The following is a 142,765-nucleotide window of genomic DNA, read 5'->3' on the forward strand; positions in this document are numbered from 1 at the left end:
CTAACTGAAATGCTTGTTCCCGAGATTACAGTAATTACAGCCCCAGCGTGAGTTCCATACAAGCGCTAAATGAAACAGCACATCAATTAAAAAATAAACACTCCATTCTAAGAGAAAGACAACCCCCTGGGACGTCCTAACAAGCGTAAATGAACCTGCCAGGCCGCCCGCCCCTCGGGCCCCTCCCCGTCGAAGGTGGCTGCGAGCTGGCGGGGGCGGCGCTCGCTGGCCGCGTCCCCAGCCGCCGGCCCGGGCAACCGCGGGGACGTGTCCGCGCGTCCGCGCCAGGGCTGGGCGCCGCCTCCCACCGCGGAGGAGGAGGCGCTGGCAAAAACAGTCAACTTGGGAGAGACGCCTGGTGTTCCAAAAGCACGAGGCGAAGAGAGAGGATCCAGCCGCAGTTTCCAGTCTGTCCTATTTATAAGTTTTTCTTTCTCCCTTTTCTTCCTCTCTCTTTTTCTCTTTTAAAGAAAGGGAATGAGGTTTCATAAGGGAGCACTGTGTCCGGATGCTTTATGTGTTTTACCTCACCTAATTAGTAGAACCCCTTTGAATATCTGTACTGTGCCCCCACTCTCCAGTTGAGGAAACTGAGGCTCCCCCAGTCACTCAGCGGAGGCGGGAGGAGACCCGCCCCCGGGCCTGCCCGAGTGCCCGCGCCCCTCGCGCGCCCGCAGCTGGGCTCCCGGGCACCTCCTCGCGGGCCGCCCCCGGCCCTGCCCCACCTGCCGGGGTGAACTGCAGTCGTTCCACCCCTCCCACATTACCAAGCGTCCACGACCATCGTTCTGAGAACCTTAAGAAGGGGACCCCTTCTCGGTCCCCCAAAACGCTCCCGCGCACACCCCCGCTCTCGGAGGGGCGCGGGGCCCCCTCGCCAGCAGGTCGCCCACTTTCGGGGAGCCTGGAAAGCAGGGGTTTGACTTGATCAAAACGGGCCTCGGAAAGCGCGCGCTGCATAACGCCTCGTCCCCAGTACCCAAGCGCAGACTCGAGGAAATGGAACCCCGACCGCAGACGCGCTGAGCGCCGCGGGGACGGCAGTGGCAAAGCCTCCGTCTCTGCGGTCAACCCCAAGGTTACCCAAACTCCGGCCGCAGACAGCGTGCACGGCCGCGCGGACAGCCAGGCCCGCCCCAGGAAGGCTGGGCCTGGGGAGCGCGCAGACTCCGCCCCGCGCCCCGGATTGGCGCGCTGGCCGCGGGCGGAGACCGAGTCCTCGCCGTATAAATATTCATGAGCCAGCCGGGGCGCAGCGGGGCCGGAGCGGGAAGTTGGCGAGGGGCGCTGCTCCCGCCGAGGAGGAGGAGGAGGAGGAGGAGGTGGCGGCGGGGCGCGGGCGCGCCGCTCAGGTGTCCGCTCCGCCTTCCGGCGTGGATTTGGCTCCGAGTGTCCCGCGAGAAGGGGAGCGTCGACACCTCGCCCGACTGCCTGCCGGAGCGCGGCGCAGATTTCCACCGGAGGCGGGGCCCGTCATCCCGGCGGCGGACCGACGGAGGACAGAGGGCGGCGGCCTCGGCGGAGGCGGGCCGCGAACCCCGGCGGCAGCCGCGCGGCCTTGGGGGAGAGCATGAGCCCCGGGACGCCGAAAGGGGGCCGCAGGGGCTGACCTGGCGCGGAGCGGCCTGGCCCAGCCATCTTGACTGCGCACCGCGGCCCGAGAGGAAACTTGCAGCGCCGCCGCCCTCGGTGCCCGGCAAAGTCACCGGCGCGCGCGGAGAAAGCGAGCAAGGGAAGGACGATGAGCTGGGGGCCGGCCACTATGCCCCGCGAGGGCTGAGCCCGGCCGGCGTGTGTGGGCGGACCCGGGGACAGGGGTGCCTTTCGGCAGCCACCTTCGGCTCCCGCAGCGCCGTGCGGACGCGTCCCGAGAAGGGTCGAGGTTATCGGCAGAGCCTCTCCCGGGAGAGGCAGGAGAGAGCCCGGCTGGGCGCCCGGCCTTCCCTCCCCCGGCGCTCTCGCACGCCGCCCGGAGGGCGCGGGACCGAGGCTCGCAGCATGGAGTGGGGTTACCTGTTGGAAGTGACCTCGTTGCTGGCCGCCCTGGCGCTGCTGCAGCGCTCTAGCGGCGCGGCGGCCGCCTCAGCTAAGGAGCTGGCGTGCCAGGAGATCACCGTGCCTCTGTGCAAGGGCATCGGCTACAACTACACCTACATGCCCAACCAGTTCAACCACGACACGCAGGACGAGGCGGGCCTGGAGGTGCACCAGTTCTGGCCGCTGGTGGAGATCCAGTGCTCGCCCGACCTCAAGTTCTTCCTGTGCAGCATGTACACGCCCATCTGCCTGGAGGACTACAAGAAGCCCCTGCCTCCCTGCCGGTCGGTGTGCGAGCGCGCCAAGGCCGGCTGCGCGCCCCTCATGCGGCAGTACGGCTTCGCCTGGCCCGACCGCATGCGCTGCGACCGGCTGCCCGAGCAGGGCAACCCCGACACGTTGTGCATGGACTACAACCGCACGGACCTCACCACGGCCGCGCCCAGCCCGCCGCGCCGCCCGCCGCCGCCGCCGCCGCCCGGCGAGCAGCCGCCCTCCGGCAGCGGCCACGGTCGCCCGCCCGGGGCCAGGCCCCCATCCCGCGGCCGGGGCGGCGGCGGGGACGCGGCTGCACCCCCAGCGCGCGGCGGCGGCGGCGGCGGCGGCGGCGGGAAGGCGCGGCCCCCTGGCGGCGGCGCGGCGCCCTGCGAGCCGGGCTGCCAGTGCCGCGCGCCCATGGTGAGCGTGTCCAGCGAGCGGCACCCTCTCTACAACCGCGTCAAGACCGGCCAGATCGCCAACTGCGCGCTGCCCTGCCACAATCCGTTTTTCAGCCAGGACGAGCGCGCCTTCACTGTCTTCTGGATCGGCCTGTGGTCTGTGCTCTGCTTCGTGTCCACCTTCGCCACCGTGTCCACCTTCCTCATCGACATGGAGCGCTTCAAGTACCCCGAGCGGCCCATCATCTTCCTCTCGGCCTGCTACCTCTTCGTGTCCGTCGGCTACCTGGTGCGCCTGGTGGCGGGCCACGAGAAGGTGGCGTGCAGCGGTGGCGCGGGGCCCGCGGGCGGGGCGGGGGGCGCGAGCGGCGCGGCCGCGGCGGGCGCGGGCGCAGCGGGCGCGGGCGCAGGCGGCCCGGGCGGGCGCGGCGAGTACGAGGAGCTGGGCGCAGTCGAGCAGCACGTGCGCTACGAGACCACCGGGCCGGCTCTGTGCACCGTGGTCTTCCTGCTCGTCTACTTCTTCGGCATGGCCAGCTCCATCTGGTGGGTGATCCTGTCGCTCACGTGGTTCCTGGCGGCGGGCATGAAGTGGGGTAACGAAGCCATCGCCGGCTACTCGCAGTACTTCCACCTGGCCGCGTGGCTCGTGCCCAGCGTCAAGTCCATCGCCGTGCTGGCGCTCAGCTCGGTGGACGGCGACCCGGTGGCGGGCATCTGCTACGTTGGCAACCAGAGCCTGGACAACCTGCGCGGCTTCGTGCTGGCGCCGCTGGTCATCTACCTCTTCATCGGCACCATGTTCCTGCTGGCCGGCTTCGTGTCTCTCTTCCGCATCCGCTCGGTCATCAAGCAGCAGGGCGGCCCTACCAAGACGCACAAGCTGGAGAAGCTCATGATCCGCCTGGGCCTCTTCACCGTGCTCTACACCGTGCCCGCCGCCGTCGTGGTCGCTTGCCTCTTCTACGAGCAGCACAACCGCCCGCGCTGGGAGGCCACGCACAACTGTCCGTGCCTGCGGGACCTGCAGCCGGACCAGGCGCGCCGGCCCGACTACGCCGTCTTCATGCTCAAGTACTTCATGTGCCTGGTGGTGGGCATCACCTCCGGCGTGTGGGTCTGGTCGGGCAAGACGCTCGAGTCGTGGCGCGCGCTGTGCACCCGCTGCTGCTGGGCCAGCAAAGGCGCGGGCGCGGCGGGCGCGGCGGGGGGCGGCCCGGGGGGCGGCGGCGCGGGGCCCGGCGGGGGTGGGGGGCCGGGCGGCGGGGCGGGCTCCCTCTACAGCGACGTCAGCACCGGCTTGACGTGGCGGTCGGGCACGGCCAGCTCCGTGTCGTATCCAAAGCAGATGCCCTTGTCCCAGGTCTGAGCGGAGGGGAGGGGGCGCCCGGGAGGCAGGGGGAGGGGCGAGGCGACCGAGGCTGCGAGGGGGACACTCGAAGGCAGAGGTTCCCACCCCTCCACCGTGTTGATTGCTATTAGCATGATAATGAACTCTTAATGGTATCCATTAGCTGGGACTTAGAGGACTCGCTTAGAACAAAGTACCTGGCATTGAAGGCTCCCAGACCCGGCCCCTTTCCTCCACCGACGGCCGAGGGGTTCCTCCCGGCAGGCGTTCGTTTCTGTTGGCAGAGGAGCGTGAACTTCGCTGCCGCGTTTCCAGGACCCAGGGTTTGGAGCCCTCGCTGGTTGCCGTTCGCTGAGATTGAAGCCAGACCTACAGATTTCACCTGAGGGACCTTGTCTTCTCCCTCGATTCTCCCACGTAAACTCTGACGTCTAACATGTCCTAGAAGAGGGATGACCATGGCCTAACGGGATGGCACGGTTCGGGTATTCTTAATGACCAGGCAAATGCCTTAAGTACACAAGCAAGAAATGTCTTAATTATACACCCCAAGTAAATACGGGTTTTTTACATTAGAGGATGTATTTATATAATTATTTGTTAATTGTAAAAATGTGTAAAATATGTACATATCCAAAGATATACAGTCTGTACATTTTCTTGTAAAAAGTTTAGAGGCCACCCCTGTAAGAACAAATATAAGTATTCTATTTTGTCAATAAAATGACTTTTGATAAATGATTTAAACATTGCCCCCTCCCCCTGCCTCTTCCAAACTGTTACCTTTAAAGAGCTTGCGGAGGGCACGTTGGAAACATGGACATTTTCTGGTTTCTCATTATGTTCACGGACGTTAGACATGGAGAAAATGATCTGTTAAACTAGTTCATAAGTTGTTAGCGGAGTATCACTGTCGAACTGCACTCAAAATTGAGATTTTAGCACCTTTCCGAAAAGGTGGTGTTTTTCATGGCATCTCTTTTCTGATCCGTGGTGAACAACACTCACCTTAGTGTATGTAAATGGGACCTTCCACAAGGCCGGAATTCCACTCCGGCCTTGTTATTTATCTTGTGTAATATCACTAAAGGCTTCCAACCCCACGTTCATTTCTGGCGTCCGTGATTTTGGAGGCACCTGCTCTTGCAGGACCGAGCACACTGAAGGGTCGAGGTTAACGTTTGAAAGCATCGATCACACGTTACGGTGTAAGTCACTTGACAATCTGGTAGCCGACCAGGCGTTCTTTCATGGATTAAACTAACGGGTTAACATCTTAATAACCTTCCAGGCTTGTGTCGTCCAATGCACTTCTTTTCCTAGAGAAAAAGCTATTGTTCCTCTGTCAAGACTAAGCTAATTTATTGGAGCAGAAGGCTGTTGAATTAGCAGAAGAATGCTTTGGCAATTGTTGAACTTTTTACCTGTCTGCCCAGTGGCTCAGCACATCCTTTAAGAGGAGCCAAATGAATAGGGTTAATCTGTAGGGAACTTGGTCTTTTGAGTTGGAAAACCTTTGATCTTTTCTCCTCTCCAAATGTGCCGTATAGTCTGAAGTCTCTCCCTGCTGCCCGGCTCCTCTTGGTGCAGACCAATTGGCCACCGCGGAGCCTTAAAGTTCTTCCATTAAAGGGCTGTGGGACTTTTACTTTAAAAAGGAGAGAGAGCGGGGGAGAGGAAGACTTGTAACAGTTCGTGAAGACCAGAGGCACAAGTGCGCACAGCCTTTTAAACAGCTTTTCCCGGCATTGTTAGCCAGCCTGCAGGCAGCTAGGCATGGGTTGAGACATTATAGAAAAAGGCTCTGAATGCCCTACAGGTGGTCTGCGCACTTAATCCCCAATTTAAAGCGTTTTCCTTTGCTGGACAATTGCATTACAAAACTCCCTTCTTTCTCGCTCCTAATTGAACCAATGAACTATTATAAACTACAAGTTTTCCTTTAAAAAAAAAAAGCCATCAGTGCCTAAATTCTTTGACTACATTCTGGCCAGTTTTCTGGACTGAACTTTGAAAGCACCGGAAGTAAAAGCTGCTTCAGACATTTCTCTTTTTCAGATATTTTTCTTCCTCACGCTTGGTATTTTCTGACAGATGAGCAATAATTTAAAAGTAATTGGTGAGGTTGTGTGTTCCTACTGAAAAGATAGCCCCGGGTCCCTTATTAACCTGTCAATCAAGATAAGAAATGGGCAGTTACCCTGCTAATGATGGCGGCATCCAACATGGTGGGGTGGGTGGGGTCCGGTTCACAGCGTCCTGCTAAGAAGTTTGTTCTCTTTACTTTTCCTAATAGGAATATTTAGTGCTTTAAATTTTTTTTATTTTTGTTGAGAGGATGGAAACTACTTCTTTGACCGATCTTTCTCATGTAAGAGGCTTTTAAGAGGAGTTTCTTGGTAGAAACATTTTGCAAGTCCCTCGCAGAGTCATTCGTGGGGTTAATTGGATTTTTCGAGGTAGATATGCAGGAAGAACCCCGACGTTAGTTATCATGCCGACTATGTTTTTTAAAGTCAGAGCCACTGGAAAAATCTGCACCTTCTGAGAGTTTATTCATTAAAGGATGACTGCTTTGTAACTTGGGAACCAAGGAGTGGCCTGAGTCGAACCCATGTGGTGACTCGCAGGTACTGTAGTGTCCATGAACGGCATTTTCGGTTATAAGGAAGAACTTCGAGGGCAGTTCCCGTAGTCCTTGCACATATGTGAGATGGAGAGAGAGTTAGAGACTAGCTGCACTTGGCTTCCTGCTTTGGGACTTATGTTCAACTTTGAAGCTGTCTCCCTGGGGGGAGGGGGCAGCCCATCCGTGGAGCACATGCTTAGCGTGCGTGGGGGCCTGGGCTCAGTCCCCAGTGCCTACATTTCTTTTTTAAGTGGAGCTTTTTCCCTTTATTTCTTCATTATATCCTTGTAAAATGCCGCTTTTGATAACCTTTACAAAACGGCTATTAAATGTGTTCAATATAAGCAAAAAGCTTCACCGGAAAACCTCCCCAGCATCCTGAGGCCCGCCCGCAGGGGGACAGCCGGGGCCTGTGGCCCCTGTGCTCATAGGGACTGACTGTAGTGACTGATCTCAGAGCGCAGGGGCTGGTTGTGTGCCTTGAAAGCTAACGCTTAAGTTGCCAGGTTGCCAACACCCAAATGGTATCTATTCATGGGATTTAGAAACAAAAACAAATCGGTTTGAGGGATGGGAAAAGCAAGGGACAGGCCTACTCTGTGGCTGGGAGATGAATGTCCATAAAGTCTCATGTGGTTAAAACCATGAGAAAAGCCAACGCTTATTAAAATTACTTGTGGGAGAAGCTATGTGAAACACTTTCTTTTCGCTTTATAATATATGCAATTTGAAAATACCATAAAACGGAGGGGAAATGGATAAGGGCAAACCTTGTCACCGTGACAGTTCCTTCACCTGCGCTGATGGCCCTGAAGGTCTCTGGAATCCTTCAGAGTTTCGGGGGAGGAAATCAGATGGTTCTGCCAAGAGAAAAGTCACACATGGAGCCTCAAGCAGCTGTGGGCACAGCTTGCAAGTCAGCATAGGTGACAAAGGTCCCCTGAGACGCGCCTCGTGTCTCCCCACGCGACGCTCTGCTGCCACCTTGCGGTGCCGCGGAGTTCCAGCACCGAGGATGCGCGGGACCAGCACTGCAGGTCCTTCCCTCCAAACCGCGGAGCCCCTGGTCCCCGCCCAGACAGCCCGCAGCTGTTGTGTTCAGAATTTTGAACTCTTTCCTGCAAGAAAAAGATCCCCAAACTGCATCAATTTAAGGCCCCACAAGACCTCCATTGAATTAAATCCTCAATATAACAGTTATGTTAAAAATTATCAATAAGCTGTGTTGAAATTCAACGGTCTTTTTTAAAAATTACCTTCTGAGGTGCTTTTATGTAAGGAATGAGCCGCTCACCAAAGATTCACCACATTTAATGGGAGGAAGAATAAACCAGGAAGACTGTCTGGAGGTGGCTTGTTAATTTCCGCACACTTCAGTTTCCCACCGTGAAGTTGGTGCTGAGTCCGGGGGACGATACTCTGCACCCCCGACAAGTACTGCTGGCTTGGGAGGGGCAGGGGTCCCCCTTGTCTGGAACAGAAGGAATAGAAGCCGCGCCAGGATCCACATCAGCCAAAGGGAAGAGAGGGCATCACTCGGGAATCGGGAGCAGTGGAGAAGGCGTGGGGAGACGGAAGACCAGGGGCGGGAAGACCACGCCTGCGAGCAGAGTGTGAAAGGCAGCTTCGCGAAGCCCACATCCGAAGGCTTCTTCCTTCTGGGATCGGAGTGGCTGGGCGGGGGCTGGGAGGGAGGAGGCGAGCTGGTCAAGGGACTGAGGACGGAAGACGCTCTCGGAGGTCACCTACAGGGTCCTGGGGTCCTAAGTGGTTATCGGGACTCTCGCTGCTCCGTGGACAAGGAACAGTGGCAAGGCCTAGTGTTGAGGGAGGTGGACTCAGAAGCCACATCGATTGCCACCCGCAGCTTCCCGCACGCACAGGTCACTGCTTCACTTACAGGCCGGAAATTGATGCCCAGAGAGGACTGGACTTGCCCAAGGTCACACAGCCAGCAGCAGAGCTGGGCCTGGAAGCCACGGATGCTACGTGTCACTCCTAATAGTAGCGACAGCTCATTTCCGCTGCCCTGGTTTCTGTGTAAGTCCCTGCAGCCACCGGCCGCCACATGCTTTCGTCCCTGACATCAGCTGCCCGGCCGTGTGCACCCAGTCCCAGAATCGTCCCAGAGCACAGGTTTCCGACGGTCTGGTGCTGACCCACACGGGAACAGACGAGCACTGCCTGAGAGGCTGCCGGGGCAACTTCGGGAAGGTTTGGGCCTGCACCCACAGTGACACAGTATTTGGCCAAGATCACACTTCCTAGTTGATACCAAGGCCCAAGGACACAGTCTGCCTGCTACTTAGTGAGGTGCAGTGACCGGAGGAGGGAAGGGGCCAGTGGCTGATGGAGTCACACCGGGGAGAGTGGTGCCAGCACCTGCCCTGGTCAGCAGGGGCCTGGGGCCTCTGGGAGGAAGGGGTGCACTAGGCCCCCAGGGCAGCAGAGCCAGAGGGAGCAGGAAACAGCCCCGGTGAGCACTGCGAAGTCTCTGGAGGGAGGGGACAGGAGCGCCGTGGATTCAGACCAAGGCCCCGGGACATGCCCAGGAGGACGGCGGTACCTGAAGGGGCGGCAGGAAGGATGGAGTGAGGGCAGACGGCCAGGCCAGGGCAACGTCGGGATAGTTCATAAGTAATGACCGCGCTTCCACAGCCTTCCAAGCCTTGGGGAGCCCCACCACTCACCCAGGACAAAGGTACCTATTTATGAGCCTTATTTAACACTCAAGTGAACCATACACTAATTAAAATCAGAAAAACAATTTCCAGCGTCCGTTCCGTGACAAAGCTGTTTCTAAGTAAGCAGCACCCTGGCGGTGGCTCTCACCCCTGCCGACACCCACAAGCACAAGGGGTGCCTCCACCAGCCACTGCGGCCAGCAGCACCCCGAGCAGGTGAACCAGAGCTCCTGGGGAGCCCGAGCTTTCTAAAACCAGCCGGGGGGGACGAGTCGCACGTGTAGGCAGCGTTGAAAGCCAGTGAGTGGAACTGATATGATCTAAAAATGAAACCACAAAATACAGATAGAAATCAGCTGAGCCAAGGGCTCTTGTCATCCAATTTGCCTCATTTAAACGGAAGTAGTTTTGTTTTTTTTCTTTTTGTCACCTTGAGTAAACATCTGGGAGAGGACAGGGGTGCCCCCAGCTGGGCGGAAGGGAGAACTTCATGCTTTGCTGTTGTGAACCGAAGCTCTCGCGGCACAGCGTTGTTTGGATAACCCTGCCTTCTCTTCCACTTGTAAAGTCGTAACAGAGAACTGGGTACACAGCGTAGGATTCTTTTAAACAAGAAATTAGACCCAACCGGTAAACCTCCAAGGAGCCAATAAAAGCGGACTCACCCAGTGGTGACCTAGTCTGGGTGTGACTTTTGACAACCAGGTGACAGTCACCTCGTCGTCCTGGAGACGGGGGGGGGGGGGTGCTGGGATCCTGAGTGTGTGTGGATACGTGTACCTTTTAAAGGAACGTGACACCACCTCCCCTGATGCTGGAACTTTGCACACGTTTTACAATTGTAGGATAATGTTTATTCAGGGCAGAAATCTCCTTCCTCTGGGGACCCAGGAGGAAGGGGCGAGTCCTTGACCAAAGCCCCAGAAAGTGAAACTCACTCCCCAAGTGAACTCTGAGGTTTTCCTGAGTCTACATAGATCTTAACTGCTACACTGCATCCTATTTCTGTAAGAAACAGTCCAAGCAGAAGGTCAAAGGTGAAACCCATGGGAGGGATACGAATCTCTTGTCATACCGCTAAAGCGCATACGTGGCTATACTTAACGGGAACCAAAAAGAAGCTAATAACTCAATTTAATCATCATGGAAAATATCTCATAATGAACGTTGTTTTTACCTGCTTGACTTAGAGATTCTCCAGGAAGCTGCAGAAAGCCAGCGAAATGGAGAGGTTCAGAACACGGACTCAGGACGCCCCGCCTGGGCCAGGTTCTCAGCCTCTGTCTGCCTCAGTTTGCCCCTCTGTAAAATGGGAATGAGACAGGTTCCTGCTTCACTGGGTCTCAGGGTAACTGTGAGGAGTGAATGCAGACAGAACAAGGTGAGCGGCACTGCCTGGAACAGTGGGAGGCGGCCAGCGTCATCGAAGCCTGTTTTTCTGTAGCGATGCTTCCTTGTGCATTTTTGCTTTATTTATTTTTATTATGACTAAAAAAAACATACAACACACTTTACCATCTTAAGCAGTTTTTAAGTGTCCATTGTTTGATGCTAGGCATACTCACACTGCTGTGAGCCAGATCTCCACAACTTGTCCATCTTGCAAAACTGAAAGTACGGATTAAATATCCCCCTTTCCCCCCTTCCCCTCGGTCCCTGGCACAACCGTTCTTCCTACTTCTATGAACTGGACAATTCTCGGTCCCGCCTATGAGCACACTCACATGGCACTTGTCTTTTTGTGGCTGGTTTATTTCACTTCGCATAATATCCTCAGGGTTCATCCATGTTGTGGTCTGTGTGACGGGATTTCCTCCTTATTAAAAGCTGGCTAGTAACCAGTGGATGTACACACCGCATTTTGTTAATCAGCTTATCCACTTATGGGCGTTTGGGTTGCCCCCACCTCTTGGCTGTCGTAAATAATGCTGCTAGGAACGTGGTGCGCAAGCATCCCTTTGAGACCCTGCCTTCGGTGTTCCGCGTGTGTTCCCAGAAGTGGGACTGCCGGATCACACAGCGGGTCTACATCTGAGGACCCTCCGCGCCGCTCTCTGCAGCCTGCGCCCCACTTTACAGCCTCACCGACAGTGCGCGGGGTTCCCGCTTCTCCACGTTCCGGCCATCACTTGTTATTTTCTGGGTTTCGGGTGGATTGAGGTTTTGTGGTTTTGATCTGCATTTTTCTGATGATTAGTGATGCCAAGTAACTTTTCATGTGCCTGTTGGCCATTTCTGTGTCATCTTTGGAGAAATGTCTGTTCAAGCCCTTTGCCCGTTTTTCATCAGGTTTTTCCATTTTTCCTGTTGAGCTGTATATTGTTTTTATATTCTTGATAATAACCCCTCCTCTGATACATGATTTTCAAATATTCTCACACAGTCCGTAGGTCGCCTTTCCACTGCTGACCGTGTCCTGTGATGAACCAGTTCTTAATTTTAGCGTGGTCCCACTTGCCTGTGTGCGCTTTGTGGCAGGTGCTTTTGGTGTCCTGTCCAAGACAGCACAGCCACGTCCAGGGTCCTGAGGAGTTTTGCCAGTTTTTCTCTTCCACGTGGGATGAGGGCAATGATGACTGCATGGCCCTTATTTTTTTCTCCTTTTTTCCATTTTTCTTTAAATTGAGGTATAATTAACATACAGGTGCTCTGCCCGTCTCACTCAATCCTTCTGTGAAACAAATGACATGATCGAGAGAAAAGCAGTACATTTTAAATCTCTACATACAAAAAGGGAAGGAAATTCAAGATATTACACTTGTCAGTGAGGCGCTCGTGACCCCCGCTGCACTTACAATGGCGAAGTGTCAGTGCTTTAACCTGCTCAGAAGGGAGAATTTCTATTATTTTTTTAAATTGTGTGCTGTTCTAAAATCCACTCATTCAACACACACCCATTAATCACCACGACACAGGAGGGGGTTCGAAGCCCCATCCGTGTTCAGACGTGCAGACACTTTCTTCATGTGAAACCCATCGGTCCACGGAGAAAATTAACTCACGGCAGAATTAAACAGCAAGGAGAATAAAGAAACAAGGAAAAATAGAGAAGAAAGTTGACAGGAAGAAAAATTTCAGGTGAAGCAAAACAAATATTTTTAATCAGAGTTGCAGTGAAACCCCGCCGTCACATGAGCGATCTTTTCACGGCAATCCTCGCACAACCTGCCCACTGGAGACTCGGGGCTCCGGTCACTGGAACACCTTGCCCGTCAACACTTCCATGCTGGAAAGTTGGATTTCACATGAAGGAAATGACTAAGTTTGAAAGGCTCTAGGTTTAAGGTGACTCACATGCCCGTAGGATGAACAGACCTGAACACTGTGTTATGATTTGTGTATTTGCACTTCGAATTCTCGGAGGATTTAACAGTATGAGACCAAAGATTGGATTTTTCCAAATCACACGGAAGCCTTGAAATCCAAGCTGAGTCTAATTAAAGGATGAATGGGGTGAACTCCACAACTTTGCAGCACAGCCATGTTTGCCGACTCCAGAAGGGTTGGCGCAAGACCAGCACGGAGGCTTCCGGGCCCCGGGCGGTGAGGGTGGGGCTGAGGGGAGTCAGCAACGCTTTTCCAGGCCCCTCGAGTTACTGACTTAGTTTTACTGTAAGCCGTTCACTAATTTATGAAAAAAGTGTCAAGTTAACAACAAAAGGTGTTAATTCCATCTGGATTATCGGCAGTGTGATTTCCCACCACAATCAAGACTTTACTCAAACAACCTGGATGCCTCCACCCGGTTCTATGAGACCCTTCAGGTCCATTTTTGCTTCCCCCATTGGACCAGAGCCCATCTGAAGCCACCCTACTGGGCTTTGGGCAGGCACCCATTTGAGAAGTCGGCAAAGGGTGTCTTTGGGGTTCCATATTTCCTTCTCAGGTACCAAGTTCCACCCTGCATCTTTTTATGAACTTCATTCTTTAGTAACCAATCCCAGCAAGACTCCAGGAAAAGAACCCAGAACAGAGGACATGATGCAGCCACAGAATTTCGGGGAGGTATGAAAAAACGTAACATAGAATGTGTGCTTCCTGACCCAGCGGTACCTCGTGAATAACAACGTGTTGGGAAACACTGGTGTTAGGAGGATGGGCCGGGTACATGTGCCGCTCAAAGATCGTGCTGTACACCAGAAATCGGCAGGACACTGAAACTGACAAGACTTCAACAACAAAGAATGAAGAAGAAGAAGGAGGAGGAGAAGGAGAAGGAGAAAGAGAAGGAGAAGAAGAAAGGGGGGGCATGTAGCTCAGTGGTACAGCGTGTGCCTAGCATGCACAAGGTCCTGGGTTCAATCCCCAGGACTTCCACTAACAGTAAATAAATAAAAAGCTAATTACGCCCACCCCCAAAAGAAACCCATGCAGGGTTATTGGCAAGGTCACCAGGGAGGTATACCTGGGCGGGGTCTCCCAACATCCCAAAGGGGACCACGTACCATCCCGTACCTCGGGCTGAGTCAGGGGGGTCTTTTCGGGCCTCTGCTGGCCCTGTTCAGAGGTAGGGAGTTACCCACGGATCAGTTAGGCTTTCAGACCTCTTTGATCTACACACACGAAGGCAAGACAACAGGCCTCCACTTTCCCAAATGTTCGAGGCCACCAGGTCCCATCCGCACCCTCCCCCACGTGCCGTTTCCCAACCTCACTCTGCTGGGGCCTCAGACTCTGCCTCCAGCCTGGCGTTTGCCCCGACCGCAGGCTGCCTGGGCTCCCTTCTCTGCCCCGTGGCGTCTCTTACACATAGTTGGTCCTTGTGCGTCTGGTCTCTCCTCCTTGTCACCGTCTTCCCACTTTGGTGCCAACCCTCCCTCCCAAGGAAGTGACCGCCACCACCTTGTCTTCCTTCCCCTCCCCTTGTCACCATCCTTGCTCTGACCCATCAAGGTCACCAAAGTGTAACTGGTGGTGCAGGGAACAGCTTCTCACAAGGCATTTGGACTTTAAATTTTTTTTGGTTTTTTTTTTTTTGGCATTCTTTTTTCTTGAAGTATAGTCAATAAAAAAGTTTTAAGACTTTTTAAAAATTGGCTAAACATAGTTCACAATGTTGTGTCAGTTTCTGGTGCCCAGAATCATGTTTCAGTCATACATATACACACAATATATTCGTTTTCATATTCTTTTTCATTACAGGTTACTACACGACATTGAATATAGTGTCATTCAGCTCCATGGTGGTTTACTTAGAAAAAATAGAAATTTCATGGTGAAATATCCAAGTCTGAACCATGAGATTTAATTTTTAAGTATATGTTCCCTGCACTTATACCCTAGTCATCTCATCAAGATGCCCTCAAGCACAAGGATGTGCCTTCCTTGTCTTCCTCTTGCGACTCCTCCCTTGCCTTGTCCAAGTCCCAGACACAGAAAAGACGCTTAATAAATACACGGCCATCAGGAGCTGTCTTCCGTATTCACACTTGTCCTTCTTCCAAAAGGTGACACTCTTCTTGTGAGTGAGGAAATAAAGACACACAAAGAAAGGCCAGAGTTCCCAGAGCCCTTTGCTGCTAGAGTGGAAGCAGTGCCTCCTCCCTGGAGTGCAGGCTGAACCATGTTCTCAGTTTCTCTCCGAAGAACCACTCTGGGCGCAGAACAAAATCTGATGAACCTGCTTTAGCCTAAGACTTGACTTCCTTCTCCCCACCCATCCCACAAACCCCTCCATAAAATTACTGAATTTCTGAAGGAAACGGCATTCAATACACTTAGTATAAACTTTAATAATGCCTGAGGCTTTTTTCCGATGAAATATACCAGGTGAGGAAGACCAATTTATAGACATTTAATTGCCTCTCAAATAATGTTTCTGAGATCAAAAGCACTTTAACCTTCTAAAGCACAAGAAAAAGAGAGAAAAAATTCTTACAGATAAAATAACACATCATTTCCTAAACCAAGGGGGGTGGAAACCTCACGCACCTTTGCAGGTGCCTGATTTGATGAGCCAAGGCCAGAAGGGGCTTTTTTGGCTGATGAGTGAACAGCTGGGAGGAATCGTCCCAGAAGAGAAAGGTCTGTGCCTGTTGCCACGCCCAGCATGCAGCTTCCTGGGTAGTCACCCCGGACCCTCCCAGGTCCACCTCTTTTATCATGATCGGTGTCTCAGGCCAAACGTGCAGTTTGCAGCCTGGCCATACGAAAACCCAGGGAAAAGGACAATCAGACACTTGTGGGCAAAAAATATAGAAAGTAAATTAGAAATAAGGAAGGGGCCATCTCAACCCACGGGTATGAAACACTGTTAAATTACAGATGGCCCACAATTTCTCCATCGGCCCGAGAGTCTCACCCCACCTCCCTGCATCATCCAAAGTTAACCTAACACGAGTCCCAGATCTGAGGCTTCTTAAATCCCGCTTTCTCTGAGCAAAGATGAGCAAGAAAGGAGAAGGCTGACACTGGCCAAGAGGCTCCAGAAATAAATGAAGGTGTTGGAGCTTATAAATACCACATCCTAACACGGTCCAAGAGAGGCCTCTGCTGGTCAGACAGGAGGTGGGATGGAGGTGGGATTGTCCCATCTGTGGACACCTCCCTCCTCATGCAGGTGCCCTGTCACCGCCACTCCTGGAGATGCCAGTTTTGGGACCTGTCAGGTGTGGAGATCTCACAGCCCAGGACACACCTTATACACGGCCATATGGGGGCAGGTGGGCGTCCGCCTCCGTGATCTCACCTGAACTTCCCAACCAGCCCATGGAGTCAGGCAGCCCTCAGGTGCCCGTCTCAGTGCCGAGAAAAGCAGAGCTCACAGGAACTGTAGGAGGAGCTGTTAGAATTGGACCAATACCTTTTGCTGGAGCTCTTCCCGCCCATTTGCTGGCCTCCCACGTGATAAGCTGGTCTTAGGTTTTTTTTTTTTTAAAGCATCATAGAAAGAAACAAGAGCAAGAGATTAAATGCTGGGTGCAGAGCTGATGGTTATCGACATAGCTCCACCGACTTGAAACCTCATCTCTCAGCCTGCTGACACCACGGGTTGTGCAGAAAGCAAGGAGCAACCCCCCCCCCGGGAGGGAGGGGCGCTTCGGGGAGAGGGCCCCCCGCGACCCGGGAGGGAGACTCCGGGCCGTCTGCGCAGTGGGTGCCGGCGGCCGCAGGCCACGCTGCAACGCTCCGTCCTTCGTGCTCACCTGTCTGGGGACGGAGACCTCTTACTAAAATCCAGTATTTGCATTTGACTTTTTATTTCCTGAATTCTCCATGAAAACTCCCTTCACGTGAGTTCAGCTTCTGAGAAGACTGCGTCACTTCTTTCGGCTCCGCCTTCTGCCGCTCGCGTCTCTCTCGGGTCGCAGCACAGGAAGGTGCGCGCTGTGACTGACAGGACGGAGGAAAAATACACATTCGTGTATTTCAAGTGGGGGCGAGGGGAGACATCTGTTTCCTTTCCAGGAAACGTTTCTCCCACAGAACAAGGGAAAGGGCTGGACTGGGGGTGGAGGTCACCCCATCCCCACGGCAGGAGGGATGCGGGGTCAGGTCTGTGCCCGGGGAGCCAGGTGCCCCCCCCCTTCACTGCAAAGCCCACCCTCCTCCTCATTTCCTGCCGGAAACCAGATTCACACCCAGGAAACTGGAAGTAGGTACCTGCCAGAACAGTCGCGCTCTGTTAGTTCCGGACAGGAGGCCTCTCCTGGGCGCAGTCTCACCAATGCCCCCCTAGTCTTCTTCCTTGCGGGCCCGCCTCGGGGTTAGGGTGTCCGTCCATGCTGGGCCCCACAGCCAGCCCCCGCCCCCGCCGGGCACCAGCCCTGGGAGACGTCGGGAAATCTAACCCGGGAGGCTAGACTTCCACGGCACCCAGCCCACCGCACCCACCGAGCAAAGCCCGAACGGCTGGGCGCTTACACCTGCCAAGGTCCTCCATGGTCTGAAAGGCCCATATCTAAGAGACAGTCCCGAGCACGGGAGACTTGGGTCCAGGCCCCTGTCAGTGAGTTCTCCTCATCCCCGTCACCTCCTTTCTCTTCCCTGCAGCCCCAGGACGTCCGAGGACCCCAGCCAACGGCCATGCTTCGCCTTACTCCCCTGCGACCAGTTCCTTGGCCACTGAGGATATGTTAAGCCCCTCCCGTGGGGCAGGTACCCAGGAAACGTTTGCTGCCTGAGGCAAACGCTGGCCAGCTGTTGGCCCAAACCTTCCCTCCTTCTTCCTGGACAGTCATCCCTACTGTCTGCAGGGGGATTGGTTCCCAAATCCCTGGATGCTCAAGTCCCTTACATAAAATGGCCTAATATTTGGACATAACCTGCCGCATCCTCCTGTAAGCCATCTCCGGATGACTTATAACACCTAATACATTGTAAATGCTAGGCAAATAGTTGCCTGCATGCAGCAAACTCAAGTTTTGCTTTTTGGGACTTTCTGGAATTTTTTCAAAAATATTTTAGATCCATGGTGGCTTGACTCTGAGGCTGGAACCGGTGGATTCGGAGGGCTGGCTGTCTAACTAGGCCATCTTTTGTGGCCTCCTGAGCAGTCAGGTCCCAGCTCTGGCTGGCTGTGTGGTCCTCCTCCAGGCCTGGCCTTGGAACGGGTCTTGTCTTTGCCACAGAAATCTTGGCACCGCAGGCAGACGATGGTGCAGCCAGAGGATGGAAGGATCCCTGAACCACCACCCAGAGGAATGCTGCCCATTGATCAAGAAACTCCGTACTTTCACGAAGCTTCCGTGTGAAGTGTCTAAGACTGGAGTGAGCAGCTACACCGGGCGCGATCACCTTAACTCCCGCCGTCTCTGCCGCGGGCAGTGGGTGACTCAGGGACACCAGCCCATGAGCCCTCTTGCGTTCACCCCGTGTGCGGAAGATGTGAGAAGCAGGCTGGAGTCTTGAAAGCAGGATGACAGCCACACCGTCTTTTTATTTCACCTTTTGGATGCAGTCTCAGATTCCCCCTCCCCTTAAAATGACTAGAAAAGATCTGTAAAGGCTTCAACACCTAAGTTACAAACCAGGGGGTTTACTGTGTCCTGTGTGAGAACAGAGACAAGGCGGTCACAGTTGAAGGCTGGGTTCCCTGGATGCCTTGGTCCTCCTTGGTCACTATTTGCCGGCGTAAAGGGCAGCTCCTCTTCCTCCGCCTCGGGGACCACAGGCTCCTCATCCACCCCAGGAGGACACCCGGGGTGTCCTCCTCTTTCTCACCCCCTGACGCACGTGAGCAGGTTTACCCTGTTCCACAGCAGCCCTTACCGCCTCGCTGTGTCCTTCGAGTGGCCGCTGAAGGCTGCACGCAAGCACAAACAGACTCACGCTCCATGAACTCGGCAGCACCTGGACCAGAGAACCAGGGGAGGCGGAAACAGAGGCACCCATGAGGAGCTCACCTGAGAGGGGAGGCCGGTGTCTCTAGGGCGCCCCTCCAGGAGCTTCAGCACAGACCTGGAGAAGGGTCTCACCTGCTCCCCAGGACGGGAGGTGAAGGCCCTCGGGGCAGCCCTAACTGGTCATGGCTCCCTCCCACAGGCAGAGCCGGGCTGGGAAACGTGTGACAGTCCTAGCAGCCCAAGTGCTCCCTCTGCTCAGTAGGGACAGCCACTCAGCCAACAGACCCAGCGACACAGCCAGCCAGCACCCCCATCCCGTGCACCTCACACCCACATGCAGTAGCAAGCCAAGGTGCCCACAAAAGCAAGCCCCCAGTGTTTTCCGGCCGTATTTCCTGCGTCCGAGGTTCCGCCCATACACAACACAGTGAAGCGGGAAGTGTGAGATCACAGCGCACTCGGCGTTAATTTTATTACAGGCGTTGGGAGAAGTGAAACTAACGTGCCCCTATTGATGCGTAACAGACACCCTTCTTGGCTAAGCAGGAAAACAAACCAGAACGCTTCAAACCTCATAATAATTCACCAGAAAACATTTTAAAACATGAACGAGCTCTGTGAACGCAAGAGAACGTGCTTTTCAAGAAGCACCTGCCGCAGGCGAGGGAGACCGCAGCGCGCAGGCTCGGACCTGCTGCGCGCCCTGCATCCCTGCAGCTCCCACCCGCCCTGGAGCGCCGGAAGGCGTCACTGGAATTAAATCTCCAGTGCCCCGCAGCAGGGCCTCCGGGGGAGTCCGTCTGTCCCGCCAGCCCCCACTTCTGAGGGTGGATGCTCTGCGTCCCGGTGCCCCGCGCTCCCGGGGCGGGACTCCGGCGCTCACACCCACTCGGACTTGCCCGGACCCGGGAGCGGGGCGCGCGGCGGGCCGGGCCGCTCCTCCCCCCCGGCGGCGGCCGCCTCTCTGGGTCTGGGCACCGGCAGCTGGTCGCTGGCCGAGGACAGCGCGTCACTCTCGTCCTCCCCCGGCAGCTCCAGGCGCCCCGGCGCGGCGGGCATCCCTGCGGGGCTGTGCGCGCCCTGTCCTCCCGTCCGCGGCCCCGGGCGAGCGCACGCCCCTCGCCCCTCGGCTACCCCGTCCCGGTGTCCCTCCAGCGCTGCGTCCCCGGCCACTGGCCACGGCCTCCTCGGGGCCCGGTCGGGTCGCCCGCGGGTCTTCCAGCGCGCGCTGCAGACCAGGTCGGCAACACTGAGCAGGAAGGACAGTGCGCAGGCCGCCCAGACGAAGAGCATCAGGATGGACTTCTCCGTGGGCCGAGAGACGTAACAGTCCACCACGCTGGTGCACGGAGGGTGCGTGCATGAGAATCTCTTCGGGACCAAGAATCCAAAGAGGAGGTAATGCAGGGCACCGAAAGCTGCCTCCGTCAGGGTCCGCAGGCAGAGGTGGACCAGGTAGCCGGAAGAGAAGTCAGGCACCGGTAGCCAGCGCCTGGCCCCAGGGGTCAGCTCAGGGGCGTGGTGGTCCCCGGGGACACCATCCGGCCCACGGGGTCCACGCGCCGCCAGCTCGGCTCCTTTGTGCAGCACGTAGACACTGAAGACCGCGGAGGGGAGGAGGACAGACACGCTGTGGAGCAGCCAGAACCGCAGGTGGGACACGGGGGAGAAGATGTCGTAGCAGACGTTGGCGCATCCCGGCTGCAGAGTGTTGCATACAAACCTCTCCTGCTCGTCCTGGTAAACGGGTGACCCAGCCAGGACCAGCACCACCATCCTCAACAGTACCATGAAGACCAGCCAGATCTTCCCTGGAAAGAGGAAGTAGGGAAGCACCGTTACAGCCGGACAGACACAGCTCCTCCCAGCAACAGCTGTTAAGCCGTCCTGGGGCTGAGAGTGCAGACCTCGGTGGGCGGGCGTGTGTTTCAGTCACAGCCACGGTGGCGGCCAGTTAGCTCGCCGGACAGCTCTAACCAGCACTTAGTGCGCCGAGGTCTGTGCGGAGATACTGCGCGTCCAGGTGCAGACCGCTGTGATGCAGTGAGTTACGTGGATTTTTTTGTTTCCCCGAGCATAGAAAAGTTACCTTTTCACCGTGTCTTAGTCTACGAAGTGTGCAATAGCATTATTTAAAAAGTACATTCCTTGATCAAAAAATACTTTGTTGCTAAAAAATGCTAGCCATCCTCTGAGCCTTCAGCCAGTGGTGGTAGTAACATCAAAGACCCACTAACCACACATCCCCACAACAAATATAATGATAGTGGAAAAGTTTGAAATACTGTGAGAATTACCGAAATCTGACACAAAGACATGAAGTTAACAAGTGCTGTTGGAAAAATGACATGGACAGACTTGCTCAAAACAGGGCTGCCACAAACCTTCAACTTGTAAAAAACAACAACAAAAAAAAACAGTATCTGCAAAGCACGATGAATGGAGGTGTGCCTGTAATTGTAAAATGCTTTGAAATTGGCAGATTGAAAGAAAATCACAGATACTAAAATGTTTAATCTTGCTCTGCTGGTTCAGCCTGGTAGTGTCTCCTGGACAGAAAGATCTAGAAAGGGGCTGCTGTAAATAAAGTCCTCCTCTCAGATGAATGAGCTTTTTAAAGAGTGCTAGCACAGTCCTGTAAGCGCACAGCAAATCCAAGCTCTTAACTTTGGCGCGTTTTCTCTGTGATAATGAGGCGGGAAGCCCCATAAAAAAGACCAGCAGGACCCCCGGGCAGGGCCACTGCTCTCCTGCCGGCACCATCCGGTTCCCTGGCCCAGAGGCTCTATCTCACTTTTTGCCTCTGAAACGGCTTACTTACCCCTAAAATTCTATTGGTTCCCTGAGCTCACTCCTGATTGGTTCTTTCTCTCCTGATTAGTCCATTTCTACAAAGCTTATTCCTAATTAGTCAACTTCTGTTATACCTTATTTGCATATGATGCTGCAAAGTGTAAACTGGCAGCCTATAAAAGGCCTGTGTAAACCTACAGACGGGGTCCAGAGCTTGGAGTGTTGACTCCTCTGGGCCTGTTGCTGTGATAAACCTGAGCTCTCCCGTGGAGCGCTGCTTGGTCTCTCACCTGGATCCAGGCTGCTGTCACAGCTGAGCTGTAACACACTTTTCTGCAGCAATAATAGTCCACACAACCTCTATTTAATCACAGGGCTTGTCTTTAATGTTGCTTTATGGTCCTTGCAATTGAATTTCTTGAAGGACATTCAAGTTCTCAGACTTTCCAGTAATTCGGAATTCCTTTCCCCCAATTCCGCCTATTAAGACTTGAGGTTTGTCATGAATCAGCATGGCTAACCCAGGAGTCAAAGTAACCTCCAAGTCCAGTTTTCATGTCATGAGTCAACTACCTTGGATCAAGTTTAAGACCCAGTCAAAATAATTTGTAAATATTTTGTTCTGTGGTGAGACACAGAATCATCACCCGATCTCAGAAACACTAAAGTCTATTATAAAGGGAGGCAGTTAAGTACAAGGGGAAGAGGATCATCACGCAAGGAAGTAACATGCTCAGACTTTGAAGACCAAGTTGACTTTGTTTAAACTCTACAAAACAAGGAATGAGAAAAATACCAACCACTTCATGGCATGTTTTAATCCTTTTCTCAATCCTTTTTACTAGGATACCCACCCCTTTCTGAAAATTTGACTAGGCTGCAGCAAACTGAGAACACTTTTCTTCTTTCTTTGTTAAAATAAATAAATAATAAATAAATAAATAAACTAAAATTGGGACTTGGTTTAAAATGCACGAGAGAATTTACTAATCTTTACAAATTAAGCTTCAATTAAGCTTCAAATTAAGCTTAAAAAGATGAGCAAGAAAGCTCACTCAAGGCATGAATTTCTCTTTGACTGGAATGTACCTACTCCTGGTAATGTAGCCGGAGAAAAATTACACAAAAATACACCTTCCACCTGCTCAGCCCCCCAGGTGTCAGCAAGAAGGGACACCTTGAGAGAAAGATGTCTGACTCCCAAGACGTCCTCAAATGACGGTGGCTTCTCCCTAAGTGATGGGGAATTAGGAGGAACTGAGCTGCCGCTCCGGTGCCCCAGCAACAGGCAGCCCTTCCCGGCGGAAGGACCAGGAAAGGGAGCAGAGGAGGCAGAGCGTGTGCTCCACGGGGCTTGCACACTCACCCACGACGGTCACGTTGCAGCTTAAGGTGATGGCGAGGAAGCCCAGCAGGTCCGGCCGGTCCATGCTGCCAGCAGGCCCAGACTCCAGGCAGCCAGAGCCAGTGTTCTCCAGGGAGGTGGGAGATCTTTGCAGGAATGAATGTACCTTAGCTACAGAGGACTTCCAGGTGAGAGCCGGCAACGTGAAAAGGCAGGGTCCAGCCCCGAAGCGGGAGGTCAGCTCTCCCTTCTTCAAGTGGCGACGGCCCCGAGCTGTCTGAGGCTGAGCGTTCCTGACAACTGCAGTGACCAGAGGCCGGCCCGAGCCGCCTCTCGCTGTGGCTATTCTTACCCTCTTGGGACATTCCAGGCCCCTGGCTGAGCACACATGTCCCCAGCAGGAGAGCTGACCCTTCAGGCTATCATAGGAGCGGCGACATTTAACCCAAGGGGGAGAAGTCCTGCCAACCAGACTTGTCCACTTCCCTATTTAAAAGGAAAACATCCCCAGAACTGCTTCACTTGTGAAAGAAATGCCAAAATGGCCATGTTTTGTCTCTTTTATGAAGCATAACCCGTCGTGACTGGAGCCCAGAAGAATCTGTGGTCGACCCCGTATCCCTGTACCACTGATGCCAGCGTGTCCCACGGTCACACAGTCATTCTGTAGGTCTTTCTGGTCTGGGCTAGTGACCAGAGCCCTTCCTGCAGAGACAAAAGGGCCAGGTGCAAACTGAGGGCAGCCGCCTGGTCACCAGGGAGCCACTGAGGCTTCCCGAGAGCCTCGCCCTGCAGCAGGGCTTGTGGGAGACAGGCAGCGTGTAAAAAGCACCTGGCGCACAGTGGGTGTGCCAAACGCGAATCAGTGGCTTTTCCACCCCTGACTGGCCCCTAGACGCCTTCAGAGATGCCGTCCTCCTATTGCACCTCACGGCCCCCTCGAGATTCAGGCTGCTGCCGCCACATCAGCTTAACAAATGTCAGCTAATTTGTCATAAAACACCACGGTGTGGGCCTGCCTACATCGGTCACAGCTGCCTCGCGCTCTTCTCGGGGCCGCCACCTCGCCATCTGGGAAGGGCCCGTCCTGCAAGGCTGGGGGCATCTATCCCCAGGGTGGAATTTGTGAACTTTTAAAAGGAGTGATTTCAATTTCCCATGAAAGCCAGTCTTGATATCTTTTCTCCATTTCTGATCTATTCTTGACTCTAGTAATAACCCTAGAAAGATTCCCAGAGGAGGAACAACAAAGCTGCCTTCATCTTCATTCACACGACACATTTCCATCCCCGGAAAACATTCTGACCCCCTTGAAAGGAATGCTGGATTGGCTATATTTTAGTCAAATGCTTTGACATGAACAATGAAATCTGGAGAAACCGTAGTTTTGTTAAAATGTTGAAAGGGTCATTTCCAGGGTTCAAGTATCAAAGAAAGGAAAATATCCTCACTTCCTAACAGACCGTTCATGAAATTGGCTGAAGACCTGAAATACTGGGAAAGCCACGACTGAAGTTTGCTGGATGATATAACAGCCTAGCCTGAATGGGGATTCACGTGGAATTTTGTGACCTTGAGCAAATAGCTAGAGCTTTGCATGCCTCAGTTTTCTCATCAGTGAAGTTAAAAAAAAAAAAAAAAGGCTGTGCTCTGGGACAAGCAAAGTGAGACACAGACATGAAAACAACGGCTTAAAACATAAGGAATTCCACTTGTGAGTGGCTGGTGCGTCTGGGGGCGGGGAAGCAGCTCCCCTGGGTTCCTGCCCTTGGCCTCCCTCGGGGATGGAGCTGGGGAGGCAGGACCTGAAAATTGCAGGACAGTCACCAAATTCCTCCCCAAGTTCATGGTTTGCCCTTATTATTCTGGAAAAGTTAGTGGGAAATTGGAAAATAAAAGCAGAAGTGAGGGCTCTCATCAGCTTCGCGGGGCGGGTGGGGGTTACTGGCGGGGGTCACTGGACAGACCCAGAGGGCACATCTCTGGCCTCATCTGAGAGTTCATGAGACTCCAGCCAGCTCAGTTCATCCAGCCTCGAGGAGAAAGGTCAAGATGAAAAGGGCACGTCGGACACAGAATAGGTGTAAAGATTTCTTTCTAAAACCTCCAGAAGCAGTGAGATGGTCTTGGTGTCTCTCGTGTTGCACTGAGCCCGCCTTGGCAGGAGGGCGCTGGCCGCGGGGAAAAGGACTTCGATTTCCCCTGCTCTGTTCGTTCTCTGGGTGAGTGGCGCCACGACCCATCTCACAGCAGCCAAAACCCCAGGACTCAGCTTTTGCTGGAGACACTTCGTACTTACTCTGTGTGTTTCTTTATTGCTCCGTGCTGTGCCGTGGCCCTTTGCCTCTGGGACCGGGTCCAGCAGCGCCCCCGACCCCCGCCGTCCTGGCCCCCATCTGGGGGGCTCGCCCTCCGCCCCTCTGTGTGTCTCTGCCTATTCTCCACCACGAAACACTAGAAGGGGAATGAAGGAATCCCATCTATTTTAAAACTCACAACTGTTCAGCGCTAACCCTCCAAACATTCAAAGCGCTTTGATTGGGGCCAAGTGATTAGCCCATTTTGTTGAAGGAAGGGTATTTTCGGAAGCCCCCAGTGGCGGTGTCTGGACCAGCAGGCGACAGTGAATTCATCTGGGAGCCCACGTCCTCCCCGCCCACCAGCGAGGCGAGAACAGGGGTCCCCTCAGCTGTGTCTGCAGGGCAAGTTTTCTCCTAAGGAGGAAGTTAAGGAAGAAGGGAACATGCATCCCATCAGGCAGGGCGGTTGGCACAGCCCAGACCCCGCAGGAGGCAGCCAGGCGGTGATGGAGACAGAGACAGCCCACAAAGCAGAAAGGCTGCAGGTGAGGGGAAGGGCGGAGCATGAGGAGAGGGACGGGTGACAGCACAGGAGTGGATCAGGTGGCAAATGACCACTGGAACTGAAGGGTGAGGTCTGGGCAGGGGCAGGGGCCCCACAGGGACAAAACGCCGCCTTCCCTGGAGCTAGCACACCAGGGCCAGGTGCACGTGTCCTCCTGTGATGGCATGAGGTCACCCCACTGGTGATGGAGGGGCTGGAACTGAACCCAGGGCCTGACATCAAAGCTCTTCACCCAGCGGGCCTCCGCGTCTGGGAGACGAATTCTGGGAGGGTACGGGGCTACTAAAAAGTCTGGTTTTCCAAAGAAGGTGCTGGAGCCCTTCGGGAAAAGAGTGAGGGTTTCATCCACAGTGACATACTGACGTCTCCTCCGTGCCGGACACTGGGCCAGGACTAAGGACATAGGGGAGTAAGACACAGCCTGCCCTTCAAGGAGAGAGCGGCAGACAAGTCCATTCCCACCCACAAAAAACAGCGGCCAGCCTTCTAGACCCCGAGAGACCTAAGGCCTGGTCAGGTAGCAGTGATGGAAGATGAGGGCTGTGAGAGAGATGCCAAGGGGGCGTGAAGGAGAGAAGGAAGATCTGCAGTGTGTGCATGTGTTTGTGTATGTGAGTGTGTGTGCACTGTGTGCATTTGTGTGCATGTGTGTGCGTGTTTGCATGCATGCAGTGAGAGTGTGTGCATGTGCGTGCAAGTGTTGCATGTGTGCAGGTATGTGCACGTGTGTGCGCACGAGTGTGGACATGACTGTGTGCACGTGTGTGCGTGCATGTGTGCACGTGTGTGCATGCACCCGAGAGTGAGGCACGTTACAGATGCGGAGCGTAGGGCTCCATGATGTCTCGTCACTGCCTCAGACCAGTGGTGCAGGTGCAAGGTTGGGATTCTGTCCCAGTTAACCGGTCCCGAGGCCCTGGTCTGCGCACCTGACACGGAGATGGGAGCACCTGGGGGCCGGGGACGCTCCCACACTCAGCCGAGACTGGAAGGAACGTATCTCCGGGCCTCTGTGCTCCTTCCTGGAGCCAGCGAGCTCGGAGGTTCGTTGGCCAGCTACTTTCATCTTTCTTGGAAAGAAGGGGCATCAGTAAGTTAGGGGTGATCATTTATTAAAAGGTGATGAAGAGCCCCCCGTGTTCGCCGAGTTTGGATTTCAGGAAGGGCTCTTTCCAGTCTAATCCATCCTAATCCCATGCTGCCCCCAGGCAGTGTCCTTGGGGAACGTGACTGAATTTTAAAAGATTAAGTTGCATGTATTAGGCGGATACTGAAGAATGGTTTTTTTCCCGAGGAGTGGCCCCTGTCTCATCTTAAGTGGGGCTTTACCGGCTTAACTAACGGAAATGAGTGTGAATCATGCAGAGAACGAATCCTCTTTTCTTTTGTTGTAAGCGTTCTCCTGGGTGAGGGCACTGCTGCCTCCGCGGGCGTGAGAACGGGGGAAGGCACCGGCCCGCAGAGGCCATCACAGCCTTGCCGGGCGCCCAGCCCTCAGCTCGGCCTCACGTCGTGTTAGCAGCGACCCTCCTCCAGGGTCCGGCTCCACGGGCTCCAGTGGAACCTGGGAGGGGGTCACATCGCCGCTCGGGCGTAGCGGGGATGACTGAGCGGTCGTGCGGCATCTGTGAGGCCGAGCGCTCGCACCCCGAGACGGAAGACAGCCGACAAGAGCTTAATGATGCATTTGATTCAAAAGTTGAAAGGCAGACGTTTAAGGAAAATGCGTAAGACGTATCTTTTAATCCGTCCATCTGTGTGTGGGCTCTGTATTTCAGGCCCATTGTGTGAGCTCTTTGAGGTCAAAGCCAACTTTGTTCAGCTGTTTCCCTGTCCCCTCCTCCGCCCCCACAACGCCCCAGGATAGGTCACTTAGTACATCTGTGGTGACGAAGAGGCCCTTGCAGATGCCTGTGTAGTATCTTCCTGTTTAAATTTTGAACAGCAGCTACACACTGCAGTGAGAACTGAAACGGAACACACGCGTGTGCGGCTGAATCAGGGCGCTGCTCTCCTGAAATCAACACGTCGGAAATGGGCTATGCTTCAGTCAGAAACGTGAAGAGCAGCAGCTGCGGACGTCGTTCTTCCCTGGCCGACCGGTGTCACGCGATGTGAGGGCTTGTCATCAGATGCACACGCTTTAAGATTTGTGCTTCTTCTGGATGAACCGACCCTTTATCGTTATGACATGTCCCCCTTTGTCTCTCATAATATCCTTGTCCTGAAGTCTGTTTCCCTGATGTCAGTATAGCCTCATCGGATTTGTTCTCTCTTAAATTCCTGAGTGTATTTAGAGTAACTGGTCTTCAAGGCCTGTCTGCTAATTCCGCCATCTGGAGCTACTATTCCTGGGTCTCTCGAAATTGATTTTTCTCACCACTGTGAGTCAAATCTCCCTGTTCCCCGCAAGTCTAGTTATTTTTATTGACTGCTGGACACTGTGTGTTACCTTGGAGAATGTCTGGATTTTATCTTCCTTCAGAAAGTTGTGAGTTTTGACTTGACAGGCAGCTGATCCTCCTGAGGCTCCTTTCACACTTTACTAGAGCGGATCGGGTCTGGCCCTACCGCTGTGGCTCTGCATTTCCAGAGCCTTTCCCGAATCCCTGGGTGTGTAACCAGATGTCTTCACTCTGGCTACCAGGAGCTTCAGTGTCGCCCTGCCCTCTGAGATCTGGAAATTGTGCAGCTTGAAAAGCTCCCCTGAAGTTGTGCATTTCCTGACTGTGGAGTTTCTCTTTTCTTTTTTTTTTTTTTTTTTCTCTTTTTTTTTTTAAAAAAAATTTATTTTAAATTGAAGTTCAGTTGATTTATGGCGCGGTGTCAGTTTCTGGTGTACAGCGTGGTGGTTCAGTCACACATGTTCACGCATGTACTTTTCATCACAGGTTACTAGCGGCCCCTGAGCGCAGCTCCCTGGGCCGGACAGCAGGGCCTTGCTGTCTACCTGCTCCGCACACAGTAGTGTGTACCCGCCAGCCCCAAACCACGTGGGTTTTTTCCCTCTACATGTACAGCGTGGTTTTCAGCCAAAGACTCGGGGAAACTTCTGTGCCGGTTTCTGGGTTCTGCGTAGCTTCCTCTCCTGTGGTGTCCTGCCACGCCCTCCAGCTGAGTCAGTCTCCCCAGACGCTAGTGTCTTCCCGACTCAGCAAGGCCTCCGCACTCTGCTGGGTTCCCCAGGGAGCAGCATTTGTCTGTCTTATTTTGGGCGCAGTGGGGGGAAGCGCCTATTCAGCAAAAAGCCTCAGCAATGAGCCGAGCAGGCTGAGCATTACAGGGCGTCTCCCGGGATGGTTTGCTAACATTTTTCAGGGACAACCAAAGTCTAAAACTAGTCGTTTCCTGTGTCTCCTTCTTTCTTGTTAAACTGGAACACTGAGGCCGACCAGGGGCTGAAGGTGCGGAAGGATGCCCCGAAGGACAGCTGCTTCAAAGCAGCCGCTGGAAGCAGGTCACAGGAGCGGCGTGTGTGGGCTCCTGAACCCGGCTGTGGGGACAGTGCCTCCCTCTGCTGCTGAGGAAGGAACAGACTTCCCAAAAGAATGACTTCAGGCAAGAACCTCCTTTCTCTACCAGGAGGAGTGCTTCCTGCGTGGTCCGCCCCCCGCCCTGGTCCGTGAGGGTGGCCCAGAAGGAGGGGTCCCTCCTGCGGGAGCCCGGGGCTGGAGACAGACTTAGAAATCCTCCAGCAGAGAGGTCTGCGCCCCAGAGACATTTCCTCGATTCCTCAGCAGGTTCCCACCTTTGATGGATGATGAGGAAGGCAGCTTCCCTCCTTGATGTAGGTGAGTCCTCTGCGCAAGGACTTGGTGATGCAGACACAGGAGAAGCTGCCACCCCCCCACCTCGCTCCCTGACTTTGACCTTCTACTCCCCTCTGTCCTCGGTCATCGTCCCTTCCCGGTGCAGCTGCCCATTCGCACCTGGAGACTTCCTCAAGCCTCCTATGCTAACTCGACTTGGGGCATGTGCCTCACGTTGGCACCATTACACAGCCCTTTTCCGCAGGACACGGTGGGATGCTGGAGTGGTCACTTCAAATGCCAGTCGCTTGGGCCTCCAGGGCCTGGTGAGGCTCACACAGTAGCAGGCAGAAAAACCAGAGAGGCGAGACGACAAAGCCCCCTTGAATTCCCAGGGAGGTGACTAGCACAAGTGACTCCCACAAAGCTGCTGCGTCTAAATCCAGCCCTTGTCTGTGCCCCTGAACATCCGGCCTTGGGCTGGGGTGGGGGTGGGCCCCCACAAACCAGCTGCAATGCTGGCGATCTGGTGCTCCAGGCATTACGGGACACCTTCCCACTGACGGGTGACCCTCGTGGCCATAAAATTTCCCAAGGAGCACCGAGTCGTCAAGCCAGTCCATCCAGAGCTGGTCCCGCTGGTCCTGGCAGCAGCCCAATATCCGTCCCCATAACAAGGACAGGCTCGATATTCTGCCCGGGACACGAGGGACACGTGAGTCCACGTTCCTGTCATGTCAGAACCACCATCCAGACCAGAGCAGTGCAGCTGTCCCAGGGTGGGGGCCCGGGTTTTGGTCCTGACCGATCCCACAGTGCACCGTGCCTGGAAGGTCACAGGTGCCCGGCGTGTTGACTAACTTAGTGGACAGACAACCTCCAGTCCAGACTGCGGGCCAGGCCGCGAAGACCCACCTGGGCATCACGGGGGAAGCCTGCCTTGTGAACGTCTGACCAGTGAAGGCACACAGCCCTCGCTCGCTCCATCAGCCCGCAGGCATGGAGGCGGGACTGTGCCCCCCACGCTGGGTTTATCCCGCGCACCAGGGGCGCGCGGGGCACCGCAGAGCCGCTACCACCCCTCCACCCATCCACTCAGCTCTTCCCTGGTCCCCACTGGTCCTGAAATCCACGGCAAGGCCCTTCCCTCCCCACCTGCTCCTGGCCCAAGGGGCTCTCCCCAGAGCTCTTCCATGGAGACCCCACTCACAGATGCCCTCCACCGCCACCCTCACACGACCGACCCGAGGCCAGAGTGTGCTGACACACTTACCTACTGCCCACCTGCCAGCAGAGCACCCCGCACAGGGCTGTGCCCGTGTCCCGGGTTGGTCCCCATCTTGCAGACGGCGTCCGGCACAGTCCCTGCTCCATGGGATAACCTGTGCGCTAAAGCCTCGTGCACGACTGCTCGTTGCGGAACCAACACACGGTTCCTAGATAATGCTGCAGGGTAGAAATTTTGTTTCCAGTTGTGTTTACACTCACGAGGCTATGCTCTTTGCAGGGTGCTGCAGAGAACCAGGGCCAGGAGCTGACAACAAGGGGGCCTGCTTTACTGGCTGCTGCTCCCTCTGTGGAGTGGACCCTAGCTCTCTTGGTCCCCCTAAACACCAGTCCTCATACGCAGACCCAAGTGCTGGTGACCTGCACGTGACAGGAGAGGAGGAGGGAAGCCCTCGCCCAGGGCGGGCCCCCAAGCTTCCTGTTGGCAGGTCTAAGGAAGACAAGCATCACTTGGGGGTTAGGGGGGCCCTTCTCATGACAGAACCATCCAGGGAGGACTCCTACACCCAACTTCACTAGTTCAAGACCTCCAGGGTCTGTCACTGAGGACAAGAACCACAAGGTCCAGCAAAACCCAGCTAGAGGCCAAGCTGAGACTCAGGTGCATCCGGAGAGACCCAGGAAGGACGCAGGTGAACAGGGATGCCCACGCCCTCCTCCTGGACAGCTGTGCCTGCCGACGGCCGCTCTGCGTGGGAGGGGACTCTGAAGACACAACCCATCTCCCCCGGGGAAGCTCACAGTTTAGCTCAAACTTGTCTTTCGGTGGGTCCAGCCTTCCTACTTCCAAGCAGAGCAGCATCCAACAATCGTGATGCAAGAATGGCCGAGCAGTGTTCAGAAACAGGGACAGGCGGTGGAAACACAAGCAAGCGCATCTAGGCCAGCCAAGCCCACTACATGATCAGAGAGGTCAAGTGGTTTGTCCAAGGTCATACAGCAAGTTAATTTGGGGCTGAGACATAACCCGAGGTCCCATGACGATACAGGTCAGTACCAATGTTAACATAACATTACGCCTGAATTACATCTAGCATTTTTGTCCAAAACGGCAGTTCTTTTGGAATGCCATTCCTTTCTCCTGCTTTCCACTTAAACACAGTTCTTGAAAGGAGTGAAGCTGTCTCCACAGGCGGAGGCCCTAGAGGACACAGAAAGCTCACGGGCCCATCCAGTCAGACACCATGTCTGGGCTGCTTCTTACAGGAACGGTTTCCAGAACATTCCTCCCGGACCCATGATGGGCAGTGTGGGAGCCGGGACTACCCGGGCGCCGACCCACTGCCCAAACTCGGGGTGACACAGAAACACGGGCGCCTCCTGTGGCCCCTTCCAGACAGAGAGGGCCACCTCTAAAGGAAAGTGACAGCTGCCCTCGAGCAGCTCCAGACATGCAAATGGCAAGAAAACCTGCCAGAAGGAGGTGGACCCGGAAGCGGCTGACCCAGTCCAGTCTGAGTCTGGCAACTGCTGGGCCCAAGCATGTCTCCCTAATGCGGACGAGGGCTGCCGGGCACCCGGGGACCACGTGTCTTCCAGGCGTGGCCTTCGGGGCTGTGAGCACGGCGTTCCTTGCAGCCCATGGAGCTTGAAGAGGAATCCCAAATCAGTTCTTCAGCATCCTTTCCCCATCACCTGATGATCTGTTACTTCCTCCTCCCTCCCACAAGGGCGGGGCTACCGGCTGGCCTCCACGTCTCTAAGATGCACCGACCTGAGTCTTAAAAAGCCGACTCCAGCGAAGTCAAGGGACTGTGGATGAAACAGGTCATCACAACACAGTGACCAGCTCTGGCTGGCCTCTAAGAGGCCTCAGGCCCCTGTGGACCACTCGGGACTCCAGAATCCATGACACTTTCCCACCGCCCTCGAAAAGAACGGGTTCACTCAGCATCCTGTTCAATTTTATCTCAATGTAATTTTTAAAAAACGCAGCAGGAAAACAGGCACTATTTGTTGTACGTATTTATTTATTTATTTAACACGTGTGAGTACCTGCAGTGGAATTGTATTTTATTGTTTAAAAAAGGCAAAGCTGTAAAATATGGCCCCAGGTGAGGTTACCAAAAGCAGCCAGAAAGGGTGAAAATCACTCACTCCCCAGATTCTGCTCTGCAGCTCAGCTGGGGAGCAACACCCCCAGAACCGAGGGACACCCTAAGATGGAGATGGCTCTGCCAGAGACCAGGAGGAGCCCGACAGCAGCCCCACCCGGCGCACGAAGGCACGCGGCGCATCTGGGGCCCTGGCAGGGCCCACACCTTGCCCTCCAATTTGGTCCCAAGTCCCTGACTTCTCCCCCTTCTCCCAGTTAGAAAATTAACAAATGAAACAGACCACAAAGGAGGAGTTCATCGGGATGTGTTCTTACTCTCCCAATGACTTTATTTGCATTTGAAGTCAAATCTAAAATCAAAGTCAATAAATTGTGTGGTTTTCTTCGTCCTTCATTAATGATGAAAACTGTCCATTCAAAAACTACACTAAGACAATGTATTCCTAAAGAGCAATCCAGCTTTAACCGCATGGCATGGATCATCTTGCAGACAAATTACATCAGGAGATTTATCACTGGTACTGCACTGGGTCATTGTTGTTTTTTTTTTTGTTTGTTTGTTTTTGTTGTTTTTTGGTTTTTGTTTTTCAGCAAACTTAGAACAAACCAGAGACCAAAATGTTAAGTTTTCATCATCATGTAGAAAAATAAAAAAAAAAAACAAACCTAAAGTGTCTACCTTTGTGTTGAGGGATTCATACTGCAAAAGTAAAACTGAAAACTACACTTACAGCAGAGTTTTAAAATACTCAGCGCAAGAAACACAGTCAACACAGATCACTGCTCACTGACAAATTCGGAAAGTTCTCCTATACAGAGGTAGAGTCCAGCGCGCAAGGCTAAACAATACTCAGCAGTCCACACAAGGCTGAGTCAGGTTTTCTGGGGTCCACTTTAAATTTTAAGTCATCAGACTGTGTGTACATCCGTACAATAAATAGACTATACAATTTTTTAAAGTAGTTTAATAAACTCCACAAAATAATAGCAGATGCATTGAAATATTTACATAATTCAATTTTCAAATCTCTCTCATTCAAATAAAAGGGATAAAAATAAGATTTCTGCTTAAAGGCAGCAGAACCTCTTTCCTGAAATGGGTCGGTGAAGTAAGCTACTTTACATGGGAGGAACTAACTCATGTCTGAGAGGTATTCATATTCAGCTAAGAAAATATGTCCCTTTTTAAGCTCTATAGGTAAGGGAATATAAAATGATACTTTCTACATTTTTGATCTCCATTTAAGTTCTAAATCCAACTCCCACTTGAAGAGAGCAGCTGAATTTTGGAACCCACACAGAGGATGTCAACACGATTACAATGGAAACGCGATCAACTCTCCATGTTCTGCTTGTTTGCCTTTCAGAGTTTAAGCCAGGAGGAACCTGACGGTATTTCTGGCCCAAACGGTTGACACGTGGTACAACATGGGACTCTGACCAGTACGTGGCTTGGTGTTCCCGGGTTTCAACCTTCCGAGCTCTCCACCAACACTGCACGTCTGTGGGGAGCAGGGTACGCGCTCGGGCACACACGAGGGAGTAGGACGCCAAGTTCTCCAGCTCCACAGGAGGGAGGAGACACCGGTCATCAGCGCCATTCACCCGCGAGACTCCACGGAGGGAAACCTAAGGAACCTGTCACTGTGACCCGAGGAAACATGCAAAACGCCGAGTGTGTGAGACCCGGACTCAGAGACTTGACGGGAATCTCCACCACCAACCCTTTAACGTCACTGGGTAGAAAAGCCTCACCTAAAAGGAAACCGGGGGCAGGCATAATGGAAGAATTCCGTGACTGCGCTAAGCACCCACGATGCAAATGCAAGTTGAGTTTTTATTCAATCGTTCTGTGAAAAATACCTCGGGAAACACGGGCATCTTTCCCTTCAATGACCTTTCCCTGGATACCCGCCCCCACCCCATTTTTTTTAATTTCAGATTTTTAAAAAATGTTATACAAATAGACTAACTCTGATTTAAAGTAAACATATAAAAATTGGGGGACTATTGCTTGCACGGCGGGCGTGGGGGCGCAGGGGCGGGCTGGGCAGGGCCGGGGGGGGGGGGGGAGCGCAGCGGCCCGCGGGTCTGACCGCTCCGGGGGGCGGGGGCGGAGGGGGCCGGTCCCACAGCGAAGGTGCGCAGGCCGCGCGAGCGCTCCCGGGGCAGAAGAAAGCTCAGCAGACAGCGCGCGGGGCGGGCGCGCAGAGAACAAGCCGGCGCTATTTATTCGTGTCTGTGCCTGGTTGGTACAAACCATGCTCTCTGCTCTGTGGGCCAGAAAGCCAGACAGGATAACACGAACAAAGATCCCCCCACACCTCGAGAAGCAGCAAGAAGGAATGCAAGACATCTCAGGACGTACTGGTCCGGGTGGTGACCGGCGCTCGCCTTTAATGCGCATTCAACCTGGTCCTCTCCGCGGGCCTTCCCGCCTCCGCCTACCGCGGACCTCGCCCTCGAACTCGGGGCTGAAAAGCGGCCAAGCCCCTCTCCCTGCCTCCGCGCGACGCCCCAGTCCCTCCTCCAGGGTCAGAGTCTCTGCTCCGCGAGGAGGTGCCGGTGCCGGCCCCGGCCGCTGGGGACCCCGGGGCGCGCGGAGGCGGTCATCAAGGCAGCCTGGCAGCACAAGGACCTCACAAAGGAGCCGAAAGGAGAAACCACACCAGCCACCCCAGGTCTGTCTCTGCTCCAACTAGAGGAGAAGCTGCGGGATGGCACGGCCTCCAGCGCGGACGCCCACGGTTAGGAGATGATGGCCGGGGACCACCGGGGCAGAGTCAGATTGTCAGCACTCGCTGACCGCTTCCTCGTGGGCCTCCGCAGGTCCTTGTACTTGTCCTCACACAGTCGAGAGATGGCCTGCAGGGTGAGAGAGAGGCCATCAGGTCAGCCTGGAGCCCACGCCCCTCAGCACTGCAAACCCACGGGAGTCCCGCCCGCTCGCCGGCTTCGGACACATCCCGACTCCTGACACCTTTCGGGGACTCCTTGTCCTCCCATCATGGGTGCGTCTGCTAACCCGCTGGTCAGGAAAAGGATGACATCCCACACCTTACAAACTATCTCAAAGGGGCTTCCACTGCTGAGAGAGACACGAATGACATCCTTTCCCCTGCCCGGCTGCTGCCTCAGGGTCAGGCGAGGTCTCCACTCAGAGCGCCTGCGGGGGACACTGGTCTAGCCTGTGCTCATAAGCGGCAGACCTGGGATAGAGATGCTTTTCCTCAGGGAACCACAGGCTGGCTTTCCTGCGGGCCAAGGGGCTGCCAGGGTCCCTCCTGAGCAGGGAGGAGTGACGGGGCCACCAGCACACCAGGAATGCAACAGAGTGGGCTGGATGGGGACCCACGCTCCTCGCCAGCCTAACCACTTCACATGTGTCCTTGCCAAGGCTTGACATCACCTGCCTTGGGGCAAGACCTTCGGAGGAAGGGTTTCCCACATCTGCCCTTGAACAGAAGAGCGGCCTTGCAGTAACCGCCACTGGCCACATGGCTGAGTTCTGAAAACCTCACTGCATTGCGACTTAAACCCAGCACTGGGCAACCAGTCTTCTCCAACTTCTGCTAAGTTTCTTTCTTGGGACTAATGTACCATCAGCTTTTTAAAGTTTCATTGATTTTAAATGTCTGCCTCCTTAAGAGCCCTCTTCCCCACCTCCTGACTGTTTTGCTGGCAGCTGTGGCCCTGGGAGAGCTCCACTCTGGCCATCCTGATGCTCCCGGGTCTCCCTGAGCCTGGGACAGGACTGGGCCGCTTACCGCGCCTGGCAAAGGTGAGACTTGTGAGGTGAGACCACGGCGGTGTGCAGGGCCTCTGCCATCTTTCCTGTCAGAAGTGCAAGGCAGGAGAGGCCCGCAGCCTGATGACCACAGCCCTGAGCCCAGGAGGGGACAGAGGGGCGGCCCCAGCTCTAAGCGGGCCGTGAAGAGAGTATTTTGAAAAAATGAAAAATGAAAGCAGAATCAAACCTTTCTGGAATCCCAATTGTTTGGGCCATCTGGTATCTTTTTCCTCATAAAAGTGCATGCCAGGAAACTTTCTTTGGTTTTTTTTAATGTTTTTAAAAACAGGTGTTCAAAAAAGCTTTTTTTGATTTAAAAAAAGACTCAATGCGCAATAAGTAGAAGCCCACTGTTAGGAAGGTCACTGACAACCAGCGGCTGTGCGGACTGCATGCGGGCACCGTGCCCCATTCCTCCGCGAGCGCGCAGCCTGCCCTGGGCGCCCATGCCCCTCACCTCCAGCTTGTGGGCCCTCTCCCGGCTCAGGGGCTCCAAGGGGAAGCTCAGGTTGTTGGCTTCGGCCAGAGAACGAAGGTCAAAGTAATACTTGGCATAAACGCTGGAGGGGACGTTGATGTTGAACTGGAGCAACTCGAGGAACTGCCGCTCCAGCTCATTCCTGCGGGAGAGATGGACAGCGCGGCTCGGCTCTTGGCCCCCCCACCCCCCACTGCGGAGACAGACCCCACCAGGAAGAAGAGCCACCTGTGACCGCTGGGTGGGTGCAGGGTCTGACTGCACATCTCCGTGAGGCCCACTGGCTCAAATGGGGGGGCAGGGCAGACCGCACAGAGAACCCAGTGGAGTCCAGGGAGGGCCCATGGGCTCTGCCCTTCCCAGGAAAAGGGGGCGCCGCTGACCTGCCTCCTCCACAGAGCATGCCTGCAGGGCATGTCAGCAGGCCAGGTGGGCCCGAGAAAGCGCATCTCAAACAAGCTCCCTTGAGAGGCCTGGTGGCCCGCTGAGAACCCTCAACACAGAGCCCGGTCCACAAAGGAGCCGACCCACTCACACCTGGATGGAGGCGGTGGTGGTGGTGGCCAGGACAGAGCAGCCTACCTCTCAGGGCTGACTGACAGCCAGGGTGGGGGGTGGGGGCAGGGGGAAGCGTCCTCGGTGATGGTCCATCTGTACGCCTTGGTCCTGCCAGGGGGGTGGGGGACCAGGAAGGCCTCCCAGAGGGGCAGCGGGGCTAGGGAGGAAGGCTGGGGCGTGCTGGTCATCTCTCCGTCGTCACTGGAGCCCCGGTCCGAGTGCATCTGCTGCTCCTTGAGGGACCTTGCGGAGCCCTCGGAGCCCCGGAGGGCAATGCCAGGCTGCACTGCGGCGACACCAGCAGGAGCAGGAGGCAGGGCGGTGGGGATGCGAGCGCGATGTGCATCCCCGGACCGGAGCCCCAGGAAGGAGCGACCTGAGAAGCCTCAGCGCGTTGTCCTTCCGGCCGGTGCCCTTGCAGCGCAGCGGGAAGACCAAGAGGCCACACTCAGGTCCTTAACACAGGAGCGGATTCCCTTCCTTGCAGCTTCGAGAGAGGAGTTACGCTGAATTTCCCACTCTCAGTGACTGTTATCTGTGTCCCCTTTATGTGAGATTCAGTAAGAGGTCATCCTCCGAAACACAGGAACCAGGTGAGATCTTAGTAAAATGCGGTTAGGCAGAGGCGCTGGCCTGGGGCACACTGCCACCCAGGGGCCAAGAGGCGCCACCGCGGCCCGCACTCCGGTGTGGGGAAGAAAGCCTCTCTTCTCGGTACAAACGGGAGATAGCCAGTCCGCTATTCCCGCCCCAGACGGCACCGACACCACCGCCTGCTGCTGAGGGCGCATCTAGGATTACAATCAGGAGGAATCTGTTTACAAGGCGGCGGCTCCCCAGTGCTCCTCAGGGAAAAGCAGCCTTTCTGAATAGTGGAGTGTTTTCTTGAATGTTTCTGTGTAAGTTTGGACGGAAATAAAGATTTTAGAGCTGCTGCATTTTCAAACTGAAGCCAGATTTAGGAAATAAAAATAATTCCCCAAATTTGAATTTCCAAACTGCAGCAGTCCATATGACAGCTTGCTATGCGATATAAATCATCAGAAAACGAACAGTGATGCGAGTGGGCTTGACGGATCTGCTGCCCTCAAGAGGATAATTAAAAACAGTTCAAATGTGAAACTTTGTAATAAATAAGTTCAGGTCAACAAACAAAAAATACTTCAGAAATACTTATCACATTAGATCAACATTGTAAAGAAACCCAACGGAACCCAACTGAATGGCTAACTGCCACTTAGCAACCTGCAAATGGGGCCCCAGATGCACCTAAAGGGAGTTGTTTTCATCACCTAATAGCCTGTAGGCTTTTCTGGAAAAACAGGCTCACTTTAAAGACCAGCCACCACGCAGCAACCCCACCTCTGGGCACAGACCCAGGAGAGCGGAGGGCAGGGCCCCGGGGAGGTGTCTGCACGCCCGCGCTCCTCCTGTTCACGGCAGTGCTGTTCACAGCAGCCGGGAGAGCAGGCAGCCCAAGTCCGTCGACAAGCGGTCTACACACAGAATGGAGTCTTCCCAGCCTTAAAAAGGAAGGAGACTCTGACTCAGACTACAGCGTGGATGACCCCTGAAAGAAGCCAGCCACGCAAAGACAAATGCCTCGTGGCTCAACTGAGATGAGGCCCGAGTGGACTCACTGGAGCAGTGAGGTTCTGAGAGATGGGAGGCAGAGTGGAGGCCGCCGGGGGCTGGGAGGTGGGGTTGCATGGGGACAGGGTCAGTTTTACAAGAGGAAGAGTCCGGAGGAAGAGCTGGTGATGGCTGCATGACAGCGGGAATGTGCAGAACACCCCGAGCTGTGCCCTGAAGGTAGTTTCAGTGGTAAATTCCATACTGAGCATGTCTGTCATGGAAAAACCAAACAAGGCATCGAGCGAGAGAGAGTCTTCCCGCCAGGGCAGCCCCAACCTGGGCCCGTCTGACGGGCATCGGTGAAACACGGTGCCCCGACTGCCCTCGTGACACGTGCCTCAAAATGTTTGTTTTGAGCGCCGGCATCAGCGAGCCCAGACTTGCCAGCCAGAGCTGCCCCATCCAGAGGTGCATGCAGGGCCCCACCAAGGTCCTCGGTGTCAGAGACCCTTCAGCTGGAGGGGAGCCTGGGCTCGGCAACACGGGGCAGGCCACCTCAGGACAGCCACACACAGGCGAGGCCAGGAAGAAGGGGACATGGGTCAGCAGGGCACCAGAAGCAGCAACAAAAAGCACATCTCACATCTCTGCATCTGCAACTCGCAACCGTCTCGCCCTGGGGAGCGAGAAGGGGAGGCCCAGGCCAGCGTGGAGGAGCGGAGGCTGGCTGGGACAGACGACAGCCCCCCACGCCCCCTCCCCCCAGCAGGGGCCCCAGAGCCAGCCTCAGCCATTTAGTTGAGTGACAGCCAATTCCACTGACTCCTGGGGACTCACAGGGTATCACTGAAAAAGACTGACTCAAGCACTAACTTTTTTAAAATTCCAGAAGTAAATCTGCGGCTCGGTGCAGATGCTACAAAATACAGCCCGCGTCCCCACGAGCCTGGCTCCGCAGCCGGCCCTGAACCGCACCGAGTGCAGCACATGCCGACCCACCCCTCCAGAGTTCCTGTGGAAACCACTCAGTCTGGCCGCTCCGGGGCTGGGAGGCTCCCCACACGCTCGCCTGCTCTGCCGGAGCAGGGTCTTACACGAGGCCTCGGGACGCAGGGCTGCCAAGTGGTAACAGTGAGTGCACGTCTTAGGAGTGCTGGGAGGACCCAGCTGAGACATGCACAAACTGGACAAGGCTCGACTCCTGACAAACAGCTTACAACCACTTCTTCGAGGCTTTCAATAAAATAAGGGCTTCTCCAGTGATCCCGAGTCCACGTGAAGACCCAGCTGGGCCGACGTCTCAATGTGTTAAGGACAGCAGCACAGAAGGCATCTCCCCACCAGCTGCGTTTCTCTCTCTCCTTCTGTTCCAAGGCTTGGTGGTGATGACGGCTGCATGACAGCGGGAATGGGCAGAACACCCCGAGCTGGGCCCTGAAGGTAGTTTCAGTGGTATCTGTCGTCTGCCCGTGACCCGCGGCACCCTCCGCAGAGAGCAGGGACAGAAAGGAGAAGCGGTCTGAGGCCCAGGTCTGGCGTCCGCAGGCCTTTCCTCTGACCCCACGGGGGGACGTCCTGGGCTCTCTTGCTGACCCTGAGCACCACCGCCACCCACATCCCCGGTCAGTGGGATGGGCACCTGGACCACGTCCCCACACACACACCTCAGCACAGGTGACAGATGCCAAGGGGCAGAAACAAGGCAGGATTTCTCACCCCATGCACCTGCTCACAGCCTGGATGACCAGCTCAGAGACCATTTTCACCTTGAGATGCAATCAAGAACTTGATTTTTCCTGCTATCAGGAAGGAATTACAGATGCAGGGAGGACTTTAAGCGTCCGCAGCAGGAAGGGAATCTGTGCAAGAGACCCAAGAACACAGACCTGTGCCCGAGGGCGACCCAGAAATGGGTGCCCAGAGCAGCAGCAGCCAGCGGACAGGGGCCAGGCCGGTGAGGAGCCAGCGGCCACCACAGACCCTGTGCCCCGAGGATCCTGGGTCTGGGGACACAGATGTGGATGGGCACATGGTGGAACCTCCTCCAGCCCAAAGCTTCCCTGAGGAAGCCAAACGAACAGTATGAGAAAAATAGCAAAAATTGAGTCAGAAATGCCAACAAAGTGTAAGGAACTGTACAGGGTTCATCCTGAACGTTCTCCAGAACCTACGGGAGGCTTGGACCCGACCTCCCACATCCCTAGCTCTGAGACCCCAACAACGGATGACACGGGGGCAAGGGGACACAAGGCTCATTTTAAGCAACGGAACTTGCAAAACAGGACAAAAGCAGTGAAAGTCTCCTCCCCGAAATGGAATAAGAACAGGTAACATTTTAGCCACCTACTGCCCAGAGCAGGCACTGGGCCTGAGGTGGGTCTGCGGTGGGGACAGGGCTGGCCGGGGGGACAGGGCCCAGGGGCACAGGGCCCAGGGACATGGAGGCGGAGGGGGAGGAGCAGGGTCTGAGCACTCACATGTCCTCCACCGTGATGTCCTTGAGGATCTGGCAGTAGTCCACGTTCCATACTGCCTGGTCATCCCACACCTTTGAGGCCAGCAGGATGGCCCCCAGGACAATCCGCTTCCAGTTGGCTGGACAGATGTCGATTTCTGCATAGGTCAGAAGCCTCTCGAGGTAAACCTGCAAGACAGGAAGCCCCCGGGTGACGAGCCAGCGCCTCCCACACCAGGCAGTGCACGTGCTCCACCTCCTACACAGGTCCCCACGGCCCGGTCACTCGCTTAAAAAGTCAAGGGCTCAAGGAGTTGAGGACAGGCGGGCGTGAAGGCGCCGCCGACGCTGGACGTGTGGGCGCGGCTGGACCAACGCCAGCAGCTACAGGCCAGCTCCTCGCTCCACCCACTGCGACACCGGCACAAACCCAGCGAGCAACCAGAGATCCGACAAGGAGAGCAAACAACATGAAAGAAGAAACTTTTTTTTTTTTAATCTCTACTCTTTTTCATTAAACTTTTTATTCGGATGTGATGGTAGATTTACACAGTGTTGATAAACCTGGTTTTTATTATGATGGTCAAGTACACACAACGCAAAACGCAGCACTTAACCGTTTTGGGTGTGCGGTTCTGCGCTGTTAAGAACAGTCACAGTGTTGTGAAACCCTCACCATCCAACTCTTTTTCCAGAACTTTTTCATCTCCCCAAACTGGAACTCTGTGCCTATGCAACCCCCAACCCGTTCCCCCTCCTGCCTCCCTGAATGTGACGACCCAGGTACCTGATGGAGGTGGACTCACACAGTACCTATCCCTTTGTGACTGGCTCCTTTCACTGAGAACAGTGTCCCCAAGGGTCACCCATGCTGCAGCCGGTGTCAACGATTCCTTCCTTTTTAAGGCGAATAATGGTACAGACCACGTTCTGTTTGCCCAGCATCCATTAATGGACACTTGACTTGTTTCCACTTCTGGCTACTGTGAATAATGCTGCTGTGAACACTGGTGCACAGACGTCCGTTCAAGCCTCTACGTCTGACTCTTTCCGGTGTGTCCCCAGTAGTGGGACTGCCGGACTGTGTGATAATCTGCTCAGTATTCTGTAGAACCACCACACTCCCCTCCACAGCAGCTGAACCATTTATGTTCCCACCAGCAATGCACAAGGGTTAGTTTTTCCACATCCTTGCCAATATTTGCCAGTACCTGTTATTTTGTTTTTTTTTTTTTAAATTATAGTCATCCTAATGTGTGTGAAGTGGTATTTTTAAATGAAAGAATTCCAGCTGAAGTTGTAAAATGAAATCACATAATATAGGATTTAAAACTTGCCAAACGTAGAAGGCAGACATCAGAAATACCCACAGAGCTCATCAACTAAGCTGGGTCACGAGTTAAGAATGCCTTTCAAAGCTTCCCTTAGTAAAAGCCTGCTTATTGATGTGTTTCACACCTCTCTGAATCATGAATTGATTATTTCCAGTTTTACATCAAATGCATTTGCAAAGGCATCAACTGCAGAAAGAATTTCATTAAATTAATCATCTATACTTTTCGAACTAGTCATAGTTTATCATGTCTGTAAAATATTAAATACTAGGAAATACCCCAAAAAAGCATGTACAGAAAGAAAAATGCTTAAATGGGCAAAACTAAGAAAACCTGAATAAAGCACGAACCTTAGTTCATAGTAACGTATCACTTATTAATAAATACATCATACTAACATGAGGTGTCAATAATTACACGTTTATTACATCCACGTGCAGCGCAACGTTGCAGACGCCAGCAATACACTAGGTGTGAAGCGTGCAGGGACTCTGTGCTACCGTCACAATTTTCCTACAAATCTAAAGCTAAAAGTCGATTTTTAAAAATACATCATGAAAATGAACACACATCCCCAAACTTGTGCAGCGCAGCTGGAGCTCAGCTCACAGAAACGGGTCGCTGTCAACTCCTGTGTTAGGAAAGGCAGGCCTCAAATCAGTAACCTGACCTTCTGCCTTCAGTAACCAGAAGAAAAGGAAGACAGGAAACTAAAGGGACAGCCAGCAGGAGGAAGGAACGAACCAAGATGAGAGGGGAGACAAACGGGTGGAGCCGAGAAAACAGAAAAACCAACAGAACTGCAAGCCGGTTCTTTGGGAAGACCAGCAAAATCGACAAGCCGTCAGCTAACCCGGCCAAGAAGAAAAGGAAAAGGACTCCAGTAAGGAAAATCAGAAATGAAAAGAGACATCACAGTAGCCTTTCAGAAATAAAGAGAATTACAAGCAAACGGGACAACTCAGGTAAAACGCACAAATCCCCACAAAGACACCAGCTGACCCAAGAAACAGACAGTCCGAATAGGCCGAGAGCAGGCAGAGGCTGAACTGGTAACGCAAACCCTTCAACAAAGAAAAGCCCTGTGTGGAGGGCAGCACAGGGAATTAGCCACATTTAACAACACTTCTAAATGAAGCATAACCTATAAAAATACTGAACCACTAATATACTGTAAATCACCTGGACTTAAATTGTTTAAAAGATACTATTTAAAAAAAACCCTGGCCAAGGCAGCTTCAATGGTGAATTCTATCTATTATTTAAATAAGAATACCAATCCTTCCCAGACTCTTCAGAGAAACAGAAGTGGAAGGAACGCTTTTCAGTTCATTATATGAGGCCAGTTATGTTGATTCCAACACCAAAGGTATCACAAGGAAACGAAAGACCAATATCCCTTACAAATACAGATGCAAAAATCCTCAACAAAACAGAAGCAAACCAAGCCCAGCAACACAGAAAAAGAATTACGCAGCAGGACCGAGAATGCAAGGTGGACTTAACACATCAACAGAATAAAGAACAAAAACCACACAACCAATCTCATGATACAGAAACAGCTCTGACACAATCCAATACTCTCTAAAGATCAAGAACACTCCACAGATTAGGAACAGAAGATAACTTCCTCGTCTGGCAAAGGGCATCTATGAAAAACTCAACAGCTAACATCTTCTTTAACGGAGAAAGACTGAAAGGTTTCCAGCAGGATCATGAACCAGACCCGGACACGCACTCTCACTTCTGGTCAGCACGGTGCTGACCTGGGTGACCGGCTGCAGGAGGAAGAGCCGTCCAGCTCGGGAAGGAGGAAGCAGAGCCACCTCCACTTGCAGACGTGATCTTGCACACAGGAACCTCATAAAAACTATGAGAACTAACATGAGTTAAACAACACGGAAGAACAGGTCAGCTGCACAGCGTTCCCGCACAACAGCAGTGAACAATCTGACAACGGAATTAAGAAAGTCATTCCACTTACAGAAGTGTGAAACAGAAGTAAACACCCAGGAGTATACTGAACAAAAGAAGACCTGTAAGATTTGTACACTGAAACTACAGAAAGGGATTGGTAAAAGAAACTGAAGAAAACCTGAGTAAACAATTTCTTTATGCAGTTTTCAGGGTACAAGTGGACTGACTTTCTTAATTTCACTGCCGTGTGGGATGTGACGTGGAGAAACTGTGGGCTCCTGACGTTGCCAGCAGCGACACAGAAGAAGGGCGAACAGAGTCACTGCGCGCCCCCGCAGCCCCAGCCCTGGTGTGCACCGAGACACGAGGATACGCCCACCCGAAGGCTAGTGCAAATGCTCACAGCGGCGTTATCACAGCAGCCGGGAGGCGGAAGTAACCCAGTGCCCATCAACTGAGGGGTGGACGAATAAAAGGCAGTGTACCCACTCAATGGAGCATCAGCTGGCAATAAAAAAGAAGGAAATCCCACACAGGCTCCAACCTGGGTGAACTCTGGAAACGTGACTGTGGAAGCCAGTCACCAGAGACTAAGCACCACATAATCCACCCACACAAATGTCCTCAACCGGTGGGCCTGGGCCTGGGCCTGGGCTGGGGGCAAGGAATGGGGGGTGGCCACTAGCGGGGAAGGGGTCTCTTCTGGGGGGTTAGGCGGAGGTGGCTGCTGCACCATATACTAAAACCCCCTGCAACGCTCACTTCATGAGGGTGGGCCTTACGGTGTGTGGGCTGCATCTCAGCAAAGGGATGAGCAATTCGTAACATGTCTCCTCATCAGGTCAGTCCGCACTCTGCCACCCCCATTTCTTCTCACTCCTTTCCTTCTGGCCTGACCCTCTCCATCCATCACTGACTTCCTCCCCAGCCCACTGCCATGCTCTCCGAACAGAGCCCACCTCGTGGCCGCCGACGGCCCTGAGCAAGGACTGGACTCCCACTCAGCAGCCGTGCCGGGAATGTTACAAAGTGCCCTTCAGGCTTCGCTTATCATAAATCAGCAGGTGCAATTCAGTGCCCTCACCCGCTTTTTAAATTTCCTCCTATGTCAGTATCGATAGGAGGGAAGGCTTTGAGTATATCCTCAAAGGCTAAAGAAATATAGTAAGTGATATAAAGTTATTGTTCCTCTTTCAAAACAGAGTTAATTAAGCTCTGAAATATTTCTTTGGGTTAACTGGGCTCCGGGTGTCTGCAAATCCTGGAAGCTGTTGCCACAGGCAGGCTACAGTCCATCTCCTTGCAGGCAGAGAGGCTCTCTCCCCTGGGCAGTGATCCATGATGCCAAGGTAAAGTCCAGGAGACAGGCAGAGAGAAAGGCATCTCTGTCAGCTCCAGGCCAAACCTGCCCGGACGTGGCTTTCTGCCCACAGGCCCCAGGCTGGCCCAGCAAAGGCCCACAACAGGCGCCAGAGAAACAGCCCTATTGACCAAATGAGATCTGACCAATGGTCCATCCCTAAGGCCTTGAGAATGCAAGTTAGGGTGGAGACTTTTTATCTCCGGTCTCAGCGCAGGTCACGTCCCACTGTCTCTGAATTTCTAACAGACATACGTTTACAGGAAAACCACAGACAAGAAGGCAGCCATCACATCACTCCTCCCGGTGTCAGGGCTCATCGCTCCTGATCCCAGTCACCAAACCCCTGCAGGAAGCCAGCCCAGAACCCGGGATGTCGGCGAGGGGCCCGGTCCTTCGGAGCCCCTTCGTGCCCACTCCACTTTCCTGCCTGTGTCTCCGCAGCTTCTCCGCCTCTGAGTGCGGTCTGATTCGAGGAGACCCAGGACAGGGACAGCCAGCAGTGGCGCCAGCGATCACGGCCGCCCGCCCTGCGGGCACTCACCAGGGTAACTATGGCACACTCCGCAGTCAGCTGGGCAGCGCTGAACAGTGTCCGAACAAACCGGTAAATCTGCTTCTGCTCGGGGTTGTGTTTGTCGTAATCTGGTGGCACTTCGGATTTCTGGGGAAGGAGATATTCTCAGGTGACCCAACAAGAGCAACAGAGACATGACTGGACGGCACCCTGACACCCGAGGGGCAGATTACCGAAAGAGGGTGAAGGTTTTCATCGAAAATATCCAAGAGCATCCGTCCATCTGGGTCCCTGGTGGGGAAACAACAGGAAATGGAGTCTACTTTCTGCAAGAACGAATGCCAGTCAAAATGAAACAGAAACATGTTTTCATTCAACTGGTATTTCAAGAAACAGGCAGTGCTGAACGTTGAGAGATGGTATCGATTACTCATGAATTGTAATCTGTTTTTCTAGGGGACAATATTTAATCATTTTTGAATAGCCCATGAAATAAAGGTTATGAACCACACTTAGTTTCATTAACTTAAGGGAAAATTTAGATTCTCATTTCTTGACTTTTCAAAGGAACCAAACCTAAACTTCTTTAACGTCTTGTTTCTGAGCAAAGGCTGGCGGATCTGTGAAAGCATCACTACGTGGTAGTTGGAAGGACAAAAGTCTGAGGGTAAGAATGACCACTCAGTGCGTCCTAGAGATGCGTCTGAAATCTTCACAACATGCAACTCAATCGCTTCACTAACGAGCAGTTTCATGATTGTGCCCTGAGAACAAGGCGTGACACATGGAGAAATGTGCCTGGTCGCTCCCACACAGGCACACGCCTGGACCCGTGCAGAGCGGCGGCTTTCACGCAGCGCCACGGGGAGGCGGGGCTCTGGGGGCGTCACCCCCAGGGACAGCTCTGCTTCTATCTGTTTCATATCATTTGAGTTTTGCCTAAAAGTTTTTCTTTAAAAACCAAATTTGGAAATCACTGCTTTGGTAACAGCATGCAATTTCCACAGTCTGTGTTTCCAATGTCAATTAGGCTGCAAGTATCAAAAGGCTACAGATCTGTCTCTGATACACACCCCCCCACTCACGCGCATGCACATGCACACACGTGTGCACTCACACACATGCACACCCACCCACTCATACGCACGCACATGCACATGTGCACACACACATATGCAATGCCATTCAGCAAACTCGGGAAACTTTCACCAGGAGTAATTTTAACAATAAAAATGTAGGGTCAAAAATATAAAGAGAGTTCAGAATTTAAGTTAAAATGGCTCTTCAGAGAAGTGGGTTTTGCTCTCAATTCCATTAAAAGCTGTGCCATCTAGTCTCAAGACACTTTCAGGCGACAATCTGTAAATTAACCAGGCTGCTTTCAAATGCCGGCTTTTCAGCCGGACTTTCTCCACTTTCGGCTCCATTTATTCCCACGAGCCCAGCAGGGCACACGATCACACGTCTCAGTAGTATATTGCTGGGCTCAACTCCTAATTCCCTAATTTACTAGCTGTGTATCTTAGGCAAATTATTTAAACCCCCTGTGCCTCGGTTTTTTTATCTGTAAAGTGGAGACAGTATCGGTACCAGCTGGTGGAGCTGCTGTAAACACTACATGAGATAAGGCGCGTAGAGAGCTGCCCAGGGTGGCCAGAGTGAGTGCTTAATAAAGCCGGGCCTTAGCAGCATTGGCTGCGGCCATAAATCAACACTGACGTCTGTGCATAACCTCAGGGCTGAGGAATCAGCGAGGCTAATGTGAAACTCGTTTGAGAACATACCTAAGTGGCATTGATGGCCTTGCATTGCTGGTTAGGACTAACAGGCTTAAACACTCTGAAATACTATCACAGGAATAAGCAGCAAGACAAACTTGCACTTTCACCGATAAGTCACTCTGGCCAAGGTTCCAAGTTCCAACATCCTACGTTCTGTAAGTTCTTAAATCTGAAATTCTCAGGCACCATATGGACCATGAATCCCAGTTACACTGTAGGGAAAGGTCATTACAGAGAATGCCTTTCCAGGTGTCTGCTTCCAGCATCTGTGCTTTCCCACATGCCCATTACAAGCTCTGTTGTTTACCGTGGACTTCCCTGCCTGGCACCACTCTCGTAAAACAGACTCAGGGGTGCGGCCCCGCCCGAGACCCCCGCCAGCCAGGAGGCGGCCTTGCTGGCTCCCGGAGCTGGTTCCCACCAGCTGTCCTTGTGACTGTGTAGATGGAACACGCGTAAATGCCACGTTACTCAACAAGACAGGACCACGTGTCTCTGTTCTCACGAAACGAAGAGTGCTTTGGAAAGAGCCAGTAACGGGAAACCACTAATGGTAAGTCAGCTGCGTGTCAGGAGCGCTCCAAACCTGAACGAGTCCACACTCGGACTCTTCTGCAAATGTCACAGGCTTCCTAAGTGCTAATCACAAACACAGAAACCGACCCACTGTGGAAAGGAAGAGTCCCCGGGGCGGCTGATAAGAGGCCGTGCTCCAGCACTGCTGTCATCAGTGCCCTCTGCGCAGAGCAGGACCTGGACGCCACACACTGAGCGTACTTTAATGTCTTACGTTGAAGGAAAACTTCTAAATGAGCGTTCTAGGACTCCCTATTTTAACTGGCTTTTTAAATTAGCTGAACTGTCTCCAGGCTATCAGGAGAGGATTTCTACTACATTGAAATAGTTTATGACTAAATTGACAACAAAACTTTTTCTACTGAATTGAAACTATAAATTAAACATTCTTCTCATGTTAAAGTTACACACCGAAAAGTGTTAAAATATCTTATAAAAGAGTATTTAAGCAAATTATACAGAAAATAAAGTAACGAGGAGACTGAACATGATCAAGAAACTCTTCTGTTCTGGGGGCTCCATCTGGCTTCCTCGCTCAGAAGCAGCCCCGCACTCACCTGGGAAGTGTTGGTAAATCATGCTAACTTTAGAAATTCTATGAAAATGCACTAAGAATATAAAACTGAAAGGCTGAAGGAAGGAGAACATAATAGCAAAACCGTAACAGTAGACAACGTGTGATGTTCTCAGCACAAAATCAATCAAAATCCACGTACCTGTTTTTGATGTGGTAATATATTGCGAGAGCTACACTGTAAGATAAAATGCAGGAGTTCAGTGTTTCATAATCATAGTCAAGGTGTTACATTATTTTGCATCAATTTGATCATAAATATTTAAAATTTTAAAGTAAAAAGATCCATCTGAACAGCCCCATTTAATTCAGAAATGCTGATGAAGAAAATGCTCTCCTCAATCAGGCACTCATTCCATGCAATTATTAAATCTTTTCCAGAAACACCAAAACTTCAAGTGATATTCGGGAACAAATTTCTCTTTTATCTGAAATTTTAAGCTTTCCTCCCTTTAAATACAGGCGCTATGTGAAAGCTCAGTGGTGACATCAAACACCTTTGAAGTCTCCAACGCCGCACCTGACATTCTAGAAAGTCAGTGGCTTCTTTACAATTGTCAGAAAAATGTGGGTGTTACCCGCAGTGGTTTGCCATTTTTCCTCTTAAATCAATAACCTCTGGGCAATCTGCCTAACTTGCTTGTTCATCTGCTGAAACGGTCCTGGAACTCTTATTTGTGATACTTTACATTTTAATATCTTAAAACTTAATTTCACATTTTAAAAGATATGAATTTAATGAAAACATTCCCATCCCCTGAATTTTCTTCAAGTAACGTTCTCCTGAGTATGAAATGTGTTCTATTCAGACTGCAGAAATTTTGGAAAATAAAGAAGTATGCAGAAAAACAATTCCTCTGCCCAGAGATGATTACTGTCGGCCTGAGACACACAAATGCCTGTTTCTATTTGTAAATCACACATGCAAGCAGGCAGGTGTGGGTCCCACTTTTCTTTGCATTAACATTTTTCTTACCATTAAAATGTTACTGAAAAACATGGTTGACTACATTCCATCATATTGTTCAACTTTATTAGCTAGTCCCCTACTGCTGAACATTGTAGTTGTTTTCACTGTTTCACAGCTGCAATCAACATCATAATGAAAGTCGTAACAGATAAAGGCACAGCACCCCAGGTCCTTCACAGCCGAGCCCAAACCCCAGAGCCAGCACATCGGGGCCCCTGTGGCCTCAGTCAAGGGTTCTTGCCACAGTGCTGGCAGGAACATTCCAGGAAAAACCGGTGCTCCTTCCCCCCCACCGCCCATCTTAAAATTAGGGACCTAAAGCCCGAAAGGGAAAGGATTTTATCCAAAGACGCCACACACCCCCTTCCTCCCTTATGCTCCATTTTTCAGTGAGCCCCAAGGCGGAGGGTCTGGCTCCTCTCCCAGTCGGGCGGGTGCACTTTCCAGTGCTGGCCACTGTCTACTGCAGCCCCAAGTCCACGAGGGCCCCGAGCACCGTGAAGTGCACAGCACTGCACAGCTGTGAAGGGGAAGGCAGCAAGAACGCACAGAAATCAAAGCTGTGCTTTAACCCGTATTTAAAGTCGTTGAAAATTCTGGTCTACTTACATAAATGGTATATGCACAAATATTTTGAACACCCCACATTTTACTTCCCCAAATCCCCTTTTAAAAAGATTTCCTAAGTAGCCAGTGGCCTCCCCTGCCCGGTCTGACCCCCCAGACCCCACCGCCCGGCGGGGAGTGGGAGGTGCGCACCACTTGACTGTGCACTTGAGGTCCGGCCGGCTGACTGTGCTGTCGTCCAGAAAGATGGTGGAGCAGGAGCTGCACTTCCTCGCCGTCTGTCCTGGAGGGTGCTGCAGACGGGACAAGGGATATTAAACAGGGCTCAAAGTCTTCCCAGACATCACCCCTCACCTAGAGACCGGCCTGGAGAGGAAAAGGGTCTTAGCAAGAAATGCCAGCACTACCAGCGAGAACAGTACAAACCCCCTTTCTTCCCACAGCAAAACTCCCACTCCTCGACACGCAAAGTCACCTCCACCACCCGGGTCCCACACCTGCATCAGAATGCTCCCCCGTGACCCAGCATCACAGGGCGAACTGCGGAGCCCAGAAAAATCACCGTGAGAAACAGGAAACACACTGCTCACTACACTGGTGACATCTGGGTTTGAGGTCGGGACCAACACGAGAGAGAGCCCACTGCACCTGTCTTTCTCTGTTCTTGGGGTACAGTTGATCTGAGGACCACGGAAAATGCAGCCAGTGTCAACTGAGAATGTCCCAACCTTGAATTTCAGGGAGTGAAGGTATAAATAAAGACGTATTCCCTCCTTAAGGGCATCTCAAGGTGACAGTTATCTGATGCCTCTGAAAATGCAGCCGACGGGTGGCCTTCCTGCAGGCGCCAGGCGGTCTGAGCCCTGGTCCTTCCCAGCTGCGGGCATTCTGGGCGCTCTGCAGAACTTCAGGACTAACAACTACTTCTGAAACGCACTGCTAAGGAAAACAGAATTTAAACCACACGCTGATGACATCTAACTGAACAGTAAATGGATTCCGGCAACTCCGCGGGCAGTGTGATTAGAACACGTCAATCTGGGTGACTTGCTGGAAGCGGTAGAAGAAAAATCAAAACATCCTAGCAAGTCCCCACTCGCCTGGCGCTGAGCTGACAGTCTGAGTGTCACTTTCAGCAACCGAAGAGACAATTACTTGGTGACCCTGCCTGCCTGACCTCCCAGCCCCGGCGAAGCCCTCAGCACCCGTGGTTCCCAAACATGAAGAAGCCCTCACGCCCCTCACAGACCAGACGCCCTGCTCAGTACTTCCACGTCCACTTCTTATTTACTAAGGCTTCCTCTGTAATATAGTTATGGAAAATTATGGAAATATGCAACAGCCCAAGAAATGGAAGACAGTGCTATAAACAGAAGCTCCCGTGGTGGTGATAGCCACACTGGGGGTACACAGCCCCTTACACCCCAGCCAGGGGCCCCGCACCGCTGAAGCTCCGTGGCCCCCCTGCACGCCGCTTCTACGGGAGAAGCACGCGGGGTCAGGACCTAATGACCAATCAGGATGCTCAGGAGGCGGCCTGATCTTGGGCCCTTCCTCCTAAGCTCACACTGCTCTCCGCCTATGCCCTGCTCAGAGCACGTCTCCCAAAGAGGCAAAAGCAACGTTTAGAATTTTTACCACTTCAGGCCCTGGACCACACTCACTTCATCCCTCGATGTCTATGGCTTAATACTTATGAAAAAACTGTATCCACACTCAAACTGCCAGAAAGAGTTCCATCAGTTTTGCTACTGAACTTGAAAAGTAAACAGAATTGACCCAACTCCATGAGCAGTAACAACAGCAACATGTCCACAGGGAGCCGCGGCCAGCGCGCAGCCCCGCCAGAGCGGGCAGGCCAGGGGCCGCGGCCAGGAGCCGCTCTACGAGATCAGAGAGCCAGGGCCTCCAGACTCTTTCACGGTCCCCCACCTTTCAGGTGATGGACCCAGGGCGTGCCTAGCTTCGTCTGGCTCCAAGTCCAGCTCACAGTGTGACTTCTGCATAACTGATCAGTAACGCTCCCAGTTACTCCATTTCCTCACAAAGTTCTCAGAAGCATCACCTGCCTCAGTATTAGGACAAATACTGTGACTGTGTCGCTGGGGTCAGGGAGGCTGGCCGTTTAACCCCTGACTCATTCTGTTTAAATATCATTTTTCTTTAACTTAGAATGATTGATTCACTTCAGGTGTGCTGTCATCAAGGGGCAGGAGGGTGTCACAGAAAAATTAGGCTAAAGTAAAAGCGCAGTTTTCCCTGAGTTCCAGGAGAGTGATTCCAGGCTCCCAGCCACTTACAATGCCACCCACAGTTTATAATAAGTCTTCCACATTTTAATTAAAAGATTCATTAAAACAGCTAGTTTAAAGAAAGAGCACAGCCAAAACGTCAGCAAATTTTTCAATAACTACACACTTCAAATAAAGCCCTTTATGTAAGTCTTTCTAAACTACCCAAGTGTCTCTTTCGTAATGTATTAACTTTTCCTGTGACTGTTGATCTAATTACGTCTAAAACATGGGTCCTGATTAGAGTATTAATCTTCATAACTTTCCCTGATTTAACTTCCTGTCAAAGCTCCCCAAGGGGTTTACCCTCAAAGGGTTTCAAGCTTTAAAACCTGCAATAATTCCTTCAGAAGCAGCCTCCTCTTACTTAACCTTCCAGCCTCTCTTGGCTACTCTGAGCCAGTGAGAGACCCCTCCTTCCCAGCCAGGCAGGGTCCCTCTCCCCTGCTCCTTCCCTGGGGAACATTTAAGGCCTCTGCCCCTTTCACTGGCCACTGTGGTGCTGGCTGGGGGGGATTTCCCTCCACCTGCACTGACCAGCATCCGTCCCTCTCCTGAAGGGCTCTGGTTCTCCAGGTGAGACTGCGGCGTACGTGTGTGGTAACCCGCACCTCACGGAGACAGTGTTCTCTCCTGGAGACGGACATAAGTTTAGAGGCAAGGAGGCTGTGGCTGTACCTCGCTTGGTGGCTGGGCGCCACAGTCCTGGGGCACAAGTCGGGGTGCCGTGGGGGCCCCCGGCCGCTGCACCCACTGCTCAGGGAAGAAGGAAGCATCTTCCTGCCTGGCCAGAAGGGCAGGGACACACTGCTCAGAGTGGCCACATGGTTAGAGCTGAATCTTACAGATCCTTTTAGAATTAAAGTGTGGTCAAGTTTACCCGTCCTCTGAGCACATGCAGACTACCGGCCCTACACACATGAGGGGAGGCGGCAGCGGGAGGGGAGGCAGCCAGCCTGCAGGAGACAGCTGTGCTTATCCCAGCGGAACTGACCTAGGGGAGAAAGGCCCCTGGGCGAGCGGGTGGGAGGGCCGGTCAGAAACACAGCAGCCCGGGTCCCTGGGCCTGGGAGCTCCTCCGCGTGTGGACGAGACTTGGGTTCCATCCCCACCCCCGACCCGGGTGCGAGTGCTCTCAGCGCTGGGCAGTCACCGCGAGGAGCACGGGGACAGCCCCACTTACGTGGTTGATGAAGAGACTCTTCCGTTTTTCTCTCACTGTGAAAACAAAAGATGCAACAGAGATGTTACTAGCCTGCATGGCAGCCCCTCACAGGTGGCCGAGGACGGGCCTCAGCGTCAGGTCCCCTCCTCCGGCCACCACCGGACCCAGATGCTCCATGACCGGTCGGAAGTGCGGCCTACACAACGCAGCTGTGGCCTGGGCCAGCAGAGCACGCCGCCCACCAGCGGGGGGATCGGCCTGCCAGCCAAGTACACACGAATCAGCACATCCCATAAAACCTGCCCGCACCCACCCCTTTCAGATGATCAACAAGTAACAGGACTATTTACCTCTAGCCCAGCAAAGGACCCACCAAGGTCCACGCTGCTTGCGTGAAGCACAGTGACACCACCCACCACAGCAGTAAATTCAGGACAGCGTCGGCGGTGGCCTCACTGCTCTCCAGGGGGTGCTGGGGTGACACCTGGCTTCCAGAGGCCACCCAGGGCATCCTGCCCCTCGGGGAGGCGGAGCAAACCCACAACGAAGACCCAACTAACCCTCTCGGAAAGGTCGTTCTCACCCTGCCGGCTGCGCGGCACAGCCTGCACCCAGCGTCTCAGAACAGGGGCCCTCAGCCTCAAAGACACAGTGGGGAACAGAGAACCTGGAGGAGCTTCTCCATCACTGAAGTCAGCACGCTCTGCATTTTCGCCTGGAGACTGGCGAGCTACTCAGCACGCACACCGCGCAGGCCGCTGTGCAGGGCACAGAGGACAGGTGTCCCTCGAGGAGGTGACGTCCTGGGCCCCGGGAGCCCTGAACAGCAGCGTAGGACCCGGCCCCCCCCCCCCCGTGGGGCGGCTCCCGGCAGCTCCCGGCAGCGCAGGCCCCACAGGTGGGCTTCCACTCGCTTCCTCCCGCTGCTGTGACTGCGGAGCGCTCTGTTCTTTGCTTCCCTGGGAGGCGCTTCTCTCTTCCTTGGAAGTCTGACCCTCTCTGCAGTGACCGCCAGCCACCAGAGGGCCCACCCGCAGGCCACATGTGCACCACGCAGAGTGAGGCCGGACCAGCGCGCGGAGCGCGGGGCACGGGGCACGCAGTGCAGAGGCAGGTGGCGCCTCTGACCTTGTGCACACACGCACCCACATGTGGACCACAACAAAAGGGAAACGCAGGTCTCGCAGGGAGCCCTGGGCTGTAACGTCCTGGCATGTATGCTGCGCATGCACAGGTGGGTGTGACCTGTACACGAGTGTCTTCCTTAAATTCACTCATGATGAACTACTGGGCCACCATCCACCACAGCAGCCGACCTGACAGGTTTCCAGCAAATTCCGTACATGACACTTAGGCCTTCCCAGGGCATCCCAGCAGCAGGTCTGTGCAGAGGTTTTGTGTCTCCCAGTTCTGGGAACCACCCCTGAGGTCACCTCGACACCCTCCACCACCCCACCTCTAGCAGATAAAGATAACCACGTCTCAGGAAATATCTGAGCATCTTACGTGGGTTCTATGGGAAAGACTAAGAACTATTCAAGAAGAGCAGAGCGGGCTGAAATACAGAACCTTCAATGGTTGTGGCTGAAGGGTCTTACAGGAAAGCTGTAAAATAAACAAACAACGATGCCACAGTGGAAGAGCAAGACCGCTGTGAGAGCGGGCGCCTTCCCGCCCACCCCCCAGGGGGCAGGCCTCCGGGGGGAGTCAGGCCACTGCCCTGAAGTCCCACTGGTTCCAACTGGAAGAGTGAAAGCCAGCAGTTCACCAAGACACCACAGAACCCCTAAGGACAAGCTGTCGGGCTCTGGAACGGTAACTCCCGCCCCCGCTGTTTCTGTGAACACCCACGTGCCCTGCTTCCCCTGGAGCAGCGGGGCCGCGGGACCTGTCCTGAAGCAGGCCCCCATCCAGTGTCACCCTGCGTTAATCCAACTCTCCCAGTTGGGCCTGCACAGTGGCTGGGGGAGTAGCTCCTACAACCGGGAGAGAAACTCTTCTGCAGATCAAGTGGACGCCAGCTCCTCAGTGCCCACAAATGGAAGGAAAACAAGACTGAACTGAAGGTCTGAGGAATGATTCTGGATAGTCAATCCCTTGGCCTTGTGGACATGCAAGTCAGATGCAGCACAAAGAATTCAGTGATGTCACTGACGAAACTCCTTCCACTCCCATCGATTTATGTCCATGAACAAAGTTCCCCAGCACCACATGTCCACGGAGCCAAGAGGATGTGACAGACAGCACCTCGCTCCACTTACACGTGACACTCATCCACGGGAACACCTCAGAATGACAAATTTCCCCCCAAATTATTTCACATTTCAGTTTAACAGTTATTTATTTAATGTTTAAAATTTTAACGTTTGTATTGTTTTGATCAACTGAGGGCTAAACATGAGACTGCAACCCAGAACAAAAATGTATGTATGGTATTTAGAGACTTCCTTCCAATTACGAGAAATAAAAATTAAATTACATTTAGATCCACATTTTCATGGGAGTGAAGTAGGGCAGTGTGACCGGCGAGTTTCAGGAAGCGCACCGCAGCGCACCAGGAGGGAAGGCTGTGAGGCACTGGCATGGGGACACGAGTTCCAGACCAGAGAAGTGGCACGAAATTCCCGACTGCTCAGGGAGAGAGAGCTCCTGCGTTCTTAATGCCTGCTGGGGCTTATCCAGTCACCACAGCACGAAGATTTTATCTGAAACATTTTTTAAAAGAGGGATGGTTTTGTTTTCAAATACCAATGTCTAAAATACAAGAGAAATTAAATTCTTTGATAGGATGAAAAATTTTTACAGTCACCAGAAAAACATTTTAAGGGAGCTGAGAGTTTTTCAAAGTTATCTTCCATGAGCATGAAACGCAGCGGTGCACGAGCTCTGGGCTCCTACAGATCCTTCAGTGTCTCCCTGCACAGCAGCCCCTGCGGAACCCGACAGGCCACAGGGGGACACAGTGCTGCCCAGGGTGCTGGGAGGGGGCATCGCAGACGCGGCGACCGTGAGTGCTGGAAGCCGCAGCGAGGAGATGGCGATCCCGGTGGGGCGGGGCCGGCTGCCTCCAAGCACCAGAGTAAAGGAGAGCAAGGAGGGTGGTCCTCCGGAGGGGCTGCGTGTCACGATGCGGGAGCTGCGCACCGCCAGGGGCCAAACCAGGACCCAAACAGGGGCCGGCCAGGCCGCAAGACGCTCCCCAGTGTTGGTGTTGCTGAAAGATGGGCCAAGAAACCCAGAGCTCATGTTTTAACTTCTGGATTTTTAGTGTTTCCACTGTGGCTTCAAGCCATTCCAGAGAAAAGTCGCTCTTACTCCTTTTGTTATTTCAAGGAGCTTGTGAGAAACACACACACGGGTTTTCACGTCTATCTAACTTCTTTTTTAAAGCAAAGAACTTTTCTGAAAAGCAAACTAATTAAAATAAAAAAGATACAGTCTGGCTGCTTTGTCCTAAGACTGGAGTAGCCGCTCTCGCCTTTGAAAACGAGGAGCTGAGATGGCAGCAGCCTTGGTCAGAGCTCAGGAAGCAGCGGGAAGGGGGTCCCGCTGCCTCAAGGTGGCAGGCAGCTCCGAGGCAGGGCCGGGGCGTGGGCGGCGGGCGGGGCGGAGGACGAGGGTGTGCAGGGCAGCGCAGCTGGGGCACAGCTGTCCTCGCCTGTTCTCACCTGCAGAAGGTCCGTCACCCGCAAGGAGAGCCCACCGGAAATATGAAAACGAGTATGCGTCTGTATGTGCATGGCCTGGGACACTGCGCTGGACACCAGAAGCTGACACATTGTAACTGATGGTACTCCAGTGAAAAAGAAAAGGAAAGAAAAAGAAAAGCCCCCAGATTCAGAAGCTACTGTGCTTCTGAGCTCACATCACAACACTGCCCCCACGTAAATACCCCAAGAGCCAGCAGCTCTGCTAAGTGAGCTCACTGCCTTTCATGTCTGATTATTTCTTAGTCTCTTCAGAGTCATCTCCAAATTAGGGCTCAGTGACCTGCATGGGTCAGGGCAAGAGGCAAAGAGGACCCGTCTCGTGACTCTGCGTCCTCCCGCTGGGCCATCGGGTAACAGACTCCTTGTGCGACTCTTCTCTACGGGAATCCCACTGAGAAGACTGTCCCCCGTGTGGTGTAGCCAAGGGCCAGGAACAGGAAGGTAGGCCAGGGATGGAAAGGGGGAACCCCCAGGAGAAATTCCACAGGCACCTGGGACCAGAATACACTGGCGAGCAGGAGTCTGGCAGAAGGCAAACCTCTGTCCTCATGCACAGGGTCAGTCCAGCCCAGAGGACCCGACAGAGGGAAGGCGCCTGTATTTCAGGTTATATTTTGCTTTATTTTACATGCTATCTAATACTTCTGATCTTCGGAGAATGTAGGCAAATACCAGTTCTCAAAGGAAAATTCCTGACTCTCAGGGTACAAACTGCCGAAAACTAATCCAGCTGAGGCAAAGCGAGGACAGTTGCTACAAACGGAGTTCTAAAGACGTAGCTTCCTACAAAGTATAGAAACCTCAAGGGAACCACCAACAAACAGCATCCTTAGGAGCCACCAGCGGGATTTTGTTTTCATCCTGAGACTCACATCCAGTGTGAAAAATCAAGACGGGACAGTTACCAACCTGAGGAAGGGAAGGGACGGGAAGGGAGGGGAGGGGAGGGGAGGGGAGGGAGGGAAGGAAGGAAGGAAGGAAGGAAGGAAGGAGAAAGAAAGATTAGTAACTTACCATCCGTCTGAGATTTACTGAGGAATATTGTGCTGGCCCGAGGGTGGTCTGAAGGGTTGAATTCCATGTTCAAATCTTAAAAGAAAGAAAAAGGAAACGTATGAATACCCATCTGATAACTAAAGGCAGCTAAGATTGTCAATGTTTCCAATCTTAAATTGCTAATACACTCAAGGACTCTGGAAAAAAACCAACGGTTACTGTGGTAATGGCTTCTTCTAGGTTCAACTGAGAACTGAGAACACTTGCTATTTAGAACGTTGAGAGAGTCCTACCTGAAAATCAGACACTTGGCTGGACATCTACTAGCCCAAAACTCCATTTTGTTTTTAAACGTCTGCTCCACACCCAGGACACCACTGAAAGGCAGGACAAAGCTGTCACACTCAGTAAGAGAGTCCCATGCCACCACAGACTCGCCTGCATTTCTGGCTGAGTGAGTGCTAGCTCCCTGCTAAAGGTGATCAAGCAGGGTGTCTCCGCCGAATCGGCACCCAGCGCTCTGCTTAACTAAGGCTGTTCTTTTCTGAAAAGGCAAAACCTAATCCTTCAGAGCGAAGGCTGGAAACTCTCCTGAGGGCGGAGAAAGGGAGCGATTCTGCTTGCTCAGAACAGACGCGGAGAGGGAGCCTGGGCAGGATGCTCCTGCCAGGGCACGGGCGCCAGGACAGCTGATCACCACCCTCCCGATGGGGAAGACCTTGCATCATCTGTGAGGTCAGGAAAGAAAATTCCAACAAACGTGAGGGCAGGACAAAGCTGAGAGGCCCTCTGCCCTGGAAAGAGAGGCAGAGCACCACTTCATCAAGCGACAACCTGCAGGTGAGCGGTCACCAGAACCCACGACCAGAGCGCGCCGGCTGAGGCCCACACGCCGATGCCCCCAAGCCCACTCCCTCCACGGCAGTGAAGGACGCGCACAGAAACCTCCCCAGGGGGACACAAAACACAGCCCACTCCCCTTAGGAAGGAAGGCTGCTTCCAATTTATTTTAAACAAAAACCACACATATATCACATCTTACTGTGTCTACCCCAACCAAAAAAGAGGGAGGGATCAAAAGACAAAAACAGGTGGGAAAATTTTAGATAGAATCCTACTCACTGCATTTATGATTTCCCCTTTTTAAGAGTCAAAAAATAAAACGCAGGGTCCCGTACGAAGATGAAACACGGGTGTGTCTTATGACCCAGCACACTGACTTCAGCAAGCACAGCATCGTTTAGGGAAGCTGACAGCAGAAGGGGCTCAGCTGCCCCAGAGTAAGGACAGGCAGGGGCAAGTGCAAGAGACCGTGGGCAAAGCGACCACGAGCCCCCAGGCATCCAGGATGCGAAGGGAAGTGACTGCAGATGAGGCACGGCAGTCACCGCCCATGCTCCCCGAGGGGCCACCTCCAGAGCAGGTGCCAGAAGCTCTGACAACGGAAATCGTGGCTCCTGAGGTCAGAAACCATCTGCAAGCACTTAAAGAAACTGAATAAGCCAAATAAAAACCTAAATAAGATTATAAAAGGAGATCATACCGGAGATGGAAAACAGAACCACAATGTGGGGCAAATACACTGGCACCTATGTGAGAGAGCACCTGGGGGCGGGGCGGCACCGAGCCTGGGCCCCGAGCGCAGCGCCCAGGAATGCCAGGGGACAGTAAAGTAGCTCCCATGCGCAGCGGGCGGGCGGGCGGTCTAACACACAGATGACACAGAAGGGCCGACCCCATCACAGCCCATTCTCCCCAGCGGAGCCTGAACCCTGCTGCCCAGTCCCTGTGTGTCCTCCCAGAGCACGTCTGTGAGCCTGGAGTCGGTCATCACGACTGCAAACAAGACCATCGCCTACGGTATTCTCCTAGCTCTCAGCCCCGACGTGCAACTTACGTTTTCAGAAGAAAAAGTCACATCTAGCATTTTCCTCCTACCTCAGTCTGTAAGTACAAACTGCCTTTCAAATAGTCCGATTCTGGGGAACAGGAGGAAAGGGACTGACCTAGTGGCCTCAGAGGGTGGACGGTGGGCAGTCAGGACAAGGTCTGCATTCAGAGTAGCCGCCCTGGAAGGTGCGATCGGCTTGCCTCAGGGCCAGCCATCGCTGACCCGTGGCTGGCTTCAGACAACCCGAGTCAAAACCATCACAAAAGCTAAAATGTGTAAACCCTCCACTTTGTTTCCAGGGCTGACTGCTCATCAGGCAGTCAGCCCAGCACCACAGCAGCTCGGGCCCAACTCTCTCTGTTCCGTGGGCGCGCTCAGCCCTGCGCTGAAGACACGGAGACGCAGGTGACAAGGACGCACAGGTCCTCCCTCCAGAACCACCCACAGTGGCAGTCCATGCACGCCCCGAGCACAGGTGAGGGTCGTCACACACAAGCACCCTTACTCGTCTGCAAAAGCTGAGACACGGAGACGTGGTGGAAGCAGGCCCCGGCAGGTTCCTCGGGCTGGGAAAAACCACACTCCCTCCACTTTTTCCTACTGCAATCTGCCAGGCCTGGTGAAATTCGACTTGAGGCAGTTATTTTCCTCAACTTCCAGGGAATCCACGATCAACAACAGACCCAGCTTCTTATCTTTATGTTCCCACCAGCATCGTGACTATGCTGAGAATGGGAACGGTCACTTGTCCGAGGGATACAATGAGCTGCCCTTGAAGGAAACAGGACCAGCAATCAGCTCCGACGGCAGCGATGCTCCCGCCCGGGGATGGGAGCAGCTTCTCGTCCACTTCAGCATCCAGGCGAGGTCATGGACACGGCCTCTGTGGCTGCTGTAGCCAATGGACGGGGAGGGTTCTCAGCCGCACTGGACCCCTCTGAAACCCTCGGGTAAAACAGTCACCCACATTGTCCTTCTGAGAAGGCAGAGGGGGCAAGGCGTTGTGTGGGTCGCTGCCAGCCTCCTCCTCCAGGCACTTGGGGACCTGCCTCTAATCTGGCAGAGGAAATCCAGAAAGCACACAGGGTCGGGCACCAACACATGGCACGGGGCACACGGCAGGCCGAGGCAAGCTGGTGAGGCCAAGAGAGGTGGTCAGACCTGCATCCTCCAGGCAGCTGGGCAGGTGTTCTCCCTCCATGGACCAACACCTTGTTTCTGCTTCTAAGACCCCCATCCACGTCGAGGTCACCCGGTTTCTCAAGGAACAGACGTGAGTGAAAGCTGGGTCCCACCCTGGCTACTTCTGCTCCAGGGTGGGCCCCACTATCCATTCAGGGTCAATAGCCTTCAGTAAACCTGCACTTCCCCGGCCTCCAGACCTCTCCCCGGACACGGACACGACCTGGGGCAGCGCCTGTGCTGGTGAGGCTAAAACCTGCTGCCCGGACACCGGCCCAGTCCCCGCCAGCCCACCCCACCAACGGCTGTGTGCCCCCCGGCAGGACATATGCATCCCAGATGCCACTAGAAAGATAACACGGGACTCCTACCCGCACAGAGAAAGTAAACCAGTCCAAACAGACCCCGTGTTCCACTGGATTCACTACCTGCCATGTAATGACACAGTACAGTGGTTTTCAAACTGCAAGACGGACCCTTCGGTGGGTTATGAAATCAACTTAGAGGACTAAGAATCAACTTTAAAAAAAAAATGAAGTAAACAACAAAATAGTTCAGAACGTAATAAATAATAGAGAGTGCACAGGGATAAGTACTATTTCATGGGTGTCTGTGAATATAAAACACATTCTGGATTCAGGTGTAAAATGCATTTTCTCACTCACCAAAGGTCACAGTAAAAAACCTGGAAAGCCACAAGTGCACTGGCAAACCACCAATACGGGTACTACTAGCAAGAATGTCAAGAGCCTTAAATAGACCAGATTTTCTCCTCCCTAACCAAAATCTTTTAAAAAGCCTAGTCACTTGAGAGGAAAAAAGTAATTAGAAAGAATTAAAATAAGCTACCAAACGCTGCTCAATTTAGATACCCAACAGGAAGCTTTTGCTGAAATATCAGCACCATGTACCTTCTCATACAGTAATTTTGCAGACTGCAATCTAAAACTTGAAGTCATTCATTTCGGCCTTGGGATTCTACCCTACTGAGACGACCTCGCACGCAGACGAGGCTTTAATCCCAAAGATGGTCATTACTGCATTACTGAAAGAGGAAAGATAAAACCATCGATAATCTACATGTCAGTGACGAGGGACTGAGTAACCAGGTGGCAAGTGTACTAAACGGAAAACACGCTCATTAAAAAGCTTAACGCATTTGTAACCGGCGAAACACTTCTATTTACCACACTAAGTGAAAAGGAAGATCCAAAATTTTGCACCCAGAGTCACCACAATTATACGTTATCCAGGTTTGGGCTTTATTGTTTTGGTGGCGGTGGGTTTATTTTAAATAAATCCAGCTTCATAAAGTACTAGAAGAATCTATACATAAACGTTCACCATTACATCTTCTGTATAAAACAACCATGAGTGTTTTCTCCCTCTTCTTTTTGACTTTTGTCTGTGTTCCTGTGGCATGTTTATACTGCACACTCAAAATGCAGAGAATGACAGAGCTCCTCTTTTCAAGTATACCAATGCCACAGAGTTTTAAACCTTACCATTAAATTTCCAACCTCAAAGAACAGAGAAATTTATCCTAAAATGGTGGAAACTTCGGTGGTCACTGAGATGGGAAGGAAAAAGAGTTGTCAGGAACTTCATACCATGAAGCGAGAAGACAAACGTTAAAAACTAAACAAGTGAAGGTTAAATTTATTACCACTTGAAGAGGAATACTGCTTCTCTCCAGACAAGCAAGGTGACGCCTGGCTTAAGGAGACCAACCCCAAGGTTACTGCTGATCTGATATGAACCACAAGGCTATTTTGGTATCTGAGCAGGAGGTGAAGTCTGCACGTCACTTCTCATTCCAGCACATTTAACCCAAAGGTTTACGCAGGGATAAACAGTCTCGGCGACAGACCAAGCCAGGAATCACAGACACGGCTCAGTCCCTCCGGGCCTCCGAGGCCGACTGTGGTGCAGACTGTGCGCGGGCGACACTTTCAGCGCCCGCCAGTGGCTGCACCTCCATTCGCAGAACCACTGCATCCCAACTCTTCTCCGACACTCAGCAAGACCAGTTCCACCCCATTCCTTCACCGGCCCCCTACACAAACTAATCCAGCAGGAACACAAATTATCAAGCTAATGAACAAGACCCAGTATCAGCCTCATCTTGACACATACTTCTCTTCGCTCTGTTACAGAATCAGAAAGGGACGGTGGTGTCTTACTGAGCACAGCACTGCAGACACCGGTGAAGCAGAACCAGGAGAGAGAAGGAGTGGCAGGGGCCCCATGCCCGGCCCCTGGAGAGGACACAGGTGCGCATGGTGAGGCTCGCCTGGCTGGGGGCGTGGGGGTGGGACACCAACTGCTCCCCCCCAGGCCGGCTCGGGGTGAGGCAGGAGCGGCCCAGGCAGCCGGCACCTGTCAGAGCTGCCCCGTGCTGGGGATGCACGCCCCTGGGCGAGAGGTCCAGCCCAAGGCTGATCGGGCATTGCGAGGCATGGGCCTCCGGAGGCTCCACACACCACAGATGTCCTTTCTCACAGCAGACCCCCTCTACCGAGCGCCAGACAGCGCGGGCCCCCACCGCTCGAATGTTGCCCTGCGTAGGAGCAGCAGCCTCGCTTTACAAGCACGGTCGTGACACGAGGCCCAGCGGCTGCGAGTCCAGCGCTGCTCTAACAACTGCAGGCAGATTAATTTACTCGGACAAGCCGCCCAGTGCCATTACCCTCAGTTTATTGGGGAGGACACAGACCGGGAGAAGCCAGAGCCCCAAGTCACTCAGTGAGGATGGAGTCCGCGCTCCGCTTGGGCGTCCAGCTCCGGTTTGTGCCACATGCATGTGTCCCCCCGACACGCCCTGCTCATCACTTCTCGTGTCTCCTGCTGCGTTCTCAGTGGTACCGTGGCCATGCGAGCTCTACGAAGGCGGGGCCCCTGGACCCGAGGATGTCTAACATGGGGCAGAACCTGCCGGATGCACGGAGCCACCTGCTGCTCCTCCAAAGCCCCCATGACAACGAACCCAAGGCTCACCACCTCCCCCGTGCAAAGTGCCCCTGTCACTGGCTGGAGGCTAGTGGGGCCAGGAAGCACATGCGTGGGGCACGGGACAGGGTGCTCCTCGGGCAGCACACTCGTGCCTGTGCCCAAGAAGTCCAGGGATCAGCCGACACACTTGGGCTAAAGGTGCATCCTTTGTTCCTGTTATCTCCTCATCAAACCACCTGTGGCTACAGCCACATTCCCTGGAGAAATTACAGATCCAGCACAAACAGCCAACCTTGGCTAAACCAACTGAGAAAACCAGAGCACAGGACTCACGAAGCCTGCACTCGCCCCAGGGCATCAGATGCCAACTATCTCTGGCATTTCACAGCAGAAACACTACTCTTGGGTTATTACTTATAAATTTCCCAAGCGACTGAAACAACACTGCTACCAAATAGCCCTTGTAATCTTACACATTTAAATTGGACATTATTTTCAGTTTTATCGTGTTTTTCTTAAGAAATGGGATGTGCAGTGTTACAAATAACTGAGATGATTATGATAGTAGTGACTGACCAGAAGTGAGGTCTCCTATCCTCTGCTTTTAAACAATAGATCCTGGAGAAGATGTGGAGAAAAGGGAACCCTCCTACACTGCCAGTGGGAATGCAGTTTGGTGCAGCCACTGTGGAAAACAGAATGGAGATTCCTTAAAAAACTAAAGAAAACCTACCCTCTGATCCAGCATCCCCTCTCCTGGGCATGTATCTGAGGGAATGCTAATGGAAAAGACACCTGCACCCCAGTGTTCACAGCAGCCCTATTTTCAACAGCCAAGACATGGAAACAGCCTAAATGTCCATCAACAGATGACTGGATAAAGATGTGGTATATTTATACAATGGAATACTGCTCAGCCATAAAAAAGAATAAAATAATGCCATCTGCAGCCAAATGGATGAACTTGGAGATTATCTTCTAAGTGAAGTGAGCCAGACAGAGGAAGAAAAATACCATATACTCATATATGGAATCTAAAAAAAAAAAGAAAAAGAAAAAACAGGACACTATGAACTCATCTACAAAACAGAATCAGACTCACAGACACAGTAAACAATCTTACAGTTACCGGGGAAAAGGGGGTGGGAAGGGATAAATTTGGCAGTTTAAGATTTGCGAATGTTAACCACTATATATAAAATAGACAAATAACAAATTTCCTCTGTACAGCATACTTCCTGCACACAATGTGCTCTGGAGGGCAGTACTATCTAAATGGACTAAACTGTTCTGTATTTGGGGGGAAAGTCCACATTTTCTTCCACTAGACACGTCTGTCCAGTGTCCAAATAGGGACTTATCTAACATGTAAGTATTCTGAAGAGAAGACTTTCGAACCTCACTGAACTATCTCACTTCTCAGACAATTAATAAATAACACAGCATTACACTGTGGAATCAAATATTTACTATTATTTGAAAAAGGTCCAAATAGCTATCATTTCCCTCTACCTTTTCTGCAGATCAGCTACCAATCAACACAGGCCAATGTCTAAAGAATTAGTTTGTATTTCAGATGTTTACAATATAGTCCAAGTCCCAAATGTTCAGTGTTTAAGCCTCCCATGAGGCAAATAACCACAGCATATTTTAGGAGGTCAAGGGGGTGCTCTGGTTACCTTCTAACAGGGCTTCCCCAAACCTTTTCTTATGAGAGTAAAGGGCACTAAGCAGATAACACAGAACATCCAGTAATGAGTTCATAAAACAGGAAATACTTGGAAGTAAAAGTGCCCACTGTCTGCAACTTATTCTCAGATGGCTCATGGGAAAAAAATGTATGTAAGAAGGAAAAAGAGTAATAAAGCAGATGTGGCAAAATGTTAACTACCAGCGAAGCTGGTTCTTCTCTTCCAACCTTCCTACAGGGCTGGAGCTGTTCACAATGGAAGAGTGGAGAACACACGCCAACTGGCTCACTGCCCAGGGGAACCCGGCTCAGGGTGGGAGCCTCCCGGGCACAGGCCTCTTCTCACCCCTGGCCCCCAAGCCTGCCTCCTGCAGACCTGCGGGGCAGGGGGCCCTCCCCCCCACACACCTTCACCCTCCCTAGAGTGTGGCCTCTGTCTCCTCCCCAAATCTGCCACCACAGCAGCTCTGATCAGACCCTGGCTTTGCTGGAGAGGCGTGGCTACTGCTCCTGCTTCTTGGCTCCATGCAAGTGTCTTCCTCTGACCCTCACACCTTCCTATTTCACACAAGACGCACTCCTGCCCCAACTCCTGTCAGTTCCCAGCACGCTGCCTTGAGCAGGACCCTGAGGACCCCGTCAAGTGAGGTCCACCCCAGGTGAGGGGGGCAGGGGCAGCGCTGCCCCTGGAATCGGACTCCAACCCACCTGCTCTCCTTAGCCACACTCACCTCCCCTGCAATTTCAACTTCTTGGTTCCACTCCTGCCAAACGCTAACTTTTAAGGCTGCTTCTCTGCTGACCTCCAGACCGAGGCCGCCAGCCGTTCAGGGCAGCTCCATCCAGTGATCCAGACACGGACTCTCCTACCACCAAAACACACTTAACCCCACGCTGGGTCCAGTGGTCCTGCAGGTCACTGTGCTGTCCAAAGCACCGATTCTAGAAACTCCCTGCAGTTCCCCTATCCTCAAGCGTCCAGTCCACAGTCACTGCCCTTTCAACTGCACGCAGAGGTCCCTGTCTCATGACAGTCAGGGTGCCCACCACTCGAACCTGAGTCCCCACCATGTCACCTGGACCACAGCGGTGCACTCCTAACTCAGCTCTGCACCGCCAGCCGCCTCCACCCAAATCCCGCCTCCACACTGCTTTATGAGGATTATCCCTGAAAAGCACAAATCTAACTTGCAAGAACTGTAAACAGTATATACTCAGTGATGGAGGAAATTACACAATACTAGGTCATGACCCCGCCCCACAGTTTCCTGAGGGTCTTGGCATCAGTCCTCATGGGGGCCGACACCCCCTAAACTCCATCACTTGTGCCCTATGTTCCAAGTGTGACGGTATCTTCTACCCCCACTCCCCCATCAGCTTGCTTCACATCCTGTTCTCTGAATGGTTTCCCTTGGCTAAAAAGTCCTCGTCCTCCAGGCAAAGCCCTATTTACAGTCAGCTAAAACTAGGTTCAAACATCAGGTCCCACAGAGAGACCCTAACTCCCACCCAAGCTCCTCCCCACAAGCAGCTCCTGTGTGACTCTGGCCTTTGAGTCATAAAGCCACCTCTCTCCCCACACTACAGGCTGATCATCTGTGAGTTAATTTTATGTCCCTTTAACAACTCACACTGCTTAACATCAAGGCCACCGACCATGAACTCTGCATTTATTCTCCTACATCTACGTCTGTGTCTCCCACTTGCACAAGCTGACATCCCCCAGGTGGTCAGCAGACGTTCTCCAGCGGGGCCTCGAGAGGAAGCGCATCAGGCTTTGGGGGCCCACGGTCCCCACAGCAGCGACTTGACTCTGCATCCCGGAGCAGAAGCGGCCAGAGCCAACAGTCAGTGATGGTGCGGCTTTGTTCCGATGAGGTTTTGCCTGTAAAACAGGCAACCAGCAGCAGTGCATCCTGCTGCAGGCTGATTTCCGCCTCAGGACAGCTCTCCCGGGCCTGGAAAGCCTGCCTGAGCTCTGTTCCGCTGACACCGTCTGATCCAGTGCCTTTGCTCAGAGAGCTCAGGCAGTCTCGCTAAACTGGTCCCCCGACATTCAGCCTCTGCCGCCCAGAATTCCTAACGACCTCTGGGCACAAGAGCCCTCTCACCCACTGACCACCGGAAACCCCTGCAGGACGACAGGCCCCGACGGCAAGGTCTGCAAAGGCCCCGCCCCAGGACTTGCCCTCCGCGTCCAGGGCAATACTGATGCCCTCTCTGCCGGCCATGGAGCTGACGGGCCCGAGAGTGCTGGTCTCGCAGGCTCAATGACCCTTCCAGCCCGTGGGTTAAGCCGCATACACTTTCACATTGCTCGATGCAGACTTTAAAACTATTGTTCAAAATTTACTTTCTTTATAATTGTTCCACCACTTAAAATTTTTTCTACTGAAAACCGTAAATGGAAACTTTCCCTTTCATATATTCTTTTACAAGGTTGGGCATTCTCCTTAGTGCTTTAAGCCCTAAAGCCAAGCTTGTTTTCCAGAGAAACACATTTTCCTTCTCCTTAACTTTACAGTGAGTCACTAACTGAAACTGACTTTATTAAAAGCAGAATCGACACTTTAAAATGAGATACAACAGATAAAAACTCTTACCAAGTTTATGCTAATAACCCGCTGCTTTTCCATTTAAAGCCTGATTCCTGAGCTAAAGGCACACTCGCAGAGCTCTGGAATTAAGAACGCAGGAAGTGCCCACAATGCAGACACACGGGAGAGAAGCTCAGTGGGACCACCCGAGGCCACACACACGCAGCAGCTGGGAAAGCTCTCACTCCTCTGGCCACTGTCCCTTCCCAAGTGACAGTCATTTCAAACAAGACTGTTCCTGCTTCTCTGCTAACAATAGTCTAAAAGCCAGCTTGTCCCCCAGTCACAATGGCCCCATTCTGCAGCAGGGCAGAGCGGGCGTGTTGCGAAGGGGCCCCACTCCGTCCTGCCGCAGAGCCCACCCGAGCCACGACCTTCCCTGCAGGCGCGGACAGGCCTGCGACACAAGCCCATCTTTCAAAGGATCGGATGTCACAGGGCAGGGCCTTTCTCAGGCTGTTATAACCGTGGCACTTGGAAATCAGAGTTCAGTCCCTATATTAAATTTCTACTGCTAGAATTCATGTCCCTTCAGGATGAGGGATGTCTGCAAAATTGACATTTTCAGAGATGTCACATTTCAAGCAATTAAGTCACCCTAACTTTAAAATACCCCTTTCTTTAATAAAAAAAGGAGGGGGGGAGAAAATGCCCTTCTCGTGAACGTTTCCACCTTTCACTGCCTGTTACAGGCCTGGTCTTATCTTGCATTTCTAGCAAATGGGGTCTCGTCAGGGAGGTGCTGCTGCCAACACAGCATGAACTCTGGACCAGCAATCACGACCCCTTGCTGGAGAACAAGCACAGCTGATTCCTCAACAGCCCACAGCGAGACAGCAGAAGTGCACCCGCCACAGACACGAACGAAAATGAGGTGCAAACAGGGATACAGCAACGCTACGTGAAGACCCAGACACACTTCTGCTGTGTTAACCTGTAAGTCAGACGCTCCCTCCAGCAGCACGGTTAACACGTGTCACTGACAAGCAAGCACATGTTGCAGAACGTCCAGGGGAAGTGCAGAGTGCGCTGGCTGGGACGGCCCCGCCCTCAATCACATGCCCTTTGACCTTGCAATTCACGTCCAGCTGCATCACTTCTACTCTTAGGGTCTGTTTTTCCATGAGCTGGAAATCCCTTTTCTCAAGGAGATGCTCCAAGGTTCGAATGTTCAAAACCTGGATGCCGCGGGCCGGGGTCTAGGACACAGGCACAAGCTGTGCTCGGAACCCTCCAGCCTGTCCTGGGACACGCGGGCGAGGAGCACCAGGGGAAGGCATGGGGAGGAAGGGTGGGCACAGGGTGGCAGCCCAGCCCCACAGGCTTCCAAGAGGCCATCCTCCTGGAGCCCGGCCAGGCCAGCCCGCGTACGTCTGGTCCGCAGTGGCTTCTGCGGCACCTGGCAGAGCCAAGCAGCTGACACGCAGACCACGCGGCCCTGTCTGCAAGTCTACTGGCCATGGTCCAGAGCCAAGGCAAGTGGCCAACGCTGGACGTCCGTGTGTGGGAATCATCTGGATAAGGACGTGGAGGTGTCACCCCTTCAGGGCTCTGTTGAGACCCGTCTAACTGGTCTCCAACTCTGACTCGCTTCTCCCCGGGCATCTCCCCCCTGCCCTGTCGTCTTAAACCCAGTCAGTGGCTGCTCACTGCTCCTGGGGTAAATACCAAAGGATCACCACCCCTACACACCTGGCTTCACACGGCCCTGCCCACCTCTCCGGGTTCCCCCTCCACCACCCCTACCCCAGGCTCCGGTTCCGGCCCCACTGGCCTCCGGCAGCTCTGGCACAAAGCCTCCCTCCACTCACTGGTGCCCTCAGGCCCCCCTAGGCGGTGCGGTTCACTGCCACAGCTCAGAGTGCACCTGGCACGCACGTCAGCTCTGCTCTAACACACCTCCCCGTCCCAGCTGGAACCATCATACAAGCAGCAACAGCATGTTTTTTCAACTTTTTAGCCCAATGCCTGGCATCCAGCAAGCCCATAATAAACGGCTACTAAACGAATAACAGGCTAACATATAATCAGACAGAATGTGCTGACGTGTGTACAGAAACAATGAGCCCATCGACAGAGGTGGTCTAGCCTACGCTCCACAAACTGTGACAGCGACCCCCCTCACCTTCACAAGGAACTGGCGGGTGTCCTACCAAAAGAAGGGACGTCAGATCCCAGCCGAGGGGCCCCTGCCAGGACGCAGCGCAGGGCTGAGTCCCCGCACACAGGCAGCCGTCAGCACGTGGTCCGCCGTCTTCCTTAAATCTCAATGAAGGATGTAACCTGAGCCGAGATTTCAGCCCGTCTCACCAAGGCCCGACAGCCTCCTGCCAACACGCTGCCTTGCTCCTGGCAAATCCTAGACGCTGGTCTCAATAACCTCGTAACCTGTGTTATTACTACATACACGGTTCCAGGGGTCACAGGCAGTCTCCCCTGGGTACACTTCAAGAGCGCATCTGTGTACCAATAAACGTTAGCACGTTCAGTAACGTTTACGGAGCACTTACTACGTGCCAGGCGTCACACCAGGGGCCCTACATGCATTACTTCAGTTACTTCTCACCGCCAGGCTCTTTCAGGAACATTCTACCATGGTACCCACTTTAGAGTGGGGAAACTGAGGGCTGGAAGGCTGTGTCGCTTGCCCACGGCTACCCACGGGTGTGGGAGCAGCTACAGACCCACGTCTCGGCCACGCAGCCTCCATCACCCTTCCCCAACTTCACCGGACCTCTGCAGCCGGCCTGCAGGGGCTCAGCCAGGGCTTAAAAAGAAAAACTTTGTTTCAGTTTTTTTTAAGAAGAGAAAGTACAGTCATTAGCTTCATTAGCCTTTCCACGCCAGGGCAGGCCCTGGCCACACACGGCGCCAGAGCAGTGGGTGGATCCGGAGAGCTGTCTCCACCGTAGAGTGAACCTGCAGGCCGGACGTAACCACACATGCATCAGAGAGGGGGGTGAAAACTACGAAGAGTAATGCAGTCTCTTCTGGAAGTGGCTTCTCCGACTGCACCCTTGCTGGCCTGGGAGGATGCACACGCCCAAGCACAAGTATTTTACGTCTGTATCTGCACGACGGAAACGCATTGCTGCGCGTGGAAGCAGTGACACCGGCCCTCAGCTCACACGGCTGACCCTCGTCCACTCACTCCTCGTACACCTTCACTCCGTCTGCTTTTAAGAAGGCAGCTTCACTCAGGTACTGTGCACACAATTAAACGCACACCCATTCTGAGTGTACACTTCAATGAGTTCTGACAAGTTTACCCACCACGTGACCACCACAATCAAGGTAGTCTGCCCACCCCCGCCCCACACACAGGCAGGCCCCATCTGCTGTCACTCCAACCGGGACCCGTCTCCTGTAGACTGTCACACAAACGGGCACAGAACATCCTGCTCCTGCCCTCCCTTCTCACCACGCACCGCTCTGTAAACGCTGCATTGAAAGGTGTGCCGGCTGCTCTGTCTGCTGGAGGAGAGCTTTGTTCCATGATCCACCGGGCACGCGGCGAGGCGGGTTCAAACCACCCTTACAGGTGCGTGCGTGTGACAACAGCTAAGCCCGAGCCCAGGGCCCACCTGGAGCGGGCTGCCGGCCCTGGTACCAAGGCAGGCTGAAGGGACCAGGCCCAGGAAATACTGGTTCTCAGTGAAACCAGGCAGACTCCCCTGGGCCCTGGCTGCTGCAAACAGGCCCCGAGTGGCAGCAGGTCCTCAGGTCTCTCTGGAATCGTGTTAAGCTTCACTTCCATCTTCATTTTATGTTTCAGCCTCAGTTTCCATTTCCCTTCCTTCCCTTTTCAATGTATGGTATCTTACCATGCGTGTAGGCGGGAAATAGATGTGAGAATGGGACCGTGACCGTCCCTCGGACGGCCCTTCCCCCCGAGTGCATTCTGGGCAGCGGTGCTCACCCAGCTGCACGCGAGACCCAAGGAGGAGCTTGGGAAATGCTAATGCCCGGGCCCCCCAGTGCTGGGACACAGGCTGCAGGGCCGGGCGGGGAACCCACTGTGCAGCGCCCGGGCAGTGTGCTGCCCCCGCCCCGCTGCCACAACAGACCCCACCGCGGCCCCAGTCCCTCGTCCAAGATCTTAATGCCTCAGTCACTGCAGGTACCAGCTGCGTCCTAGGACAAACTCTAAGCCGTGTCAGGTGGCTTGAGCAGCGGGTTTTCAATGATGCTTAGTGAATTCGAGACAGGGTCCAGAGCATTTAATTCCCACCGTCAAGCCCTAAGATGTTACAGGAACCCCACTTCTGCTCTGCATAAGGAGCAGACATACTTTCCAAGAGGGCCCCGATGTGTCTTAGAAATGTTTTCTAACAGCTGTGGTTCCATCGTCCGGGCCAAGACAGGAAGCCCCAGGGACATGATGGCTTCTCCTCGTCTCAGCTCAACCCAGTAATTACACAGTGGCCGCACAGCCCGCGGTGCCCCCGGCGGGTGAACCGGACTCCTTCCTCAGAGCAAACCGCAGTCCCCTCCACCAGCGCGCTCATCCACGCAGCAACGGCCGTCCACGATGCTGTGCCGAGGTGCAGGCATTCCGGAAAGATTCCTGGCCTCAAGTTAACGTTTCATTTTTGAGACAAAGAGTTCCAGGAAGATGGATATCAGCTTTAAGGTCAGTGCAACCACTGGCTCAGCACGAGAAAATTTCCAGGTTAACACTTTACTATAACACATTGTTAAAGAAATTTGAAGAGCACTGTACTGCACAAAATCCTGCCTTCCTAAACAGAGTATTTTAAACAGTGTTTGCCCATTCTTTTTTTTTTTTTTTTGAGGGGGACATAATTAGATTTATTCATTTATTTATTTTTAAAGGAAGTGCTGGGGGTTGAACCCAGAACTCCGTGTGCACTAGGCGTGCGCCCTGCTCCTGAGCTACACCCTGCCCCCCATTCAGCCTGTTCTGGATGCCTGTCCAAAGTCACCGTGATCAACCCCCAGAGACCGCGTATTAACAGAGAAGCAGCCACTGAGGTACGCTGGGATATTTGCACCAACACACAGTGCAGCTTGACTTGTGGTGGTTTATAAGGCGCTGGTTTATCTCTCTGTATTTTTGCTGTCTCCTTCATTATCAGACCAATAGCCAGCTGCCAGCTGGGAAAGCAGGTGACTCAGCACATCTGTGGAGAAGGTTTCAGAGCTAAGGCCTCAGGACCTTTGCAGAAACAGAGGAAAACGCGTCCCTGCCAGTCTACTCAGATGCACTATGGGACAAGGCTCTGCTGATGCTCTCGGGTGCTGGGTGGTCTCAGGCCACCACTCGGACACCCTTCTGAGATGCTGAGAACGCCGGGAGAGAGGACGAGGGAGCGAGCGCTCTGGGAGCCAGAGCTCGGCGGACTCGCAGGGGGTCATTCCCCACAATTCCAACACCATCACTCACACCCGAGAGCTTGCAGGGCTCCAGGCGCATTAACTCGCCCAACCCGCACAGCTACCCCGGAGGAGCCGGGGCTGCTCCCCACGCCAGGTTGGTCAGGACCGAGCCTAGTGCGGCACGGGACGGGCAGCAGGACGGCCGCCCTGCCCCGGGGGGGGGGGGGGCTCGGAGCCAGCAGGGCCGCCCTCCTCCACCGCGGCCGCCCTCCTCCACCACCACTTGCTACTCGTGACTGCTATTAGTTGCCCGGAAAAGCGACCACTCACTGGAGTTCAGAAAAAGCCAACCTGAGAATCTTCAAAGGATCATGTCTCTGACGGAATTCTGGTATTTTTAATCATTTACCTGATGGGGCTACAGCCGGTAACCCAGGCATGAAGGCAGGCCAAAGCTCTTCTTGGACACAAGTTTCCCTGCATGGTGCTCAAAGGACTCAGGCAAGACACCAAGCTGAGAACTCTGTGGCCACCAACACCCTCGGGGGGAAGCTCCTTGATAGAACGGCAGCTTGCAGCGCACCCAAGTACCTGCTGCCTGTCACCCACGCCCTCAGTACACGTGCCCCTCCCCCAGAAAGCCTCTCTCGGCAGACAATGACTGAATAAATGAAAGAAGACTATCTGTGGAAAGCTGAACTGAATGGAGGGCCAACACCACGCCTGCGGCAGGCCAGTCTTACTTTGGGAGGCCGAGGGAGGCGGGGCGCTCGGCACTTCACAAAGCAGGCCCAGAACAGAGGTTCACAAATCTGGGGCTTCTTCATCCCGTTCGTTAAAGCAGTCACTGCAGATGACTGAGCACCACCTAACGAAGCCTGAAGTCAGCTTCAGAGATTGCAATTAGGTGAAAGCAAACACTGTTTTATTGTGCTTTTAGAGAAAACTGTTGTAAGGGCCTTTACTCTAGCCAGACATTAAATGAGTCAACATTTTTTAACAGATAAAGTAAAGGGAAAGAAACATGCTCAAAAGATAAAACTGGATGTTAAAAGGTATTTTGTTTGGAATGGAAAAATTCTCTATCCCTTTAACTCTTAAGTTAAAAAAAAAAAAGCTTTGCTTTGTCCCAAACAATGAAAAGTGAGAAGTCTCTTTCTGGGCCCCATCCATTATAAACCAGAACTGGCTAACGGCAAACATAAACTAGCATTCCTCCCAAGTTAATAACAGTTCTCAACTGTTTCATTATGAACATAATAACTGACATTTTCTGAACGGCTATTAGGTGCTAAGCACCTGGCTTCTTACATTGAATCTTCTCAAATGCCTGAGTCAGAGGAAGAAACAGATCAGAGAAGTGAGGAAGCCTGTTCGAAGCCAGGACCCCAGATCTGATCTAACCCAGGCTCTTTGCTAAATGCGACGTCTGCCAGGTTGAGGTGTGGCTGTGCTCATGTGAGTGGGCTAACCCACCTGGGGACCAGGGGCAGGGGAGACGATTCCAGAGCAGAGGAACCAAGACCCAGCCGGCTGCGTGACGCAGAGGTTACGGAAGGCCTCGGAGCCAGCTCTCAGTCCAGCCCGGGTCCTCAGTAGCCAGACCAGCGGGGACAGGGCCCACCCACCCCACGCCTCTGTGGTCCCACGTGCACACGGGCACGTGAAGGCAGCACCTTTGACTGAGGGGGGGCTGCATCTCCCAGGACAGGCACAGTGTCCAGCTTAGAGCAGGGGGACGACTCAGACCCCAGGCACTGGCCATCGTGTGGACCGGGACAGAGGGCGGCCAGGCAGGGAGCAGACAGAAGGCGGGCATCCTGCATGAGGACAAGTTACTGCACCCACAGCAGTGGGACACGGCGCCGAACAGCAGCAGTGCAGTCTGGGAAAGCAGACCAAAGGGGCAAGGAGAGGAGTCCCGGACAAGAGCCCCGGCGCTCCCGGCGGGCAAGCAAGCTCTGGCCGCCACGCTGGAGGGGAGAGCACAGGAAGGGCTCCCGGGTCAGACCGGAGGCACTGGCCCCACAGTAAAGCAGGGGACGCGAGCTGGGGCTGAGTTGGGGGGGCAGCACATGACACCCACGCAAGATTAACGGTGCCTCTGCTCTGCCCCGCAGCATGGGGACGGGGATTTCCAGAGACGAGAACGTCGCTGAACGCCCGTGAGACCAGGAATGCCAAGGAAGAAAGGAGTTTCCTCTCCCCACACGCGGCCCGAGAAAGAAAAGCCGAGAAGAGCACGGGAGTGGGCCTCCCGGAGGGGCCTGTCAGGCGCCCATGGGGCTGCACACCCATCCTCGGCCGGGCCCTCCGGACTCTGGCCCGCACCCAGGACGCAGCCCCAGCATGGAGCAGGCACCAGGGCAACACGGCCTGGCTCATTTTAGATGACAGGCCCATCCACCCAGCAGGCTGCTCACGGAGAATCAGACAGAAAAGAGTAAGAAACGAGCATATGGATGTGCATGCCTGCCTAGGGCATGACGCGGGACACCAGACGCTGACACAGCGGGACTAAGCGTCAATTTAAAAAAAATTACATGGAAATGCTCACGTGTACACTTGGCCACGGCGAGCTCGGGTCTGCGGTGTGACTTGAATTAGGACGCAGTGACACACCGCTCCCCTCAACCAAGGAAGACCTGGAAATGCGAATTCAGACGCATTTTCATCTAGACGCCAAGTCCCTGGTTAAGAATCTCTCCACTCACACTCGGCTAAGTCTGACAGCAAAGCTGCAGCGTGAGGGCTGGTGGTTTTTTTTTTTTTTTTTTTTTAAAGTTTACTTAGCATTCAGTTTCTATTTTTAGGTGAGACTTTGTTTTTATTTTCAAATGAGATTCTGCATTATGATGGTGATTTTCCCCATGATCCATTATCAGAGACCCCACATTCCACTCTCCAGAATCCCCATCACAGGTGTGGGTTTCACCCCATTCACATCGCACTCCAGACACTGTCATCTTTTCTTAAACCTCAAACTGAAGACGCGCCAGAAGAGTGGGTGTAAAGTCACCAGAAGCTGCCTGTGTGGGTCAGGGCATAAAGCACCCTCACGGCAGCTTCACACCTTCCCGAGAAGCCAGTGGCCTCCGTGAGAAAGGCCCAGAACACCCGGAGAACCCAGACCCTCGAGCTGGCCCCTCCCCACCAGGGCCCCGTAGCCAGCCTCACTGCACACAAGGCAGACAGAACCAGAGCCTTCTTCCCACAGGCGGACACGCACTGCGCGGGCACTGCTGTGCACACTCCCACCCACGAACAAGGGACTCGGGATGCAGCTTCTCTACAGAGCAAAGCGGGTCACGTGAAAATGTCTGGGATATACATACAAGACAGTGCTCCCATGAGCTTCTCTGTACAAGAGAGCCTGGGAAACACCGGCAAGACAGGCCAGCGCCCCAGTTAAGAGCGAGGGGAAACGAAGGACAGAGGTCTTCCTGGAGAGAAAAACAGAACTGAGCAAGGAAGAACTCACTCATCTGCAGGACCAAATAATGACAGCCTATTCCTTTTTTCTTTTAATTAGGAAGTTTGTCTAGGAATCGGGAACCAGCCAACCTACTTCCTAACTTCAGCAGGGGGAAGCCAGCTGAAACAATGCTGTCAGAAGGCATTAGAACCTACAGCGTTACATACATAACATATATAACAAAAATATATTCATGTTTATACACACGAATGACTAAGGACGACACTGAAGTGGGCGCTGTGTCTATCAGGCTTAGTTCTGGACGGTCTCCAAATCAGCACTTGGATCACTCGACCCCGATTTAATGCCTCAAACACATGGCAAAGCACGGCACGGTCCCACGTGACCCAGTTCTCCCTTCCGCCCCAGCGCTGCGCCCACGCACCCGAGGCACCCACCCACGTTGGTCACTCCCACAGGGTCCCAGGGTCTCCTCCTCCCCTCTCCTGTGGGAGCCCATGACTGGGTTAACAAATTGTAACAGACCCCAGCTGCCTGTCACCTTTAAGAAGAACAAATGTGCTTAGTAACCGCTTTGCTAGTAGGCACCTGTGCGTCCACACTCCTGTCTCCTTGCTGTAAAAGTGGAGACAATGCCTTGCTTGCACAGTTGAGGCTTCAGATAGCACTCTGCTCCTTGCACAGCAATGACCCAGGCCCTCGGCTATAGACGCAGGGCGTGCCTGCTGTTAGATGGTCTGTTATCCCCCAGACGAGGGACTGGCTGGTCCAGCGGTCGTCTTTGTAATTAACATATCTGAAGAATATACCTTGTTCCCCCTCTCCCCATGACTTCCCTAAAGGTAAACTAAGCCTTTGTACTCACTGTGGATTCTACAATCTCGATCCCACCCTGTCTTTCCTTAAGTTCCTGCATTCCATCACACAACTGCTGGTGATTGTTCCTTTGATTGTACACAGTAAACGTGGGAGCATTTGAGAGGCTCCTGGAGTTGGTCCCCGACTCCCTCTCGCTCTCTTGACTTTCCACGGTCTTGAGTAATTCACTCCACCTCAGTGGGACTTCCACCGGTCAGAACCCACACTCTCCCGTCTCGGGTCCACCCTGGCCGGCTCTGCCGGTGGCCTGACGTCTCTGAAACACTTCTTCGTGCCGTTTCTTTGCTTGATTTTTAAGACTTACAGAATAAAGTCCGAATTCCTCAGCATCACATCCCGTTAGAGGCACCCCACAATTAGCCTCAACCTCCTACTTATTAAGTTTTCTTCAAGAACTCCCCAGTAACATATTGCATTGATGCAGTTTCGCTTGTTTTTTGTGCTAGGCTTCATGCGGCCGTTCCCTCCGTCCTGGCCGCCCACCCTCCACGTCGAGGAGGCCGACGCTCGTGGGTTTCTGCAGGTGTGACACTTAGCTAGGCACACAGCTTCCTTCCGAGGTCCTGCCCTTTTCAGGGGTGACTGAGAACATTCATCTCCCAGTGTCACCAAGGACCAGCATGAAGGCCAGGGTCTCTTCCAGTCATTCACTGTCCAGAGGGCGGGAGTCCTGGGGAGGAGTCTGTCGGTGTCACGATACCATGTACACACACGCACCGTATGCGGAGAGGGCTGATGGCTACTCTGAAGCTTTATTAAGCTGCGCAGTCTTACACAGCAAAGAAGAGCGACAAGGGACGAGGTTGGCAGGCAGCGTCTGGCTCAAGGTCAGAAGACCCTTCATGTTTTGGAAAGTCATGTCCGTGTTGGCACCAGCAAGCCTCACAGCTTATCAGGGCGGAGCGTATGAGAAACGGCTGCTTCACAACACTCTTCTGGGACTCAGGCGGCTGTGCCTGTCTTAGGTTGCCCCCTTCGGGGATCTTACCCTCCTTGGCTAACCAGCTTTCTCACCTCTGAGTCTGTAGCTTTCTAGAACTTTTTTTTATCATTCCAGCCCAAGGCTCGTTCCCTGGTTCCCACAGTCGGGAGCCTACAGAGTCATGAGAGGAGCCATGGGCTTGGGAAAGGTCCGGGCCACATCACTACCATGGTATGTCCAGACTCACTGAGAAGATGGCAGCGAGAGCCACGCAGAGCAAGAGCAGGCGTCCCTGTCCTCTGCGGGGCTTGTTTATTATGTGATACTTATGTGATACTCTGCACCGGTGACCTGACTGCGAGCTTCCTCTCCAGACAGCAGGTGTGTCTGACGGATGGGTTGGAAGGAGGCCCACAGCCCTGCTCACCTGGCCTCGGTGCCCTGAGGGTCACTCCAGCCATGACTCCTCTGGGAGCAGAGTAAACCCATTCACAGAAGTGGCTGTGGGGCCCCACTCCAGCCTGGAGGAGCCCAGGGAGGAAGCGTCGGCCAGCACAGAGGGAACAGCTCTGAAGCCTAGCACAAACCCGCAGTCTGAGACCCTCTCCTGCAAAGGTTCCCACCTCTGGGTGCTCACTCCCCAGTATAATCCCCTTCCCTGCCTGTGGGTGGGACCTGCTTCTAATCAACAGAATACAGGTGAGGAAAAGGCTACCAGGTCTGCGATAAGGCTGTGACTTTGATCTGGCTCTGAGGAAGTTTCTCCATTAGGAGACATCTGCGTTCCTACTGAGCAAATGGAGGGACTGGCTACCCAGGAACAATGTCAAATACATTAAAAATTAATAACAAAAAAAATCCACTCCGTGGTAATATTCCTTCTTGGGTTTCATAAGCTGCACCTCTTGCCATGAATGTTGTAAGTATCTACTTATGTGCTACTTCCAACTAGTTGCCAATTAAAAAAAAAAAATACAAAATGATGCTACTGACTCCGTGTCCACCACTTTCCTGGAAGAAACATGTGCTTCCTTCGACGTGATCACCAGGGAAAAAGGAAACTGTACCTGCAGAGGGCCCTGGGGAAACAACACGGTCACAGACAGGCACCCTCTACCTCCTTGCCATGCACATCCCACCGTGCATGGACTTGGGAGCACAGAGCAGAGCCCCCACCTCACTCACCCTGGCTGGTCCACCTCATCTGTTGCGTCATCTGTCCAGAGGGTCAGCCAAACGCTGCTGGAAACGAGCCCATCACTGACCACTGTTGCGCGGACCCCAGAGCACTTACTCTGTGCCAGGCCCAGGCCTCCAGCCCTGATCCACACCTTGTAAGTGGCGGTGGGTGGGGTGACAGGACATAACCACCCCACGCCACACCCAGTGAGACGCAGAGCTGGATGCAAACCCGAGTTGCCCAACTCAGGCTGGTCCTCTGATACTTACACAAACTTCCTAATTATGTTTCATTACATCTAAAGTCACTCGTGGATGTAAGGATCCTTTCAGTTACACAACTAGCAGGGGAAGTAAAAGCACGACTTCCAATTCCGCAGGGCAGTTACACGGCTCACGAAGCACCTGAGAGCATCTGAGACTTGGTGGAGGAAGGCAAGGAACGAAGGCAGACCCCGCAAAGGCAGAGCCGGTGAGCAGACCCACAATGGAGGGTCCCGCTGGGGGACCTGAGCACCAGGAGGCCCCAGGGCTAAGGCCAGGGATGGTGAGTCGCCCACAGTTGTGAAGAGAAGCAGCTAACACCAGGCAGACCTCACAAGATTAACTCAGCAGAACCACCAGAGCTGGCCCGCGCAACAGCTAATGAGACTCCTCGTACCAACAGCAGAGAGGAGGCCACCTGAGCCCTGCCCACTCCTCCTGGAGGACCCAGCCCTCCCCTCCTCCACGCCTCTCTGAATTATTTCCAATCTTCCCCTTCATACAAGCTGCGTCCTCTGAGCCTTCAAAGCATTGAAGAATCTGCCACTGGGGAAAAAAATAAATTAAAACAGGCCTTTTCACTTTTAAATCTCACAAATGAGCAGTCTCACCTCATGGCTGCAACTTGGCTTCTGCTGCCACTGATGTCTTTACGGACACACCAAACTGCCACCGTTAGCTCATCCAACAGAACAGAACTCACTCGGCCTTCATGCACCTGCTAAACACACAGGACTGCGGACCACCCACTCCCCCTTGAACTTCTTCCTTCCCCGGGCCCCTCCAGCTGCCTCTCCCAGTTCCTGTCCTAACTGGCACCCTTCTCCGCTTGACTCCCAAACCGGGGCACGTCCCCACATCTTGTCCCAGGTCCTGCAGCCAATGCCCTGTCCTGACCCTGCTCAGCCCGAGTCCCACATTTAAAAGTGTGGAAAGGATGGAAAAAAACAGTCCCAATGGGTGCAGATTCAGTCAGAAAGGGCAGGTCAAAGTGAGGCTGTGGGGAGCCTCCCAGGCCAGGGAGCACAGTGAAGGTCCCCAAGGAGGGAGGGGCTTGTTCAAGGTCGCGTCTGCAGGCTGGCCTGGCAAGACGGCGAGGAGGGGTCCTGAAAACAGAGAAGGAGGCCAAGCAGACCACTGCGTCCAGCCTCGGGAAAGAAGGCCAGGAGCCAATGTGGCAAGAGTGGGAACAGAAAGGAGGGGGTCCCCTGCCACTGGTCAGTGGGCCATAACCAGGCACCGCGCTGCTTCTGTGACCCCTCCTGGGCTGGCAGGGCTGTTAGCAACTTCACCCATATGCGGTCCCTGCTCTGAAGGGCCACACAGGCTGGGTGGGGATGGCAGGAAAAGAAATCCAGCCTTTCTTTAAAAACCTCACAGCAAGGCAAGTGAAGCAAACTCCTGCGGGGCCATCAACAGTGAGCAGGGTTTGAGAGCTTCCATCCAAGGTGAGGCAGTAAACCGCTGCCCAAGGGAAGACAAGCAGCTACAAGGAAGGTGAGCAGCACTTCAGCTCACCTGTGGGTGACCGGGCGGCCACACAGCCAGCGACCCTGAGTGGACGGGCACGCATCTATCACGCGACGTCCCGAGCTCGCCAAGTGAAAGTGCTCACGATGTGCAGATGCCAGCCACCGCAAGTAATTAACAGGCAAAACACAAGCTTCCTCCGCACGGCGCAGAGGACCACACTCGACATCTGGTAGTAACCTACCATGAAAAAGAACGTGAAGACGAGTATACGTACGACCAAAACATCAAGCTGTACCCCGGAAACTGACACATTTGTAACCAACTATACTTCAGTTAAAAAAAAGTGTTCAATTTAGGTTTCATCACCAGCCAGCTTCCAGTCACAGGGCAAATCCCTATCAGTGTCTGAAGAACACGGCAGGGTGGGGGGGGTGGTGACAGACACAACTAACCTTTTCTCTGAGCAAACGCCCTCACCCGGGAAATCCAGGGGCTGCTGCGAGGCTCACAGGAGCTACAGCTTTAGCACAAGCCACCTGAGCAGTTTACTGAAAACACATTCCGCAGAGCCGCCCTGCAGACCCTGATTTAGAAATCCGTATTTTCAAACAGCCATCCAGGGAATTCTGACTCAGAGCAGTGTACAGGTCACACTTTCAAACATTTTCAAAAGTGGTCGGCAAAGTCTAGAGTTACACAAGAAAGAATTCAGACGTACTTTATTAAGACATTTGATCACCTCTAATCTAATAAAATACTGATTCCTCTGAGGTCCAGTTTCTGACACACACACACGCGCGACAGCGTGCAGACACAGGAAACACTCGACTGCACACGAGCAGGCTCAACCCCAGAAGTGCGCTGCAACTGCTCATTCTCGCATGTGTTCAGCTCACCTGAGTTGATTCAGTACACTAACGAGAATCCTATAAAAATACCAGGTAAGATAAATTTAACAGGGGAAAGCCCAATGGAGCAGTTTTCTCAAAAGGGTATATATATTAAGGCACAAAACAAAGAATGCTGTCCACCACCCAGGTCTACCTACTGCGTGAAAGGAATTCAGGGCAAAGACCGGAATGAGGTGCTCTGAGCTCTGGGAAAACAGGCAGAACAGGCCCTCAGACAGTTACACGTTTTTATGAGAGGTTTTCTTTCTTCGCTTTCTTTGCTGGATGCCGGGGCAGGACAGTCACCTGGATGGAAACGTGGGTGGCCGGCCTCCACCCTCCCAGGACTGAACGGATAGGTGGGAGGTATCCAGACCACCCTCGCCATCCTGAAAGGCCCCTCCTCTGCCACCACCAAAATCCCACTCAGGCTCCAAGGTGCAGCCCCAGCCTGCCCTCCCTCGGGGCCAAGGGGCCTGTACCATGCCCCGAGCTCGGCCGGGACAGGTGCTCGGTCAGCGCGAGCCCACCTGCCTCTCCCACCTGCTGACAGTCCTAACGCAGATGTCCTGCTTTGTGGCCTTGTTTCCCATGTGACTTCTCTGCTCTCTGATAAGCCAGCACACTAGTCCCTCCACACACAGCCCTACAAGTCGCAGGTTCCAAACCTGCCCAGAGGAAAAGCTGCTCACCGCCCATCCTGAAGTGTGGGGAGTCCACCTCTGCGCAAGAGGCCCTGCCCTGCCCCAGGCCCCTGTTCTGGTAGAGCTCAGCTCCCACCACAATTTTAAAACTATCACTTGTAAAATGCAGGCAAACAAGTACAATGAGAAGAGGCTCCACGTCACGTGAGCAAACTAAAACCAGCCACCACCGCACCCGTCAGAACGGCCCGCCGGAGTGCCAGGACCACCTTTTATCTGTATTATTTCAACCCATTATTTAAAACTCAAAGCCTCTACCGAAAATTAGGACACAACATAAAGGAGAAATTATTTCCAAATATTTTTGCCTGGCAACACTGTATAGGACTGGGTAATGATTTCCTATGACAAAGTCGTTCATTCATTCATTCATTCATTCCTTTAAAATACAACACTTACTCAGTCTTTATTCTTTCAGGTGTTTGGGGCCATAGCAGTGATCAAGACAGACTGGCCTTAATATCCTTCTACATGCTTTTAAATGAAATAAAAAATCGCTGTAGTTCAAAGGCAGCTAAAGAGTAAGCTAACATAATGGAAGCTTGAAATACCACCACTAGATATGTCATACTGAACCCTAATTTACTAAACGCCTGCCATAAACCAGACAGTGTATTCTTTCACACATGGTACTCATTTTATAAAGCTTCCATGCTAAAGAGATGAAATCACTATTTAAAAGAAATTAAAAGAGGCCAAACAATGAAAAAATCCTTTCCTTCGGTGAGTTTAAACTTGGCTTTGCACACTGGATGGAATGAAGCAGCCTGAAAGTGACAGGAAGGAATCACGACAGGGTTCTGCCAATTCACTCACACAAGAAATGTTTTTCAGATGAGTTCAACCACAGCAATGCGAGGTTAGGTGGCTTAAAAAAAAGAAATTTCAACACGTCACTAACATGTATTTTCACTTTCAAGTTTTTTAAGTTGAAAATTGCATAAACGGCATGATGTACAAACTACCCATCTGTAGATATTAAGCCACGCACCTTACAGCGAAAATACTACTAGTGAAGTTACTGCAAGACCAGGAAAACAGACAACCATCACTAGGTGCAATGACCAGTCCTCTAACTTCCTTTGCAAACACCAGTCCAAACCAAAGTCACTCAGATCAGTCCGGAATTCGCAGGACTGCGGCTCGCCCCCGGCCCAAAGCTGCCTGCAAAGCACTGACACTAACACTAAAGAAAACGTAAAGCGTTCAGGTGGAGCCGTGGGACTGCAACCCCTCACCCCAACCCTGCGGCGTCGCTGGGGTCGGAGGGCCAGAGGAGGAGTCATTTTGCGAGGGTCCGGGGAGCCCAGCTCGCCGGCTGGACTCAGACTCCAAAATGTGACCTGCGCCCCCGCGGCCCGGCTGCCCCGCGCCCCGGGGCCCGGCCCGCTCACCCCCGCCCAGGGCACCCGCGCGGCCGACTCACCGTCGATGTTCTCTCGGTCGCTGATGTGCTGCAGGTTGCAGCCCGTGTCCTCGCGGCTCAGCTCGGCGTCCGGCCGGCAGGACTCCAGCCGCGAGTGGGCATTCCGGCGGAGCTTGGGGCTGGACGACACGCAGCACGAGGCGGTGTTCCCCATGGCGGGCCCGGCCGGCGCGGCCCCGGTCAGCAGCGGCGGCGGCGGCGCGGCCTCGCCATGGGCGGCCGGCTCCCCTCGCCGGCCCGGCGGCCTGTCCGCGGCGGAGGAGCGCCCGCGCCCGCGCGACTGCGGCCGCCCGGACCGGCTCACCCCGCCGCCGCCATGGCGGGCGCCGCGCAGCCGCCTCCGCTTCCCGGTCGGCCCGGCTCCGAGCCGGCGGCCGCAAACGGTTCCGGTTCAGGGGGCGCGGCCGCTCGGGACGCGGGGAGGCGGAGCGGACGCGGGCAGCGGGGACGCGGCGGCGGGAGGCGCGACGCTGGGTCCGGGCCTGGGCGGCGGGAGACGCTGGGCCCGCCCTGCCGCGCCGGCGACCCTGCCCTCCTCGCCCCGCCCGCCCTGCACCACCGCCCCGCCCTCTGACCCAGAAGCGGAAGTGCCCACGAGCAGGGGGCGGGCGCTGCGGGCGCGGACAGCTCGGAGGTGGCGCGAGGGTCTGACCCCGGGACCGGAGTGCGGTGCCTCGGCTGCGGGATGGGGGGCGGGAGGCGGAGGGTGGGTTAGTCTGTCTCTTCTAAGCGCTGGGCGGAAGCTGGATAGGACGGGCCGCTCTCCCATCCCGAGCCGCCGCAGCGGGACGGGAGTGCACTCGGGCCCGGGCGGCGCCCGCCTCCCCGCAGGTATCCGCTAGGTAGCGCGGCCTCACCTGTTCCCCTGCCTACGCTGTCGGTGTGCGTTCTGGGACTTCGGGGGGTGGTCCCCGGCCTGCCAGCCCCACTGCACTGCAACGGTGCACCTTCACCTGTTGGGGGACAGAATAAAGCAGCCGAGCAACCCTCCCACCCTTTCCGAGTGGCCAGGGAGGCGTCCTGAGAGGAGCCGAGGGTCCAGAGCGCTTTGAGCAGGAGAAACCAGGCGCAGCCCGTTCTCTGTGTGAGGAAACTGAGGCCCAGAAATAGGACGTGTTAGTGGCGGACGCAGGTACTAACCGGGAAGAAAATTAAGGTAACTAACTCGGCACCAGCAACGTGCGGACGTCTTGCCAAAGGCAGCGCAAACATCATTTCCAGTTCTGGACGAGGGTAACCTCTTCTTAACCTGTGCTCCCTCTCTGTCTCGTTAAACGTTTATACTTGTGTTAGTCTGTATTTTAAAAAGTTTCATACTCGGAACTGTACTATTGCTGTTTGTTGGAATGGGTGGATGTCCTTGTGAGATCCTGACCTGGCTTGACCTGCGGCCCCCTCTCCAAATGGGACTGTACTGTAACGGGGATTGATGGGCGGCCGGAGGTGAGACAGTTTACACCCCCCTAACCTGCGAGGTGGGATCATTACTCACTCCTTTTTCTGTTAGCCAGAATTGCCTGACCCCCTCCTGAGAAGAGATCTGCTAAGTCAACTGGGAGCTAGTATACTCTTAAAACAGAGTGAGGCCCAAGAAGACAGATAACCAGAACAGGGAATAAATCTGTTGGTAACCCCAGATGACCTGCCTATTGGTCATCAAAATATTCCCCAAGAGTAGGGAATAGGTAGAACCTGTGGTTTCATATAAATCGGTACCAAGCAAGGCAAAGCATGATCCCGCCTGAAAACAGAGTTAAAGCCTGGAGGGAAGTACCTCTCGAAGAGGCCATATCCTTTAAAGCCAGAGGCCTTAAGTGTGTGGGGGGTGGGGGTTAGCGCTCAGTACTTCTGTTAGACCTCAAGTATGCATCTGTCACCCCCTACATGCAGACTCCCAGTACCTTTTTCCCTTTGAATGGAGGGACCTTGACACCCTGGAGGCTACTCAGCACACTTGCACAGTGCTTCCACAGGGCTTTCGGGACAGCCCCCATCTCTTTGGAAGCACCTCAGCAAGGGAGCTGAGGGAGCAGCCTGAAAGATGGAACTTTGTTGCAGTATGTTGATGATCTATGAATAGTGAGACAAGGCAAGGTTCAGATCAGAATACTGTTAACATGTTAAATTTCCTGGCAGAAAAGGGATGTCAAGTCTTCCCCAACAAAGGCTCAGATTTCACAATGTGTCCAGGATTTAGGATTGGTTACGGCCTCCGGTGCGTGAGCCCTGGCCACAGACCAGGAGACAGCAGTTGGTGCCTCACCGTCTCCAACCACAAAGAGACAGCTCCAAGGCTTTCTTGCAGTGGCTGGTTCTGCCATATCTAGATGCCAGAGTACAGCCTTACAGGCAAAGCCTGGGGGAAGCAGGGAAGCCTGTAGTGGAGCAGCACCACCAGTGGGCTTGGAGACTCTAAAGCCCGAGTTGAGCAGGGCAGCAACACCTGGGGCTTCTCCACTTAGACAAAGACTTCACCATGTCCATGAGTGGTCAATGACAGCACTAGGAGCCCTGACCCAAAAGCTGGGACCAGATCAAAGGCCAGTGGCTTACTTTTCCAAACAGCTGGACTCAGTAGCCCTGGAATGGCCCAGCTGCCCACAGGCAGTAGCAGCCACGGCCCTACTGGCCAGTGAGGCTTCTAGGCTAACCTGTCCCTAACCCTGGGACAACACCTAGAGGTTTTAACCCTTCATCAGGTACAGCCTGTTAGAAGCCAAAGGACACCACTGGTTAACCAGGGGAGAGTTAGCAAAATATCCTCTCCTAATGGACACCCTCGACAGTACTTTAAAGGTGTGCCAAGGCTTAGACACAGCAACTCTTCTCCCAGCTGTTGAAAATGGAGATCTTTCACATCGGTGTACAGAGACAATAGAACGAGCTTATCCCAGCAGATCCAGACGAACCTCCTGACAGCCCTGAAGTCTAGTGGTTTACCGACAGGAGTGGTTTTGTAGTGATGGGAACCTAAATGGCAGGATGTTAGTCCAGATGAAGCCATGGAAGCCAGAGCCCAGCACCCCAGACGTCAGTCCAGGAAGCTGAACCTGGTGGTGAATGAGAGCTCTGCGGGGGGGGGGGGGAGTAAGGAATTAAATGTTCTTTCTGATTCTAAATTTGGACTTCACGTGCTACACACTCATGCTGCCACTTGGAAAGAGACGAATGTTAACTGCCAGCAATTCTCCCATGAAACATACAGGTTTGATCTCGGCTCTCTCAGAAGCAGTGCCGCTCCTAGCCCAGGTGTCAGTAATTCACTGGAGGGACCACTGCAAGACGGATCCTTTGTACGCCAAGGAGGTAACAAAGGTGATGGAGCGGCAGAACGTGCAGCTCAGTCACGAGAGCTTGACCGAGCCACGGCCTGAGTGACTGAGCCCCTGGCCTCCCCAGCCGTCCCGTGTTCCCCACAGGAATGGGAGAATGCTGGAAAGGGGCTGTACGGAAGAAATCATGGGCTGGTGTATATATATATATATTTTGTTTTGTTTTTAATTTTGTTTTGTGTCAATTTCTGGTGTACAGCATAATGCTTCAGTCATATGTATATTCTTTTTCATATTCTTCATTGTAAGTTACTACAAAATATTGAATAGGGGTCCCTGTGCTATACACTATGAACTTGTTTATCTGTTTTTTATATAGTAGTTAGTACCTGCGAATCTCAAACTCCCAGTTTATCCCTTCCCACCCCTTCCCACCCATAAGTTTGTTTTCTATGCCTGTGACAGTTACTCTGTTGTCTAAGTAAGTTCATTTGTCTTTCTTTTTTTAGATGCCACATATGAGCGGTCTCATATGGTATTTTTTTCTCTTTCTGGCTTATTTCACTTAGAATGATGATCTCCAGGTCCATCCATGTTGCTGCAGATGGCATTATTTTATTCTTTCTTATGGCTGAGTAGTATTCCATTGTATATGTATACGCCATGACTTCTTTTATCCATGCATCTGTCGATGAACATTTAGGTTGCTTCCATATCTCAGCTATTGTAAGTAGTGCTGCTACGAACATTGGGGTGCAGGTGTCTTTCTGAATGAAGGTTCCCTGTGGAGATATGCCCAGGAGTGGGACTGCTAGATCATATGGTAAGCCTATTTTCATTTTTTGAAGACTCCCCATACTGTTCTCTATCATGGCTGCACCTGCCCCCCGGATGCAGTAATAGACCTAGCCGGGCCTCCCTGTTACATCGCTGGTTTAACTCCACTTCACCCTGGCAAGCCTGCACCCATCCTGGGTACCTGTTCCTCTGTGGTCCACCGCAAAATAAACTGCCCTTCGAAGGGAACCCAAATTCCTCCTTTTCCCAGCCTCTCCGGGCAGTGGCCTATCTGTGCTTAGACAATGTCCACTTCCAGGGAGAATGCACTTTGGGACAGTTGGGACCTAAAGGACTAGGAGCCACCACGTATAATGCCACCTTGCAAAACAGACAGAATTGGGCACTTGGGCTAATCCTGGCAGGACTCGGGGCCGCCATTGGACTGGCCGCCCCTGGGGGGTTCTGCCTGTCGTGAAGCAACCTCAGACACCTTACCCAGGCCACAACTGGCCTCCAAAACTGGTGATGCCTTAAGGGACCTCCAGGACCTGCCGGTGTCGTTTTTTGGCAGCAGCATAGCCCTGGGTCGTCTTCTGGCTGAACAAGGGGGTGTCTCTGCAGTAATCAGCAGCGCTGGCTATACATACGTCAGCCACTCCAGGACATCAAAGAAGCACTAAGGACATTTATGAACAAGCTAAACGGTTCCAGGGGGTCAGCAACTCCACTGCCCTGACTCCGTGGGACTAGATTAAAGGTCACATCCCTGGGGCCTGCTTGGCTCCTGCCTCTCCTGGGCCCTCTGGTGGGCCCTACTAATATTTATTAGTATTTGGGCCCTTCTGGTTTAATCTTAGTTAGGTTTGTGTCTTGCAGGCTTTAACAGTTCCAAGTGAGGCTCGCAGTGGCCCAAGGACTTCACCCTGTTCCCTCAGAAGGTGACCCGGCCCCTGCGGGCCCTCGGAACAGTCAGCAAGGGACTTCTACACCTCGGAGCGGGTGGAGGTAGTAGAAGTTGATTCTTCCCTATTTAAAAACTTTTTTTTTTCTGGACCTCCTTTCACAACTCCTGACGCTTTGGAAAAGGGGTAGGAAGGTTATTTCACCAGCTGTGCTCTTCCAACCCAGCCAGAAGGCCTTCCAGTCCAACATGGAGGGTGTGGTGGTGGGTTACTGACCTCTCCCCGAGCCAGGTACTTCCACGTACCTTTACCTCAGTTAACTGGCTCTGTTCCCAGCACGAAAAACCCAACCACATTTTTACAGTAAAACAAGGACAGTCGAGTTGTGCAAGTGAGCGTGAGGCCACAGAGAGGGAAGGGCTGATGGGAGAGCAGGGTAGAGTGGGTCTCCCAGATCCCCCTCTTCAGGGCTGACACCCTCACTCCCCACCTGCTGGCAGTGTGGGCCCACAGCCGCGCCCCTCGCTGGCAAGCGCCCGCAGCCGCAGGGCGCCGCTGTGGCGGAGGCGACGGCCCTCCCCAGTGCCTGGCTGATGCAGGCACCTGTGGGCGTTCTCCAGCCCGGCTCCAGTGCAGCCTTTAGCGTCTGCCAGTCTGTCTGCCACAGGTCCCCATGCGGCTTCCCCAGGCACGTCCGGGGAGCCCTGCATGCAGTGTGGCATCTCTGTCTCCAGGAATCATCTAAGAAGACTGGGAGGGCCCAGGAGGTTGACGCTGAAGTGGGATTTCTGAGCCAGATCCCCTCCAGCAACCTACCTGCCGGACCTGTGCTCCTCCTTCTGAGAAGCTGTGGGCTTTGGAGCATCCGCCCTGAAAAGCCTTACTTTCTCCTTAACACTTAGGGAAGTTCGGCTCCACACAGGCAATCGTGTCCCCCACATCAGTGACACGACGCCTCTGTCTGTCCTCAGACCTGCACTGAAGCCCACTCAGGCACACACCTGGAGTCCTCTGGCACTGTCCTTGTGATGCCCTCTTCCCAGGGCCCTGAGCTCCGGCTGCACAAGCACATGGGAGAGACACAGGTGGAACGTCTCCAAGGAGGTTACTTAAGCACAAAAATTGCAAACCTAAGTTTAATAAGGGATAATAGAAATGACTCAGAGATCCACAACCAGAACTGCTGCAGAAACCCTCAGCTGGCTTCTCCACTTAACTTTCCCCTTTGTCAAGAAAATAAACAGGTTTGTACAGAATAAGCCCAGACTGTTCCTTCACACTTATCTTCATTGCCAGGTATCTCCAGTCTGCTAACACTCCCAATATATTCCTAATCCTCCCAGTGTGAAGACTTGCTGTGAACAGCTCCCAAGCCTGTCACCAGCACTTTATTTTTTTAATTGAAGTACAATCAGTTTACAGTGTTTCAATTTCTGGTGTACAGTGTAATAGTTCACTCATACATGTATATATTTGTTTTCATATTTTTTTCATTATAGGTTACAAGATATTGAATATAGCTCCCGGTGCTTTACAGAAGAACTTACTGTTTATCTATTTTTATATACAGTAGTTAGTATCTGCAAATCTCCACCTCCCAATTTATCCCTTCCCACCCTCTTTCCCCTCTGGTAACTGTAGGTTTGTTTTCTATGTCTGTGAGTCTGTTTCTCTTTTGTAAGTAAGTTCATTTGTGTCTTTTTTTCTTTTTTTTAATTCCACATATGAGTGAAATCATGTGGCATTTTTTTCTCTCTGGCTTACTTCACATAGAATGACAATCTCCAGGTCCATCCACGTTGCTGCAAATGGCATTGCTCTTTTTTATGGCTGAGTAGTATTCCATTGTATAAATCTACCACAGCTTCTTTATCCATCATCAGCATTCTTAAAAGCAGAGATACGAGGCTTCTCTCACAGCCACTTTAACTAAAATATGTTTTGAATGATGTTTCTTGCGTCTTGCTTTCCTTGTTCTGAATCACCCCTCCCCTCCCCACTCCTTCCCCTCTCCTCCCCCCTCACACTGAATGTTCTCATGTTCCATTTCTACATATTTCCTCACATCATGCTTGGGCCAAGGTACCTGAGAACTCTTCCAAAAAAGACTGGTGCAGAGAGGCCCCGGGTCAGTACAGTGTTTCCTCAGTCTGCTTCGTAGAGAATCCAGAGGAAAGGCATCCAGGATAATCCAAACTCTCAGGTTCCTCAGTCCCAACAATAATCAGCCAAATTCTCGGTTTGTGATGGACTCACGCTGACCATCTGTGAAAGTTTAGGTGTGATCCTCATGCTGCTTCATTCTCAACACATCAAGTCTCACAGGAGTCCCCAGGATTTGCAGATGGGGCTGTTTGGTGTCAGGTAACTGAGGGGTCCCAAATGTTCCTTCCATTCAGCTTTAGTCTGGATTTGGGTCTAGAGGAGGCACCAGCCTGTGTGCCTGGTGACAGGCCTGGCCAGGCGCTGACCCGCGCGGGCTGTGATGCTGAGCCACGAGGGCATCTGCCTGAGCTCAGACAGGCCCAGGCCCTGGTGTTCTTCTGAAGCCTGCCTGGCACCCCCAAGCCTGGCCAGTGCTCAGAATCCTTGTCTTGTGGGAAAACCCTTGTCTTAGGGTTTGCCAACTGACTGCTTTCTCCACCTAGTCCTGATACGAGCCTGGACTTGACACTGGCCCTCCAAGAGGGGAGGTAGCAGTCAGAGCTATGGAGGGGAAGGTTCCACTCGGGCCTGGCTGGTGGGTGGGGGCCATGGCAGGAGTGGAGTCCACGTTGTAGGAGGCGTGGCATCTGGGGTGTGCCCTGTGCTCTGACCCAAACAGAGATCCATGATTCCAGATTCTCTTCTCCCTGAAGTCCTGGCTTGCTTAGACAGACTTGGAGGTGTCAGCAGGAATGCTGAGTCAGATGCATGGTCATGAGAGGAAGGTGTAGTCACCTGATGCACAGGGGTGAGGAGTGCAGGATGGGGCAGCCATCGATGGGAGCCAGAAACAGAGGACAAGCAGGTGGCACCCTGAGAAGCCCACTTAGTCTGATTTAGCAGACAGAGCCCGTCTGTCTACACCACTCAATCACAAATAGAATTGGACTTAAAGCCACATCCTTCTGCTGTGAACCTAACACGCACAATTTAGTTTGAGCAAACACCATCATCTGTGTCCCCTCAGTGTTGCCAGTTTGAATCTTTATTAGTTTTATGGTCTTGTTTGTATTTCATTTGTGCATCTTGTTTTGACTTCAGACATCAATACGACATCCTCATAGTTTATATCTGATATTATATTTGCTCATATATGTAATACTGTAAAAGTTAGCCTTACGTCAAAACTCTGAGGTCAAGATTTTTTTTTTTTTTATTTAAAAGAGTCCAGTTAAATACCTGAATTTGAAAAACACTGCCTCAAGTCAAACTTCCCCAAAGTCAGAGTTAACTGTCTCAGTCGGGTGTTGGATGTGAACGTGGGCGAGAGCCCTTTGATCCTCCCAGATGCACTTTGATTTACTGAAAAGGGACCCTTTGAACACACATACATCTGACTCTTCAGGAAGTTGAAAAGTAACACATTTCTCATCAAGTGGCCACAGAAATGGTGGAGGGTCTGGAAGGGGGTGTATCAGGCAGAGCTGACCTGGACACAAGTCTGCTCTCCCCTCTTCAAACGCAGGGCTCACGGACGTAGCACGCCCAGAGTGACATTCTGCTGTCTGCCGGGCTGTTTCACACTCAGCCCCCGAAGTCTCCCAGAGACTTTCAGCCAGGAGGTGCAGACTGCAGCCCGGTCCTGTCCCCTTCCAGCTGCCGTCTCAGAACACTGCGCTCTGGTAGCACACCAGCCCTATTTTGATAAACCCGCCTTGCTAGTTCCTGATGGCCACGGTGTCATTCCGTCCCTCGCATCAGACCCAGAGCGCCTTCCTGACAGCTCCACAGCTAGCTCCTCTGCGAGAGCTCCCCGCCGCAAGAGGTGACCTAGGAGGAAGGGGAGCCCGCCCCGCCCTGGTGTTCACCACGCGTCTGCAGAACATCCTAGGAGAGAAAGTGCCTTGAGCTACGTTGTTCGCAACTAACTAGACATAACGCAGGTTTGAAGAGTCACCTATCAAGTCAGGGAACTTTCAGTTGAAAAGTGAAATGTGACCAAGATTCATTCTCTACCAATCTAGTTAATTTTTTTAAAGCTTTAAATAACAGAAACAAAGGCGTCTTACATTTTTGTGATTTTCTGAAATCTCCACTGTAGATTCAAACATAGATGCAAAAGCCCTCGCTTCACTGCCTGCAAGACAGAGGAATACTTTCATTTGGGGGAAGAATCGTTAGTCCAGCGCCGGCTTAAGGGTCAGCACAGAACCTGCCCTGCTGAATGGACGTCTCCGTGCGAGGCCCTGGACACCCGGTGTCTCTAGAAAAGACATTCAAAGACCAAGTCCGCTGAAACTCAGGCTCCTTCCTAAGCACGCACTGCTGAGGAAGCCATTGGAGTCAGCCTGCGTTTTCCACTGGGTTTGTTCACACGAGTCCCTGTCCCCCAGCTCGCTGCCCATGAAGACAGAATACATTTACTAGAAACAAAAGCCTTCTAGGCTGAAGATGTTCAGCACTGGAAAATGACAGGACCAAGGCTCACCTGGCGGCAAAAAGTTCCAGAGTGGGTGGTTCCAGTCCCAGCTCAGCTCCTGGTGTCCCTGTGCCCGGGGGGCTCGGGCTCACTGCCCAGCTTCCTCGCCGTGAACCTGGAGTGACAGCACACCTGACGTGACCCAGGAGCCAGGGCGTGGGGCCAACAGAGCGAGGGAGCACCTTCCCAGGTCAAGGTGCACAGGGGAGCCTCGTGGTCACGATGTCCCCATGCTCCCTCCAGTGACCCTCTGCCGATTTAACTGTCAGTTTCTTGTTTATTCTCAGTTTAGGTGCCTTCTGCTCAGATCACCTGGGGTCCCTAGCCTTGCTGTCTCCCTGGCTTCGGTCTCTGTTGGCCAAGCTTTCCGACAGACGTTTCTCCTAACTCCCAGACCCCCCAATCCCCAGCAGCCCCCGGCCAGGCTCCCAGCTCACCACCATTGCCTCTGCCCACCAGCCACCCTTGGGGTGGGCGCAGTGGTCCTTGCCTGGGTGAGGGGCACGTCCCTTCTGCCGCCCCTGTGCCCCCAGGTGCAGTCCTCACACTGTAACAATGCCCCTTGTGTGTCATAGCTAGGTCATGACCCTCCCAGGCCTTATTCACCTCCTCACTCCGTCCAGGTTCCTAGCACTCTGTAAGACTCACCTCCCCCACAAGTGGTGACAAACTGTTAGACCTGTCATTCTCCTGTGGTTTGGTTTGTAAGTGAGTTAAGAAAGATGAGGCGGGGAAAGATGCCACTTCAGAAATCCTGCAGGATTTTACCTCCACCCTCAGGGTCCTATTTCACAGGTGTCTGAGTTTTCAGCTCCACACCTGTCCCCCCAGCTCTGTGGATTACCTCTTTCCTTAGTCGATAAACATTTCACAACCACGTACACACCAGTAGCTGAAAATACTATTTTGGCTGAGTATATGTCCTTAACACATCATGGGTCGTATCTGGAAAGTCTCACGTGGCCTTACAATGAGGGGTCCATGCCATGTAAGGGAACTTCCTGGATAAAGGAAAACCTGAAAGACCAGCCCTTTGAATCTAAAAACAAGACACAAAGCTTATTTACAAAACAGAAACAGACTCACAGACATAGAAAACAAACATAAGAAAACAAATCTTACCGAGATTTTCAGATATTCTATACATAAAACAGATAAACAGCAAGGTCCTACTGTGTATCACAGGGAACTGTAGTCAATATCTTGCAGTAACCTATAATGAAAAAAATACAAAAATGAATATATGCATGTACACGTATGACTGAACACGACGCTGTCCACCAGAAACTGACACAACACTGTAAACTGACTATACTTCAGTAAAGAATAAAAATTTTTAAAAGGCACGAGCGCACACACACACACAGACCAGCCCTTTGAAAAATGTCACTATTTTTGATGGAACTCTTAGTTTTGGAAATTATAAGAAAATTGAACATTTCAGTACTACGTAGTTATCAGTGGATGTTTTTCTAAAGCACACGCAGACGCCTGCCTCCTTACACAGTGGGAAGCAAACACAGTGTCCCGTCTCCCTCCCGACCCGGAGCGCCGCGGGAGCGCCCAAGACCGAGCGCTGCAGTAACCCGCACGAGCTTCGCGTCTTGGGGTTCTCGTCAGGCAGCGTTAGGTTCCCGGGCGACTCCACGCCCCGTCACCCGCTCACCCGTCCCGCGAGCCACCGCTGCTCCCTGCCCCGGGCCAGCACCGAGGCGGCCGGCTCCGGAGTCGGGGGCCACCCGGGCGGCGCTGCCACGGGCGCGCGATGGCACGGCCGCTGTGGAAGCTAGCGCGGGGCCCCCGCGTGGAAACAGGCGTCGGGTGCAGCAGCCCAGCACTGGCACTGAAGAGTCTAGTAGAACTACCGAGAGCTTTAATTAAGCCACAAGCTTAAACTAAAAACACCACTAACAAGATGTGAATGTGGAACTCAAGCTTTGACTTTAAAACAGTACCCCAAGGAGAATAATCTGATTCACAAAACAACACACTTTTCTGTCCAGGGGTATCAACCTAACCCCACCGCTCTGTAAGCCTCACCACAAATGCCAATATATTGATGGTATTGGTTTTAATGGATTTCTTCAAATATAATTTAAAATTCTTCTACCTAGTGCAGATACTAATGCCAAGTTAACATACAAACAAGTAGTATTTGCACTTAATGTAATGAAGCCAGCTGTTATTATGATTAAGTATTTTTTCTCAGAAAACATGAAATTAGATTTGAACAGAAGCTCAAAATCATAAAAAATCGCTTTAATAATACAAAGTATACATTATTGATTCGCAGCTTACTCGGTTTTTATTGTTATTTTTCTCCTCTGCGTTTTGCCGCCAGATGTCCTTCATGGGTATTCATGAGGACTGTTTCCAGAATGTTACCTGCCCACTCAGGTATCTGATATAAAACAGAAGGCTCAAGTCAGGTCACTTATTAGTCAGGCTCAAATCTAACATGCCTTGTTCTGATATGGAATAATTTTGAATAAAGGCAGGTTTTCTGCTGAATAGACCAAAGTCTGGTAAGTGTACAAGCTTTACTGATTGATTTATCAAATATTTATAAGCCCCTACTACTTATTGAGTTGGCAAGCTGTGGACTGATGATAAGAAAAACGAATAATGCATCCTCAATTCCAATTTCCATGTCCCGAAGTAAATTATACTGGTATCGGTGACCAGCATGTGAACAGGAAACAGAAGCAGTGCTGTATTACTGTAACAGGTTCCAGAGGAGGCCTGGGGTAGGAGGAATCAATCTGTCTTTGGAGTTGGGCTTTTAAGTATATGTAGGAGCTTGCCAGATAAAGAAGGAGGTTCTAGTCACAAAGAATAATAGTTCTATAAAGCCCCAGAACAACTTCATAAATTTCTGGAAGTTAGGCAGGTGTGACAGGAGTGCAGGGAGTAAGGTGGTCAGACTTAGGACACGAAGTAGGAGAAGCATCATCATGGAAGCATGAAAAGGATACTACATTTAAAATTTATTAAACAAAAAATTTTAATTTTTAAAGGGAAGTTTTATCCATAGGAGTCACTAGCAGATCATTCAAGGAGTCTGTGACCATCAGATAAGCATTTTAAAGTCAGCTAATTCAGACTTCACAGTGTCTACAGTAGAAATAAGGTCAGGGAAGCGGTACGCACGCTCTCCTGGAACCTGGGTGTAAGAAGTTCAGGGTCTAAGCTGGCACAGTGGCCGATATCAAAGCAGGCAGCAGACAGAAGAGACATCACCCCACACTATCTTCCACCTTCTTAATGAGTCAAGGGTCCCCAAAATTACAGTGGTTCGAACCTGGGGAAAGCAAACAAAAAACCTCCTGGGAACTCAAAGAAAGTATGACTATACTGCCAAATGTACAAAATGTCTCACTGTCTGTGAGCATCAGTGCAAGTACTCTAAAACAAACTAAAGTAAAGAGAGTAACATGAGTGCTGTCTCTGACCCTATTACCAATTTTCTGGGAAGGGTAACTTTCCTTTAGGCGTCTCCCTTATTCTTCCACAATTAAAACCAAATTCCTGTGAAAGCCACCGGGCAAGATAATAGTAAAACTAATTAAAATACTACTATCATTCAGGTGTTTAATCGACAGTCTATTCAAAAATAGTGCACATATCTGTAACAAAGCTGTCTATATACACTATACACTGTGTATTAAATTGCTTAAGTTTTAATGAATGTTCCTCCTGAATTACAACATGATTTTTGTCATGTTCATCTTTCTCGTTGATTTTTTGATGAAGGAAAGAATGCTTTTCAGAATAAAGACCAATTGAATTTCCAAACCATTTCTTCTCCATCTTTTCTTCCATAATGTATATTCCACAATATTCCATATTATTTAAATAAGCCACAACTGTAATGGAAACTGCCAATCAGGGTTAAAGTAGGATAACCACCAAGTTAGACAGATTTAAAATCTACCAACCAAATCTAAATATCCAATTTAATGGAATTCAAACTACTTCGTACTACAAGTGGCAGTGTGTGAGGACTAGTTACCAAGAAATGAAAAACCAGCGTCTCGTGAGCTGAGTTAAGTGTGATTATAAATCTGTATTTCTGAAACTGGAAGACTTTGTGTCAGTGCTTTGACATAGAGCATAAACCACAACAGCGCACATGCTGTACAGAAATGATCCATGTAGGATAGCAATGTGAACAGTACGTCCTACTTTCAAAATGATGTCACTTTTCCATGATCATCTTTTGATAACTGCTTACAGTGGTTTAGCTGTTGAAGATCTAAAATTCACTGACGTTTTAAATATTTCCTTCTCTTTAAACCAAATGAATTTTTAATAGTCAAATGATCAAACGAATTTTCTACCAGAGCCACACCCACCACCACCATCACTAACCTCTCTGACTTCTTTCTATTGTTGTTTTATATTCTAAAGTACCTTACATTGACTAAAATACATTGCGTCTGGGGGAGGGCTATGCTTGAATTCTTCATATGTGTATCCATTTAAGTTCTCGTTAAGAACTCTCCTAAGGGAACTGCTGTAAGTGAAAAATTCACGTTTGGCAGATTATCTTTTACTTGTATTAGCATATAAAACTTACTATTCTGCAATCGTAAGAATTTAAGTTTTCTGCCCAGATTGTTTGTCATTTTCTAGTAGAAACACACTTACCTTAAATATACTTAAAAGCATCTGCTTTAACTGCTCTTAGATCTAAGAACTAACAGTAGACTATCAGACTTCATGTATGTTTACAAAAGTACGGAATTTTGAGTTCTTCTGATGGGGTAAAATGAACGGGAATACTTTGTCTGCTTCCGATCAAGGTAGAAATCCAGGAATCAGAGGGTGAGATTTGCGGGCGGCAATGCCAATGCTTCTGTGAGGGCAGTGGCTGCGTGTCTTCTGTGGGAGGGGTCTTTGCACATTTCTCATTGGAGGATTAATACAACAGATGCTGACTTCCCAGAAAAGAAGTCATTGGTTACTAACTGAAGGTTGACATTAAATTTACACATGAATCCTTTAAATTCAGAGGAAAATAAAAAGTTAAATACTTTAATTTTCTTCAATTTTTATCTGAAATGTCAACAAGAAACATACATCCTTTAAATTTTTGTTTTCTCTCTTGGATTATTTTCGTCCTATCACTCTACAGTGAGATACGTAATCAAAGAAAATGCTACCCTTTCAGGCATACATGAGCACCTTAGAACTATGATGTCTGATCAATGACCATGAAAGCACAACGATATAAACAGAAAAATCAGTGAGAAGAGTAGTATCAGGTGAGATTCTGGATTAATTAACTCTTGAATAACCTGTGCACACCGAGACCCTACATAAGCCTTCTTCTGCAACTTTTTTTCCTACAAATTTCAAATTTTTCAGTTTTTAGTAGTCTGACAAGTTAAACAGAAAACGTTTTACTTTTATGGACATTTGGAGCACAGAGAGGCTGAGTAACCTCAGTTATAAACTGTGTGGATCAGAAGCAACCAAATTCATTAGCTGATTTTAGTCCTTAATCAGGAAGGTAATGGATGGCAGAGCCTGGCTAGCTATTCACCAAACACCTTCCGTTTGTTTCTTGGGCACAGAGATGGGCTACATTTGCAAACTTCCTTTGCTATAAATGCAGCCATGAGAGCCTGACAGGAAGGAACCGGGCAGAACAGCACACACCACTTCCAGGCCTGGCCTGTAACACGCTTGTCGTGAACTCCTCCCTTCACGTTTCCCATCCACTAGCAGAATGCAGGCGGCCCCTACGTCCTGGACTAGGAAAGTCAAAGGGCAGTCAGTGAGTGTAGTATTATTGGTTTAAGCCACTGAAATTTGAAGACTTTTCACTACTTTATAAGTTTTTACAAATTAGCCTACTGTGAAAACACAGAAAAACATTTACATTTTTTAACTAAAACAATGTTTCAAACTACAGCCTCCTCATTTGCAGCTAATAATTCAAGTTCACTCTGATCTTGCCTAATTTTGACATCCTCTTTACAGACTGAAAGGAAACACTGCCCACTGCTCTTGGTCTTGTCACAGGACAACCCAGGACCCTAGAAAGCACTAAAAGCAGACACTAAAGGCTTACTCTGCTGTCCAATTCTTCACTCTGGAAACAGTGGTTAAAGATTTTTAAATGTCAAAAAAAAAAACCAAAAAACAAAAACAAACTTAGGAAGCAGGTGCATGTTTTTAACCTCTTCTGGTTTACAGAATAAAATTTCAATGTCATTTTCATTATTTTTCTGTATAAAAATGGCTTTAGAGCTGCCTATTTTAAAATATATTTATGAATTTCTTTAAATGTACGAAGAGAAACAAGCTGACATCAAAATACCAATAAATGCCTAGTATCCCACAATGGAACACTGACCTCACACCTATCAGAATGGCTCTCATCAAAAAGACAAAAGTAGCAAGTGCTGGTGAGGATTTAGAGAAGAGTGAACCCTCGTGCACTGCTGGTGGGAATGTAAACTGGTGCAGCCACTATGGAAAATAGTATAGACATGCCCCCAAAATTTTAAAAATTGAACTACCATATGATGCAGCAATATCATTTCTGGTTATTTACCCCCCTCCCCAAAAAAGACCCCAGGAAACACTAACTGGAAGAGATACCTGCACCCCCATGCTGACTGCAGGGCCGCACACAACAGCCAAGGCACGAAAATGACCTGCATGCCCACCAACAGACGAGTGGGAAAGACGCTGTGGTGTATGTGTGTGATAAAACAGAGTGCTCTCCAGCCACCGGAGACATCAAAGGGAAAGACATCTTGCCATCTGTGAACCTGGATGGATCTTGAAGGCTAAGAGAAATGAGGCAGACAGAGAAAGAAATACCAAAGGATATGTGGGGTAAAAAAAAAAGAACAAAACCAAAGAAAGAGAACACACTGATAGACACAAGAAACAGAAACAGATATTAGACTGGTGGTTCCCAGAGGTGGGGTGGGGAGAGGGGGTTAAAGTGGTCAAAAGGTGCAAACTTCCGGCTACAAGATACATGTCACGGGATGTCACGTAAAGCACTCGCGGCCACATGAATGATACACTACTGCACAGTTCGAAGTTACTAGGAGAACAGATCTTAGAAGTTCTCCTTACAAGAAAAGAAAATAGAATATTAGCTGGCTTCCCACAATGACAGGATTCAACTGCACTCCTACTTTGCAGAGGTATGACTGCTGTGTGATGAACGGTCATGTTGTACGTTATGTTTGAACATTTGTCTTTGGGATTTACATTCCTTTTATAATCAAGGCAGTGGTACTCTGATTTAAAATAATAAGCTCAAAATTAAATTCAGCAAAACTGAGTTGTGGGTATCTTTATAGAATCCCTGTCTAAGCAAGAGCCATAATGGAGTTGAGAAGCACGTGTTCAAAAGCTTTGCTAGAGGTTTTTAATATAAGGGTAGTCATTATTTTTCTGTTGGGGGCATGTAATACTGTTTGCCATACCTGGGTCTATTCATTCCCCACTGCTACCTGAGTGATCTTAAGACTCTTAAGAAAATAGTAACTTGCTGCTTAGGAGCAATTACCTGCCTCCTATGAGAAAGCAAATCTGAGAAACAAGCTCCTTTGTGACATATTTCTAACCCCACTTTAATGTGGCTGCCCTTCAAGTACACTGTTTGCTAAACCCACAGAATGACACTCCATCTATGAAAAGAGCAGAGATCTGTCCCACAGAACAGGTGCACACAGAGCAGTGTTTATAGAAAATGAAAGGGACATAAATAGCTGAAGAGTTCAATGAACCAGGAGGAGGAGAGTTCACAACCGTTTCTGTGCACAGTTCTCAAGTTCTCCATTTGATCTTATTAGGACAAAAATCACATTTTCCCATGTTTGGGAACTGCTATATCCTATTTAAATATATTTTAAATTGTATCATCAAAACTGGCTACTGCTCCCTTAGAAAGCACGACGCTGAAGTGGGAGGGAACACGAAGGCTGTGGGGCACGGTAAGAGGGGCGTGCGCCACAGAAACTGAGGGCAATGTTATGTTTATTTGGTTATGTATTAAGACAGATAGGGAGTAACTCAGAAGCAATGTGGTGGGGAGGTGGGCAGGACAGGAGATGTTTGGGATAAACAGAAAAATTAGGAATAGAAACTTCTCGCCTGGAAGCTGGGCTCAAATTACTTGGGAGTGTTTCTGTCACTGACAGGCATGGTCTCCAGCTCAAAGAGACTGTGCCCCGCACTGAGCGCCCAGCTAGGCGTGAGGAGTGCAAGCTCACCCGCATTCCACCCACCTGGCACAGCGCTCTGGAATGTATGCATCTCTAGGGAGGGAGCTGGAAGTTGTGTCTTTGAGAAACACACATGTGCACATGCACCTTTATGCTAGGCACCCACACTTGTGTGGGAACCCATCTGTCCTCCAAGGAGAACCATTTCATAATTTTCACAAATGTTCATTGAAGCCAATAGAAGCCTTAAAACTAGTTAAGTGACTCTGAACTCCTCCTGACGCCAAACTTCTAGGGTTAGCATGGGCACACTGCAGGTGTAATTGACTCTGAAGCAACAACCTGAAAAGCCGTGAATTTAACCCCTGGATGCAGATCCTGGTTCCCACTCCATCATCACAAACCACTCTGACCCTCCACCTTCTCACTGAGAACACACCTACCACAAAGAGTGACTGAATGCCTAAAATGAGATGCAACCGTCACACCTTAAGCTGGGAAGTGCTATGGACTTGGACACACAGATGAAGAGAGAAAAGTAGGTCAGGAGGAGTAGAGACAGACTTTATCTGAACACTGTTTATGAGTCGGGAAGACAAGATTCTTTTCCCAATAAAAAGACAAAAGCTGGAGCAAGTAAAAGCTTTTAACTCCACACATCTCCCAAACCTCAAAGATTCAAAACCAGATGATTTATGAATAGACCTAAAGAATACCGGATGCTGGAAAAGATTCTGGCTACATCAAAATGTTTCCTTCTTACACTTAAAGGGTCTCACCACGTATGTACTGAAATCAGTGAGCTCTTGAGAAAAGGAACAACAAAGAGAAGACAACAGAGAAGAATTTAAAAAGTGTGGGAGAACCTCCAGCCTTCCCAGTGAACACAGACTCCACTGTGAGCATGAGTAGCGAGTCACATGGTTCCCTCAGTTGCTGTCAATTCCAGTGCATTTCTCTTGGTTTTAAGCATCTTGTTGGAATGAGTAAAGATTAAAAGATGCATAGAGCAGCTATTTATCTGATGTTCAACAGTGATTTACTCAAAGTTAGTCAGAAAATGTTTCTGCTGGACTCTGTGCTACAATATGTGAGGAAACTGAAGAATCTGGCAGAGTAATACTTCCTATATTTGAATTGTACTTTTTCCATTTTAGAATTTAAGTTATATGCAAAACTCGATTCCACTCTATTATAATAAATAATTATAAAAACTATTGGAATGACTTCCTAATAAATCTGCCCTGGTTTTAACCTTGACCCTTTTCAACTGACTCTTTAAGAGCTACCAAAGTGACCATTCTAAAACGAAAATCAGATCATCTGTCTCCCCTGATTAAAATCTTTCCCCGTGGAGTTTTATTACTGAAGTAAATGCCAAGTTATTTGGTTCAGCATAAAATACTTGACTTGACCCCTAACTGTTCATTTTCATCTCTTTGCTCCAAGCCTTCTAAGCCAACACTGAATGCTCCAGCCAAGCTGTTTGTTAACAGCTTATAGTTTGTTCCAGACAACAGTTAATCACACGTATTCCTCTGTAAGCCTGTAACACCTCCCCACTTTCCTTTCTGCCTATAACACTCAGCCTGGGGATCAGCTTGTTTAGGAAGCCCCCACAAGCCCTAATGAAGCTTCACTTTCCTCACGTCTGTGCTTGGGTCACAGCCTCTGCGCACTTGCAGCCCAGCATCCCTGGCTCTTTACCAAGTGTGAGTGTCTTTAAAGTGAGAACTACAGCCCTACTCTTTCAGTCCCTGGTACAGTGCTTGATCGAGCAAAGGTTCTCCACAAGTAGTTTACAAATGCCCTCAGGGCCAGTGACCCAGGCCAAGTGTGCACCTGTCACAACTGGACCAGCAGGCAGTGCAGACGGTGGAAAGAAAATGCCAGTAACTGCAGGCCCCAGGCAACGGGATTCCAGACAGCGCAGCCACCAAAAGCTACTGAGGATCTCCTGCAGGCAAGTGTTCTCGGCAGCACGTGAAGGAACCAATCAGAAACAGTGGCCGGGGGACAGGCCTGCCTTGGGCGCCTGGTCTTGTCCTGGAGCCCGGGGCTCAAAGCATCTCCAGCCCGCCCCCCGGGGCTCCGGGCCTCTGTCCGTGGGGGCAGGGAGCTGGCGCCGCTCAGCCTCCCGGCCTTCACAGGCACTCAGGCCGGGAGCCGGCAGGGCCTCCACGTTCCCAGGGGGCCTGATGCCAAGGCAGGCCCAGCACTGTCTCTGGGGCTCGGGCCCCAAACTCAGCCCACGGGCTCTACCCTCGGCCCTGAGGGTGACCCGGACCTGCGCACAGTGACGGGGCCAGGAGGCTGACAGGCCGGGCACAGCCGGGCCCCTCCAGCTCCTGGAAGTGGGACAATGAATGAATAAAAACTCCCCTAAGAAATGGGGCAGGAGGAGGAGACGTACTGTGAGTAGAGATTACAAACTGATTAACGGTTTTTAGAGCAAACTATTCGAACGTGTTGTTACAGCCGACATGTTCTAATTCTCCCGTTACTCAGAGAATATTTTAGTACCATGAGTAAAACTGGAGGCTAAAATCTGAAATGGAAAAGAAAATCACTCTAATGGATCGGCTCTCTGGAGACTCGCTGGGACAATTCTGGAGCCTGATGAAAGCACGTGTCACAGTCACCAGGACATGACCTCCCAAGACACGGAGCAGAAACACGCCTGCTCACGAAAGAGCTAGAAGCACCGAGCACGTGGTTACAGTCAAAAAATAAACTGGTTTTCCTAAACAGCTATCATTACTAACTTCTCATTTTTGTTTCTGGATTAGTTCAGATGAGTGGCTACAATTAACCAAACTTTTTTTTGGGGGTGGGGGGGACCATAATTAAGTCCAGGTAGATTAAAAACAGACTGTCATCCCTCATGAATAATTTAGAAAATAATGTACTTTTTTATGGAAATTTTGCCCTAAAGCTTTCTCTCCTGTCCAAATAATTTCCCAACTGCATTTCAAATTAAACTCCTATGTTTTCATCTCTCCCCGGGGTGTTCTTCCACATTACAACGTACTTTAATACGTGTAAATGATAGCAAGGCTATAAAGTGTTATTTCTCATTGGAAATGGTCATTAATATCACTTCATACCTCAGAGAGCGTAACAGTAATTCGGTAATAAAACCAAGCGTGATCACCGCCCACTAAGAACCCAGGAGGAGTTCTCTGGCTGTGACTCGATGGAATGCTGACCGCGGCTCCGACACAGTGCCCGCAGGCCTTTGATGGCACTGCTGCCCCCGGCTCCCCGCTTCATCCACCTCTCCCAGTCCTCTGGCACCAGGGCCACACGCCTCCCTCATTCTTTGGAAACGGGGAAGTATTTGCTCTTATTTGAGCAGAGAGCTTCACTGATTATCCTTTCGCCTGGATACTGCCACGCACTTGACGAGGAAGGGCAGGTGGATAAGTCGCTGTAAACAGAGCCAGACGGCCCTCCACCCGTGGACGCGGGTTCTGCCCGCACGCAGCAGAATCTTGTGGACCGGCACCCAGACGCAGCCCTCCCCACAGCGATGGCCACTGTGAGCTCTGGGGACAGGGCCCTGTCCACTCACCACCCCCCTCGCTGCTGGGCCTGGAGGACACGGTGCAAGCACCCACAAACACACTCATGGATGGCAGAGTGGCTGAGTTAAAAAAGATGGCGACTTCAGAACATTTGCGGCCCTATCGTTGCAATCCTCTGACTTCAGCTGCTCTATTTCCTAAGACATCACTGGTACTAGTTCAAAGCAGTGACAGTAGAATCTTTAAAGCAACCCCCCCTCCAACCCCTGGGAACAGATTCGGACGTGACAGTCAAATCCAGGAACACCTGAAGCCTGTTGGCCACAGGTCAGCCCTGCCCTGATGCAGTCGGGGCACCAGGCTGACACGCAGCCATAACCTCCTTGCCTCCTTGTGATTTTCCAGCTAAAATGCAAGCAAGCAGAACACACTTCACTGTCTTCTAACCAACATTAGCAGCTGCGAACACCCTGCGAGAGAAACCCCAGGACAAGTTAGCTTTTGAAAACGTTCAATCAAGAAACGATGTCTGTGGAACCCACGCTTTGCACCGTCTGAGATCCCAGCCAGCGGGACACACGCTGACTCCCCAAGAACAGGGGCACCAAGCAGGCGCCGCGTCAGTGTTCTTGGCACAGAGACCCACCCTGGGTGGACCCTCGACACGCAAAGCTCACTGAAAACACTACCCCCTGTTCGTTCATGAACACAAACATGCCCTCCCTCCCGGTACCACCACGGGGCGCACACCCGGGCCGAGGACTGCACGTAAACAGGCTGAAACTTCACATAATGCTATGTCATCGTAAAACACATATGGGAACCCAAGATTCAAAACCTGTAAAGCCAAGCTGAACCGCAGAGTGACAGTAATGAACGCAACGATGATAGTCAGCTTCAAAGCGACTCTTAAAGGAGCTCCAGAAGCTTCCACAAGCACTTTATCGTTTATCTTTAACGCTGACGTGTTTCATCTGAAAACAAACGCTGAGAGCTGTGTGCGCCCCTCTCCTGCAGGTGGGTGCGGAGGCGGCCGTGATGAGACCCCGTGACACTGGGGATCCGAGGGGCCCCGCCAAACTGCTAACAGGCTCCCACGGGCCAGCTGGCACGTCCGGGGCTGCCCATGGGGATGATCTGGGCGCAGTCCCCGGCCGTGACTCCTCCGACATGGGACACCGTCGTCGGGTTTTGCACATGGCAGGGGAGCGATGGACGCTCAGCATTAAACTAAACGGGCTGAGCTGGGCCTCCAGGGCTCCTGGTCTCCCGAGTCCTCTGCCCTCGCTTGTGCGGCCACAGGAAGGGCGACACCAGGCACTGCATCCCTGAGAGTGACCAGGAGGCCAGGAGGGCCATGTGTCTTGGGGGACGGATTCACTTGAGCATAGCAGGGCTGCTGCCTGGGCTGGGGAGGGACCCCAAGGATGAAAAGGAATCTTTTTAAGTTGCTTAAGTATCCGGGGAAGCCTAGAAAAACGAGGGCCTTCAGGGTGAGCTCAGGAAATGTCTACACCGTCAACTCCACGCAGATGCGGCCGAAAAGCCCGGGAACAGGTAGTGAAAACTGAGAAGGGAGGAGCCAGCACCGCCACCACATGTGGTGACCTCACCAACCACTTGGCTCTGCATGACGCAGCCAGGGGCTTCAGCACTTGCCACATCCGGCCAGAGGGTTGGCCCAGTGCCCTGCGGCCCCAAGTCCTCTTCAACGACCAAGCCCAGGACCCCTGCTGATGGGGGACAAAGCAGAGACACAGCAGGACCGAGCAGGCACCCCCACGTGGCAGCCGCATGGGGACCGGTCCTGCAGTTTGGGGGACACATCTTGTCTCACCGCCTGGCGGGGACACCCTGAGCCCACAGCGTCACCAGGAGGTCAGGTGCATGGAAAGACAGACAGACAAATTCTAGAGAATAAAACATACTGTTAACATCCGGACTCCGGCAACCCGACGTCACAGATGTGCCAACTCCTCCACTGTAACAAGGAGCCCAGAGGAAGGTGACCGACTGTGTGAGTGGGTCAGACCTGGGCTTGTGATGCAGAGAGTTGCATTTCAAATAAAAAGCTGTGGCTCCGGCAGAGACGCTGAAGAGGTGGGAGTATTAAAACAGAAGTGCTCATTTAAGTGACAAGCTCTAGGGCTCTGGGCAGGGACAAAAAATAAAGCAGATGAAGCACGCGTCCGAGAGAGAGAAATCTGTTAGCTTGGACCACTTTTAAAGAAGAGAAAGATCTGGAGGGTCTTATGTAAGGCATAATACTCAGAAAAATTAATATTGTGGGCAAGTGACAGGACTCCGTTGTCTAGGAGGAAACAACTTACATTCAACCATGAAAAAGGAGACAATGTGGAAGCACAGCCACTTGACAAGCAAAGCCTGGCAGCTGGACGTGTAACCTGGGAAAATCGAAGTTCTTTCTTGTGATCTGCCGGTCAGCCTGTCCCTCACGCGGTCCTCACTACGTCACCCGCAGTCCCCACAGAGATCTGTTCGTCACACTTAAGTTCTGAAAAAAAATCATATCTTTCCATGTTTTTCCCTGTTGTGACAAACTTCGCCTCCTCTGAAAATAAAAGGCTCCCACACGACAACAGTACGTGTCCCACGAGCCCAGGAGGAGGGGTCTGGAAGGGAGTGGGGAGACTGTGCCCCGCAGAACAGCTCCACACACAACACAGCTGTGGACAGGGCCTCGGACCCCGGCCACCCCAGAGGACCCTGCCGCGGCCCCGGGCGTGCCCACTGGGCACCGGCTGCGAAGGAAGAGCTGCTCTCTGTGACACGTTACCTGGAGGTGCGACTACAGGGCAGGAGGAGAGAAATCCAGAAGAGAAACGAGTGTGCCGGTGCAACAGACACACGCCCACTGGCGGCAGCGTCCTCACAGCTGCCTCCCGTTAACAGAGGCGCGAGTTAGCAATTCACACCTTGTCTTTATTAACTGCTCTAACAGTAAACTGACAAGCTTTATAGAAATATGAGTGTGATTACATGGTTCTAACAGGGATTATGTGAAAATAAACACATTTGGTGCCAATAAAATTATGAAACGAAAAACAGTTCAGAGAAGCATCATAAAGATAACTCCACTGCTGGCCTCTGGGAATGGCTACACGGACACACAAAAATGAAGGAACGACAGCTAACGTGTTTAAGGACTTACACGTCACCCACCGCACACTGCTTCCGCCCCCTCTAAGACACACTATTTTTATCACCGCCGTTTTGCAGATGCACTGAAAGGTTAAGTAACTTGCCCACGGTCACACAGCCAGAAAGCTGAGTTGAACTCAGGCCATTTGAATCCAGACTCACTCTACAACCCAAGACATACGGCCTGCCTTTCTGTAGAAAAATATCTGTGACCCTCGATGGAGAAGCAGATGTTCCACCGATGAAAAACAAAGACAGGTCATCGTGGTTGCCGTGCTGCTAAGTCAGGTCCACTGCACACCAAACCATCACAGAATCTGTTCACCTCTCGTTTCTCCATCGCCTTCTGGACCAGCACGTGCTGCTTTTTCCTAAACTCGGCTCTGACGTCTGCTCTCAGGGTCTTCCGTCCTGGGCTCTTGCCGGCTGCTCTGCAGTGAGGATGGTCCACTGCTACGTGGGCTGCTCTGCAGGGAGGATGGTCCACTGCTACGTGGGCTGCTCTGCAGGGAGGATGGTCCACTGCTACGTGGGCTGCTCTGCAGGGAGGATGGTCCACTGCTACGTGGGCTGCTCTGCAGGGAGGATGGTCCACTGCTACGTGGGCTGCTCTGCAGGGAGGATGGTCCACTGCTACGTGGGCTGCTCTGCAGGGAGGATGGTCCACTGCTACGTGGGCTGCTCTGCAGGGAGGATGGTCCACTGCTACGTGGACACACCGCGAGCTTCTCCGCACCTGCCCTTCCCTAACGCTGACGCCGAAACACCGTGACCCTCGCCTCTTCTCTCTGAAATCACAGTCCACCCCCGAATGCTCACGCCTGCTTCCAGTAAGAACCATGAAATCAAGCACTTAAAAAAATCACCATATATTCTTTCCCACCATGAAAATATAAAAGCACAGGACACATGCTTTTCAGAGCCCAACACCCTGCCCAGCATTTGTTAAGCACAACTTTGAACGGCATTTGCCATTCAGACCTGTTGTTAGAAAAACAGCCGCTTCCCCCGTGTAACGAGGTGACTTTTCTGCACTCCAACCTGCTCACTCTCCAGCCCCGCCTCCATTACAGTGTTCAGAAGAAAAGCAAGCTCGGCTTCTTATCACACCCTACAAACCCCTAAAAAGTAGAGGCTGAGCTGCACCCAACACAAAGCCTTGATGAGAATGTCTCTTCCAGGGCCACCTGTTAACATTTTCACATTGCATTTTTCCTGATCACACAGAACCAGGGTTGGGGGGCTCCTGGGGGCATGACATCACTACAAAACCTGCGCAAGAGGGCAGAACGCAGAGGGGAGGAGATAAAGGGGGGAGAACTATGAAGCCATTCTCAGTCCTAAAAACAGCCGTGATGTTACGTGACCAGCCGCTTTCCCGAGGGCCTTGGGGATACAATGTGGACGGTGCCCACCAGGGGGAGTCCGTGGGCCCACCTCTGAGGTACCTGGAGGCTGGGAAACTTGGCTTAAAAACCAAAACTCCAACTTAAAAGAAACTTTAAATTCCACGAAGACAAGCCACCAGGAAGGGAGTGAACAAATATGAAGAGAAGCAGAAGGAGCAGTGAAATAAAGCAGAAAAGAGAACAGAAATCCCCTCTGCTCCTCAGAACTGAATTCAAAAACCAAAAGGACATTTTCAGTGTCGTCTTCAGCATGAGCTCAAAACAAACATTCGAGAAGGATGACTTGAAAACAGCCCTTTCACATAGTAGTCAAAAGTCAGAAGAAACTGTTACGACATACAAATTTGAGACAGAAGGGGGGAAAAGAGCATTTTCTTTAAAATTCCCTTCCTTTGTCAAATTTAGTTTCTACAATCACCTTCACGTGTCACCAAAAAAAAAGTAATGTTAACAGAGTGGTGGTAAACCCGTTCTTCCACGGTAACATTAGCTCTCTCAGCCTCCCTCCACTATTTTGTCTTTTATCTTTAACCTTCAAAATTTAAAAAAAAAAAAAAAAAAAAAACTGGAACACATTTCATTCCAGTATTTTCCAGATAACTGGCCTTTATCCCAGGAGCTGGGATCTGATTATACTGTCAGTAAAGACTGAAATGTGGCTACTAGAGACGTAATCATAGAGGCTCACGTTCTCATACTACTGACGCACGTTAATTAAAACTTGGCACAGCTGAAGGAGTGGGGGACGCACAAAAAGGAAGGTGGCGTGCATTTCATACCGAGTGCAGGGTGACCATCGCCTCTTCTGGATAAAGACGTTCAGAGGAAGGTTCCAGAGCTGTGCCCACAGTCACTTTAATCACCGTTCAACACAAAAGGATCAATCGTCAAAATCCAGAGGGGTTTGCTTGCTGTTACGCTGTTAGAGTGCTTACCAGGTACTTCCAAATGCTTCCCAGTGACAGTGATTACGCATCTGGTGATGGTGACCTACTTGTGGCTGCCGAGCCTCCTGGGATGGTCTCTTCCACTAACTACGCACACGCTGGGAACTGGGAGCGAGTCTGTGTTGTGAGCGATAACTCAAGACGCGGGAGGAGTCAGAAGCAGACAGAGGCACCTCCCCGCTGTCCTGACTGTGATCTGGATTCCGGCCTCGCTAGTGCTCTGGGGTCGGGGAACAGATGCCACATAAAAACTGCAAAAGCGCAGAGCGGAGGCGTGCGAGACGCTCGATGTCAACACGCGGGGAGGAAACAGCCTTGCGTTAAACACTTACAACTGTGCCTGCGGGAGCAGCACGTGCCACACTCTGGAAGGACTTATGCTTTGATGCAAACTCTGACCCTAAACCTGTGCAACAGCGACCAGGTCTTTTGGATCCTTGGCAGAAGCACAAATAAGAAAAGCCAGAACGAGGAACATGCACACTCCCACGCACTGTTTACGCTTCCTTAACCTGGGGTGAGAAGAAAGGAATTTAGGCATTCATTGATTAAAAAAATTATTTTCAAAAAAAAGTCCACTTGAAGTGCATGAAAATCAGCTGACACCTGTTTATTCTAAATGGATAAGCAGTGTTCCCAACAGCTGTAAATTTTACTAATTACTTCATGGGGCCAACTCCTGCCTTCTTCCAGCTTCATTTTAACTTTCTTGGAGCTTAATAGAGAAATCATTCCATTTTTTAAAAAAGATTGTTTGAGATTTATACTCTTCAGTAAATATGTGCAAATATGCACTAGTACTAATTCATAATCAGATATTAGTTTAAATTACAGTATTACTTACAATAAACTTGCCAAAATTATTTTATTATCTAATTTGCTTGATCTTGAATATTACTTGATACATGCTGAAAGTACAGTCAGGGTCCAGTAAGGAAAACAGACATCACCACAGAGAACACGGGGAACCAGGGAACCAGGCGGGCGTGGAGCTGGGGACACGGGATGGGAGGTGGGGTGGGGGTGGAGCAGAGCCTTGGAGGAGGGTCCCGGCAGCAGGCACCCAGCCCCGGGAGCAGAGGGCGCTGCGTGCAGGGGCTGGGACGCAGGCACTGGGCACTGGGCAGTAGGACCTCCTGCACCAGCAGGGCCTGGCCGGGGGTCTGGTCCCTAGGAACAGAGGAAGCACTCGGCAGGGCTGGTGCTGGAACCTGGGCCGGGAGCTTGGCTGTGGACACCTCCCAGGAGCCTGGTGAAGCTGCTTCTGGGGCCGCCAGAAAAACAGCTGAGAACTTGAGTCAGCCTCCGCGGAAGGGCCCGCTGGGCAGTGCTGGCAGGAGCACAAGCCACCAAAAGCAAGCAGGTGCCACCTCCCCGGCCTGCCCTCCCAGGCTCCCCCAGCACCCGGACAGGGAACAGCGCACGTGGGGCGAAGGGTGGGCGGACGCACGCACGCAGGTTGTCCTGGATGCATCCCCGTGCCTCAGTTCCCTCATCTGTGAAATGGAGAAGGTACCAGAACCCACTCGCGGAGGGGACCGTCACGTTTGGTAAAACGCAAGGAGTCCTTATGGCCATCCCTGGCGCAGGTAAGTGCTGAATTTACATAGGATATTATTTTCAAAGTATTTGTTATCTAACGTGTACTACTTTATGGCGAGACTCTACCCACAAAATCCACTCTAATGGAAAGATTTCATGCAAAACAAGAGCACACATGAGCACTGGCTTGGTCTGAAAAGGAGATGGGTGTGAGGGAGCCGGGACCGGGAGACCCTGCGCCCGGGGCAGGCTCGTCGCCAACAAGAAGCCACACATCACCCCGGCCTGTGCTTCCTCCCCCGAGGAGGGAACCCGCTAAAAATTATTTCTGAAGTTCCTTCCAGTGTTTAAAAATCATATCGTTATAAAACACTCTTTTTTGCTTAGTTCCAAATTTGAAACTAATTTCTGATGGTCCTTGTTTTAATTAAGGCTTATTACAGGACAGAAGTCCGGCTGAACCACACATGGTATCTGTATAAATGCCTGCACTGTTTACTTTTCTCTAAAGGTAGATGATTTTAAGTTGAGAATAAAGGTTTTAAACATGAAGTACATTTTAGGCACGGGAGCTGTCAGATGTCACGACCGTGCTCAGGGCCACACGGGCACCGTGGTTATGGGGTCCCCCCACCCAGGCACTGCAGCTGAGAGGCACAGCCCAGCTGGGCAGAACGACTGCCTGTGAGGATCACGTCTGTCGTCCCCTCACTGCCCAGAATGCACAGCAGTGAACATACGGACAGACATCTGCGAGGCCCACCTGAGACCCACCTGAGACAGCAGCCTCGTGCAGCCACCACAGTACACGGCGGGTGTCATCCACACAAGCTGCACTTGGCCGCATCCAGGCTGGAGAACTGTCAACACGACACGGAGGCTCCGCGTCCCGCTGCGGAGTTCTAAGCCGCTCTTGTGCTGCCTGATGCTGCGTCCCAGTCCGCCCCTCACAGTCCATGCCGGCCCGAAGGGCAGCCCCTGCTGACCCCAGGAAAGAGGAATGTAAACAAGTGTGACTTTTAGCAGACACACCACTGTGTATAAACTAGATAAACAGCAAGGCCCCGCTGTACAGCCCTGGGAGCTGCAGTCAATACCTTGCAGTAACCTACAAAGGAGAAGAACGCGTATCCGTGTATAACTGAGTCACGACGCTGTGCCCCAGAAACACAACACTGTTCATCGACTACACTCGAACTGAAAGATAAAATTAAACATACTGTATATAAAGCAGATGGCCAGCAAGGTCCCACTGTACTGCACAGGGAACTACACTCACTATGTTGTAATATCCTAAAATGGAAAAGAATGTGAAATACGTGTGCACGACTGAATCGCCACGCTGTACACCAGAAACTAACAGGACGCTGCAAATCAACTCCACTTCGAAATAAATAAGCAAACAAGGGCAACTTCCAGAAGCTGAACCCACAGCAGGCATCCTTTCACGTATCAAACTACCTACCAGAGCCACTTTTTACGTGAGGCAGAAGGGCTCCGATGACAGCCACCTGGACTGGTGGAAACAGTGAGGGGATTTTGCAGAACAGAACTTTTCATCCTTATACAGAACGCAGCCCTTCAGGACCTACCGGGAACCTCAAGTCAGAAACTACTTTTGAATTGAAGCTAAAATTACTCCACCTGAGAAACGAGGGGCAGAAAAGACGCACGTCACGCCCCCGACACGCTGATGAGGCTCACGCTTCCATAACTAACAAAGCGACAGCGCGTTAGGAAGCACAGCCCACCACAAACACCCTGAAGCCCGTGAGCAGGTCGGGGACCGGGGACCACCACAAGGCACCAGAGGGAGCTTCTGCACTGAGCAGGCCTGATGACGGTCCTGCCGCTTTTCCTGAACTGCTCGCGTCTGCGGGAGGCGGGGACCGCCAGGTCGGCCGCATCTGAGCGGAGACTCGGGGGCAAACCTCTGTTCTGTGGAGCTTCGGACAGAAAGTCACAGCTGTTACGCCTCATCTTCGCACAGAATCAAGAAGAACAAAAAAACTGGAACCATCTACTTACTCATCTGCAGCCCGAACTGGGCCTGGGTTACGGTCCACAGGCCCCTACTGCGTTCACAGCAGGAGGGAGGGACCACACAGTGAGAGCCGTCACGCCACAGCGGAGCAGAGTCAGGGACGGGGGCCTTTGCTGCGGTGCAAGGAGACACCCAGACAGGAGCCCCTGAGCTTCAGCTCAGCCCTTCCCACGGGGACAGGGGCATCTGGGGCTATCGGAGCTGCACGAAGGTTCCCCATGGCACCCCTGCTCCAAAGATCCCACAGCCCGGGGGTGGGAGGGTGTCAGATGCAGCCCCTGGGACCAGCAGGCAGGGCACGGCGTCCCCACGTGTCCACACTCACTGACATCTCAGAGCGGTCGAGAGCGCTGCTGGCCCTTCTGTCCCACGGTCAGCTTCCTCGCTCCCCAGACCTCCAGGTACCGACCATGGGCAAAAGCTGATGTGACAAACGGCACCCGGAGCACAGGGGTCGGGCTCTGGGGTGTGACCCCGCACCCGCCCCTGCGCATGAAGGGTGCGAGGCATGGCACACGTTTAAAGACACTGTGTCATTCCATTCATCTCTAAAACTTTCCCCTTTTTCCCCAGAAAGAGTGCTTCTAATATATTCATGTCAAGTCTGTACCAAGAGCAAATGCAATCAAAACCTTTTTCTTAGTCAAATTAGCGGCCACAGCATCCGTCATTCCAGACAAGGCTACGAAGAGGGTCACCCCAAGCAGGTCTTTCCTTGCAAGATGCTAAATACCTTCTCTCCTCATTCCAGGGCCTCAGGCACACTCTGTCCTCCTCTCTGTAATGGTTTATGCCGAATCTGCAGACGGTTCAGAACTGCTTCGTCAATTACGTAAGTGTTTGTGCCTGTTTTCAAGTGGACGACGGCCCAAAAGGAGGAATAAGCACCTTCCTGGAACAGCATCCTACCGAACGGGGACAACGTGAGCGAAAGCACAGCTGCAGGTAACAAGGAAAGCCTGCCTGGAGACGTCTCCTGTGTCAGTACAATCTGTGCACGTTGTTTACAGTAAAGATTTCTAGCACGTGTTCCTCAGTACAGGTACGGCCACTCAAACAAGCTAGACGGTGGTCATACTGCAAGAGGGATTCTCACGAACCACCTAGTTTATGTCTAAGTAAAAGCCGATCCTCCAAAAAAGCCCAGCTCAAGCACAGAAGGTGCATCGCTGAAAACCCTCGCATGTGTATTCATGCAGTGAATGCTGACCACGCAGCCACTCAAGTAGCAAGAAGCCGTAGCTCTGTTACTCGCAGTTCCCAGCACAACACAACGTGTCTAAGAGCCATGCTCGGGAGCCAGTCCAGTGTCGGCGCCGACTCTAGGTGGCGCTGCAGGACGACTGACCATTGGACTCTCAGCCTGTCCCCTGGCCCCGAGCCGTCTGCGCACGGAGGCCTCCTCGCCTGTTCTTCCGCCCCTGGGGTGTGCTGCCTGCCTTCCCTTCATCCTCGAGGCAGGACGCGGGGCAGGCAGACTCGCACACGTAGCAGGGGACTGAGGGTTCCGGAAACTAAAGACTGGAGTTCTGAAGCAGACCTTCCTTGGACCTAATCTGAAATCACACTCTTATGTGCATCCAGACTCCCCGCCCTCAACAACATAAACGTCTGCTCCCAAGCGCTCAGAAACTCCCCCCACTGGGTTACAAACAGCCAGCCCAGGACTCTCGACATACAGGCTGAGAAATTGCTTTGGAAACCCAAGAACAAAATCCAGCCATCATCGAGGGCCAACCAGCCGGCGGAAGCAACCTTTCTGCCACGTGATGCCAACAGGTCAGTAGCTAGAATTTAATGCCTCAAGAATGGGCTGTGCCCTGGGTGTCAGCCCAGTTTCCCAGAACACAACGGTCAACACCGAGAGCAAGGGTAGTGGGGAGGCCAGTGGCGGGTCACCAGCACTCACGGCGGCCGCGCCACCAGCAGCCTGACTCATGGGGCCACAGTGCTGTCACCTCAGTCACCACGGAGCCAGGATGACGTGACCCGAGGACGTCGGACAGCCTTGGGCTCTGAAAATGCACAACGACTTAAGATGATTTTGTGTCTGGCGTATTTGAGAAACATTCGCAGTAGATGACTGCAAGCACGACAGTGCTGACACATGGTGACATGGGACAGACCGGGGCCCCCGTTTCCGGGCCAGTCCTGCTGGACGCACCCAGTGTGCACAGAGAAACAGTAAGAGAACGTCATGAGCAGCTATGCGGCAATAAACCGGACAACCCAGGAGCGTTCAGGCTGCATCTCACAGGCGTCAGACAGCCACCTGGGCTCCGTCTCCAGACCTCCTTTCTTACAGTCTCGGCTCCCCTGAAAGGGTAAGACACGTGATAAAGCCAGGCCACTGCTTCTTGTGCTGAAGAAATAGTTGTGAATCAGGGAACTCAGATGTAAAAACAAGATATCCAATTGTACAAAAATGCCAACTTCAGCAAGGAAAAATAAAGTGATTCAAGTAGGTCAAACCTCTAAAGAGGACGGATTTACAACCAGCTTCCTCCAGCGATGCACCTACCTCCTCCACAAGGTTCAAACAATGTCTTAAAACATAAAAACTTGCTTGGTGCTTGATGCTTAGAATACCGTGCTAAAAAACTAATGAAATTGTTTACTACACGCATCTTAGTAACATGTAGTTCAAACTCCATATGAAAAGTAAACTCAAGAAAAAATTTAAAACTAAGGGCTGACGTCACCGTACAATGCTGCAAGACACACTGAAACGCGGGCTAGGAGAAACGGAAAAGGAACATGCTTGCCAAAACACAACCGTGTGTGTTTCCAAGTCAGAGACAACTGGTTCTTCAGGAGCGAACGCCCACTGTTCCAGCCGTCACAGGAAAGCCGGCGCAGCCCTCCCGGGGGAGGCAGGCACAGGCCATGGGTTTCAGAAACAACACGTTCCGTGGCTTAAAAGCTACAAGCTGAAAATGGATACGTCACTGAAAGCAGAAGCCTGGGTTTACTCGCGTGCGTCTGATTCGCAGGGTCCACCTCTGCGCCTCCGCCAGAGCTGTTCCTGACGCACGGATCGTCCTTTCTCACCCACCCTTATGATCAAGCACAAAACTGAAGGCGTTTAGAGCACAAATTAACAAACTACAGCACACTTAGTTCACAGCCCAAAAAGGTAAACCAGGAATGTGCCACCAGCTGAGCACCAAGGCACTCCGGCCACGCAGCTGTGTGGCCCCACGCGGCAACAGTCACCCTCTGTAACCCAGTAGAGCCAGTTCCCCACGGGGAACAGGTGCAACCAACACACCACGGTGTGAACCGCACCCCCTACGCGCACAGCCGCTTCCCGAAGGACGCGCACCAACCCTCCGGCTCGCGCCCTGCACCTGTCCTCCCTCCTGACTCCGCAGCTGGCGCCTGTAGCTGGGGTCACTCTGGTGCGGGGAGACCGTGACTCCAGTACAGATGCAGAACAGGGATAAAGGCAGAGACCCCGGCCGTGCTTCCTTCTCAAGAACTGTTCAGCAGCCTTTCTGCCACCTCGAGGACGGCGAATGTCATCAGCACTCCCGCCACGCACTCCGCCTGCATGCACCCCACTCCCCTTTGATGGTAACCATTGAAGGCTCTGGATTCACCTGTTCCGGCGGGAGGGTGTAGCCAAGCAGTGGGGCGCGAGCTCAGCAGGCACGAGGTCCTGGGCTCCATCCCCAGCACCGCCTCCAAATACAACCCAACCTAATTACCTCCCGCTCACAGAACAAACAGAAAGCAAAACGTGGATGGACCTACTCTTAAGAGTCAAAACCATCTCAGCCCACTTTAACCTGGCTGCCATGTCAGACCAAACCATCTTACAACTCAGTGTCGGAGGAGACTGAGGAGTGCAGTTAACCCCTAATTCCCAACAAAAATGTCCCCAGAAATAACTAAGGAAAGCTTGTTTCAATCCATCTGCTGACGGTGTGTTTTTGGAAGAAACCTGTATTTGCCCTAGAATAACTTGAGGGGAGCAAATACTGAGGGTTTGTACTTTTTAAACTGATCCTTAGGGGACTACGCTCTGCACACGCTCACCTGGTGACACAGGGAGAAGCTAGGCTCAAATTTAAAAAATACAGAAGCTACTCTTGAAAATATGAAGTGTTTTTAAGTTTAGAAGCGTCTCATTAACTGAGGTTGTGAAAAAAGCAAGAACGTACAACTCTGGCAACACAAGAGTAAGAGGAAACACAATGTGATGACACTTTGTGAAACAGACGCAGCAAAGCAACGTCACAGAACCTGCCAGGAACACGCTCCTCCCATCTCGGTGACGTTGGCGGCAACACTGTCTCTTCTGTTGCGATTAGGAAACCATTCTGGTAACGAAGGGAAAATACACTTTCCCAAGTCGTCCACATGTACACATCCTACCTGCGAAGTCGTTCTCTCTCTCAAAAAGAAAAAAAAGTGGTTACACTTTATGAAAACAGGAGAAGTGTTACAGGTCCCTAACTCGTCACAAGTTCTTCGGGAGCTTCCTAACAAGCACTTCACAAGAACATGTGTTTCAGCGGCTCACGACAAACAGTGCTGTGCTTGGAACCACCCTGGATGTGGCCGCAGGCTCTCGCTGATGAGAACTGGCCCCGTCCACGGAGCAGAGAACGCCTTGTGTGAAAACACACGTGGGCACGCACGGGGCTCCAGGGGTGAAAACCCACGTGTGTGCACAGGGCTGGGCTTCGCTGCACGGTGGTCCTTCCACATGCAGCTCAGTCAGAACATGGAAAAGCCTGCGACAGATGCCTTAGCATCCCACCTGCGCACACACACGTGCACACACACGCGTACACACCCACGCACGCACACCAGATACTACAAATTCCTAGTGTTTGAATACAAAGCCCACCCGATTCCCTTTACTTTGTACCCGAGGACCATTAGCAAGAGTTCAAAACCAGGCCCCTCGGGCCCCGCAGGACCGAGCAGCTTGGCTTTGAGCTGTGCCTGCTCCACTTAAAAAGGAAGGCCGCTGAGCAGGCACACGGAGTCTGTGCAAATTACAGTTCTGAAGGCTTGTCTCTGTTGAATTAGAAGACCGCCCACCTTTCTGACTTAGCGTCTCTGTCCTTTCACCGTCAGGATGTGCCTGCCACTCTGCTGACTTCCACGGCTAGACTGTGACTTCCCATCTGATCAAGACACAGGCGTCGCACAGACACAGGGACACGTGGGTGACACAGCGGCAGTGCTGGGGTAAATGGCTGACACGCACGCGCTGGGCCCTGCACACACCCTGACGCACGAATTCCATCCATCTACTTCCAAGACTGCTGTTTTGCTGAGGCAGACTCTTCAACCGCACACTTTAACTGAATGCTCTCCCCCGTGAGCCCAGCAAACTGTGCAGCACGTGACATTTCTGCTTCTCTTGGTTTTTTCCCACTTAATACACGATCTTAATTCTCCTGACAACTCTCAGGGGTGACATTACACTCCTATTCCAACCATCACCCCCACCCCACAAAAGCAAACAAAACCTTGATTTTGAAACGTATTTCCTATGGGAACATTTCCTCAAGCAGTGATGTATAAAAACGAAACTATGAGGCTGCTTACATGTGACACGCTGGCTCCCAGCAGAGAGACGAGGCTCTGAGGAGGGATGTGTCTTCCTTGAAGGAAAAAAAAAAGTACCTTTCTTTGTCAAGAGTGTCACACACAAAATGGCCCAGGACCTGGAGGCAGGAGCCTAACTGAGCTCTTCAGCTACACAGCCAACGTGCCCCACACCCTCCCAGAGACCACGTCTACCCCTTAACGCAGAAAGTGACTCACTGTACCCGACAGCTCGGAGCTTAGTCACCGAAGGGCAAGTTAGGGGAGCGGTGCATCTTCACTGTTACCCCCACTGCTGGACCCACAAGCCATTCCAGGCAGTTTAGGGCAGGAAGTTAGAAATGCTCAGCAGAATTTAATTAAACAATTGGATTCTGGCAGAGAACTCCAGGGACATACCCTACTTCGATAAACAAAGCCACGGAATCTGGAATGACAATACAGGTGCTCACATTTAAATTCTCAAGCTCAGACGCCAACACAGGGGCCCCCACCCTCAGCTTCGAGTAGGGTTTTAAACCCCACACTTCTTCCAGGGGGAAGAGAAAAGATTCCGCCTGCTGAATCAGCATCCTTAATTTCCTTGTTCATTTTGGCATTATTTTCTGTGTATTCTAGAAGGTTTAATTTCTTAAAAACAGGTTTTACTCTGTGCCCTTGACTCAGATTACACTGATCTGTGCATCAACACCGTCACACTGGAAAAATTCAGGACTGCTGAGAATTCTTAACCAACAAACATCTATTATGGCTGCGATTTCTGCCGGAGGAAACAGATTAGTGATTCGATTTTTTCTGATATGTCAACATTCTCCATGATAATAAGGAAAAGAAGGGGGAGAAGGTGAAGTCAAAAACACTCAAGCTTCAGCAGACACGTGAGGACCACAGCGGAGCAGTGATGACAGCGTCCAATTCTACAAACCACTGAGAGACGTTCCCCACACACATCGCTCATCAACTACCAGGAAAACACCACGTATCTGAGCTGGAGCTGAGTTACATGGAGAAAGTAGTTCTGAAGCATGTATCTGTGATGCAGAAAACACAACCGTTCCCCTATCAGTGGCTCAGAACCACGGCTACTTCTCAGTGGAGCCCAAACAGCCATTCCACCAAAAGACCACTGGGGGGCGCACACAACCCATGGCACTTGTCCAAAGATTAATGATAAAGGGGGAAAAATCACATTTTATTTGGGATGTTAGTTTCCTTGTTACCAATTATTATTGTTGCTTGGTAACTGAAAACTAGCTCCAAAAATATTAACACTAAGAAAAGGAATCTTTTCATTTCTAACAGACAATGCTATTAAAAGACATGCTATCTGAACAGCCTCAAGTTACACACTCAACACATAGTAAAACAAAACAACAAGAAAGTACACAGCCAGAGCAGCTTCCTGTCACCTATATTTCCATGCACTGGGCTCCAAGTATTTTTTAGAAAAAAGTTTGAATCCCACACAGTCCTATGGAACAGTATTCCTACGAAATGAGAGAAACTCTAATTTGCTTTTATTCTACCAGTTTGTTTAAGCACGGAAGTCAATGAAGTCTCTTCGGTGACATGCTCGAGTAACATGAGGGCCCTCATTACAACGTCTTCCGAGAACTCAGGAGTTCACCACAGGAGCCGGAATCTCCTGATAACATCATAACTGTGTGTCGTGACAGTGAGTAATTTAAAGCCATGTAACAAAGGAACACACGTACACACAAGTAAAGAATAAACATCCACAAAGCAAATGACAGCGCAGAAAAATCTATATGCTTTGGAAACTTCAAAAGAACGTTCAAATTAATCAAGAAACTTCCAAAAATGTCAACTACTTTCAGCATCAAAGGAACCCTGAAGGCACCAGAGAACCCTGCCCCAACCTGCCTTCTGCTGGTTCCTGAAGTGGCTCTTTTGAGGTTCAATGACCTTGAAAATCTCGGCGCCTTCACTGAATCCTTCCGAGAAGTTCCAGAAAAGAGTAACACCTCTTCGCACGTTTCCCGGTCCATCTGTCTTGCCATCACAACCCAGGAGAAAGGCAACGTCCACGGGGACTCGGGCTCCGAAACGGACGACATTCTCAAGTGATCCCCGGGTCAAGAGCCCCCCAGACGAGGCTGCACAGCCCGTGTCTGGCTCAGCCTTCTAGAAAAGGGCAAGAGACTGGGAACGGGCGGCAAGTGGGGGGCAGAGCCCCTTGCACGTAGGTACCCGTCCCTGGACACAAGCACGCCGGGCATTGCAGGGAGGCCAGAGGCCAGCCCTCAGCACCAAGGGAAAACGCCCTTCGCCGGCGCAGCAGCCGGGGGGCTGTCGGGGTGCGCAGGGTGCTCACACGCCGCGGAGTCGGCGGGCTGGGAGTCAACACGTCAGGTTCAAAGACGCCTAACTCGCCCCTTGTCAGAACAGACAGCCGGCTTCCGGGCAGGATCAGACGCAGCCCCTCCTGCAAAGCCGAGCAGCTTACTTAGCAGGATGGTTTGCTAAGCTCCATGAAAATTCTCTCCTTCCACTGAATAAGATGTAGACGGATCGAAGCTCAAATGCTTTCACTCAGGAAAGTGAAGGACAAGACACTCACAAGAAAAATGAAAGGAGTCCACACCACTGGTCCTCTGCCCGGGAAAGGAGAAGGTGCTGTGTGGCCCTTCCCTTGTCTCAGGTCTAACTGCGTGCGGCTGAGCATGAGGAGGGACCAGGAGACATCAGAGAACTAGGTTTCCAGTGAGTACTGAGCACTGAGAACACTCACAGCACGATTAACACCCACGGCATTTCCAGTACGAGACCCACCAGACCCACCGCTTTAGGACACACCCCGCCCAACCCAAGACTGACAGGTAGTCCAGTCAAGGTAGTATTTTTAAATTTAGCTCACAGTCCTGTTTATTTTTTTAACAAGTGGCATATCATTGTTATTTTTTCAAAACGCACACATAAATCGTTAAAGAAACCACGTAACTGCGGAAACTACATAACCCAACGCTAGCCGACATCAGAGTGTCTGGCTGATCAGTAATGCACACAGGGGCCTCAAAGGGGACAGCGCTGGACGAGGCAGGGCTCAGCTTCATCGGCTGCAGGGGGACCGTCTTGACTTAGACGGCTTTTCCGGGAGGCGGGCCGTCAGACCTGCCAGGGAGGACACGCACGTCTGGTCTGGGAGGGGGCACCCTCCTCACCCACCCAGCCTGGGCACCCCACCTGCAGACGGCACGCTGCTTGCTTGGGACTACTTTAAATTACACTAAGGAAAAAAGGGATGAGAGAAATAACCAAATTTTAGAACATGGAACAAGACTGTCTCAGATGAAACGACTCTGCTGGCACTGTCATCTTCCTGGTTCACGGAGGATCCTTAAGCCAAGCTTTCCCTGCTCTCTGCAGTACCTCCAGCTCCAGCTAGAAATCCGATAAACACGTCCAAGCTAAAGAAAATGACACTGACACAGAACAGGAACCGCCACGAGGGGGTCTCAAGTTCCCAGAACAGAGACCTCTGCTCACACCACACGTGACTGCAAACAAAGGCCGCCTGAGGACAGCCACCATTTGCCCCCGTAAAAATGAAGGGCTGCCTGGCATTCTGCAGGGGAGCAGCAGCGCACCGGGCGCCCCCACGGGGTCCGGTCCCCCCGTGCAGGTGAGTATCCCATGTCACACTGGTGCCCTCGCTGCTCTACATGAGCGAACGCTCTCCGGGCAGTCGGGGGCCTGCCAACCACGCTCGGATTCCTCAGGCCTCCCGGGTGACTGCGCAGATTCTGAAATAATACGATGGCCGCCTCGCGTCAGGGAGGGGTCCTCCTGAGTTGGCTCATTACTGGCTGTTTTCCTCGGAATCTAACCTCATGTCACTCTCATTCAAATGCTCTGATTCAGGAGAACTTAAGGAGTTCCTCTGGCAGGTTTTACACTAATTTCCTAACTAAAATGTACTCGCATTTTCCATCACAGTCAAGGAAAGTATTAAGGCGAGTGTGTGCACCAGTGGAGGAAGCGATAAAGAGGACTATTAGGTCAGAATGACTGCAAATTGCGGCCATGTGGAAACACTACTTGTCACATGCTTTTAAACACTATTATTCTTTACCATAGTGATTTCCACATTCCTACGTCCGACTCTAAGTTTTCCCTTGAGCTTCAGAATTACAGGTCCACGGACCTACTCGACACCTGCTCGGACGTCTCAAAGGCATTGCAAAACCAGTCCAATGTCTCCACAGGAAGGGGACCTGACTCCCGGCCCCCATCCTTATTTTACGCCAGCTCCTCCAGCGCAGACACTGCACGTCACCCTCAGTGCCTTCTCTGCCCTCGTTCCTCGCGGCCTGAGACCCTGGACGCTCCAGCTCCGAAACAGGTCTCCACCCCAGTCACATCCCCCACATTGGCTGCAGGCTCGGCCGCCGTCATCTCGTCACTGGACAGCAGCCTTTCCCCACCTCGCCCATCTACGAAGCATTCTTCCCCACGCAGTCTTCTAAAGATACGTCTCATCATGTCACGTCTCAGTCTGACAGGGAAATGGCTTTTTACCACATTTAGCAGCAAATCTCAAGTAGCTTTAATGCAGTCTTCAATATCCCCTTCCTCCACAGCCCCCCCACCTCCCCTCTCCCAGCAGCCTCGCAGCCCAGCCACACCCCCCTCTGTGGGTCCACGAACACCTCAGCCTCAGCCTTTTTTCCACGTCAGTTGCTGCGCGAGCTGCTCCCTCTGCCTCCAGCTGTTTCCAGGTCTGGCTCCTTGTCGTGCCCTGAAATCCAGCCCCGTCTCCTTCGGAGAGCTATCCTTCCCACCCAGACGGAAGTACCACCCCGCGCCGATGCTCCACCGCATCCCAGACTCGCTGCCTTCACATCTGCTTCCCACGCTGCAAGGAGAGCTCTGAGAGATGAGGACCCCCCACACACACATACCCGGGGCACCTCCAGCTGCTTCTCCAGGGTGTCGCTGACTGGGATGGGAGGAAGGAAGGAAGGAAGGAAGGAAGGAGTGCATCCGTAAGGCCTGCCTAGCCCCTGCTTAGACAGACGCTGTAATTTCAGCCTGCATGAACGTGGGGCACCAGTAAACATGCTTGTGATGCAATTACACTTCACACTAAGCTCCTGGCATTTTAACGAACACTCACACAAGAAGATTACGTACAAGTAATCTAACAAAGCGAAACTCAGTAGGCAAAACCGACACGTCTTATTGGCCAAACTAACTTCTTCCTCCTCCAACCCCCGCCAACAGGCAGGGTCGGTGACCTGGGGCCCGGCAGGCGCCTGGAGAAATGAGAAGGTGTGCGGGGCAGACAGCACATCCATCCTCCCTCTTTTCAAAATGGGGACCCTCCCATCCACCCGTCTCACTGGGCGGGTACAGAGGTGCAGTGCGTGAGGCTCCAGTCTCACTGGCTGACTTAACACAGGAGGATCAGAGGGGTGCAGACTCCTCGTCTTTTACTATAAAATCCAGGAGAACGAAAACCTAACGCTTCCTACGTGGCATCTACCCTTTATGAGTAATGCTGTGAATGAATAAACAGAATGTCCTTCTCCACCATTTATAATTACTTCTCCAAAATTACTCAGAAGACACTATCTACCCTCCTCTACCTTCCTCCTTCTCCCTTTTGTCATGATGTCGCTTCTACACATGAACAAGTGTATTTCATACACTTCACTCAAGATATGAGAGAAGGGAAAACGTGGGGTAAACATTTTAAAAGGTGAAAACTATGATGAAACAAACAGCCTTGCACAGCATTCATTCTGGGGCACCTGCTCTGAGACATGCTCTTTTTCTGGAGAATTGTCATTGTTGACCAAAAACTACTCTTAAACTGTAAACAAGGCCTCCCCTTCCCAGCAGCTTTGAGACACACAACATTGTGTAAGTTTAAGGTGTACAAAGCATCGACCTGGCGCACTAATCATACTGCAAAATGATTACCACCTTTGTATTAGCTAACACTGCACACATCACATAATCACCATGTTTCTTGTGAGCAACTTTCAAACTTGCAACACAGTATCACTAACTATAATCTCCAGGCTGTCCATCCCACCCCCAAAACTTAATCATCTTAAATCTGCACCCTTTAACCACCACCACCCTTTTCCCCCACCGCTCAGCCCTGGTCACCAGCACTATCGTCTGTTTCTGTGGGCTTGGTGTCTCCAGTCTCCACATGTAAGTGAGATCGCATAGTACATCTCTGTCTGACTTACCGCACTTCGCATGATGTCCACCAAGCCAGGTGTCCATCCACGTTGTCACAGATGACAGGGTTTCCTTCCTCCTTGTGGCTGAATGTTCCTGTGTCTGTGTGCGTCCTTTATCCGTTCACCGTGGATGGACGCCTGGCTTATGTCCGAATCTCGGCTGTTGTGGGCAGCACTGCAGTGAATGTGGGGCTGCAGACGCCTGTTCAAGACAGTGACCATTTTCTTTGGATAAACACCCAGAAGTGGGATTGCTGGACCCAATGGTAGCTCTAGCTTTGATTTTTCAAGAAACTTACATACTCTTCCCCACAGAGGCTGCACCAACTTACATCCCCAGCCACAGTCACAAGGCTCCCTCCCGCCATGTCCTCGCCGACACTCGTCTGGCTTCCAGCAACAGCCGGGCTCACGGGTGTGAAGTGATGCTGTGGGTGTGGTTTGTGTTTTCCTGAAGGTCAGCGATGCTGAGCACACTGCTTCTGTGTGGCCATTCTGTATGTCTTCTCTGGAAAAGTGTCTGTTCAGTTCCTCAGCCCATTACTTGATCTGATTGTCTGGCTGTTTCAGTCTCTGAGTTCTTCATACACTCTGGACATCACCCCTTGTCAGGTATGTGGTTCCGAACATTTCCTCCCACTCCGTAGCCGCCTTCTCCTTTGCTGAGCAGAACCGCCTGATTCGATGTGGTCCCGCTTGTTTATCTTTGCTTTTGTTGCCTTTGTTTTTAATGCCAAGAGCTTAGTTTCACGTTGGTTTGGCTTGTTGTTTAATGATATGGTTCTTGTTGGCTCCCAAACACTAAAACTCAAAACTGGGGCCTTTGCTTCCTCCTTTCTGGTTCAGAAAACATACACAGTCCAACAGTGCACCAGGAGCCTCAGCTTCGCAAGACGCAGAGAATAACCTGCTTCTTCCATCAGCTATGCCTGAGCACCTGCTATGCACCAAGCTGTCTTCAAATTGGCAGCAGTGTAAAAACAACCAAACGAAAATGAATTATCTACAGAAACTTATTTTATAAAACAAATACCTAAGATAGCCTGGATTATTTGGTTTTAAACCAGCAGAAAATGGTATTCAGAGAATGGTTAGCCGGATTCAAGGATGAGGACAGTGATGACCGTTTCTGGGGCCTCAACACAAGTTCTCAGGTTTCAACTTAACATGCCCTTGTCAGGTGGGCACAGTCATTATGCTCCATTTAGAGATGGGAAAACTGAGGTGAGAGAGAGAGAAGCCAGAGCTCAGAAGAGCAAGGAGTCCTGCAGCCACGACTCAGACTCAGGCAGCCTGGCCCCTCAGCTCCCCCGCAGAGGCCCCTCGCTGAGGAAGCAACAGGGAAGCAGCGTGCAGCCCCAGCCCACAGCCAACGTGGCAGGTGCCCCCCCAGGCTCCCCGGGCGGCCCCGGGGAGCCAAGTCCTCCCTGCTCCCCCAGAGAGGCTGCCCCACCATCCAAGTTCTGCTGCTTCCGAGCAGCCGTGCGGAGCCAGCCCCCTTTTCTGTTCCCTCCGACACCCCTCCCCACCCCCACCTCTGCGACACTCTCGGCCCTGCTCCCCGCCCCCCACACTGATGCGCTTGGGCAAACCAGTGCCCGTAAGATGCTGAAGTGCTGGGAGATAACCCCTTCGGATTCGTTAGCTATTTAGGGCTCTGCTTGGCATTTAATGTTTTCTTCGTTAGAACGTAACTGAAATAAATCCATTTAGGAGGAAATTCATCAAGCCATCCAGTTAAATGAAGTCCACACAAACTACTCCAAGTTACCAAACTCTCTGACTTGTTCCCTCCCTGTGCCGGTCCACACTGACGACAAAGGGGATGCTTCTGCTCTAACCTGCACTTAGGGCTGCCCGGGGCTCGCCTCACGCTGGAATTAGGCAGAAGGAGAACTATGGAGAAATCAAAACCCCAGACAGCAACAAAACCCCCAGCCACTCACGTGCGCCTGCCTGAGATAACTGCTTCAGACTATCCCTTAAACCATATACAATGTAATTATTTCCACTAAAATTAGACATTTTGAATGTCGTTTTAACCTGATTTTTTTAAACAAATTCACACATTTATCTGCACTCCAGTTCCAAATATCCAACTGCCTAGCTGACACTTCCAAGGCACCCAAACTGACCGGAGTCAGGACTAAATCCTCATCTCCCATCGGGTCCCAAGTCACCCAGCCCCCCAACCCCCAGCACCCCCGTCCGAGGGATGGCCCCACAGTCAGACTTACCCACAGTCAGACCACCCAGACCCACTCCCCACCTCCCACGGAGTCCGTGCACTGGCCTCCGGGGGCCCCTTCATGCTTCACACTCGGCTGGGGATGCTTCCCAAATGTCATTCTGATCACCCAGCACCCCTGTCCTCAGCTGGCTGTCCTGGGCAAGGGACTTGGTCACCTTCACTGGACCATCCCCCGTGCAGAACCATTATCTGTCAGTCTTTCTGACTCTCACAATAGACCGTCAGCCCCAAGAAGGCAGGGACCAAGTCTACTCCGGCTCAGCACACTAAATACAGGGCCTGGCACACCACAGGTGCTCAGCAAGTTGCCTAAGTTAACTAAAGGTTCTGAAAAGACCTAAAGTCTTGCTGTCTTTCAAAGGAAGTTAGTGCACGCGCTGCAGTACAAATTATGATTACTATCCGGGCGCCCTGGCTTGAAAACCTTCTCTCTGCTCAATAACGGGACAGGCACTTAGCTCCAGTCAACACTGCAGCTTTAACTCACCTATTCCCGTCAATCTCAACCTCAAACATCCATCAAAAGACAGTGGGTGGTGTCTTTACACACAAATACCTTATTCCTTTGGATTAAGGCAAGGGAAGTATTTCTCACAAGCATTCCACTGTCACGTTTCTCTGTAAACAGACAGGCTACGTGGTGGGGAATAATTTCAGAAAGCGGTGTTTCTTTAAGAGGCACATTTCCCCAAGACGGAAAGGCGAGGACGGCCGCTTTAAAAGCTCGGTTCCCACGGCTGCACCCACTCACCTCAAGAGAAGGCAAGGAACAGAGATTCCATGACTAACCTGCCTGAGGAGTAAAACTCACACCAACAGGCTGGTCGCCGTGAAAACCCCAGCAACGTCGTGATCCATCTTACCTCACGCAAGCACTTTTAATTTGGAAAAAGCACCCAGTGCTGCACCCTACCGCACACACTTCTGGAACCCCCAGCCTGCAATCCATACCTTTTTTTGCATGTAAAACACTGAATTCAAATTAATTTTACATGTTTACATATTTTGTAACAACTAAAAGAGTCCACTTGAAATAAGGACACAGTCATCTCAGTTATTACTACTTTCCACTAACACATAACTTGCTTGAATTTGTCAGGAGCAAAACACAACTGTCACCTACTTGGTATCAGAGGTCTCCCCCCGTCCATGCACGTGTGTTTTTACATTTGTCAATTTTAAGGAAGGCACCATATGCAATGTCAACAAACTGGTATCCATGACGACATGCAAAATGGGCCCCAGTGCATTAATTTTCCTGCAGTTCTTTCCTGTTTTTTTTCCCACAACATACCCAATTTGATTTTAAGATTTTATGTATTCAGGATTAAAGGGAATTTGACATCTTTGAAAATTCTATTCACATTTAAGGGCATAAGTAAGAACGCTCTTAAAAAAAAATAGAATAGCATCAGATTCTGTCTCTGGACCAATTCCTCAGCAAGAAATTAGTTCCTCCCCCGAAAAAGGAGGAGGGCATGAAAAAGAAGTTATTCAGCAACTCCCCCCACCTCTACCCTCAGAACATGGACTTTTTTGTTTGTTTTTAGTGGAGGGACTGGGGACTGAACCCAGGACCTCACGCATGCTAAGCACACACACTACCACGGACCTGTATCCTCCCCTCCAGGATGTGGACTTTCTAAAAACAATTCAAGTGATGCTACAATTTACTGTTTTTGTTTCGATAACAAAGGAACTCAAATCTCAGAACGTTCTCTTATCAGGCACATACATGATCATGTATTAAATAAGGAGAAACAGAGAGCCTCAAAAGAAATTAAAATTAGATCTCTGTCACTTATAAGCTCACTGTAATTTAAGCAGCAATCCATTTCTTAACAGAGCAGGGTCTATTCACGCTTTAAGAACCCCTTTCATTATCACCAGATAAGCTCACCTGAACGGCCCTTACTCCAGATACAAAGAATACGTGAGGACGGCCGCTCCCGGGTCTGCCCCCGGCGCCAGCACCCCGGGGCTTCTCCCCCGTCATCCGTCATCCGGAGCAGGGCGCAGAAGCCCCGACACAGCACACTCGGGCCTGGTTTCTACCAACAGGGAAGCCCCGCCCTGCCGGACGCGGGTTACTGTTTAGGACTTGATGCCAAATCAAGCACGGTAACGCTTCACACGTTACACACAGGTAATGAGAAACACCTGAGACAGGATCAAACTGTGAATCTTTAAAATTAACGCACGTCTCTTACCTCAAAGTCCCGCCATGCGTGCATTTCAAAAGCAAAATTCATAACAACACATTTGGAAACACTAACAGGAAACATCTGACGGGCAGTGGTGTCATTAACGCAGAAGGGGCGCGAAGCAACAGCGGTAGCGAGGGCGGCGGGGGAGGCGAGCGGGAAGGCTGGGCTCTGACCGACATGTGCCGGGGGCCACCTGCCCAAACCCCAGCACATTTTACAAGTTTCTTTTTCTCAGCTTTCTCCTACGTGAGGACCCAGGCCAGACGGTCCCCAGAGAATCCAGGTTCTGCCCAGCAAGCGGCAGCTGCCAGTCTCTGCACAGCCCCTTCGCGCCTGGCCCCGCTCTAGACACACAGTGTGTCCCCGGGGGGTGCCCACTGCCCTCCTCCGGCCCCTCCCCTGCAGGGCGGGACAGACAGGAAGGCATCACACAAGGCCAGCGCCAGAACAGAACGCACATGACACTGCTCTTGGTCAAAACAAAATTACACCCAAGTGTGACAAAGGAAGTGCCTGACACCACATTTAAGTCACCTGCAGCACCAGAGGCAGAAGGGAAGGCAGTGGTGAGAGCGGGAAGGGACCCTTCCTGCTGACCGTCCCCCAACTCTGTGCCGCTCAGGTGCACGTGAGACCCCCGGTCACCGCCTCACCGTCAGTCCCAGTGCAGGCCCGCGGGGAGAGGTGAAGCCCCGCGTTTGCTGTCTTCTCTAAGTCGGCCGTGGTGCCCAGAGGGGCCCCAGGAAGGCTAGGAGTTCCCGGGAGCTGAGGGTGCTCCCTGACGGCAAATGACAGATCAGGAAGAACCAGCCAGGGAGAAACTGAGACCAGACCCAGCCCAGCGCTCGGGGGTCTCACAGCACAGCCGCGGTGACCGGGGCTGGACGCGCCGTGGGAACACCGCGGGGCTCCGTGACTTGGTGAGTGTCAGCTGAGGAAACAGACCCACCCACTGGGAGAGTGAGCAGGTGGAGGCTGACTGTGCTGTTTCAGTCAGTGGCCAGTGGACCCTCTGGCTTTTTTTTTTTTAACTGAATTTAATTTACATGATATAAAACTGCCTAAAATCCTATTTCACTTACTAATCTTTAAAGTCTTCCTGGAAGATTTTAAGGATTATTAAGGCTACAAGATGTTTTACCTTGTGCAGGACACACAGCAAAAGATTCCAGAAAGTGTGGATGACCATCATCAAAAGTCACTTGAGGATATAAAATCTAAAACGCGTCTTAGTATAAGTTTTCTACAGTTTTAATGGCAGCTGTTTGAGGTCGCACAGTCTGCCTTATCCTAGGCTTTTACGTGATCTAATGGTCCCCCTGGTGGAAAAGGGTGTGCTATTCTCAGTTGCTGAGTTACAAGTCACCCCCAAATCCAAACAAGGACAGCGACCACCGCGACCCGACTGAGGCTCGCAGAACCGGCAGCTACAGAGCGCACGTGACGACCCCCAAGGCGGCCGTACCTGCGCTGTCGGGAAGCCTCCGCCCAGCCTTAAAGGCCCTGCTGACGCCCATCGCTGAGCACACGCATCTCCACACGAGCAGCGTCCGGAGTGGGGCACAGACGGGGGCGCGGAGGGCGCGTTCCCTATGCCGCATAAACCTGCCACCCCGCCGCGTGCTGCCAGACACAGGGGTCCGCTCAGCTCAGAGCTCCCAGGCTGGGGACACCCGACTCCCATGGTGACCGAGGCCCAGGACCGTACCCGGGGCGAGGGGGCACGGCACGGAGGCACCTCAGAGCCCATTTACATCGGCTCCACTCACTCAGACAGAAGACAGAGCAAAGCAGGGTCACGCCTAAGTCTGTGCTCAGAAAGGAAACCGGAGGGGAGACAGCTGAATGCAGGGGACGCTCCCGGGGTCTCTCAGCTTCCGCCACAAAACCTGAGAACCCAAAACAGGGCCAGCGAGGGCACGTCAGGCCCTGAACGAGACTCGGGGCAGCCATGTCGGCACAGTTGCCGTCAAGACACGTGGAAGCAGTTTTACAATCAGCTCCAAAGAACAGGCCGTTGTGTTTAAGAGGAAGAGTGTGTGTGTCTGAAGTAAGAAAGCGTCAGGACACCCGAGGCCGAGGCAGCGGGGCCGCGGGTGACCCCTCCTTCTCTGTCAAGGAGGCCCTGCTATTTTTGTAGAAGCGAAAAACAACCAAAAAAGAGAAAAGGGGGAGGCAGGGGGAAGAGCAGCACAAGTTCACCCGCCTCTTCCGGCGCCAGGGCCGGGGAGGACACCCGGGGAAGGACATCCAGGGAAGGACACCCGGCTCAGCGCTTCAGAAACCTCCCAGGCTGCCCAGGCTTTGGAGCCGAACCGCACGGAACTACCATTCAAGGCTCTGGATGGTACTCTCCCCGGGGACCGCAGGACAAGGACGCGGGGCCCGGGACAAAGAGCAGAGGGGACAGAGGGCACGAGAGTCCCACGTCTGACCTGCGTGCTCCCGGCCACGGCAGCGGGATGGAAATCAAACATCCACGAACTTCGCAATACTTGCGACCTGAGAGCCTTCCTTTTCCACAGGATTTCCGGAAAACACGAGACACCCGCCAGTTCTGAGGCTGGCCCTGCGCTGACCGTAGGGAGGGCTGGCGTGAACAGAGCTCAGCAGCACAGGCCCCCGGCCCAGGGGTCCCGGAGCCCCCGGGGGGACGAGCGGTGCCTGCCAGCTGATCTACCTTCCTCAACCCCATGGTGGAAGCCCACCCTGGGCTACACCTGGCTGCGATGAACAGATGAGGACATGCCGCCAGCCCCACACCCCCGCTGCGTCATTTCACTTCAAGTCTAACTCGAGGGCCGCAGCTCCTCACCAGCCAGGGCTCCTAATCCGCTGACCTCTCCCCGCAGAGCCCGGGACCCAGACCCCCACCTGCTCTGGGTCACTCCCCCACCTCCCCATCCAAGAGGACAGACCGAAGGTTGCTGCGGGCCAGTGAAGATGGAGCTGCAGTGTGTCAGCACCTGAGAGGAGCCCCGGAGGGAAGGGAGCTTCCTGAGAGCCCTGCCCACGGGAGGACACGGGGGTACAGCCGGGCAGCACCCCCAAGGCCAGCACTGGGCTCAGAGCAGAGACCCCGCGTGTTGCCTGTGGAAACAGTCATCACCATGACGACCCACGTTGTCAAGAAAGACATTACATGTGGCTAAAATAAAGGGGGAACGGCATGGAAACCTCTTAAAGGTATTTCCATTTAAAACGTTGCAATTTTAACTTTCCAAAACTTAGAATTAAGTCCGAGACACCAAAAAAATCATTGTGCCCTGGGTTCAGGGTGCTGAAGATTCACGAGGCTCGTAACAGACACGCTGGTGTGAGTGGCCCACATGCTCTTCTACGTGTGTCTGAAACAGGAAGGAGAGTGCCCCACCCGCCCCGCGCCCTCCCCAGTCTGCACAAAATGCACTCAGGGCAGCGCCTGCCCTGGGACTCACTCTGTCTTTATTGTCGGCCACGTCACACAGGATGTCGTCAAGGTCGAGAATCCCTCCATCCCCGTGTTCCAGCCGGTGCACCTGTATCCAGTAGTTTGGATCCTGTGAAAGGAACAGAAACGTCGAACACAGCAAGTCAGCATCAGCAGCGAAGGGCACACAACAGCCAACTGGGGTGACTTCCTGCCGCAGACAGGACCGGACCCCACAGCAGCGCTGCGCTGGGCTGAACGTGCAGGGGCTCCTCCCTGGCTGGGTCCGGCTTCCTCTCTGTAGGACGGGTCACTGGTGCTCGCACGTCCCTTTGGCTCAGACGCTGATCCACCGTTATGACAGAAACCACGGAAACCAGCACCCTCGCTGCGCACGGAACACTGACCTCTCTGAAGTGGGCAGGGGTCCCCGCTGTCCAGCATGGAATCCTTCTCAATCCTCCCAATCCAATCTACTGAGACATTCTAACAAGCAGGCAGCATATACGATACATCTGAAAACCTCACGTCCCAGCCCGTCTGAAGAAAAGGAGGCTGCCTGCCGTGGTGGCGCAAAGCCATCGCTACAAACACGTCTAAGCACACGGACACAGAAGAGCGCTGACACGAGCACAAGTCCATTTCTGTAAAGAGGACATATGCCCACAGACATACCCCCAAATACACCCCAAAACTGGCACCCATATCCCCAACGGGGAGTGGGGCTGGGGGAAGGAAGACAAAGGGACTTCATTCTAAACGTCACACACGTCTGCTTGGGTGTCTGGGTGTGCGTGCACACTCACGTATGTGCACATGCACACACGCACGCACACACTAGAACATAAAGCCAGGCCCCAAAATTGTCTGAGGAGAGAACACAGTTGTTTTCAAGCTTCTACAACCTGTCCCATTCGTACCCAAATGAAAACACCCTGAACTGTCTTTCACCGTGAGCTCCTGAATTGTCCACAGCACAGAATTACTGATAAAAAGTTCAAGCCAAGTTTCAACACTCCATTTTCCCCACCTGATCAGCGATGTTTGGTATAGCTCTTTCTTTAAGGGAAGGCTGGGAATGAGGAGGCAAAGGTGAAGGACAGTTAAAACACAGGATCTGGAGCCTTCCCCAGATCCGCCAACTCAGACCTTCCAGGGCTGGGGCTGGGGAATCTGGACCCTTACGAAGCCTCCAAGAGAGAACCCTCCCTCACTGCTGGTGGGATGTAAACTGGTGCAGCCACTATGGCGAACTTAAAAAACTAAAAACAAGGTTACCATATAATCCAGCAATCCCAGTCCTGGGCATATATCCAGAAAAAATGAAAATTCTAATTCGAAAAAACACCTGCACCCCAATGTTCACAGCAGCACTATTCACAATGGCCAAGACATGGAAGCAACCTAAATGCTGACAGATGACTGGATAAAGATCTGGTATATTTATACAATGGAATACAACTCAGCCATAAAAAATAAAATAATGCCATTTGCAGCAACATGGATGGAACTGGAGATTGTCGTACTAAGTGACGTGAGTCAGACAGAAAAAGACAAATATCACATAATATCACTTATATGTGGAATCTTTAAAAAAAATACAAATAAACTTATTTACAAAACAAAAATAGACTCACACAGAAAGCAAACTCATGGTTACCAGAGGGGACGGGGGCGGTGGAGGGCTAAATCAGGAGTTTGGGATGAGCAGACACACACTACTGTATATAAAATAGATAAACCACAGGGTCCTACTGTCTAGCACAGGGAACTATATTCAATATCTTGTAATAACCCATAATGGAAAAGAATAAAAAAAAAAGACATGTATCTGTAACTGAATCACTTGGCTGTACACCTGAAGCTAACACAACACTGTAAATCAACTACGTTTTAATTAAATACATATATCCAAAAAGAAAAAAAAGAAGTGTTAACTTACAATGTAGTTATTAAAAATGCATAAAATTTGAAATTCGTATTTTCTTGCACAGTAACGGTTAAAATGTAAATACTCAATCTATTTGTTTAATCTAGTAATTCCAGGCTTTTAAACAAAAGTGAAATAATATTACTGTTAATGACGGAAGTGCCAGTACGTATAAGGGGTAAGTACTTCTATCATCCTTTCACTTGTTTATCTTCCGCATTTAAAGGTTTCTTAAACATTGGGCAAATAGATCTATAGGCCAAAAAAAAAAAAACTCAAAAATGGAAGAAGGAATATAAATCAAAATACAGTAATGACAAACAGTAGAATTCACATGCAAATTTACAAAAATTTAATCTCAATTAAAGGAACCCAGTTATGTCCCTGAAGTCTCTCTTCCCTGAACAGATGAGAAAACTGAGGCTCTGAGCGTAAGGTGCTGACGGGAAGTCACCACCAACAAATGCTGTCAGCCAGGACGCGCCCCAGGGTTCACTGTGGCCCCTCTGGTGCCCACGGTGGTCTCAGCCAGCATCACAGGCGCCCGTCTTCTCCCAGCCTCTTCCCGACAGCGTCATTACTTATGCTTTGCATAATGGGGATGTGCATAAAGTATTTATTTTAATAAAAAGGTTCTGACTACTTAAAAATCAAGTCTGACAAACCACTCACCCGAGTATTCCATGACAGTCCTAACCTCACGAACTGAAGTGATGGTTCTCCGAGTGGGAGCCCACCTGAGATCAGCCTCGCAACTGGTCAGAACCCCCAGTCTTGGGGTCTACCCCGGGCCTGCCGAACCCAGATGCCTCAAGGCTAAAACGCTTTGTGTTCCTTCCACGTGTTGTTACGTGCTATGTTCTAGCTCATAAATCTATGGATTGACGCCTTCACGAACACGTCTTAACTCAAACAGACATTCGTTACTGCATCTTAAAAACAGATGTTTGACACTCCTGTGATAACCATACAGACAAATTCCACAGACAGGGTCAGAGACAAAATCTCTCAGAGTCGCCTCACCTCTAAGCTCTCTGCAGAGAAGGACAGAAAGCACGTCTCCAGACCTGAGCCCTCCCGGCACTCGCATCTCAGACAGCCGCCCTCACGCAGCCCGTGACGCTGGAAGCCGCCCGATACCCCAGGAAGGTTGTTAATATATTTGAATTAATATAGGACCTGATAAAAAAATATTGTTCAGTTATCAGTTATTCCCAGATAGACATCCCAAAATGAATAAAAGGACGTCCATCTGGGAATAACTGATAACTGAACAATATTTTTTATCAGGTCCTATATTAATTCAAATATATTAACCTTATATCCGTTATCTTCCCCCTAAAACCAACGTCTTATCTTCACTCCTGACAGCACCATCCTCCTCTGACTAAACCTAATCAATCCACAAACCTAACCTCATTCCAGGAAACGCAGGGGGTGCAGAACGAGCCCCGTGGCACCAAAGGTAACAACTAGACAAATCCAGGTGAGACTTTTAACAACACAACTGCACTGATCTCTCTTCAAAAAAAAAAAAAAAATCCATGTTGTCTAACCTCTGGGGGCAGCGTATGAGCCCAGAGTGAATCTGACAACGGGAGAAAAACTTTACGAAAAAGCCCAGCACTGGGACAACTGAAGAATCTGTCACATGATGTGACGGAGCTGATAACCGGAAAACCCCTAGGCGGGACGGGATCTGAGCACAGGAATTACATAAAACAGTCCTGTGTTTAGGCGATGTGTGAATTCTTCAGGGGTGAGAAATGTCATCATATCTGTGGTTTGGTCTCAAACGGTTCTGCTCAGAAAACAATCAGTGCTGTTGCTAAGGTAGATTTACGTGCACACAGACAGGAAGAAGGCCAAAGCCCCAAAACGTTGAAAATCGGTCACTCTGGGTAAAGGGTTCAGCCTACCCTTCTGCAGTTTAGAAACTTTTCAAGAGAAAATGTTAAAAGTCTGTCATTTTGAAACACTGGGGACCGTTCTGATCTAAGAGACCTGATTCACAGTGGAGGCGTCACTGAATCCTTCTTGGGGTCAAAAAAACCCAAAAAACCCACTGTTGTAGACATCGCGGACACAGCTGGGGGAACTTCACACGGACTCAGTGTTAGATGATCCTAGAAAATCACTCTTAGTTTTCCTCGGTCTGATATCAGCCTTGTGGACATGTAAGAGAATGCCCTCATTCTTAGACGATGTGGGCTGAGGTAGGCAGACACTGTCACGGCGTCTGCTTTTTACTTTAAAATAGTGTGTGAGTGTGTGTGTTTGTGTGCGCGTGTGTGTGTGCATGTGCTTTAAACAGGCAAACTGGTGACAAAGCTGTAAGAGGTGGGACTCCCAGCCGGGCAGGAAGCTGACACCCCGAAGGCCGCAGAAGTGACCGGAGGCAGCTGGCAGGAGCCGGGGGGACGCCTCTGGGCAGGAGCTGGAACCTGGACAGAGACTTCGCCTCAGCAGAGACACAGCCTGAAGCAGATGGTGGGGGGAGCTACTCCAGGGCCTCCTGCCGTGGGCCTCCCACCTCCCACTCCCTAAATCCAACAAGAGGTCAGCTGACACAGCTGTACTTTGAGGTTTTCACGACAAATTGGGGAAAAGATCGATTTTAAACAACCTCAGTGACCCAGGGTTCACGAGAGGAAGGGAGCCGGCGCCTTCACATGCAGCTCCGAGTCCTAAACTGTCCTGCGTATCCTGATGGGGGTGGGGGTGCCGGGAAGGAGAACTGGGTACCATGCGTCAGAATCCTTAAAACTGAACACGCCCACTAACCCAGGACTTCACCTGCGCAGTTACATGGTCATGACGTACACATTCAATCAGATGTTTCAATAAACAATAATACAGAACAAGAAACCGGCTACGTATCCAACAATTAGGAGTTGCCTGAGTCCATCCAATCAGGGAAACACTATACAGCAATTCAACGACTGTGCACAGAATACCACGGAGTGTCGTCTTGCCCAGAGTCGGAAGACAGTGCCAGGCAGAAGGAGCCACAGCAAAGAGCCAGAACCACCGCATGCACGCGGAGGCCTCGCTACACCTGCTGGTTTTCCATAATGAACACGTATGTGCAGCTTCACAATTCTGTCCCCTTACATAACCGTGACCACGTCTCCTCCTTTCCCTTCCTCTTTCTCGTGTTCTCAGTAACGCAACCACCTTCTGACTCATCCCACTGCCTCCAGACCCCCGGCCTCTCAGCCCTGCTGCCACCTCCACCGTCAGTGAACATTCGTCTCTGTCCCACGATGAGTCATTTCCAGTGACTCACTACCTCCCAAACGTCAGAACTCAGCACCCCGGGCCGAGCACCCACACTCCCTCCAAGCCTGCTGCCCCAGATCTCCCCAGGTCCCATCGCAGGCCCTCATCTCTCCCGAGACCCCACGCCCAGCACAGGTGCTCAGCAGACACTGTCACCCCTGCCCACGCACCTGGACACCTCCCCCCACAGCTCAACTCCCCCCCACCTGCCGCTTCCCAGCCTCGACCCAAACCGCTGCCTCGGTGAAGCGCACTCCAGCCCCGAGGCGCTCTCCCTGACCACCTCCTTCACTTAGAAGCCCAGCTCCCTGCACACCCGCCCTGCTCTGCTCCTCTCTAGATCAGTGCCCCCCAAGGCAGGGACCCTCTCCTGCTTTTTTAGCATAAACAAAGAACAAAGCGCCCAGTTGTTGCATAAACAAGGCGTAAAACATACATAATAAAAGTCATAACCCTACGGGGCAAGGAAAACAATTGAAACCCAACTTCCTCAGACACTAGAAGCAACAGACACAGGCTGGCACTCTCCTCGCTGCGAACAGAAACACGGGGGCACGCAGGCCCCGTGCCCCTCACCCCCCCCCCCCCCCCCGGCTCCGGAACCAGCTCAGGAGACAATGCGGGCGGACGGACACTCTAGACGCCGGAGACCTGCGGGGAGACCTTCAGGTGCTCCCCTCCCACGGCAAGAGCCAAGTTCTGGCATAAACACCTTCATTCTCGCTCACAGAGCCGAGTCCCCAGCACCTCGGCCTGGAGACCCAGACAGAAGCGACCTGATGCCTGGATGGACCTGCCAACAAGCGGGAGGTGGGGCCAGGCGGCAGCTCAGCTCGGCCCCCCCAGGGCCCCGCCCTCTCTGGTCCCAGGGAGGCCAGGACCACCATGATGGGAGAAGGGATGGGGACGGGGTGGGGGAGCCTGGGTCCCCAGAACAGGACGAGCCTATCAGCCCCGCCCTGGCACTCACATCATGGCCAGTGCCCGCCTGGCTCCCGGGCAGAGGGAGGGACCAGAGGCAGGCCACCCACCTGGTCCGACATCATCGCACCCGCAGCTGCCACTGAGGAGGGAGGCGGTGTGAGCTCAGCTTCACGCCAACGTCTAAAGCCATGGTGCTCGTGTCTGACTCTCTGCCTCTTGCAGGAGAATCAAAGAGATTTGTCAGGGGGACAAATGTGGAAGGAAAAAAGGATCAAGATAGGGCACTTTCTCTTTATCTTTTTGCTTAAAATGATTTAAAAAATGATGAAAACATACCAGCCACCAGCTGGAAACGTGACTAACTTCGCTACGAGGAGGCAGTGCTGTGCAC

General features: G+C 52.1%; 3 protein-coding genes and 2 long non-coding RNA genes across 6 annotated transcripts in view; 2 read left to right on the forward strand and 3 right to left on the reverse strand.

The window, feature by feature from the left end:
* The window catches only part of LOC141575995 (uncharacterized), a 6,991-nt gene extending 5,750 nt beyond the window's left edge, over positions 1-1,241 (reverse strand). For both annotated transcript variants that reach the window (XR_012504145.1, XR_012504146.1), the window contains exon 1: positions 1-1,241. This exon is cut by the window's left edge. This is a non-coding gene — a long non-coding RNA (uncharacterized LOC141575995).
* Positions 1,242-1,244: 3 nt separating this feature from the next.
* FZD8 (frizzled class receptor 8) lies at positions 1,245-4,788 on the forward strand. Its single transcript, XM_010952327.3, has one exon. The coding sequence runs from the start codon at positions 1,999-2,001 to the stop codon at positions 4,063-4,065; it is 2,067 nt and encodes a 688-aa protein (XP_010950629.3). The 5' UTR covers positions 1,245-1,998; the 3' UTR covers positions 4,066-4,788.
* Positions 4,789-17,751: 12,963 nt separating this feature from the next.
* On the reverse strand, positions 17,752-23,037 carry GJD4 (gap junction protein delta 4). The gene is made up of 2 exons (XM_074358212.1): positions 22,804-23,037; positions 17,752-20,455 (listed from the first exon to the last, which is right to left on the reverse strand). The coding sequence occupies exons 1-2, from the start codon at positions 22,865-22,867 to the stop codon at positions 19,524-19,526; spliced, it is 996 nt and encodes a 331-aa protein (XP_074214313.1). The 5' UTR covers positions 22,868-23,037; the 3' UTR covers positions 17,752-19,523.
* A 9,990-nt stretch (positions 23,038-33,027) lies between these two features.
* On the reverse strand, positions 33,028-86,526 carry CCNY (cyclin Y). The gene is made up of 10 exons (XM_074358411.1): positions 86,179-86,526; positions 59,372-59,446; positions 54,666-54,700; positions 51,384-51,484; positions 49,797-49,832; positions 46,957-47,014; positions 46,751-46,870; positions 41,618-41,784; positions 36,987-37,149; positions 33,028-35,604 (listed from the first exon to the last, which is right to left on the reverse strand). Exons 1-10 carry the CDS (start codon positions 86,330-86,332, stop codon positions 35,488-35,490), a joined length of 1,026 nt encoding a protein of 341 aa, XP_074214512.1. The 5' UTR covers positions 86,333-86,526; the 3' UTR covers positions 33,028-35,487.
* Positions 86,527-86,556: 30 nt separating this feature from the next.
* LOC123616069 (uncharacterized) lies at positions 86,557-92,391 on the forward strand. The gene is made up of 3 exons (XR_012504281.1): positions 86,557-90,273; positions 91,107-91,235; positions 91,867-92,391. It is a non-coding gene; the product is annotated as an uncharacterized LOC123616069 (long non-coding RNA).
* Positions 92,392-142,765: the final 50,374 nt, after the last annotated feature.

The sequence above is a fragment of the Camelus bactrianus genome, chromosome 35 (assembly GCF_048773025.1).
Source record: "Camelus bactrianus isolate YW-2024 breed Bactrian camel chromosome 35, ASM4877302v1, whole genome shotgun sequence".
In the NCBI taxonomy this organism is placed as follows: Eukaryota; Metazoa; Chordata; class Mammalia; order Artiodactyla; family Camelidae; genus Camelus; species Camelus bactrianus.

What these genes read in the sequence shown, in the direction of transcription:
- FZD8 (XM_010952327.3), top strand. Translation starts at nt 1,999, where the DNA reads ATGGAGTGGGGTTACCTGTTGGAAGTGACCTCGTTGCTGGCCGCCCTG.
- GJD4 (XM_074358212.1), bottom strand. Translation starts at nt 22,867, where the DNA reads ATGGACCGGCCGGACCTGCTGGGCTTCCTCGCCATCACCTTAAGCTGC. An exon ending in CTGCAACGTGACCGTCGTGG is followed by an intron (nt 20,456 to 22,803) that starts GTGAGTGTGCAA and finishes TCCTCTTTCCAG; the next exon opens with GGAAGATCTGGCTGGTCTTC.
- CCNY (XM_074358411.1), bottom strand. Translation starts at nt 86,332, where the DNA reads ATGGGGAACACCGCCTCGTGCTGCGTGTCGTCCAGCCCCAAGCTCCGC. An exon ending in CGACCGAGAGAACATCGACG is followed by an intron (nt 59,447 to 86,178) that starts GTGAGTCGGCCG and finishes CTTTCTTTTAAG; the next exon opens with ATTTGAACATGGAATTCAAC. An exon ending in CAGTAAATCTCAGACGGATG is followed by an intron (nt 54,701 to 59,371) that starts GTAAGTTACTAA and finishes TTGTTTTCACAG; the next exon opens with TGAGAGAAAAACGGAAGAGT.